Source organism: Zootoca vivipara, chromosome 4 (assembly GCF_965207765.1).
Source record: "Zootoca vivipara chromosome 4, rZooViv2.hap1.1, whole genome shotgun sequence".
Lineage (NCBI taxonomy): Eukaryota > Metazoa > Chordata > Lepidosauria > Squamata > Lacertidae > Zootoca > Zootoca vivipara.
Genome location: NC_142587.1, coordinates 73401333 through 73545511, shown reverse-complemented (window position 1 = coordinate 73545511; position 144179 = coordinate 73401333). Strand labels below are relative to the sequence as shown.

Here is a 144179-nt window from a genome sequence, read left to right as displayed (position 1 = left end):
TCTGGAAATGGTCCAAAATGTCCACCTTCTTCCAGCTCCCTTTGCTGCAGTAAGATAGATAGCAACAAACACCCTGCTGTTTCTCTTCTTTCCCCCCACCCCACCCCACCCCAAGAGCTTGACAATTTAATGCCTCCCTGCAGACAGACTCTGTTCTTCTTACTATTCATTTCCGTCTTCCTCAAAGATAGCCTCCAACCTCTTTTAGACATTTAGATTGGAGCTAGCAAGAGCCACATTCTCTGTTTGGTGAACTGAATTGGTGCAAATAGCACTCAATCTCGACAAAGAGGTCTGGTTAAAATACCCAGCTGTGTCAGTTTTGTTTTGTATTAGTATGATACAGCATCACAATTCAATGAATTTAAAAATAAAAAATAGTTTGCTTTAAGGGCCCACAGCTGAAGAAAGAAAGGCTTAAGTATGAGTTGCATTTCATAGCTGTTATACAGTATATGGATCAAACTGTCACCCCGTGAACAAACACAGTTACCTAAAAATACAGTAGCATTTTGCTGTCCATCTCTCCCTGTGGCCTTCTTCCTCTCTATTTTTCTATCATAGATTTCTAAGGAAAAGGATGCTGTTTTAAATTGTAAGCATGTACAGCTCCAAGCACCCTGCAAGAGTGATAGAAATATACCAGAACAGCAAATATAGCAACAGTCACTGACACTCAAGGAATAAGGCCACAAAAGTCTTAGCTCAGCTACTAGAAATAATACATAGTGTAGGGAACAGCTGTTATCACAAATCCCAAGCATCACTGTGCTACAGAGAACACTTAAGACTCCTACTGCATTTTAATACATTGAAGAATAGTTGGGAAAACATTCACACATAACTGTTTAGAACCATTACCAAAGGAGCAAGGATTTTGCTGTACATATTATGGCACCATTGAGGTCTTCTCCTGATGCCTATGAAGTCTGTGAAGGGGACACACACAGCCCCCTTAGTCATGAAGTGGTGAGATGCACATCCCTTTCTCCATTGAAAAGTACAGAGAGCTGAAGGGGAAAGTTGGAAGCCTGACATTCTTTCTCACTTCCTCTTTCAAGCTTCAGATTAATTCCACTAGACTTTTAAATAGAGCCCTTGGGAAAGTGAAGTGTGTTCTCTCTCCCTCTCTCTCAGAGGAGGGGAAGAGAAAGAGCATTAACCAGAGTGGGCGCTGGGCATGGTTCCCGCTCAAAGCTCAAACTGAGCCCATGGATCTGAAAAGTTGATGACCCTGCATTAAGCCCATACTTTAAAACAGACATCCCCAAACTTCGGCCCTCCAGATGTTTTGGACTACAATTCCCATCATCCCTGACCACTGGTCCTCTTAGCTAGGGATCATGGGAGTTGTAGGCCAAAACATCTGGAGGGCCGCAGTTTGGGGGTGCCTGCTTTAAAACATAGGGGCCAACTCCTAGAGGTTGAGGTCCCTTCACCCACCCCCCATAAAATATTTTAGGGGACTGCCCCCCCCAGTTTATGGGCATTGCCATTCAAATTGTGTGAGTGTGCCATGTCTTATGCAGGGCAGGCTTACCTGACACCCCCCTCCCTCAATATTTTATTCAAGTTGGCACCCCTGAAACAGGAGGTTTGTGGAAGACACACAAGCAGAAAAAGAGTGCTGTAAGGTGGTTGAAATCACCTTGAGGATGGAGGCCTAATTTTGAGGATGCAGGCATTATGATGTGGAACAATGATGGGCTGCCTTTCCGGCTACACATATGCCTTGTTTGTATATTTGTAAGTAAATAAAATACTTAAAACACATCCAAAGCCAGGGATGTCCTCTGTCACCCTTTTTATTCATACTAGCATTGGAGATACTCTTGCAAAATATTAGGATGGAGGAAAAGATAAAGGGAGTTGTAATTGGGGGGAAATCCTATAAAGTCAGGGCATTCGCGGATGACTTAGTGATAACAACACAAGACCCAGAGCAAAGTATTCCTGTGGCATTGGAATTAATTAAAATATATGGGAAAATGGCAGGCCTAAAAGGAAACTACCCAAAACTAAAATGTTAACTAAAAATCTAAGTACAGGAAAACAGGTATTGCGGGAGAAACATCCAAATTTGAAAAGGAATTGATTCAAGATAAAGGAAAACACATCTCACGGATGTATGATTTATTATTAGAATGTGAGGTAAAAGAAGAACAAGTTAAAGTAGTAATGGGTGCAAGTCTTGGGTTATGACATTTATATGGAACAATGGGGAAAACTCTGGCAGGAGGATATTAAATTGACGGCTTGTTATAACCTCAGGGAGAATTATATGAAGATGATGTACAGATGGCATCAAACCCTGGCAAAACTTGCCAAAATGTATAAAAACAGATCACCCATGTGTTGGAGATGTAAAAAAGAGAAAGGGTCCTATCTACACATGTGGTGGAATTGCATAGAAATCTGTGAATTTTGGAATAATATATACGAGGAACTCAAAAAAACTACCTAAACTTACTTTTAAAAAAAGACCGGAAATTTTCCTCCTAAGCATGCTGCCAAAGGAGCTTGGAAAATCAAAAAGAACATTGACCATGTATGGGATAACAGCTGCCAGAATATTAGTGGCAAGAAACTGGAAGTCAATCAATACCCAGTATAGTGGATTGGCAGACTCTAATGGTAGAATACCTGCAGCTAGCAAAGATGACAGGGGGAAAAACAAAGCTTCCCTCATCTAAAGAAATCTAAATCCAGTAGCCCCGATTCTGGAATTTCTCATCCCTCAGGTTAGTAGGGAATACATACGGTAGCAATATAAAAGGAAGGGAGCTTTCAGGGAAGCTCCCTTCTCTGAGAAGGAAGAAGCAGACACGGAGCAATGGATTCAAGCTACAAGAAAGAAAATTCCACCTGAACATTAGGAAGAATTTCCTGACAGTAAGAGCTGTTCAACAGTGGAATTTGCTGCCAAGGAGTGTGGTGGAGTCTCCTTCTTTGGAGGTCTTTAAGCGGAGGCTTGACAGCTGTCTGTCAGGAATGCTTTGATGGTGTTTCCTGCTTGGCAGGGGGTTGGACTGGATGGCCCTTGTGGTCTCTTCCAACTCTATGATTCTATGAGCTTTGGGTGTTAAAAAAAATGGTGGGGAGAGAGTCAGCATTGCATCCCCTTGTCTCACAGTTACCGGTATTTTGAAAACTGGGCCTGCATATCAGGTGCCCTGTGTCTGTTCCTATCTGCATGTCCATCTCAGCATGCAGAGCAAAGAGGTACCTGTTCATAGTCCAAGAGCCCATGCCGAGAAAATTACATTGGAAGAAACAGATTATGTGGCTATTTAAATGTCTTAGGGTGTGAATCTCCAAAAAGTGTCAACTTTACCAGCACCTGCTGGGGGATTAAGAGAGTAGCATCCTACTCTGGGGGCCCATACTTATCTCTGAGAGCATAGGCTCTCTCAAGGTTCAAAAGAAGCTCTTCTCCCTTCAAAATCTACCTCACATGGAACACCTTTTTCATTACTTCTCCAGCAACACATTTTTGAATGGTAACTGAATAATTCCCAGATTATGCTAAGAGGGTTTACTTTGTTTCCAATGAAAGCACTCTGCCGCCACAAAGCAGGCACGGGGTCCAGGTGTCTGTTGTTCTTTATATCAGTCTTGGCAGATTTTGGAATTGAATGCCCATGTTTATCCAACCCTAGTCCGGAAGAAGATCAGTGAATGTGGATCAAGACCCTTCCAAATGCAGAGGTGTTTCTGCCCAGTTTTGGCTGTCTCTGCCCAGTGACAAAAATGGAAATTATGCTTTAGCTGAGAGTGTTTTGTTTGGGACATTTATTCTTGTTACTGCTAACTCTTAAAAAAAAATCTACCCAATGTTGCAGTCAAAGTTTCATCTGTTCTCTTTAAAAAAAAATGAGCAAAGAAATTTCAAGCAGGGTCTTGCCTACATGTTCTGTGTGCTCAGCTAAAGAGAGATGGCTAATGTACTCTATGTCACAGGAAACCCATGCCAACACTGTAAAATGAATGGAAAGTTCAGAGACATTGGGGCCACTGTAGGGAATCCAAAGGGAACAGAAGCTTCTAAGGATGGGTCTTGCTGATATTGCCATTCAGTTGTTATCACTTATTGCTCCAGTCATTGGAAACGAAGCAAACGAACCTCTGTTTTTCGCTTGCTTGCTTGTTTGGGATGTATTCACATCTGGACCATAGATAAAGATCTCAAGTCTTACTGAAATGCTTCTATGAAGAAAATGTTGGCAGATTCAGGAGAGAAAAGTACTTTTTCACACATAGCACAATCAAACTATAGAATTAATCTCAACCATTGAATGTGATTATGGCCACTAATTTAGATGGGTTTAAAAGGGGATTTAAACACATGTGTATTTTCTCTCAAATTGTGCATTTTAATTAGTGCTGGGCCAAATATTTCCCTCTCCCTCACTTTTGTGAGGCCATTTGTGATGACTTCTCTGAATTTCCCAAGGGGCAGCTTGCTTTTAGCAATGAGGGCTTCCCCAAAGACAGGAATAATATTTGATGGCTTGGTGAAAACTTTAAAAAGTGGATTGGTTTAACATTAAAGATTACATGGCCCAAGTTTTCTCACCTTTTTCACACACAAAAGCTTTGCCGCCATTTCAAACAGTGGTTATGGGGCCCTCAAAGTAGCCCTTGCTTTAGATTTTGGTACATCTTCACTGTTAAAGAAATTCATTGAGTATTGTTGGGCAACTGGTTGTGTGAAATTTGAGGGGAATCGTTTTTGTCTCATGCGGTGTACAACGATTGAAAAAGAGAAACAGCAGCTGTTTTGGTCCCTGTCATGCTTTAGGATAAGAGTGACATTGCATGCATTAGCATCCTTTACATAGGTATTTGCTTCTGTGCCCTGTAAAACCTGGTTAACTTGAATATCGACAACTAAACACAAACATCATCCATTCTCTATAAAGGAAACAGAGAAGAGGGAGTGAAAAACATCAACATGTGTGCATATATTTGTAGCGACTGCCAGACTGGCTCACTTCAGTACCCAAATACCTTCTACATGAGCTAGCAAGTCAACCCAATTTTCTTCAGGAGTTCAACTTGGGTCTCTAATTACTGGACGTGAACCTCTTTCCCAAAACTCCTTATTTTACAGATCTTTCTTTCATACCAAAAAAAATAAAATCCTATTCCATTCAATGCCCTCTTAAGTAATTGAATTATGTGTTTTGTCTCCTCTCAGGCAGGGAATTTGAAGGCGAGGAAGAGTTCCTGGAGATTCTGGGGATTACCCGGGAACAGTCGGGCAAGTATGAGTGCAAAGCTGCAAACGAGGTGTCCACAGCAGATGTCAAGCAAGTCCGAGTCACTGTGAATTGTGAGTATCTTTATTACCAAATCAGGGTGTGGAAAGCAACACTTAACTTCACCACATTGTCATGTTGATAACAAGAAGGAAGGTTTGCCTTACCTGACTGAAAATAATTCTCTTAACCTTCGTGGGCTTGCTTTGGGGAGGACTTCAGCCTGGAAAACTAGTTTGATATCCCTGCTGAGCTATCAATATCCATTACTATAGCCCAGGGTTGGCCCACGGCATTTTGGTACCTGAGGTGAACCACAAAATGGTGCCCCTACACCCTACCAGGCAAGAAGGGTTGAGTGAAGATCTAAGTCAGGAACAAAGGAAGGTTGACATCAGGATCTGCTGCCTCTGTGGACCCTTCTGCCTGAGGCTGTTGCCTCACCTTGCCTCATGGGTGGGCCAGCCTTGCCTCAGCCTCTACCTTATGGGTATTCATGGTGCAGAGGAAATAGCAAGGAGGGACATTATCTTCCATCCTGTCATGGACCATAATCCCCAGATTCCCAGTTTTAGCTTTCTTTTTTTTTAAAAAAGTTAAGATTCTGGCAAAATGTCCAGGCACTATTCTTCTCTGTTCTTTGTGTGGAACTGGCCTGCTCCCCACTCTGAGTGTTTAAAATTACCCTCTGTACTCTGAAAGAATTGCTGTCAATACTTCCCATCTGTACAATGTAAAACTGTACTTCTCTTTTTCCTTTTCAGTATGATTTATTTATTTATTTTGGAACACATTTCAAAAAAAGAAGTATCAAAAAGCAAGAACAGGATAGAACAGTACTACAAAGGGAAAGGGAAACTCACTGTTTAATAGACCTTTAGTATATCATGTGGAAGGTTGTGTAACAGAGTAAAGCAGCCTAAGGAGAGGCTCACTTGCTATTGAGATATCTGGATGTGTAAGCTATGTAGCTGAATCATAGGCCGAAAAAATATGCATGTATATTTGATTGGAAGAATACACAAATTATTCAGCCTATACAAAATCATGGATATCCATGGAATACAGTAAAGTAGCTTCTCTTATACATCCTAACAAAATCTGGATCTTTGTCTACATGAGATTTGTGCTAGTTCACCAACAGTGCAATCAGTGGTGGACTTTGGGCTTTACAATTTCAGCGGCGCCCTGTGCAACGCCAAAATTCAGCAAAACCCCCCCCCCCCACCTCTCACCTTCCGTTGCTTGTCATTGTTGTGCTGTCCCCTGTAGTGCCCTCTTGGCTGAGTGCCCAGTGCAGGCAAACTGGTCGCAATCCCCTAAATCTTGCTTTGCTGCAATTCTATACATGCTTACTAAGGAGAACGTTCACCAAGGCTCAGTAGGGTTCATTTCCAGGTACAGTAAGTGGATATAGGATTGTAGCCGAAGGCTGCAATTCTAAACACACACACTAGAGATGGGCACAGCACTGCGCACAGTAAGATTTACCTCTGAGTAGACTTGTCTAGGATCGCACTGCCAGTCATACTTGTGCAGTATAATAATCACTATGATTTTCTCATATAGAGAAGCACTAGTTCTGTGACATTAAAGGAGATTGGAGAGGGTGCAAAAAAAAAGACCTGACAATAAGCAACTGTAAAATGTGAAATCCTGTAATTACTATCTTCTGAGTGACCACATCTGTATGCAAATGTGCTCCACGTTTCTTTATTATTTTCTCCTAATGGCCTTTGTTTGCCATGCTTTCTGAGATGAAGTGCCCTTTCTTATTAAATAGCATCATTCTAATGAGATCGTTATTTAAAAGCCTATCCTACATGTAGGCATGAGATATTTACCCTTCCATTGTGGGATAGATAAAAGCAGCAGGGAATGCAGCTTGTTTCCAAGATCAAAACTCCTGGCTTCCATTATATTATCATAACAAAGGGAGCAGCATAACTCAACTCTTTCTTAAGTTTTCCTCAACTTGATAGACATAAAAACAAAAGAAGAGCCCTTCTAGATCAGAGCAGAGCCCCATCTCATCCAGCATCCTGTTCCTACAGGAGCCAACGAGAAGCCTATGGGAAGCTCACAATCAGGAGTAGGAGTGACTTGCCCAGTGGGCAACAATATTCACCTGCTGGGTTGGGTTGCCACTGTCCTTTGAGTAAACAATTTTAATGTAGATTATATTTGCATAAATTTGCATAGGAGTAAACCATAGCAAAAAACAACAACAACCCCAAAAAACACCTGCTTTGTTTTCAGACAATGTGGATGCATCATCTTAGAAGAGGGATTTCCTCATGCATAAAGGAAATGCTTCTTTCAAGATGGGGCTCGAGATGTGCAGGTATAAATATTAGGGGTGTGCACTAGCCACGAGATTCAGTTTAGATCAAAATTCAACACTTTGGAAAACAGCCTGCCTCAGTCCATAGATTGCCTTATTTGGCTTGGACGGCCTCGGTCCAGTATACCTGAAGGAGCGGCTCCACCTCCATCATTCTGCCCGGACACTGAGGTCCAGTGCCGAGGGCCTTCTGGTGGTTCCCTCGCTGCAAGAAGCCAAGTTACAGGGAACCAGGCAGAGGGATGTCAAAGAGAAAAACAACTACCAGACTTTAAGAGGACATCTGAAGGCAGCCTTGTTTAGGGAAACTTTTAATGTTTAATAAATTATTGTATTTTAATATTTCTGCTGGAAGCCGCCCAGAGTGGCTGGGGAAACCGAGCCAGATGGGCAGGGTATAAATAATTTATTATTATTATTATTATTATTATTATTATTATTATTATTATTATTAGAGATTGTCTGCCTTTTTCTCATTCTTTCCCCTCCAAATACACTGTTGGAAAATAATAATAAAAATTAAACTTTAAAAATTGTCCTTCTGACAGAGGTGGATGAGATTATGCTCTAGCGTGCATAAAACCTGGAAAACTGCAAACAGATTGGTACAGAAACATTTGTCAGGGGCACTTTTAAACTTTGCGGAAAAAAAATTAAGAAAAGAAAGAAAAATGTCTATATTGTTTTTATTTGGGGGCAGAATAGGATTATATGTGTAAGGAAGTTTGCTCCTTCTAAAAGCATGAATTCTGCTGAATTTCAGATGGATAACTGCAGTAGCCATTATGGTTTGTGAGTCTACTTTGTTTCCTCACCCACACTCATGACTGAAAAACCAAAAAGTGGCTATAATGTCATTTCTTCTTACAGAAGTAGGTGGAATTTGAAGGCATGGTAGCCAGAATGGATAACGCCAGCCAAATAACAGGCAACATGTCCAGGAGCTTTTGTAGAAGGGATCTTTAAAATTTGATTTATTTAAGGAAACACCTATAACTTCTTTTATTATTATTTGGGAGCAAAATCGGGACAGATAGAGTTGAGCTACTCTTGTTCATTTCTCAGCCCAACTCCTACCTTCTAGTCATATAGAGTATGTTCTTTCTTTCTTTTCTTTTCTTTTCTTTTTTTGCTGTTAATGGCTAGTCTGTACTGGTGTGCTTTCAATAAGCACCTTAAAGCCTGATTGCTTGTTTATAGCCTTTGGGGAAGTTAATGAGGCCAAAAATATCGCAGTTGGAGATATCTTGCTTAGTGTCTAACTGAAGTTTATGTAAGATTGAGAAAGAGGAAATTTACATTTAAAAATAGACTCAAATAGACTCAAATTTGACTCTCTCTCTCTCTCTAAAGGCTTTTGTTTGTTTGAGCTGTCATTGCACATTTTATTTAGCAGTGGCTCGAATTAAAAATGCACAATCTAAACACAACACTGCAGATTGCAGCTCTAGCACATAGCTGGCTTTTTGTGTTAGGAATAAAGCAAAACCTGGAACGCTATTAATCTATGGGAAAGATGCTGGAAATTATTTTTAATGAGCCATCATTACTTTTACTGGATGTAGTTTGCCAGTTACTAAAAGCAATTCTGTACTATTTTTTCCCAGTGCACACCATCATTATTATTGAATATTCCACTGTTTTGTGTACAAGCAAAGGTGGTGGAGTGGTTAGCCTGCTGTACATAGACCAGGGTATTTGAATTGGAATCCCATGAAGTCCCCTGACCTTGGCCTAGGCACTCTTTTGCCCACCTCTCCCCTCACAATCTACTTCATGTGAGGATAAAAAGAATATGCTCCATGCAGGCTATCCTGAGAGGAAGAGTGGGATACAAACGTGACAAATAAGTACTGTATTTTCCCGTGTATAAGACGCCCCCTATTTTGGGGACTCAAAATTAAGAAAATGGGGGGAGATTGCCCCCGTGTATAAGACTACCCACCGTTTTAACATTATTATTTTATTTTTAAAAACCTAGCCTTATACACAGAAAAGTACTGTACAGTGGTACCTCGGTTTATGAACACAATTGGTTCCGGAAGTCTGTTCATAAACTGAAGCGTTCATAAACTGAAGCGAACTTTCCCATTGAAAGTAATGGAAAGTGGATTAATCCGTTCCAGACGGGTCCGTGGAGTACTCAACCTGAAGCGTACTTAACCCGAAGCATGGGTGTAATTGGTTCCGGAAGTCTGTTCATAAACTGAAGCCTTCATAAACGGAAGCGAACTTTCCCATTGAAAGTAATGGAAAGTGAATTGATCCGTTCCAGATGGGTCCGCGGCGTTCGTAAACCGAAAATTCATAAACCGAGGTTCCACTGTACTTGAATTTGAATAGAAGCACAAAGTGGACAGAAAACTTTGATTTCACATATGCATTTGGGTTCTAAATTTGCTGCTCAGAAAAAGTGACCCTGAGCTCACCCAATGCAGCCACCAGTCTTAGTGTGTTGTAGTAATGAAAACGGCAGTTTTAAGACCATAAAGAATTTCAAAAAGAGGTTTTAAAAAAACCCTGCAATTAATGTCCTTATATACCGGTAGAAACCAGGTGGCGCTGTGGGTTAAACCACAGAGCCTAGGGCTTCCTGATCAGAAGGTTGGCAGTTCGAATCCCCGCAACAGGGTGAGCTTCCATTGCTCGGTCCCTGCTCCTGCCAACCTAGCAGTTCGAAAGCATGTCAAAGTGCAAGTAGATAAATAGGTACCACTACAGTGGGAAGGTAAACGGTGTTTCCGTGTGCTGCTCTGATTCATCAGAAGCAGCTTTGTCATGCTGGCCACATGACCTGGAAGCTGTATGCCGGCTCCCTCGGCCAATAACACAAGATGAGCGCCGCAACCCCAGAGTCGGTCACGTGTGGACTTAATGGTCAGGGGTCCCTTTACCTTTATAGAAACCATCATTCGCATGCCATTCAAGTCATAAGAAACAAAGTTACAGATTGAAATTACAGTAAAGGTAAAGGACCCCTGACAGTTAAGTCCAGTCGCGAATGACTCTGGGGTTGTGGTGCTCATCTCGCTTTACTGGCTGAGGGAGCTGGCGTTTGTCCGCAGACAGTTTTTCCGGGTCATGTGGCTAGCATGACTAAGCCGCTTCTGGCGAAACCAGAGCAGCGCATGGAAATGCCCCTACCTTCCTTCCGGAGCGGTACCTATTTATCTACTTGCACTTTGACGTGCTTTCGAACTGCTAGGTTGGCAGGAGCTGGGACCAAGCAACAGGAGCTCACCCCGTCACAGGGATTCGAACCCCAACCTTCTGATCGGCAAGCCCATAACTAAATCTCTAAATATCTGACTAATCACAAAATACATATTTAAATATGTGTTTTATTTCAATATATGCATTTCTAAATGTATTTAAACCTACAATGCACATCTTAGCACATTTTGAACAGACAGCTGTATTGCAAAATTCAGAGAAGAACAGAAACCTGAGGATAATTACAATCCAAGGCACACATTATTCTGGGACCTGCAGATCAGGTCAGTTCACATTGGAATTTACAGAAACTGACTTCCACAATCATCCCTGGCACAGAGTAAACATATGTTTAAATCAATGTGTTTCTCCGACAGCTAAAAAAGTTGACTTGAATATATTTTTCTTGCATCTATCTGTTGCAGCTACAAATCTGACTACCCTTGTAATAGGGCAATGTTGTTTAGAAGATTTTGTATTGAACAGGTGTTGTCTTATTTGCCACCTTTGAGAAAAGGGGGGTGTCATCCAGTATCCACTGAGATGCTATAGATGGAACATTAATATGAGTTTGTGCTTCAACTGCACCCTTCCCATGTATGCTATAGCCCCAAAAAGCAAAATCAATGCCTGGATGAGAACAGTGGGGCAAGCCAGTCCCTTCTCTCCATGCATTAACTATTCCCTGTTTTAGTTGGCCGAGCAGGGCTAAACTCTTTCTTCACAGTGCACTTTTGAATATCAGCCTTTAGGGGGCATAGGAGGCATAATTTGTATCAGATTATATAGCTGCACAATTCCTCGACCCTTGAAATATTGTTTAAATTTTGTTTATTACCCCACCTAAAAGAAAAGATATAGCAGGAGGGATGGCAAGGATGAAGGGTGATATACAAATTTAGTAAATATGTAAATAAATTTATGATCTAGGTAAGATTCCTATATTGCAGGGGGTTTGAACTAGATGACCCTCGGGGTCCCTTCCAACTCTATAATTCTTTGATTCTATATTTATTATTTATTTATTTATTTATTTATTTCTACCCCGCCCATCTGGCTGGGTTTCCCCAGCCACTTTGGGCGGCTTCCAACAAAATATTAAAATACATAGTCCATCAAACATTAAAAGCTTCCCTAAACAAGGCTGCCTTCAGATGTCTTCTAAAAGTCTGGTAGTTGTTTTTCTCTTTGACATCTGGTGGGAGGGTGTTCCACAGGGTGGGTGCCACTACCGAGAAGGCCCTTTGCCTGGTTCCCTGTAACTTGGCTTCTCGCAGCGAGGTAGGCCCTCATTGCTGGACCTCAGTGTCCGGGCAGAACGATGGAGGTAGAGACACTCCTTCAGGTATACTGGACCGAGGCCATTTAGGGCTTTAAAGGTCAGCACCAACACTTCGAATTGTGCCCGGAAACGTACTGAGAATTGTGCCTGGAATTCTATGATTCTAAGTATGAAAAGGGCAGAGAGGAAAAACAGCTCAGTGTTGGAGCATGTGATTTGCACACAGAACAGGAGTGCCAGCTTGGCTCCGCGATCGTGGGTGCCCAGGGCCGTGGGTGCCATGCAGCATGCATGGTCCTGGCACCAAAATTTGTGGGTGGCTGGCCCCTTCGTGGGGAATTTGGTGGGTGCTTGGGCACCCAGGGCCCCAGGAAGTTGGCACCTATGACATAGAAGGCTTCAGGTTCAACCTATAGAATCTTTGGGGCTTGGTGGACAAAACAGCATGCCCAGATATGATACTGTGGAACAAATTGAGAAACTTCCCAAATCTGTGGGGCTGCCACAGCTAAATCTGCATCCCAATTAGGGACGTGGAGCAGAGGAATCTCCTTCTGCCATCCTTGTCCTTCACAATCACTTGCCCTTCATTTAAGGTATCAATATTCTTAAGAAGCAGCATATATCTTTCATGCAGCCTGTCCTTATGTACGATTTCTTGGAAGTAAGCCCATTGAGTTTAGCGGAGCTTATTCACAAGTCAGTGTGCATGTAGGATTTTCGTTCTTCGTATCAGATGGTATACTAAGAGAAAAGGAGCTAGGGGTAAAAGTCAGAACAGCAGCTATTTTTGTATTTTAGTCACCTGTTCCTCCTCCAAAAACATAACAACATAAATAAATAGCAAGTAAATACTGGCCTCTTTCAGATCCGGCCAGACTATTGCAACTTCCATCGCAATACCTTCTCAGTGAAGGGGAACTGCTGTTTTTCTTAGCAACTGAAATCAGTTGGCCTGGAGTCCCTTAGACAGGGCGATGGGCGATCGGGATTAAAGCCAATGGAACTGGCCATGGGCCTGCCTAGAATGTCTCTCTTAAAGTGTTGTGGAGCGTGGCTAATATGAAGAATGCTGCTGAAAGTGAGAGAGTCAGCTCCTTGGCAGGGAACAGGAATACAAAGCATTGCTAGGCCTGGTGGTGTAGCTTTCAGGTCTGTAGAAAGGTATTTGTTCATTTCATGACTCATCTCGTGTGTGGGGTCCAATGGAGCGGAAATGGTTTGTCTCGCTGCAGATGGCAAAGAGATTTACTGCCGACGAAAACACATTCGCACAGTGAGGTTTTGACAAAAACACCCGGCACTTCTCCTGGTGTCTGCCTTCTTTATCCCTAGGTCTCGGTGACCGTTTCATAGCAAGGTCGAGTTCCTGAAATAAAGATTTTGTGCTAACTAAACAGGGCATATTATATTCCCCACAACCACCGCTTTTGTGTATAAGGACACATTTCCTTTTTCCAAAGGGATCTGATCCCTTTCCTCTCAAAATCATAACAGCTTATTTCTGCAAACTCAGTAAAAACAGCCTCTTGACAGCCTCAACCACAGAAATGGTGGCGGTACTGTTGATAGCAAAGGAGGAAACACCCTGAAGTAATATCCTACATCAGCCTTGGTCAGACTTGTATCCCTCAGATGTTTTAGATGACTACAACTCCCATCAGTCGCAATCAGCATACAGCATACTGATTGGAGTTGCTGGGAATTGTAGGGGGGGGAGCTATGGAGGACACCAGGTTGGCAGAGATAGTCCTACAACTATGGCTGGACACTTTGATACACATGAAGCAGTCATTGGAGGTAAGGTGCATGTGTGGCATGTTCCACCAAGGACACAAGTGTCAGGATAGCAAGAGGGGCCTCAGAGATGGGAAGGAGTAAACCACACTTGTGATTCCTCAGCTGCTGCAACCAGCTCAGCTTGTCTGCAACATTCACCCATCTGAATCTTCTCCCTTTCATTTCCATTGCTGCTTTTATCCCCTTGTAACAGGTGAGTGGCCCGTAATTGCTTGTTTCCTTCACTTTGGTCATTTTTTTTTGCAACCTTAATGTCACCTTCCATTCAATGGGTCTCTCTGTTTCATGCAAAAGTGCAGATAAGCTTGGGTATCTACTGCTTTGAATGGCTTTGTTCCTCCCGTCATGGCTCCATAAAGTCTTTCTCTCCTGCAGACCCCCCAACTATCACGGAATCCAAGAGCAATGAATCTGCTACCGGACGACCAGTTTCACTTAAGTGTGCAGCCTCTGCTGTTCCTACACCTGATTTTGAGTGGTACAGAGATGATACTAGGTAATTATACTGCTTATATATTTTTTCATATGTTATCTCTGATGTCTAGTGAAAGGAAGGAAGAAACCTAAAGCCCCCTTGTTCTCTCTACAACCAGTGTTTTACAACCTACATATTAAAATGGATTTTGCTTAAGAAGATAGTGCCGTTAATTCACTGAACACAACAAAACACAGTGTTGTGGGAGGGAAAGGGGGGAGAAAATGGGTGTTTAAGGGCCCACCCATGAACCTACCCTTTCTGCACTGGATATGCCACTCACAACCAAATTTATCAAGGAGACGCAACATCGCATTTGAAGACACGTGACGGAAGGCAATGTGTAGGTTTACTCAGAGTATACTACAAAGTCTCCTACAACTCTGTCCAAAGTCAGTGGTGATTCAAATAGAAATTCAACTTGCAGTCATCCCATTCTTACAGCTGCAAAGTACACAGTCCATACAAGAGCCACACTGTCTGTTGATCAACTCTGTGGTGAAGCTGCTTGCATTTATCTCAGTTCTATTTCTTGCTTCCCTTGTCTTCTTCCACTTTTAGCTTTTTCAAAGCTTTTTTTGTCTTCATGCAAGTATTAATAATTATGATTTGTGAAGAGCTTAAAATACAAATAAACCAAGCACAAAGCACGTAAAATGCAAGTCCTGCTGAAGGGCTTGGAGTCTAATTTAGATAACAAAGTGGCAGAAACAAGAGTAGTATTTATTATTTATGAACTACAGTACAGTACTTGAAAATCTACTTGAAAACCTATAACTCCCTCCCTCTCCCTTTTCTATCTAATTCTTTATTCTTATGTCCCCACCCTTATCTCCTGTTCATCTTTGATCCCAGTCTCCCTCCCTCTCTGTTTATTTACATGTCTGCCTTCCAGTCTCTATATAGTTTCATTCTTTTCTCTTAGCATGTGAGTAGCACACGAGTGACTGTGTACCATTACTGTATTTACCAATTGCTTTTCTTGGTTCTCAGGATAAATAATGCCAATGGTCTGGAGATCAGGAGCACAGGGAGCCAATCTTTCCTAACAGTGGCCAACGTCACTGAAGAACATTATGGCAACTACACTTGTGTGGCTACCAACAAACTGGGAATCACAAATGCTAGCCTATTTCTCTACAGTAAGTATGGAAGAGGGAAGAAGAAGTCATAGTGGGGTTTTTTAAAAAATGCACATTTTGCAGTAAGATAAGGATTTCCTTTATTTAAATAAAGTTTCCTGTACCGTCCTTCTTCCACCCATTCACCCCATGAAAAATCTCTCCAGAGGACCAGGAGCTCCTCTTGAACAACTTAGGATATGGTGTGGGGAGCTACTAAAGAATCACCCCCAAACATGGCAAGCCACTGCCAAATATGAATTGATTTACTACTCCCCTGGCAGCTTCTCATGCCGTGGTCTACACTGTTTGGGTGTGGGGTCTGACCTTCTGTAGACCCCTTTCCCAGGGGCACAGGTGGCTGAACTGGGGAGGAGGCATGGAGACTTTTCCTCTGTGAATTTCCTTACCATTACAGTAAAAGACATGGCCACATTCGTACTTGAAATCCAATGTAAATGACTGTAAGGAAAGGCAAGCTGCTCTGTCCTTGTTCATCATAGAACATGGGAAAAACCACCATCATAATCCATTTAAAGAGAAAATTGGTACCAGACCACCGTGTGGCCAAAACAATAAAAAGCCCTTTTGGACACTTGGTAAGACGATGGAGGTTAGCAAGTGGGAGAAAGAAAGGGGAGGCTGGAAAAAGTGTAGAAATGAGAAACTGAAAGGGCAATAAGGTCACAAAGTAGAAACAGAACTGAAAAAAATGACTTGAAAGGACATGACTGTTTTCAGAGACTATGAGAAGAGATGATACTAAATCTCAGGGCCGGCCCACATATGAGGCAAGGTGAGCAGATCTTGATGTAGATCTTTATTTCCCCCTTGTTCCTAGTGTAGATCACTCACCCCTTCTTCCTTGGCAGGGAGGGGAGGCTACATTTTGTGGTTCACCTCAGGTGCCAAAATGTCTTGGGCCAGTCCTGTTGAATATAAGGCAAAGGTGAGGAAGTCTGTGCTAACTAACTACAGCTGAATGTGTTTTTGTACACAAAATTACTAACTGTAGGTCATTCCTAATGTTGAACAGTACCCCTGCATTTAAACTTTCTATTAGCCCAACATGCAAACCATAAAAATGGCATTTCAGTTGTGTTATAGAACAACATCAGATAATATTAAATCCAATCAATAATTCGTGTGTAGAAAAGGCTGTGAGACTATAAGAGATTCATTCTGAGAGCAAATTCTGGTTTTAGGTGCAGAATCATATCTTCCAAATTATTATTTTTAAAGAGAATAATTAGGCTAAGAAATCAGCTGGATTATTCACTCCCCACACAAACACCCTTTGCTGGATTCTATTTTATAATCATTTTTCTTCTCTTAATTCTTTATTAATTTGACTAAAAGAAAAAGGAATCACCATGATTTCCTATCTAAACACGACCTAGCTTTGCAGTTGTTTCCAGGAAATCTAATCAAACCTTCAGATCAGACCTGACATATCCAAGGTTTACTTCTCTGTAATAAATTTCTAAAGTTCAGTCCATAATCTCCCCTGGACATTATATATGGAGTTGGGGGCTATTATTATTATTTTTCTATCAGCAGTTTCTTTATAAGGTCTTCATTGATTTGAAATATCCCTGCGGGCAAACTCAGTTAACACAAATAATTTGACCTGCTATAGCTCTGACCTACTCACCTGTGATGATATAAGATATTACGGAAAATGAAAAATATAAATGGCTAGGAGATGGATGGATGTTGTTGATACTTTTATTACAGATGGACAAACTGGGCTGTGATGCATGTTAGGGCCAAGCCCAGGGTTTTATAGGAAGCCAGTAGTATAGACCCAAAGAATAAGTAAAAGGAAATCCATGGTGATCTACTTTTTAAAAAAAATATTATTTTCTCAGTTTTTTATCTAGGATTAAAAAAGAAAAAACCAACCTGTTGCCCTCCAAATATTTTAGAGTATAATTCCCATCACCCACAACCAGCATAGTTAATGGTTAGGGATTACGCGAATTGTAGTCCAAAATGCCTGAAGTACACCAGGTTGGGAAAGGCTAATAGAGAGAGACTTCTAGATGAGCCGTCTAGATCAGTTAGCACAATGGCACTTTCCTCCATCTGGACAACACCTATTCTGCTCAGGAGGGTTGGAAGAATCCCCAGAATGGGGTGTAGGGTTAGGAGAGGGGAGAAACGCTTACACTGATAGAATAATCGCCTTAGCAGAGTCTTGAATGCTGCCCTTGAGGAGCGTCTCCACCCCCATCATTCTGCCCGGAGACTGAGGTCCAGCGCCAAGGGCCTTCTGGCGGTTCCCTCATTGCGAGAAGTGAAGTTACAGGGAACCAGGCAGGGGGCCTTCTCAGTAGTGGCACCCACCCTGTGGAACACCCTCCCACCAGATGTCAAAGGAGACTTTTAGAAGACATCTGAAGGCAGCCCTGTTTAGGGAAGGTTTTAATATCTAAGGACTGCTGTATTTTAATATTTTGTTGGAAGCCGCCCAAAATGGCTGGGGAAACACAGCGAGATGGGTGGGGTATAAATAATATATTATTATTATTATTATTATTATTATTATTATTATTATTATTTTACATTTAAAAAAATACTGCCCAGAATGCTGTTAGTAATACATACCACAACACCTCTTTGCTTATTTCCTAGTCAGCATCTTCTCTCACCACTCTGCTGATTAAGCAGTAAATGTGGTGGAATAGTAAAAGTGATGTGGGCGGTGATGTGGGAAGCTCTTGAAAAGAAATGGCAACGAAAAATTATTGGCGTGGGCCTGAATGTAGTAGACTAGTGGACTGCTGCACTAGTGATGGTGCCTCCACATCAAAGTTAGCAAATGTGACGGGCTTAGATGTTATGCTAATGGAAAGAGAGCAGGAAGCTCAAGTACATCAGTGTGTTGCTTTTCTTCAGAAGCTCAAGTTGCAGGTACAGCCATGGTTTCTTTAACAAACTCCAAGTTAATCATGAGTTGTCCCACAATCAAACAAGCCCAGGCTTGACTCTCTCAAAGTTTGGGTGCCTCATACCTTTGTAGTTTGGTTGTCTGAGGTAGGGTGCTCAAACAAACCACGGTTAAAGAAGGGTGCTGGGTTCACACAGAACACCAAGCCATAGTGGAAGCAAACCAACAACAAACCATGGCTTCAGATCATAATGTCATAAGACATAGTGCAGCATTATGTGCAAACCAGGCCATTAAATATCTACTGAGAGCAACAGGAAGCAGAGAGTACTTGCAATTCCTACTCTCTTTATTTCTGTATAACATCCAAAGCCCCTCTGCATGCAATTAAATGTGTATATACTGTAAATCTTTGGGTTTTTTTAAAAAAATAAAGTAGCTTTTCTCCTGTGACTAAAGAAGAACACTTCTCTCTAACTTATAGATAAGTTGGGGGTGGGGGGTGGACCTGGAACAAATTTCCTATGTAGTCCACGAAGATGAGAAAAACTTAGTATTTCTGTGTTAAAGAAGTGTATAATTGGAGGCCTGGTAGTTTATAATTGGCTATCATTAAGCTTCAGAAAGAAGCAAAAGGAAGCACAAGCCATTTTGAAATACCCCTCCAAGCCTGCTTGGCCTCACATCCAAGAACAAACTAGAGCAAGTGATACAGCCCTCCCCTTTTGGGTGGTTTTCTTTTTCGGAATCAAAGGGATTGAAGCATCAGTAAGAGACTTTTCATGCTTTTTAATAGAGAACAAATTTGTTCAAAGATATCCTCTCCTTTGAGAGGCAGATGGAATGTCAGTGCCAGAAGGTTCTGTAGTGGTTGAAAAATGACAGGAGCCGAGATTGAAACTGCAGAATAGGGGCAAAGTGAAATGTTTGTGGCTTTGCCCATAGCAAAAGGGTGCACGGGGCTTTCTTGGGTCCTGCAAATTATTTGAAAATACAGCCTAGGAAGGGACAAAAATAAGTGATGGATGATCCCAGGCGAAGCGTGAAAAAGGCAGAGGTGGGCCTCAATACGCAACACCACCTAAAGCAAAATGCACTTTGGGAAGTAAGGGACTGGACCCAAAGGAGGTGGGAATATCTGTCCTCAGCTGAGATTTATACCTGTCATTCCTATGGCCATTTAGAAATGGGAGGATTTGCCCAAAGAAATGAAGCAGAGCTAGGCAGGAGAGGAACAAGATTGAAACACACAGCAACAGGAGTAATAACAAACTGTCGGAGGACAATGCCCTGAAATTGATCAGAAAGGCCCAAGTGCTATCATCACTGCAGAATATAGTGATCAACACATCAGAGGTATCTCCCCTGAATACCAGATGAAAGAAAGCATTTGCTTTAGGCAGCTTCCTGTCTCCTTGAGAGGCATTGGCTGTCAATATGTGCAGCAATGTATATAATTCAATCAATTGTTTGACAGCTCGTAGGTTCATTTATCAAATTTTAGTGGCATCAATGGACTGAGATCTGGAAAGCATTGAAGAAAAACAGAGTATTTTTTATTTATTAAATCCCCAAACAATGCTGCAATCCTATACACACTTGCATGGGAGAAAGCCCTACTGAATTCAGTAGAACTAAGCTCTGAGTAGTCATGTATAGAACTGCACCAGAAGCCGCAACCATGCAGAAACTTTGGTGGTGGAAGAAAACTTGGGCAAACATGCATTTCACAAGCCTTACTCTGAATCACAAAAAGAGGTGGGGGAGAAATGGTGGAAAATAGAACCAAGGCTCAGGAAACAAGTCCCCCAAATTTTCTGAGAACAGATTGAAATGTGTAGGTTTGGTGTGTCCAGTATACCTAAACCAATTTTCTTATTTTGAATTAAGTTAACTATTGATAAATAAATTCTGAGATGTCACAGCAGGACTGTGCAGATGTTAAATGTCCTATATGCAAATGCAGCCTATGTGCCTCAAATGGAGGGAGGGAGCAAGGCAAGTGGGTGTAATCCTGCCTCCCCATCCACACAACCAAAACACTTTCACTCAAGTCACCTAATATCAATATAACTTAGCAGTATTTGCTGCAAACGCTGTGGGAAATTCAGGTCATATTTTACCAAGCGGCTTTCCTTTGAAGAGAGCCCTGGAGATTATAGCTGCGTAATATAATCCTGGTGCAAATGTACAGGCTGAGCAGGTGGTATGAGGTCTCAGGAGCAAGCACACGCTCCATTGCATCGCCATTTTAGAACCACATGATAACACAGCCTTTCCTGTACATGCACACACTGACCACGGGAAGCATTGTTTACAACCCACTAGCTTCATATGAACATCGGATAGGTACATAAGCCATCTTGAAGGAGTTGCACTACGGAACGTGGCCTGTAAATACTTTAAAATGATAATTGATTGGCAGCATAAAAACTGGAGCACATATAATAATTGATTGGAGCACAGTTTTCAGTCGCACGGGTGGAAAGGCACATCACATGGCAGCTATCCCTGCAAGGCATGTTTTCAGAGGGGAGTAAGTCATCCAGTGAACCAGGTTCTTTTCTCAAAACTTCTACAAAATGTGGCATGGATAATTTTTTCCCTGCTCCTTTTGCTGCATAAGTTTCACTTGGCCCACAGAGGCAGAGGCCACACGGGGCAATTTCATGCAGCCTTTTCTTTGTGGTTGTAACATGTGGACCAGCTCTCAGTTGTGATTTAATGAACAGACTGTGAAGCAGACCAGTGGCTAGTGTGCTTTTCATTTCATGCTTGCCTTAAGCATTTTACTCAAGAGCTATAGTATCACAGAGAGTAACAAGGCGAGGTGGAATTATTAGGGCAGGAATGGGGTGGAGTAAGAAGGGTGTTGCACAGCAGGCCAGGGAAAGGTACTGCCGTTTTGTACAAAGCAATGTAATAATGAGGCCAGAACGCTTCAGAATAACCACTTGTGAAGAAGTGTCTTGCCAACTGTGCGAGGGAAAGGTAATGGGCTTATGTTATTTAAACGCACTAAATAACAAGGAAATCCTGTCACTGAAGCTGACTGTTTTCCCCGAACAATAGGCCCCCATTGCTACATAAACACTAAGTTCCAGCCTGGCTGTGTATTTTTCCAAGCGAAAAGACAATATCTTCCAGCACCTACTGTGACATCAAACACTCCCATTAAGGCAGTTAGTGCATTAGTCACAGGGATGTGCTTGACCTGCTGTAGCCTGATTGGCTTATAGAGCTTCCACGACAAGTCGGGTTGTAATAGCACGGTGTGCTCTGCCTAAGGAGCGTTGCGCCATTGGTGCCTGAAGAGGTTTATAAGCAAATAATGACTGGCTGACTCCTTGAGAGATCTGCCAGGAAATGCTTTAACCTGTGATGAGCTTCATGAAGCTCCCATAAGCTCAGAGGGGACATCCAGCATATGTTGTCATTCCTAGCTATGCTTCTGCCTAGAGCTTGCAGTTTTTGTACAGCCGCCTGCCATCTTCTCTGTGCAGTTTTTGGTGAATGCTTTTAACCTCGCCCTTTGACAACTGTGAGGCATCCCTCCCTGGCACCAAGAATGCTGCAATGTTCTAAGTACCAAGGAGTCTGGGAGATGTAGTTTTCCAAGGCAACTGAGTATATACTCGGATGTCCTGACAAAGTATATTTTCAAAGCTGCTGTTCCAGTACAGCAGTACATCGATGATATTGCAAAGTGGCCTCCAGAATGACTTGGTTGGTGCCCTGCCATTATCATCAAGTAGAACTGGCATAAGTGAAGGGATGCCAGATAGAGGTGAGTTGGGGACTGGATTCTGTTGTACTACCAAATCCGATGGTATCACTGGGAATTTGAGATGCTTCATAGGGAGGGATTAATAAATGGAATTAAATAAATGAATTTAGTAATTCAAAGCCCTACATTGAGATAGATTACACATATGCTTCAGCCTTGTGGCCAGTCTCTGGTTAGTTCACCCTGGCTCTGCCACTGATTTCTGGACAATAATTTCTTCCTTTCCCCTCTTCTTATCCCTGAATGAAGATGTAAACCAAGCTTCTGCAGATTATACCCAAACATGCTATATGCCTGGGAGTCATTTGTATAACAGACTCTTTGGTGGTGATGTTTGTCATTTAATCAAGATCTCTCCTCTTAAGAGAGGGAGGGTGGTCCCTTAAGTCATTTATTTTGGAAGCCGACTAGGAAATGCTGCAACATTGTCCATGAAATCCACAATTTTCATTGGTACTTTGGAGATTCTGTCATGAGACAAAAGGGTTTAGAGATAAATCAAGACATATAATGCAATTGAGTTTGTACAAAGGAGATGCCACCATTGATTCTTGAACATGGGCTGTATATACAGAGTAGAAAGTGTCTAGAATGTCTTTCCTGCTTGCAGTTCAGCATAGTTAACCAGACTTATTAACAATACAAATTTAACAGCAAAGCAAACTAGGCAAAATATTACTAGGTAAAAGAACTGTGTATTGGGATCTTGTGGTGATATTTAGATAGTGAAATCATGGCACTCAAGTTCCCTCACAGAAGGCACCATAATTCCCTTTATATTCTGTATATTGCTTATTCAGCTTTGTGTCTCCTTCAGATGGTTCCTCCCTGCCTCATCACACACTTAGGTGCTTTGGGTAGAGCAAATGTTCTTTTGAATCAAAGCAATTTCAGGTTGGGAAGCACTCCAGGTTTGTAACTGTTGCTTGCTGAATGTGGAAAGTGCATGTTGCTTATTGTTTTGTTTTGTTGTTTTTCTCACTCCTTAGAGAAAATATTACCCACACTCCCCAATCCTTTTCCAGGTCAGTATATGTTTTGTGTCACAGTAGCTCTTAAGCTGGGTCATTCTCCATCAATTCAATAAGTAGGATGAACCAGGGAAGAGGAAATAGTTTACTTGTTGTATAAAAATAAGCATGTCTACATTCTGGTTGCTCCTGCCCTTATATCTATGCACCCCATTGCCATAGCTGCCAAGTTTTCCCTTTTCTCGCGAGGAAGCCTATTCAGCATAAGGGAAAATCCCTTTAAAAAAGGGATAACTTGGCAGCTATGCCCATTGCTAGCAAACTCAGCTGTTCAACTCTTAAGCCATTGGTCTTTTAAACTTAGGTCACCTGAATCTTTTAACAATTCAGCACATTAGAGATTTTTCATTTGTTCTTCAGAAAACCTGTATAGACCCATGTAGTATAGCCCCTCACAGACAAGTGTCACCTCAGAATGCATATGGGAGATGGTTGATCTGAAAGATGAAAAAAGTCACCCAGTTACAAGCCCACTTCACATGGAAAGCTGACCTGCCAGAGAGGAGGCTTCTAGGCTAACCTTCTATACCCGACATTGTAAATATTTCTCATGGAGGAAGAGACTGAGTTGAGGACTTTTTCAAAGGACTGACCCCAATGGGTATTCTGAGCTGGTATGAGCCAATGAGAAGACTATGTCATCTTGAATCCACCAGCTTCAAACCTAAAGTGAAGAAGTCAGCATGGGATGATCCCCCCTCCCCAAATAGTAACAATTTGTTTGAATGCTCTGGTGTATCACTGCATCACTTTACCATTACGCAGAGTGAGGTGGTTGTCCAGGCAGCAATGCAGAAGCAGTCTCAGGGAGTGACAGCAAGGTGTTGGGGACTATGATTTCCTCTGCTTTCCCCAAGTTGGTCTGCTGCCTTCATGTGCAGTAGAAGACACTGTCCCATTGGCAATGTTGAGGTACAGTTTGTCTGCCTGTTCACTTGAATTCTGTACGTGGAATATGCTCTCTTGCAATGAGGATGGTTTTTCTTGGGCCTGCCCTACATGCCGAATGAATAGCAGGAGATATTGAAATGAAAACACACCACTTGTATGTGATATACTGGCACATTCAAATTGAAGGTCACCAATCAAAAAAATATCAGCCTCCGGTAGCTTCAACAGCTCTGCTGTTCACTCAGCTTCTTGGTGATCCAGGTGCAAGGTAGGTCTTTGAAAAAGCACCCCGAGGCTCCCACAGAGCACTGGTGTGTGTGATTTTATTATTGGAAGACACCCAGTGACAATGGTATCCAATAGGCTTAATAGAAATGGAAGCACTTATTTCCACTCTCTGCGCCATTGATATTTATTTATTTATTGAATTTGTATCCCACCCTTCATCCATAGATCTCAGGCCAGTTTGCAACATAATTTTTGAGAATCGCTGGTCTGCAAGGGCAACTTGGTTCCAGAACAACAACAACAAACCCTCACAGACAATACAGCAGGTGTGGGAAACCCTTTGGGCCTAGTGGGCAGGCCAACTTTGACATATGACTAGGACCACCTACCTGCTAAACTTCTGGCAGCATAATGATGTTTCCCACATCTGCAATGCAGCAGATTATTAATCAAAAGGAAGTGGGCATACAACCTGTTGGTATTGTCACTTGCTTGTTGTCGTTTGTTCAAAGGGAATCCACACATTTTCATGGGGAGACTAAAACGGTTAGAACATTGTAGCCACTGGCTACAACTGGGTAAACTGAGGCAAATCTACAAATACAATTAAAGGAAAGCAGATAAAAAACAATGTACCATTAAATTAAATCCTGTATATTTATTTGCCATAAAGTTGAAGAAAAGCAATAAAGTAGGCCATTTGCAAACAATCAGTCTAAAAATAAATCAAATAAATATGATTATCATGTGAAGCAGGAATGAAAATGTGCACAGATGCAAGAATAGCATCTTTAAAGGGCTGCTTTGGGTTTGTGTTCAACATCTCTAAATTAATTAAATTTAGGTTTTATTGAAAACAAAGAGTTGTACAGTATTTAAATTAATCGCCCACATTGTGTGTGCCTTAAAAACATGCACACGCAACACATATAAGGAATGCTTTGTTCATAGTTATCATTTGGTTGTATTTGTTTGCATCCAGATATATGTATGTATCCACCCAAAGTAGCTTCAAGTTTAAAAGCTAAATAAAAAGTTTACCTGAAATAATTATCTCACAGCAGGACAAGTTGAATATTAAAATTTCCTTGCTGAAAAAAAGTAATATACTCAGAACATACCTGAGAAGCAGTTTAGATGGCACCACTGAGAAGGCCTTGCCCCTTGTTAAATATCCATCTGATAATGAGGCAGAGCTGAGCCCCCAAAGCTGACCTTAAAGCTTTGGCAATTAACCCAGATTTTTTCATATATATTTGTGGTTTTATCAGGTAAAGAATATATTGGTCCCACTTCATTCCTGCCTAAGGATAAAGCTACAGTCCTAATCACACTTACCAGGGAGTAAATCCCATTGAGGTCAGGAGTATTCCTGCTTAAAACTATACTTCAAGGGCACACTCTTACTTTAAAACATATTGAACACTGGGACTTAGAAGTAACATGCATAGGATTCTCTGGATTGAGGCATTGCAGGGGATTGGACTAGACGACTAGATTTGGGCCCCTTCCCATTCTAAAATTCTACAGTTCCAAATGAAAATATCAGCAGAGAAATATATATTTGTACCCACATGATCAAAACTTTAACCTCTAAAGTTTTAATAGCACTTTATCTTGCATGTATAATGTGTCAGTGTGATTTATTCCATGCTTGAATTAATGCTCAAGCATTCGATTTTGATTCACATAAGCTACATCCTAGTCTACCTTCAGTGCATCCTGGATTATTGAGCAAATCTATAATTTTAATATGTAGAACCTTATTTCTCTGCCAAATGTTCCCAGCAGTTTCTTTGCCATGGGCAATTAGCACAGGTATTGGTGCTTTACTAACTGTTCGCTCTGCCTTTACAATTCACCTCTTGATAGAGCCTCAGGAAAAATATTATCGAATCCCTAAACTGTGTAGACATGGCTTCTTTTCTCAGACATGAATGCGCTCCTCTAAAATTTTGATCCTATCACCCTTGCTCTTAAAGCCTTAGGCTGTGGCACTTGTTTTGTTGTGTTTAATATGAATTAGGATTTCCTGACCACATGGGCGTTACAAGGACACATTTGAATCATTTCTGATTTTTTAAACTTTATTAGTATGGGTCTTTGCTATTAAAGGCAAACCATTCTCATTGTAAAGCAGCATTTTCATAAAATACCCTGTGCAATGATTTACTATTTTGTCACCATTAACCTATTAGCGTTATGTAGTCACCACAGGCAACAGCAGCCAGATAGATATAGAAAAGGCTGTCGCTATTGCATTGCCTGGGATGCAAGCCACTGCGGATTACCTAACAAAAACTTGTTTACTGTCTAATAAAGCTATTTTGATCTTTTTAGATGCCAGAGCAAAGGTATTTTTAGAGTGCACATTCTTCTGCTAAAAGTGCTGTGTGTTTCAATGTGTAGAGAAGTTTCCCATGCCTCCCATTTCAGTTCTAAACCAAAATCTTGGGCAAATGTCTCCCCACACAAGCCAGAACGATGGTGGAGGCAACACAGTCTCAAGTTCTACCAGGTTCACCAGCTTCCTAAACCAAGCTGTCCCTCATGTCTTGTATCCACTTCTAGTTTAAAGTTCAATCCCTTTCACCCTCCTTGTTCTCCAGATGCCATTTCCCCTTGTGCTTTCTGAAGATGCAATAGCAAAGTGGTGGTAATGCTGAATTTAATCAGCCACTCTTTTCACATACCTAAACCAGACACATGGTTACAGTAAGTGAGTCCAAGTAGACGAGGTTGGTGGTGGTGGGAGGAATAACAGTTCCCTTTATGTAAAGCAGATGCTGATTGGAGAATGGCCCTGCATTGACACTAGATTGTAGCTAGTTTCCTCTTAGATGTAGATATTCTAGCTTGTACTAACACTTTCATTTGGAGGATGGGTATAATGGTGGGCTCTAGGCTATAGTGAGAAAGGGGTTTGTTGGAGGGATCCAAGGCAAAAATAGGAGCTTCCTCAAAAAGGTATGACCAGTTTTCCGTTTGATGGATTTATATTTTTAACAAGGGTTTCTGTTGTCCAGGAGTCCCCCAGTAAATGGGGTCACTCTGTCCTAGCAACAAACTCACTCTTTCTGAATGGCTTTCTGTGTGCAAGAAATTTGATAACTTGTGATAATAAGAACTTTCTTCCCTTGATCTAGCCAAGTCAAATGAAGTGATGGGGACGTGTTTTGCTGGTCCATCTTTTAAAATGATCTCATAATGCTCAAAAGGCATACTTAGGACTAGCTTTGTATAAGGCTGTGCGTATTAATCAGATCTGACTCTAACATGAGTGTAAGAGTAACATTCCATATATGGATAGATTTACAAAATTAGAGAAGTGCAAATTTCACAGGAGAGCTGTGTTTTGGTTTGTACATTGGTTGGAGAAGTGAGAATTTGGGTGGTTCTGTGAACTAAATTATCCCTCATCTCTACTTCCGTTTATGCTGGATAATTGAGGGGACCCATTCAGCATGAACAGCAAAGTCCTAATCCTGCCAAGCTTCATGGTGTATTCTGATGATGCTGTTGGCATATGTCCAGGCTTCAAACCATTTTGGACCTTCAACAGATTCTTCTAAGCTCCAAAGCAGATATGAGCTGTGCCAGAGAGCCAGTCTAACCCTGGTGATCCTAAATTTTGGTGGCTTCCTGCATTACAGTCATTTAGCTGCTCATCTCTTATTTTGCATATGCAAACATATACTGGAGACCCAGTACAGGGATCATGTAAAAAGTAAACTCACTGTTCAGAGTTCAGTCAAATGATGGAAGACAATGACTGATTTGGAATAAACTGAGGGTGGAGGCGAGATTTCCAAAGGACAAATATACTGAAAATCATTGTTATAAGCAGGACAAAACAATTCTGAGAATGAGATAGCCAAACATTTGCTTAGAACTTTAAATGTAGATAATCACACATGCACCTACAGCCCCATCTATGCCAGTCTGAACTCATTGAGAAAAGGGTATGGTACAAGTGTATATAAATTTGGATTACAACCAAATTTAAGAACGAATCATATGCATTTGGGTCAATTGATGTATGCTGCATTTAAATCCACATAGTTTTGTCTATATATTTCCACAAACGTTTTGGAAGAAAGAAGCATATTTTCTTTGTTTTTAGGTGATTCCCTAATAATACATACCATATCACCAGTCTGGAAGAAGAGAGAAACCTGCTTTAAGATTATGCTTGCCTTCTGTTTTTATAGGCACTTGTATTTTAAAAAAACAAAAGAAAGAAAAAAGTCTGCTGCCCCATTAATAGGTGGTATCCTTTTAGGCTTTAATAAGCAGAGAGGCTGAAAGCGTATAAGTAAGGCAACCGCTTTTGCTTTCTCCTCTGTCTGTACCACTTGTCACTAAGTTCCCATTCAAATAACAGTATCTGGTTCTGTAATGGTAAATAGTAATCTAAAAGGATGGCAATGGGAGTGGGGTGGGGTGGCATGTCTCACTTTAACCTCAAATCATTCTCTCTTAAGACAGTGGCAGCCAAACAGCAAACAGCTTCCCCTTTTACCATTTCCACACATCACAGGCCATCAAAGGATTTGCCTGACAAATTGGCTTCCCATATGGTTATTTTCCCAAGTGAACAGTCTTTCCATTCACCAACCCATGTTGGTAAAGTCGTTTTGGGAAGTGTTGGTTTTATCTTCTGGACCCAGGCACTGGGGCTGAGCCTGTTGGTGAAACTGTTCCCGTCCAGCATTGGCAATGATAAAAAAGCACATTACACATGACTGGGCTTGCATGATTCAATACCACTGCATAAGTGCTTATGCTAACAACAAAAACAGCAAGCCCTTTCCAAAGAACCTGGTCTTGTAGAAAAGCAGAGAATGGATTCCAAATGGATGGGCTTCCAAGAGAAGAAAACGCAGGGGAAACATTCCAGTCCTATCCATCCCCATGTTGCCTGTGCTTGTGGAAATGTAAAGTTTATTTCCATAATCAGGAAAGTACAGCATGAGGATAGGGGCAGTTGTGGAGGGCATAACTAAATGTTATATATTTTTAAAACAAACAAACCACGTGGGGCTGCTATCCTTTTCAGTGGTGGCATCAGTTTCCTCCTTTGTCCTCCATAATGTAAAATCCATCTTACCCATGTCCTCTTCTCATCATGCTGGGCATTTATCTACCCTTTGAATTAGCAGCCAGTGATGGGAAATGCATAGCACTTCCTGTTGTGAAGGGTGATCTTGACACATGGGCTGCTATTTTCTGTAGCACCCCAAGTTTGTTATTGTGTGTTGTGCCAGGGGTAGAATCATTTATGCCTTGAGGCAGTTGATGCTGACCTAGTAATTCCTATGAGATTAGTCCATAGAAGAAGCATTAGCCAATACTAACCACCAACATTCAGTGCATCTTCCTTCTTCAGTCAGATATTTTAAGGGTTGAGAGTCTGATGTTTCAAAATGACTTTGAACTAAGGTTTTGTTTTGAGCTCTTGTTTTCTGGATACGTTAAGCAGTTCTGAAAAGTTGTATGAAAGCCAGACCACAAGCAGCACACACCTGCTGAGCTGCTTTCACACAACTTACAGCCTCTTCTTAGAAGACAGCTTCTGTGTTAAGAATGGAAGCAAGAAGGCAAGAAAAAGGTTCCTCAGTTTGGAATGTTTATCAGCTCCCATTATTTACAAATCCATATATCAAGTTTTATTTTTCTGAGGGCCAACTCTAATGGTAACTTTTTAATGGTGACTACAGTACTTCAGAATAAGGTAGGTAGCCTATATATATATATATATATATACACTTCAGAATAAGCATACTGTAGAAGATGTCCAATGTGCCTGCAAACTGCATATTGGTCTCTGTGGCACTCGCCCAGCTCATTTTCTACTTTTGAAGCAGCCCCATAATTTAAGTAGATGCCAAGGCTGGTGAAAGGTGATTGTTTTTCAGAGAGCTGAGTGAGGTGGGTGGGGCCCTATCTCCTAGCATCCCTGTGTTCTGTGTGACGTCTGCAAAACAGAGCCTGTGAAGAGAGAGTCGAACCTCCATAGGCTTTCAAGCAAACAGAAGCCACAGTTGTGCTTCCTGTCAAGTGTTAGCTAATCCAGGTATCACAGTGCACACATAGGCTTCTCTGCAGATATTGTTATCAACCCATGCGTGTTAGGGGATGAGACTGATGGGCTGCTGGTGCCAGGGCTGGAGGACAGTATTTGGAAGCCCTGTTCCATAGTTTAGAATACACATGGAAGAGAATGACTGAAGATGTTTAGAGCAGGGGTGAGAAGCCTCTGGCCTACAGACGAACTCTGGCTCACCAAGGGATCCAATTTGGCCAGTGAGGATGATCCCTTTGCCTGTGGAGCCAAAATGTTTCCCACCTCTGGTCTAGGGTCCAAGATAACCCTACTTTCCCAAACAACTTCTGTGCATGTGGGATTCTTATTACTTCTTTCTTTGAAAAGCTGTTGCACAAATTGATGTGCATTGTGTTGGCATGCCAGTGCAGTTTTGTTTTAAATCCCCCCCTGTTTTTAATTACCTTTACATTGCCTTGGGACAACAATAGCAATAATATTAGCATGTCAGAACCATAGAATTATAAAGCATCCATGATGGGTGGCCATCCAGCCTCTGCTAAAAAAAACCTCCAATGAAGGAGAGCACATCACCTTCTGAGGAAGTCCATTGCACTGTTGAACAGTCGTAATGTGCATTGGAATGGAAAATGTTCATTCCACTGAGAGTAATGCAATGCTCCTAGATATCCACACTTGGATATGCATTTATATATGCATTCAGCATCTATTTTCCCTCCTCTCCACCTAGCTTGCACAAAGGTTTTGTCTATCCAGCTGCAAGTGTTAGGCAGCAGATGAGAGGTTTGACATATAGGACACAATGTGGTTCAGAATAAGTGCTTGCCCCAACAGAACAATGCTATCCACACTGGAATCTTAACCTGATGAACTCTCCTAGAAACTCTAGTTTTTGAAGAGGAACCTGTTCATTGAGATCATTAGTTCAAAATGCAGATCTCAGAAGAAAAACTAAACAAAAGACGTCAGAGTCAATGGAATCTTCTTTGTGCACAAGTTATGAGTGTGGCTATAGTGCAGGGATGAGGAGCGTGTGGCTTCCAGCTGCTGTTGGGTGACCTGTTCATCAGCTACACTGAGAGTGCAACAACATCTGGAGGGCTACAAGTTCCTCATCCTTGCTACAGTGGCAAATGAGATTATGTTCTAGGCAGGACATTGGTGGCAAATGTGACTTAAACTGCAGTTGTGGGGAGACACTTCAGTAGGAGATTACCTATTCTGAAGTTGTGCGGTGCCCTGCCTTGCACTCGAGGGAAGTTCAAGTAGTCTCAGCACTGCTTGAAAATATCCTCCCACTCGGGGAATTGCCACAGTACAAGTTGTTCTTGTAGAGTGGAGGGATTTCATCAGTCTTAAAAGTTCTGTCATGCTCTTTGAGCAAATGCGATGTGATTTTAGTGTGAGGGAGAAGCAGTGGCAAGACAAATTTCTTCAGAAGAAAATTACAGAATGCCACCCACAAACGGTCAAGTGACCAGAACACAGTGTGACAGGGTGATACAATAGCATTCACAAAAGTGAAAATACAGAAGTGTTCTCTGTCAATCTCTCCGTGTGGGCCATTGGGTAGCTAATTAGCGAGAACACATTGTACCCATTGAAAAGTGTAGTACAGTTTAATGGACCACTGATATCTTCAGCTGTTTACTACTATCAATATGTTGCTTATGCAGCAACTCTGGGACCTACTGTCTAAGACTGTTCCTTCCTATGACTCCACAAAGTCGAATGCTTTTTGAGCCTGAAATGTGAATGGAACTTTAGATCAGGGGTATGCGCTGTGGTGCATTCTGACATGGTTTGACTACAGCTCCCATCATCCCTGACTATGGCTCATGCTGGTGAGGCTAAGAGGAGTTTGAGTGCAGTAACTTCTGGAGGACACTACATTGGCTACCCCTGCCAACAGTAAGATCAAGGAGAAAATGAAGTATGCTTGTTTTTTTTATTTGCAAATTTAACAATGTGAAAAGGAAAAGGAAAGAATAGTGAAAATTAATAATATGAAAGCAAAAGAAGAATACTAATTATTACCACCAGCGCACATTAAAGGTAGAATAAACATCAGCACATCCATCTTAAGTTAAACACACAGGTTGATATAAGCCCTTCAGATGTCCAAATAGGTATCCACATGGCATTGATATCTATAAAGAAATATGTTGAAATGAAGCCAAGGCAGTTAGGTCCTCAGATCATTGCATGATAGACATTGGGTCTATTGAAGTATAAATCCCTTGATGATCATAAGGGCTTGGAAAATCCGCTTTTGTTGTCCTTCCTGTCATTAATCCCTGTATGGTGGGAAGTTAATTTAAAAGTGCCTGAGCATCTGCAAATAGCAAGGACTTTGCCAATGCAAAATTGATACAGCAGCAACTTCAGACCAAAAAGAATATATCACTGTGCAAGCCCAAACTGTATGCCTCAATGAGACATTTTCAGCATTACATCTCAAACTCTGTCTGTAATGGGCAGTACCTTCCTATGTTGTGGAGTCCAATGTGCCTGAAAATATTTATTTTGCTGGATTGATCTCAATTTCAAATCCAAAGGAACATTCCATATAAAATATTCTAATTCCCTGTTCCATATATATCTAAGTTCCTGAACTCCTCTCTTGCAAAGATCCCTAAGCATTTATAAACAACAGTTATGGGTTCAACTTTCTGTAAGGGAAAACTTGATTTCTGCAGAAAAGCTGATTAATGTTTGCTCCAATTCAGCAGCGAAGAGTGGGTTTTCCCAGAAGAAAGCGACAGGACAAGCGGAAGTGTGGGCAAGCCCTCAGAAAGAAAATAGGATGAGAATAGAGCAGCGTTTCTCAACCGCTGTTACGCGGTACACTAGTGTGCCGCCAGACGCTGGCTGGTGTGCCGGGACATGCCGCGGCGAAAAGGGCGATTTGCTGCCTTGTCACGTGCCGCCGGCCTTGGGCAGCCCCCCCCCCCAAAAAAAAGAGAGAGAGAAGAGGCCAGGCGCTACAGGGCGCTCCGAGCGCTCGACACTTTGGAGCGCTCCGCTCTGCAGCCGCCGGCCTTGGGCAGCCCCCCCCCCAAAAAAAGAAGAAGAGGCCAGGCGCTGCAGGGCGCTTCGGAGCGCTCCGCTCTGCAGACGCCGGCCTTGGGCAGCAAAAAAGAAAAGAAAAGAGGCCAGGCGCTGCAGGGCGCTCCAAGCGCTCGCCGTTTCGGAGCACTCCACTCTGCAGCCGCCGGTTCCAGGCACCGAGGCGGCAGGCCTCGGGCAGCCCCCCCAAAAAAAAAAGAGAAAGAAGAGGGCAGGCACTGCAGGGCACTCCGAGCGCTCGGCACTTTGGAGCGCTCCACTCTGCAGCCGCTGGCCTTGGGCAGCCCCCCCCCCCCAAAAAAAAGAAGAAGAAGAAGAAGAAGAGGCCAGGCGCTGCAGGGCGCTCCGAGCGCTCGGCGCTTCGGAGCGCTCCGCTCTGCAGCCGACGGCCTTGGGCAGCAAAAAAGAAAAGAAAAGAGGCCAGGCGCTGCAGGGCGCTCCGAGCGCTCGCCGTTTCGGAGCGCTCCGCTCTGCAGCCGCCGGTTCCAGGCACCGAGGCGTCAGGCCTCGGGCAGCCCGCCCCCCCCAAAAAAAGAAGAGGCCAGGCACTGCAGGGCGCTCCGTGCGCTCCCTGCTGCTACAGCAGCAGCAACAGCAGCCGGTTCCAGGCCCCTCTGGCTGGCTGGGGCGCTCGGTGGTCTCGCTCTACAGGGCATGGAGGTATGTCTTATGGAGGTGGTGTGCCTCGTGATTTTTTTCACGGAACAAGTGTGCCGTGGCCCAAAAAAGGTTGAGAAACACTGAAATAGAGCATTATGAACTTGATGCATTCTAGCAATGAAATTGGGGTATTTTTCCCTGTATAGCAGAGAAGCAGGAGGAAAAATCCCTAAGTGTAGCCTACTAAGTACCAGCTGCAAATCCCCAAAGCCTTGGAACTGAGTACAGAGGCCTGGAAGAAAGAAATTAATAACTTTCAAAGCATGACCTTGAAAATGGAATTAACAGTATTCCCTCCTTTTAAGCCTCCCTGATAATAAAGATTTCATCTTCAGAAACCCTGGCAAACAGAGTCAGCAGACTAGAAAAATGACTTCTAGCTGAGGTGCTGGCATGTGCAAAACCCCAAGCTCTCCAGTCCGCAAGGGAGGGGGGAGACGAAATATGTCCCTTCCTCTGTGTTTTTGCTCCAGCTGCATAACTTGTTTCTCTTTCCCTACTTCTGCTTTGTTCCCAAGACACATCAAGGAATACAGTAGGCACAAGCATTATTGCACAAAACAGCCTTTATGAACCTGGTGCCTTCCAGATGTTGTGGACTACAACTCCCATCAGCATGTAGAATCATAGAATTGTAGAGTTGGAAGAGACCACAAGGGCCATCCAACTCCCCTCCAACTCCCGGTAAAAAAAATCCGGGATCAGCAGTGGCGCGGCACCGGAAGTCGCTTCTACGCATGTCCAGACATGCATAGAAGCGACTTCCGGTGCTGCTCTGCCCGATTTCCAGTGCCCAGACATGGGCAGAGCAGCACCCGAAATCGGTTCTGCGCATGTCCAGACATGCGCAGAAGGAGCCTCCCTGGCAGGTAAGAAATCCGGGGGATTTACGGGATTTTTCTCTATTCGGGATAACAGCAGGAAACGGGTTTAAATATGGGGGTTTCCCGTGAAAAACGGGAGACTTGGCAGCTATGGCATGTGCTGGCTGGCGCTGGTGGGAGCTGTAGTCCAAAACTACTGGAGTGCAGCAGGTTGGCGAAGGCTAACAATACAGCAATGCAAGAGTCCGCGTTCAGATTTCCCTGGTGTTTCTAGTCTTCATCGTAAGCAGCTAAGAAGAGCCTGCCAGATAAGGCCCATCTAGCCCAGCATCCTGCTCTCTCTCACAGTGGCCAACAAAATGCCCATGGGAAGCGTAAAAGTAGGATCTGAACACAACTACAGTCTCCCCACTTGTAATTCCCACATCCACTCAGAGGCATATTTGCCAGGGCATTTTTTTAAACATATAAAGTGTGGTTGGGATTCTCCTCCTCAGTCCTCATGAATTCCTCCCTCCCCCGGTGAACTCAAAATCCTCTCCCTCAGTTGTGCCCTTTTAATTCTGCTTGGCCCCAAGTTATATTTGGGGGAAAGAAAATTCAGATTTAGAAATTTTAGATGTTTTCCTCTAGACCGGAGTTTCCCAAACTTGGGTCTCTAGCTGTTGCTGGACTACAACACCCATCATCCCTAGTTAGCAGGACCAGAGCTCAGGGGTGATGGGAATTGTAGTCCAAAAACAGCTAGAGATCCAAGTTTGGGAAACCCTGCTCTAGACTCTGCGATTTAGGACTTGCCATTGTATTTTAAGCAAAAAATGGGCCTATGCAAGTCATGTGGCTTAATTAGGCCTCTTAACTTTTCGGAGATTTGAGGCTAAGCTGGGCACTGGCTTTTAACTTTACTTCAAGGGGGGAGAGGTTACCACTCTCACTACTTCATGACCAAGGAGATGCTGAGTGGGGAGGTTCAGAGGCTTTGTGGGTGCCAGGTGAAGACCTTAAGGATGTCACTGTGCCCACAGATGCTACATTGGTGGCTCCGGGCTTAAGCAATACACAAACTTCCAGTTTGATCCTCATTGTTCTCATTATTTCCAATTTTAGAAGATGTGTCATTTCTTAATAAGTTCTCATTACATATGAGACTTACAGATCAGATAAGAGATCTGCTGCTCTTTAACTGCTGAACTATTAACAGATTAGTTCTTAAATGCTTGCCAGCCCCTTACTTGTGCCAATTCTCCACCTTGTGGCAAAAGAGTAGATTCTTGCTAAAGTACAGAGACCAAATGCAGGTGTGCCACTAGATGGCAGGCAACACCCACTTTTGCAAAAGGAGTGAAAAATCAGAGGCTTGAAGCAATGTGTACTTTTTAGCAAAGCTCTGTGTATTTTTTAAAAGAAAGAACCAACGTCTCTGAATATCATGTAAATGCACCCTTACCCTGCCTCATGTAAATAAATATAAATCAGATTTATACACCTAATTACTAACACTTCTCATGGATTCCAGCCCCTATTTCTTTTTAAAACAGAACCTTTCCTACTGCATGCGAAGTGTGATATTGTGTTTAGAGCCCAGTATTACCACCTACAGATTTGCTAATCAACACTCCATTGCCCCAGGAGATTCATAACTTCTTCCTGGTAGCACTGAGCTCAATTCTCACTTCGGGATCCTTTTTCTTGCCTTTGCCAGACTTCCAGTGTCAAGAAACATTTTTAAAAAGTGAATTTGCCACTACACCAGACAGGAACTCTTTTGTAACAACATACAAAACATGCAAGCTTTTCATACCACAAATGGTGAAACGGGCTACATTTGAAATAGAATATAACCGTTTCTGCAGGCAAATGAAAATTGAGAATGTGTGATTTGTATTAGGGGCATGCAAGAATGATTTAAACCGTCATTCATTGCGCTGTTTGCTCATTAAAATTGATTCCGTTTTGTTATCCATTCATTTGAATTTCACTGTAACCACTGGCAGTGCGGGAGAGGGGAGACTGAATCTCCCTCTCCAACTTACAACTGCCATTGCTGCACAAAGAGAGAGAAAGTCTGCATTTTTAATTGCAGGCTTCATTCTCTCTCTTCTCGGGGCAGCAGGAAGGGCACACACAAAGTAGAAAAATAAGCTTCTTTCCTCCCCTTCATTCTCCCCACCTGAAGAGAGAGAAGGAAGACTTCCCCCCTTCGTTTATCTTTTGCCTGCCTGCGGCAGCAGTAATACAAACACAAGAAAGTTTGCAAAGCTCATTCCATGCTGACCCTTTCCACCTTGATGTCCCACCTGTCTCCCTTCATCCACCTCATTTCCACCCACCCACCCTTGGTCTCACTCACCTACAAGCTCAGCCAAGCTACACCCTTCCCCATCCAGTTTAGCCAAACCATAGTCCAGACAAGCCACAGAAGAATAGACAGGATAGACTGGGGGAGCTCTCCCCAGCAACTGTTCTGTTCTGCTGCTACTTCTCTCCTCCCCGACCTCCTATATCACTGAGGCCGAAATGATGGCATCAGTGTGAGGTATGTACTGACAGCCACAATGGTTGCTAGAGAGCTACCCCAGTTTATCCTACCTGTCCCTCTGTTGCTACCCTCCCACTTCCTTACCTGCCTACCTGGGCCTACCTGCTGTTCTGTTGTCATGCTACAGTTTGCTCAACCACCTGTTGGCAGCCATGCAAAACTGCAGTGTGATGACATCCTTCCAATTCTATTATGTAGCAAGATAAGTTTTGCATTTGCTTTGGATGAACACTGAATTCCAAATTGGACTCTTCAGAGAGGGATGTGACTTATCCAAAGACAGTGTCCTTCAAGGGTGTCCAAAGCAAATCAGTCTCTTCCTGAAGCTTCAGGGACAATTTGAAGGAGCACAAAGGCACAGACACTGTGTCTGTGAAAATGGACCCATTTCCCCAAAAGTACCCAGGTGGCGCTTGCTGAGCCTAGGGCTTGCTGATCAGAAGGTCGGCGGTTCGAATCCCTGTGATGGGGTGAGCTCCCGTTGCTTGGTCCCAGCTCCTGCCAACCTAGCAGTTCGAAAGCACCTCAAAATGCAAGTAGATAAATAGGAACCACTACAGCGGGAAGGTAAACGGCGTTTCCATGTGCTGCTCTGGTTTGCCAGAAGCGGCTTTGTCATGCTGGCCACATGATCTGGAAGCTATACGCCGGCTCCCTAGGCCAATAATGCGAGATGAGCGCGCAACCCCAGAGTCGGTCACGACTGGACCTAATGGTCAGGGGTCCCTTTACCTTTACCTTTAAAGGCACAGACACTGTGTCTGTGAAAATGGATCCATTTCCCCAAAAGTAAAATGCCAGCAATGTAAGTGAGGAGAGTATAGGGTTTGTTTGTTTTTTAACCTAAAGGGAATAACTTTAACACGTCTCTCCTTATTTCCAATTACAATGCTTTTTGAAATGATTGTAGAAGGAGTACTGATATCTTCTTACTGAATTTTGTACCTGTGTGTGGCAACAGAGAAAGCTGCAGTGATTAGGCCATCCAAGAATGGCTTGAGAGGCAGCACTAACTGGGAGATGACTGGTGCCCTGGCACCAGCTCCCCAACCAGGTATGTGAAGTTCCATTGAATTCCCATAATGTAAGTCAAGCTCATCCATCACTTACATACTGGCCACCTGGTAGAGTGAAGGGCAGAGCACCACTTTCCTGCTAAAGCAGAGGTTGGGAGCTGGAACTGGACAGCAGGCTAGATTCTGACCTTTCCCAACCACCACCAACCACTCTGACCAGTGGGATCAGTCACCATGGTAAACAATTTTTTGCCTTCATGGTTTTCAGGCAAAGGAAATGGAGTTTGCTGCCATCACGAATCAGCTGAAAACAAACCATACGGGTAAAGGGAGTCTTTCCACCTAAGGCTTCCAACCAGCTGGTTGGTGCTTAGCACAATCCCTACTTTGGACAGGGATTGACTGAACTACAGTGTTCCTGATTGGGAACTCTGCAGTGCAGCTGATTCCAGCCTCACTTGCCCAGAAACAGTACACCTTAAGGCTCTCAGTTGTTCCTTGGCAGTCTCATCTTGAGAGTCACGAAATTAAAAGACGCCTGCTTCTTGGGAGAAAAGCAATGACAAACCTAGACAGCATCTTAAAAAGCAGAGACATCACCTTGCCGACAAAGGTCCGTATAGTTAAAGCTATGGTTTTCCCAGTAGTGATGTATGGAAGTGAGAGCTGGACCATAAAGAAGGCTGATCGCCGAAGAATTGTTAGGTTTGAAAAACATTACGATTGGGCAGGTTTGAAAGAGCAGCATGTTGCCATTACAGAGCAGGGAAATTCGGCATGCCGTGTCTTTGGGTTTGAAATTAATTAGCAAGAATTGAAGTGACCATTTGGCTGTGAGCATTTTGAGATGTCAAGGTTTGTAAAGGATCAGAGGACAGGGAATTAGTTTGCCCAAAACTTGCTCACATCACAATTCTAGAAATGGCAAATGCTGTCCCGTAGCAACAGGTAGTTTCTTTAAAATGCAACAAACATTTTCCAGTCTTGCTCAAAGGGCTTTTCTCACTTACAGTATATTTATTCGCCTTGCTGCAGTGAGAGACAGCATGCAGCAGGTGGCACCAAAGCCTACAAGATCAGCTGTCAGTGCTTCCCCTCTCTTCCCCTCTCACTCACTTTCTCCCTCCCCGTTTTGATAAAGAGTTCTAATGGCATAAAGAAGAAAACACCATTCAACATTTTGCTGATAAAAGCGTACATGCCCACACATGGGCAGAGCCAGGAGTTTTGCTGGGCGGGCAGGCTCTTGTTAGGAGGGGACAGGCTTTTGTTACAGGGGCAGAGCCTCAGATTTGTATTGTTTTTTTATAGATTTTGATTGATTGGGGGAGGGGCAGCTCCCCCCTGTCCCCCCCCTTTGCTATGCCCACGTGTCCACACACTCACACTCTGCAGCATTAGCGGACCATGTAAGAATCTCCTACCTTGCTGACTCCATTACCTGCCATTTTCTCTGTCTCAGTACAAGGCACAGATCACCATGCATCACCCTAGTTTTCCCAAGAGATCCCTGGAATACATTCTTTAATCACAGTTCGCATCAATGACTACTCACTTCAAAATGATAATGAATCCAAAATCTTGGACGCTTGAAGTAATGATAAAATGTCATATCTGATCCATGGATCTTCACAACTGTTGCATGCAGAGCCATAGCGAAATGGCAGAGCATCTTCTTTGCATGCGGACGGTCCTAGGTACAAACAGACAGGTCCCAAACAGACTGTCTTGTGTGAAATTCTGGAGAGCTATTGCCAGCTAGTGTAGAAAATACAGAGCTAGATAGACTCATAGGGTCTATCTGTTCCTAATCCCCAACCCTTTCCACCTTCCTCCAAGCACGGCCTCCACAATCTTCTACCTACCAATGCTTCCTCTGCCACCAATCTATATTTGAATAGTACTATATTTGCAGTAGTCTTTCATCATGCTGTCCCCATTGGAGAAATTGTAGTGCCACAAATATGAATTTGCATGAAGTCAGAGTGCAGCTCTCATGGGAGGTTTTGAGGTGCCTCATGTCAGTCCAGAATTTGCATGAAGTCAGGGCACTGGAGCAAAAGAGAAGGCAGGTTGCGCAACAGCAGTGGCTGTGGCATACGAGCAAGAAGGGGGGGGCACTGAGAGGGGGAAAGTGGTGGTTCAAAACAATGGGAGAAGCCTGGTCAGACCTCACCTCTGGTCAGACCTTGCTCTGGTCAGACCTCACCTGGAATACTGTGTCCAGTTCTGGGCACCACAGTTCAAGAAGGATACTGACAAGCTGGAACGTGTCCAGAAGAGGGCAACTTAAATGGTCAAAGCCCTGGAAACGATGCCTTATGAGGAACGGCTTAGGGAGCTGGGTATGTTTAGCCTGGAGAAGAGAAGGTTAAGGGGTGATATGATAGCCATGTTCAAATATATAAAAGGATGTCATATAGAAGAGGGTGAAAGGTTGTTTTCTGCTGCTCCAGAGAAGCGGACACGGAGCAAAGGATTCAAGCTACAAGAAAGAAGATTCCACCTAAACATTAGGAAGAACTTCCTGACAGTAAGAGCTGTTCGGCAGTGGAATTTGCTACCAGGGAGTGTGGTGGAGTCTCCTTCTTTGGAAGTCTTTAAGCAGAGGCTTGACAGCCATCTGTCAGGAATGCTTTGATGGTGTTTCCTGCTTGGCAGGGGGTTGGACTGGATGGCCCTCGTGGTCTCTTCCAACTCTGTGATTCTATTATTCTAAGCCTGAATAGATGGGGAAGGGATAGGGCTGCCATATGTCTGGGAAATAGAGTCTGGGAGGAAATTCCCTTCTCACTATAATAGTTTTAAACCACCACTATTTTCCTCTCATTGTTCCCCACTGCTTGTTCTACTCAAACATTTGTCGTTGTTTAAAACCACCATTCTTTTCCTCCCAGTGCCCTTCTGCCATTGTTTAAAACAGCCACTGAGTCTGCCTGCCTCCTCCCACTCAGCTGCCCTACAGCTGGGGGGGGCAGTGGGTGGACCATTTGTGCAGCGCGGAGCCTGTGCATGCCCAAGCCACTGCGTCTTTCACAGGAGAGATGCGTGGCTCAAGCACACTGCAGGCCCCATGACGAGTGCCGCCCGGCATTTTGTCACCCCCCTCAGTGATGACACCCGGGACGGCCCACACCCACCGCAAGCCCCTTCCTCCGCCCCTGGGTACAGTGTGCTGTCTTTACCTGAAGTTCCTCATTCAATTTTATAATTAGAACATGTATTTTATGAACAACCAAACACCCAAATACATACAATATCCATCATTTAATCTTCTCTAATTGAGCAAGCTGACAGGTAGGCTTGTTCTTAAGAGTCTATTCATCTTAAAGATACAGAGACATATATTCACAGAATTAGGAGGGCTGCAAAATAGGGAGGAGGAGGCATGGAAATGGGGGGGGGTTCCTCTGTGCAAGAGGGATGTTTTTTTAAAAGGAGGCAGGAAAAGCATGGTGAAGATGAAAATGTGTCTTTGCAAAGGAGCTGTAAAATAGAGATGAGAAGGCAATGAAATGGGAGTGGTTTGTGTGCAATAGGTAATTGAGAAAAGAAGTAAGGAGGAAAGATAAAGAAGGAGTGAACAGGGAATACAAAGCAGGGTTGTAAACAAGGAGGGAAGGAAGTATGGGAATTGGGTGAAGATGAAATGAGGGGGTATGAAATGGGCTGCAGAATAGGAGGTGTGGCTTCATATTTGGGCAGAAGGTAAATAGGTGCTTAGTAGTTACAATGTGTAGTAGGGTTACCATGGGTTGCAGAACAGGAGGTGGGAGAAGAAGGCACAGACATGGTAAAAACGGGTGAAATGGGGCTGTAGAATAGAAGAGAGCAAGCTGGGATGATTTCTTGTTTGGTCAGACAAGTAAACTGCATTGTGGAGGGTTTGGTGCAGGGTGGACGAGTGGAGTGGACAGGGTGGCAAATCCCCCCCCCACACACACACAAACAGCATGCACACGAAAGCTCATACCAAAATATAAACTTAGTTGGTCTTTAAGGTGCTACTGAAGGAATTTTTTTATTTTACACAAACACTATGTGTGGTAGCATTGCCATAACTGCATTACAGTATAAGATACTGTAAGATGGTAGGATCTGTCCTGGGTAGTTTGCATTGGAGTTGTGTTTCGTACTTTAAAATTCTGTTTGAACCAGAGATGGCTATTGAAGGAAATTTGAACAGATGCTTACATAATTTCTAGGAAGCCTCGCAGAACTATCCATGCATCCATTCTGGGACACTGATTCATGCTGCTCCTATAGAAACTGCATTTCATGCTGTTGCTTTTTGTTTCCCCCGCACTTTCTTAAGCTTTTTGCTATTTCTCCTTCAAGAAGATATGACTCATGTTAAGTACAAGAGCTATGGGCTCAGGGCTAAAGCTGCGTGAGTGGAAGACTTCTATTTGAAAACTAATAGCTTGATTTCTTGTAATATTTTATGGTAAAGTAGGGCTTAAATCAGATTTGGGTTAATTATTAGACCACTGGAATGATGGCTGACTGCTAAGGCAGCTTACTGTAGACTTAGGCCCCATCTGCATTATACATTCCCAGGGCAGTTTTAACAATCAAGCCCTCTTACCAGGGAACTCTGGGAAATGTAGTTCTGTGAAGTGAATAGGGGTCTCCCTAACAAACTAGGATTCTTTGGCGGAAGCCATGACTGTTCAATGTAGTATAATACTGCTTTAAAGGTATAGCGCAGATGGGATTTCCGTGCTGCTCAGGTATGCAGGTTTTGTAAGTGCTCAGTTGATGTATTCTGCATCAAAATAACACTCAATATTATTTTCCAATTTAATCCAGATGTACCATTTCCCAAACAAAAATCTGGTAAATTAAAAAACAACAAGACAGAAACAATAACTCCAGATTAAATAGGGGGTTTGGAGAGAATGAGATAACATTTTGATGAGGATGGTGCCATGTGGATGCTGGGGGGAAAAGGTTGCACTTATAAGTAGTGTCCACAGTTCTGCCACGTGGAAATGCCCTAAATCTTCTTGACTCACTACTAACTCCAATAAGGCATGAAAGCATTGGAAAGCAAAAGTGTGCTTAAAGAAAGTGAGCGGTCAGAGAGAGAAAAATATCCCTTCTACACATTTTGTATGTTTCTTGAATATCCAAATAGGTTTCCCAATGTTTATCTTAAGGATGCCAGCTCAGTTGGTGGCGTGCTTAATAATGTCGGAATAATGTTAATAATCTCAGCATGTGTACCCTTGCAATATATACTGTTTGAAAATTGTTTCATACTCTTTTAGTCTTGCAGGACAGATAGGTCCAAGAGTTCGGAGCCTGCTTGTATCATCTTGAATGCAGGAAGGGGCTACTTAAGCACACTACAATGGAATTGGTTGTTATGTGCTTACTTTTGTGTGTGTGTGGGAGTATCATAACCTGCAGCACTATCTCATTCATCACCAAAATAAAAAAAATTCCTTCAGAAGCACCTTAAAGACCAACTAAGTTTTTATTTTGGTATGAGCTTTCGTGTGCATGCACCACGAAAGCTCATACCAAAATAAAAACTTAGTTGGTCTTTAAGGTGCTACTGAAGGATTTTTTTTATTTTGCTTCGACTCAGACCAACACGGCTACCTACCTGTAACTCATTCATCACCAGTTTATGTGTATAATTCAGAAGTGGTAATGCTTGCATCTGATGACCCAGAAGTGGTCAGTGTAGCAGCAAGGGTACTGTATGGCAGCATCGCTCAGCTGAGTTCCAAACGCTGAATGTTGCTAACGGTGCTTGAGATGGGGAGCGGCGAGACACTGGGAACTTGGTGCAATGGGGGTAAACTGCAGGCATGGTGGCAGTAATGTTGGATAGGCTCCACTCTGAGCTCCCCAACGCCTCCCACTCTGAGGAACTAGCAGAGATGCTCAGTGTTTGGAGAACTGGTGAGCAACGCTGCTCTCCCAGCACTGTCCCACCAACTGCTGCTGCTGTGACTTTAGCATCTCATGGTCACACAGGGGATCCATCTGAGTGAAGTTACCTTAGCATAAAAGATCACCGCATCAGAATAAAATTTAGTTTGCCCTGCCCTCCCTGAGCAGAGTGTGGAGGCCCTCACTCTCCACGTGAAGATGGCAGAAAAGATACAAAATACTAAGCTGTGTCAGAAAAAATAAATAAATCCAATAGCTAGTGTAGGATAATACATCACACTGTAAAATCATCTCAAGGCATTTGCGAGCCAAGACCCCCCAGAAATTCCCCACCAATAACTCAGACAGACACATTATTTTAGGTTTTGTTTTTGGCATAATTTTGGCCACAACTTTATTTAAAATTATAAATTAATTTTGAGTGTTGGCCTTAGGCTTTGGTTAATCTTCTGCCCCACGGTGGGACAGGACCAGCTCTGACTTCCTGCAATAGGAAAGTCAAGTAAACACCGCATGGTGGAGGAGATAGCTGAGCACAGGCAATCTCCCCCTCCAGAAATGTTCCCCAAGGCTCGTGCTCTGTATAGGCCCCAGCCCCGCACCATTGCGGGGGTGTAAAGACTAGAGCCCCGGAGCCCCAGGATTCCTTTAACGGAATACTTCTATAAGAGCAACCACTGAGGGGCATGCACCTCCATGCGATGCCCTTCCCAAACTCATCAACCAAAGCCTAACCTGCCAACCTGACAAGTTGTGACTATTGCTAAGCAGTAGGCGAAAAACCAGATGGCAACAGCCAATCAGCCAAATGGAAAAAAATCCTACTGGCCCCTGAATACAGGCGGCACCATAGCAAGGTCAACCTAAACCTGCAAGGAAAAAAGGAGGCAGGCAGGGGAGAGATTAAATTCACTAGCAGGAAGGAGCTGAACCCCAGGGACGCTGAGTATTTAAAGGATCCCCCTGTCAATCAAAATTGGATACATACATTCTCCCCAGTGACAGTCAGCCCTCCAATCAGCTTCTCCCAATTAGCTTAACCCCACCCCCACACACACACACACAGTAAATTTCTGCCAGGCCTGGTCGCAACCCTCACTATATCCCTATGGGGGTTAATGAGCTTTCTGATTCCTAGGATCTTTGATACCATATTTTGTTGAAGATGCCAAAATGGACAAAGCATATAGAAAGATCCCTGCAGGATCAGGCCAAAGGCCTGTCTAGTCCAGCATCCTATTCTCACAGTGGCCCTGTAAACAGAAGTGTGTTCAGTCCAAGGCATAGTCTAAGAGCACATTGTCAAAGCTTAGCAGGTTTGGGCTTGGTCAGTGCCTGCATGGGAGACCTCCTAGAAACATCTTGTATACCCCACTGAGTTCTATGGTGGCTAATGAAATTTAAATGTGCATACACACAGTCTGCTATTCAGCAAATACTATATTATTAATAATAATGTTAATTCGAGGCCTGATGACACCATACAATATCCACCACACAACAAATACTAGCATACCCGTCAACTGCCCCAGAAAAAAATGGGAGATGCCATTCCCCCACCCCCCGTGAAAGCACAGCAGCCATTGGGGGTGACTTCCTCTAGCACGATTTTGGGACAAGATTCCACCTCCCAAAAATGTTTCTTTTCAGGTCTGTGGTCTTGTGTGGTGCCCTAAAACACGTGTCTTTGAATGCCATGCCTGAAGAAAACCCTTTTCTGAGTCTGTGATTTTTCTACAATACCAGAAGTCCAATTCCTACCTTGTGTAGAATAGACCTCCTGATAAGGTTATATCTGTAGGACCAGCAGAACTCAGACATCAATTAGATATATAAGGGATCAGACAATATTTCACATATCCTAGTCCCAAACTATATAGGGCCTTATGCACCAAAACCAGCTTCTTGACCTTACCTAATTGGAAGGCGGTGCGATGGCCTTGCGTTTTTCCAGTCATCCTCTCCTGCAAAAAAAAGGGAGTTGGGTGATTTGCTGTGTTGAGTTGTCACTGTTGTCAAGGTGTAGCAGCATTCCCTGACCAACAGTAGAATTATCACATAACTAGGGTTTTGATCCAAATGTATATGTGTACAGCAGCCAAGACAGTGCTCCCATCCTTGTCAGTTTATCAGCAGTCTTACTGATTAGCTGTTTTGTGAGGAGGGGGCAGGAGTGGATTTAATACTTGATCAATAACAAATATCCTTTTTTTCTGAGCAGAGCTTCCTGCATACAGCCTTGGAAGGTAGACCAGGGAAGAGCACTTCACAGAGCATTTGTTTGGCCCCACATTTCTCTAGCTAGCAACAGTGGCGTAGCGTGGGGCGTGCAGGGGGGCCGGCCGCACCGGGCGCAATATCTGGGGTGGGCGCGCTCGCACTCGCAGCTCTCTGCCCCTGCCTGGCTCGTTACGCGCTACGCCCAACCTCAACTTGCCCTCCTCGTCGGGCTGCTGCCAAGAGGGCGGGAAGGGTGGGCTTCTGCCCCCTTACACACACACACACACTTTCGGTGTGTCCGGGAGCGCGCGCTCCTCCCGCAGCCTCCTCCCCAGCTCCCTTTCCGTTCCGCCAGTCTCCGAGCGCCTCTGTTGCTGTTGCGCCCACCTCGAAGTTTGGCCGGCAGCTCTGGCTCCTCAGGCAGCCGCCGCCAGCTGCGCCAGCAAGCAGTGCCGCTCTCTTGGAGCCCCCGCCACCAAGCCCGCCTCTCTGCTTAGCTTAGTGCCTCTCTGCTTAGCGCAGGGAAGAGGAGGTGGCGAGGTGTGGGGGAGAAGCGATGCAGGGCTCTCGAGCGTTTCAGGGAGGGCAACATCCTAGGTGCTGCTGCTGCTGCTGCTGCTGGCACGTCAGGGTGGTGGCGGCGGTGCCCCCCTTATCACTAGGCAGGGTGGTGCTGGGGTGCCTGGGCTGAGGGAGGAGTTTCTGGACAAAGCGGGGCGGGGGGCAGCTTCCAGCGCTGGCCAAGTGAGGGGAAGAGGAGCCGGTGGTGCGGCAGGAGGGGCTATTGTCGCCAGGCGAGGCAATGCAGGGGGCACAGCGGGGCCAGCAAAGTCCTGCGCGGTGCAAGGGATTGTGGGGGTGTGCGGAGCGGTCCAGGCAGACAGATAGAGAGAGAGAGAGAGAGAGAGAGAGAGAGAGAGATCGTGGTTCCGCAGAGAGGAGACATTCCTAGACAGCCGTGTGGGCGGCCGCCAGTCTCGCTTTAGAGCGGGGATGCGGAGGGGAAAGACGGCCAAGTGGCGCTGGGGACTGGAGAGTTAGGACCAGAGGAGCCAACTCCTAGCGGCCGAGGATCCCTTCGGTCCTCCCTAAGTTGATGAGCATTGCTATTCAAATACTGTAGTATGTGTGTTTGGGTGGGTTTCTTTAACTAATCTAGTGGAAGAGACTCGAGTGCTAAAATCCACGGGTTAGGGGGCGCAAATTACTTGTCTTGCCCCAGGTGCTGACAACCCATGCTACGCCACTGGCTAGCAAGAGATAAACTAGATAGGAGTCTTCAGAACATCTGAGGTTCAGGTTAGAGCAAAGGATTCTGTTGTATTTTCATAATGCAAAATGCAACGTTGACTGACTCACAGGCATATATTGCAGGGTGTACAGAGCTGCCACTACAGGGAATACCAAATGGAATCTCTGCCTGGAGATCATTCCAGGCAGGAGAGTAGCAAGTGGGAAGCTGAATGAAAGGACGTCCATCGTGTTAGCAGTTAATATTCCTGTTGCGATTCTGCATTATTTGTTGCTGCGGCAGTGAGCGCTTTCCATTTCCCCCACCCTTGTAAAAATCAAAGCTTTGCTGGCATTCCTGTTGCACCTCCCCATAGGACTTGCAATGCAGGAGCATAAACGTTACATTGAAATAATTCCCCCTCCCGATTACCAGATAAATAATTACGCAGCCTCCCCTGGGACTGAAGGCGTTTGCTGATTGGTTCCATGTTTTATTGATTAGAGTGCTGTGATGAATCAGCCCCAGAGGAGCCAGCGTCTGGCTGTAAGCAGACGGTCGTCAATGTGCAGAATTATAACGAGTCCTGGCATTCAAGGGCCACCACACACAGGGAGAGCAAACAGGGGGACCACACTGCAAAAGCTCAAAGAGAGAGCCAGTGCTCAGTCTCTCCCTCTGCCCCCCCCCCATGACTTTCTGACAGGAAATGGGGACCAGTCCTTAAAGGGAGGCTGGTAACTTTTCCAGTAGCTTGTGATCCATTCCTTAGTGGGAGAAACAGTCAGTTACCAGCAAAAACAGGTATCAATCCCAACTCCACCTTCTTCAACTCAGTGTGGTGCTGGAGGCGGATTGCTGTTTGTTCCAATTCCACTGTAAAGAGTGTGTTTTCCAGGAGAAAGCTGTGGGGCAAACTGATCAGAGTTGTGCTTTCTAACCACAAGACAAGATGAAGTGTGGATGAACCCTAACTTGCATGATAATGAAACTAATATGAGGAAAATATTTTTATCTATAAATACTTTGAACAGCTTGCATCCTACATACTGCAATGAGCCCCTACTCCCCTGTGCTCCGGATCTAGGATTAGGGCCTTAACTACACCATCCATGACTTATGGGGATTTGAGGGATTTCTTAGTCGCTGTCACACAACACTGACTGAGTACAAAAAGATGATTCTGAGGTTTGCCCTCCCATCTCATAGTAACTAGGTTGTGTCAACCATCTTGCATGGTACATATTTGGCATATATGATAGATAGAGATGATTAGATAGATAGATAGATAGATAGATAGATAGATAGATAGATAGATGATAGATGATAGATAGATAGCAGGCAGGTAGATTAGATAGATAACCTTATGGTTTAAAAAGCAACATATTGTTGTCCTTTTCCTAAAATCCTTGCCAGGCAGACCATTCATACTGTGTGTGTGCAGTGGTACCTCAGTTTTTGAACGTCTTCATTGACGAAAATTTCATTTTTCAAACGCCGTAAACCTGGAAGTAAATGCTTCAGTTTTCGAACATGCTTCAAAAGTCGAACACGTCACTCATCTTCCATATTGAGTTTTCTGTATTGAGTATTCTGTATTTTTTTTGTTTTCGAACGTTTCATAACTTGAATGGTCTTCTGGAATGGATTGCATTCAAAAACCGAGGTACCACTGTGTATAAAGGTAAAGGTAAAGGGACCCCTGACCATTAGGTCCAGTCGTGACCGACTCTGGGGTCGCGCGCTCATCTCGCATTATTGGCCGAGGAAGCCGGCGTACAGCTTCCAGGTCATGTGGCCAGCATGACAAAGCCGCTTCTGGCAAACCAGAGCAGCACATGGAAACGCCGTTTACCTTCCCGCTGTAGCGGTTCCTATTTATCTACTTGCACTTTGACGTGCTTTCGAACTGCTAGGTTGGCAGGAGCTGGGACCAAGCAACGGGAGCTCATCCCGTCACAGGGATTCGAACCGCCGACCTTCTGATCAGCAAGCCCTAGGCTCAGTGGTTTAACCACAGCGCCACCTGGGTCCCTTTTACCACTGTGTATATGTGGATAAAAATCTGAATTCAAAATATTGAAGGGTTCGACTCCAAAAGGAGATAATGGACAGGATTCAGTTAACAAGCCCCATCGGCAGAAGCCCTGCTCATGGACTTCCATTTTTGCAATGCAGTTCTCCAGTCCCCTATTGGTCTGAGAACCCCTGGAACAGTATGTGTGGGAAGAGGGGGGTTGTTCTGTCTGGCTAGCAATAATGCATATGCAAATGGAATATTTGTCATGTCAAATTCCACCCAACGGCATTTCTCTCTCCTTCGTCTGGAATTGGTTATAAGGCATTTTTGGGTTGCCTTGGGTAAGTTAAAGTGACTAACAAATTTAATAAACAATAAGAGCATCACATTAAAACATGGAGCTGCCATACTTTAATCTTAACTACTCCCATTCTGATTTCTCCTGGCAGGAGACACAAAAAATGCAGGGGCAGGGGAGACGGACCTTATCTGCTAGAGTGTGGTTTTTTCCTTTGTATTTCTCTTCTTGTATAGTTTGTATGTAATCCCCCACCCCCTATTTTTTGTCTTCTTTCTCTCATCCCATAGGACCTGGTACAGGGATAGCAGGCAATGGATCAATGTGTCTGGCCGTACCACTGTGGCTGTTGGCAGCTTCCGTGCTCTGCCTACTCAGCAAATGTTAATAACATCCGAATTTTAAAAAAAGGAAAAAAATATTAAAAACCCAGCAACAACAAGAACAACACACAAAGCAAAACAAAAAATATGTGTCATACAGGAGACAGAGCAAGAGAATGAGAGAGAGAGAGAGAGAACGGGGGAAAGGACAGTTTCTTTCACAATTTTATGTGTACCGCAACAAAGGGGGGAAATTTCAGTGAAGAAGATTCAGCAACATTTATTCCAACAAACTGTTAAGTCACTGACCGCCCAGGAGTAAAGAAGCCTAGATGGATCACTCTATGGAGACTGGATCCTGCCAAGGATGCCAAGATGCTGTAAAAAAAAGAAATATCAACAATGAAATTATTATTATTCTCTCCATTCCCTCATATCATTTCCTTCCTTCCTTCCTTCCTTCCTTCCTTCCTTCCTTCCTTCCTTCCTGGAAAGAGATGGCCTTTGCTTTGGTGTTGATAGTCACAACATTTTGATTGGCATGCTCATTTCTTAAACTGATACTTAACCTTTTCAGATTTCTGGCAAACAGTGATGCAAATTTCTGTAGCATACTGGTGTCCCATGAAGAAACTCCATGTGGTCCTTTGTATGCTGCTTCCCCTATTAAGCTCTCCCATATTTTCCTTTGTACCTTAAGCCCACAATGTTTTGATTATGCCGAAACATACCAACATTACTCATCTGCCCTCTTGTTCTTAACAGGCCTCGCTTTCTCTCATAAGTGTGTGTGTGTGTGTTCACAGACGGGCAGGCATGGGTGTATCTGTGTGTGTCTCTCTCTCTCAAAAGCATGCAAAGGGGGCAGCCCCTGTGTACATAAGCTCATCATGCTGTAGATAATGACTTGCTGTGTACATGAGTTCAAACATTAGCCTGGATGTGAATGCAGGGGAGCAAGGACATGAGCAAAGTCTTCCCCAGCAAAATTTTGCCTTGACTTCTTTTTGTGATCCCAGTTTTGAGGAACTGATCCTTAGCCTTCTCCTGTTCTCCAACTGAATTCATCATGGTAGCTTTCAAATGGAACGTATATATTGTCCCTGTGTATCTCTTCAGTTTGCTTTTATCAGAGCAGGACTGACGAGCCTGCAAGGCCATAGATAGCCAAGTCCCGAAGAGGCTGCTGAATGAATTATATGAAGATTTGAGGGTGTCAAAGTCTGGAATGAGAGAAGGTTGAATGAGATTAGATCTATTACATCTCACAATGTGGACAAATGTTTGGTAAATTTCTTGTAACTGCACAGCCCATTGTCCAGAAAGCTTGTTCTATCCACTGCCCTCAGGCAAGGCAGCATCAGGATCTGCTGAGTAGCTTGGTCAAGGCCAAGCAGGCTCTGTGCATAAAAGACCAGTGGTCTGGAGTCAAAGAAATGAGGGAAATCAACAGAATCCAGGAGGTTCAGCAGAAGGTTCAGGAGGAAGCCAGAGTGATTAACTTTGGGACAAAGAGAAGAGTTCCTGAAGAAAGGCTGCTGCAGCCTGAGATCAGAGTTTCCCAAATTTGGGTCTCCAGCTGCTGTTGAACTACAGCTCCCATTATCCCTAGCTAGCAGAACCAGTGGTCAGGGTTGATGGGAACTGTAGTCTGAAAACAGCTAGAGATCCTGCTGTAGATAGTCAACAAACGATATTGCACCAGCCACTGCTACTTACAGCATGTGTAGCTTGGCTACACAAAACCCTCGCATTGTTCTGCCCCTTGGTCTTTATCCTCCAGCCTTTTTGCTATGCTTAACTTGCACTGGTGGGCATCTTTTCTGTGTGTGAACTGAAATAGACAGGGTCAAAGTCAGGTGTGCCTGGTAACTGGGAGATCTCAGACTTCATGGGATGACTAGAGGAAAGCAAAAAAAAAAAAAAAACCAATAGAGTGACCCCTCACCATTAGGGATTTTATCTCACAATGGTTCTAAAATTATTAATTTTGTGGTTAGTAACCATTATGACCCCTGAGCCTGAGCAGCTTTCCATTCTTTTCCTCCTCTGATTAGAAATTTCAGGAGGGTGCACTGTACTCAACACTCAGCAATACATAGCCATTCTATAAAGCCAACTTTCTTATGACTATGGTAAAAAAACAAATAGAAATCTGCCAGAAAGAACAAAGTATTTCTATTACTACCATCATTTTGACTTTATACCCTTCAAATAACCAGAAATACACTTGGTTTGAAACACAGGAAAGCCATCTCCCAAAACCTGAGCAGAGGTCTTGCAAAAGGAAGTTTTAAAAAGGTTTGACAGGCAACTACTATCCACTTTTTTTTTTAGTGTAAACCTTTTCTGTTTTATTTTTTACTGTGGTTGGCTCTTGGCATTCTTACCACAGAAGTAATCCAAGTGCAAGAGATTAATTGGACACTCATTATAAATTGCAGATGGAGATGGAGAAGAGATTGTGTGTCTCAAGCCAGGTCACTAAGAGGGGTCTGTGCATCCCTGGCGTGAGTTGGAACCTTATCTTTCAGTAATTGAGTCACCTTTGTTTATTTCAGTACTTTACTTGCACTGGTTTGTCATTGACAATTGGGCAGATACGAAACTAACAGTTGCATGTAATTCCCATTCCTGATGCCAAATATCTCAGAAAGGGCAAGCTGAACTACTTTATGAATTCCTGGCCCAAAGAGGCTGCCTGTAATTTTTAGAAATTGCAAGTGTAACTGGCAGCAAGAATATAACATGAATATAATATGCCCATGTTGTGTGTTGATTAAAGGAAAACGAGTGCCCTTCATAGCTTATTGTCAATTGCCTTTTGCCCCGGCCACAGATTTGGTTAGCCCTCACAAGTGCAATCCAATTGTATGGTCTCAGTTTATCCATAAAATGGGTGGGTTCCGAAAAACAACACTAAGATTGATATAAATGCTTCTTTCTCTTTGGGGAATTGTAGATTCCTCATCTACAAGGATGCAGTGGGAGGGATGGAGGAACTGCATAAGGGAAATCTACTCTTTTAAATTGCCCAGTACTCCATCCATAGTTTTCATTCCACTGAATTGCTAAGCAACAAATCTCTCATTTTCTCAATCATTTCAAATCAGTATAACTAACTGTGCCATCAGCAGTTGTAGCAGCTGAGTAGTTCTAACCTGTAATGCAATTCCTGTATTAGCAAAAGTGGCCATTTGCGGTTTGGAAATACAGATGTAAAGTGGTGTGTGTGTGTGTGTGTGTGTGTGTACATGTGTGTATGCATGCTCTCACACATGCATTAAGTCCTTCCTTTTACTATAATGAGTACCAGCCATTTACAAAAAGCTCCCTGTAGCTCCATGCCCACACAGCAAGACAGCTCTCACCTTGATCAACAGCATGGCAGAATCCCCTCCTGCTGCTTTAGCAATTTATTTTCGCTGAGGTCTGCAGTTTGGGGCAGACTCAGGCAGTCAATTAAGCAGGCATCCAGGCTTCTCAGTACCATCCTTCCAAGACTTGCAATTTACTGTTAGACAGTTAGTATTCCGTAAAGGTAGGAAGCGGAACAGAGAAGTAAGGGGTGGTTGGAGGGTGAGATAGCAATACAGACAGGAAATAGCATTCAGCTCTTGGGGAATACCCAACACTGAATTTTGCTACAGTGGCATGGGTCTGGCGAGAAATAAATTTACAAAGCAATCCTCCCCACATGCACACACATGGTGTGCCTTGCAAAAAGGCAAAAACTGCTGCTGCTGCTCAGATAGAATGAATCTCCAAACCACAGTTTAGTTTCAGAGAGAGAGAGAGAGAGAGAGAGAGAGAGAGAGAGAGAGAGAGAGAGAGAGAGAGAGAGAGAGATTCCTCGGCACTCACATAGAAAATTGCTCCTCATGCTTGTGTTTCGCAAGTAAGGCCGAAAGCCTATGGTCCCTAGGAGGGCATCACATGAGATAACTCAGATATGCCCATCTGACTTCTGACACAGAGATTCAACATCAAAGAGGACAATTCAGAGTGGGATGAGCCTCCCTCTCTGACAGCACCGGCTCCTTCAGTGCTCTGACCTGACGGATATCAGAGCTCCAGTGTTGAAAGGGCCAATAGGGGTTTGCTGAGAAGCAGCCGGGGTCCGAAGGATCCTGAGCCCTCCCAGTCAACTTCCAAGAGTCTCTAAACCTCTCTCTCCACTTTCCCATTGGAAACAGTGGGAAGAAATGTTAAACAAACAAGCAAACAAACCTGAGGCCTGGAAACGGAGGGTTATAAAAGGTGCCCCTTCTCTCACTTCCATCCTTCTGGCAAAGCCTGGTAGGGCATTGGCTGAAGTAGTTAAACCACATTTCATTACACACACACACACACACACACACACACAGGATTGCAACCTAAGTGTTCCAGACCACTACTGCAAGAAGCTACCATGTGGACTTGACAAGGTCACCATGCAGGTCCTTTGCCAACTATGGTCACCAAGCTGGATCATCCCAGATGATTTACTCCACATAAGTTCTGCTTTCTGAAAACTGTCTGAACAAAAGTACTGCTAGTGATTTGGGCAACACTTCAAAAAGGTGTGCTGGTAGTGTGTGTGTGTGTGTGTGTGTGTGTGTGTGTGTGAGAGAGAGAGAGAGAGAGAGAGAGAGAGAGAGAGAGAGAGAGAGAGAGAGAGAGAGAGAGAGAGAGAGAGAGAGAGAGAGAGAGATTGGCTCACTTGCCATGGCTTCTGGCAGTATGCTGTTTACAGAAGTGGCATAAATACCTTGTAGCAAGGGATAGGATTTATTTGCCAGGCTTATACATATAAATGCATGCAATGAAATCCTGCCATGATCATGAGAGTAAAAACACATAGGAGGAAATGACTCTGGGGATATGATTTTAAGTGGGAAAGTGATGGATGAGGGAAGTGTTGAGTACCCCACTGGTTCTCTACTCCAAATTGCTCCTTCTGAATCTGTTTTTTTTTCCCATACAAGAAGCAGCTGTCAGAATTTTATTGCACATTTGCATGTAAAATGCCCCTCTACCCTGAGCTTTAAAGAGAAGTTTGTCAATGTTCCTGAGTTTTATTTTCAGACCTGAAACAACTTATCCTTCCCAACACTACTGGTATTGAAACTTGCCAGAATTCAGATATATGATTCCCTATATAATTAATTAGTTCATTAAGAAATTAATTGCCTTATACAAAAAGTCTCAAGGTGACTGACAATGAAATAAATAGTGCATTTATTGTGGCTTGGTCCCTGGCCACGGATACAAATTCCATTTCCTCATCCCTAGTGACTGGTTTGCAATCCTTTTTTTTTTCATGCAGAAAAGTTGTCAGAAGATCACTTTTCCCCTTCACTTTGCCATAGCGAAGTGGTCCTTCTGTAATACGGCCTTCTGAAATAAGCCCACAATTTACTTTTAGCATTTTTCAGAATCTGGATAATTTTACTGTGAAAAGATGCTATTTTACCAGCCCAAAAATGAAGGGACAATTCACTTTCTGGTGGCTTTTGCAACTCAAGAGCACCCATGCCTCTTTTCCCTGTGATTTAAAGCTCCATCCCTAGTAACTGTTGTTTAAAATGATGAGTCCTGGGAGCAACCAGGACTGGTAAATGTGCTATAAGGACAGCCCTGGAGTCCTCATAGGAGTCCCAGTCTCCACTCATGGTGAATTCTACAGCTGTGTTCCAACACAAGCCAGAGAGGACTGGCAGATAAGTAGGCCATGCCAGCTTCCTTGCCACCCCCTCCCCAACAGTGATATTAAGAGAGGTATTTGGATACCCAGAAACTATTTGCGGACAAAAGAAATTTCAGCTTGGAAGGGAGGTAGCTTAGGAACTGAAAAGGGCATCTTGCGATGTATCTGTTCCTTCCAATGCTGGTCAGATATTAAGAAAGCCAAGGTCAAGGACAACTGGAATAATTGATAACTCAGTGATATCTGGACTACTGTATATCAGAACCACCAGTGCATCTGCAGAAATACCTGGAGGTATTGGCTGAAAACCATGATGAGCAAGCAAGACTTAAGTCTTTGTGTGACTTGGTGACTGCAAGCCATACATCTGTTCCTGGAATGGAGTTAAGCTTCTGCTTTGGTGATTCTAATAATTGTTGGCTCTTCTCATCCCTTTGTCAGGACTTTTGGGATGTGAGCACACCAATCCAGTAGAAGTTTTGGTCTATTAGGAAAGAAGCTAAACCATATTCATTCCCCCCCCTCCCCCACAAAGTGCAGAATCCCTCATCACTAACATTGTTCTGTGTCATTGCCATATCTGCTCTTTAGCTTTGCTTTGGTTGGGTCATTCACATAAGTGTTGGGCTGAATGCACTGTTTGGTTATTGTAGAGTTGCTGATAAACACTGTGCTACTGGCGGCAATGTGTGTTTTTTTTAGGAAAAGAAGACTCAAATCTTATGTTTTTTAAAGTATACTTGTAAAATAACAAAAAAACAAAAAAAATAAAAACACAGGGTTTTCCTTAGACAGGAGAAGATGGGCTGAAGCAGGAAACAGGAGAAAACCGTCAGACTTCATGGCTGGAGCAAAGGAGTAGGAATCAAAATTCCCCAGGGCCTCTGCCACTGACTCATTATGGCACCTTGGTCAACCCCTTTTTCTGTTCTATGCCCAAGCTTCTCCTCTGTGTGATGTGAAAGGATTCAGAGGCACTTTCAAGAAAGCTTGCATGGGAGTCACAAAGCTTTTAGTATTCTCTAGTTAATGTGAGAATGGCAGGTGGTAATTGTTTTGGAGGAATAAGAATTGTTTAGTTTTTTGTCCCTACTCTGGAAACTCAAATGTTGCTTTTGTGCTTCCTGAGAGGAACTGAACATCCTCAGTTCTCACTGGCCCCTGAACACTTCTGTTTTGTTTTTCATTAAGGCCACTAGGTGTTCCCAGGAGTCAGAAAGAACAAGAAACTTTATGGTGGGGCATTATGGTGTTTCCACTCTTTCCTCTCGTGTGGTCCCTGCTTCCCTGTTTCCTTCCCCCCCCCCCCTCACAGCCCTAAAAAAAAAAAAAAAGCTACAGCCTGTCACCGTGCCTGCGTGGTGATTCAGAAGGGGACAGCAGTTCCTCAAGACTGTAGGTGTAATCGTGTTTGATTGATGGAAGTTTAACATTTAGTGTTATAAAAACAAAAATACAAAAAAAAAGATTGTATTTCTTCTACGAGTTTGTAAATATACGAGGGTGACATGAAATGTCCTGTAACATCCATGCAGAGGAAGAAACACTTAGGTATTAAGATGACCCATTACTTGCTAGCAGATTTCTAACCTTTCCCCAAGTGACTGAGGCTTAAAAGGAGTGGGAGGCTTGCCTCTTCCGCAGCATACCAAGAGAGCATGGAGGCAGCCATCCTGGAACATGTGAACTCCAAGCATGATTGGAGTGCGCCATCATTTGTATGTGTCTTGCTATGCAGCAAAAGAGTCAGCTACATATGCCTTTAAACTACCAAGGATGTAGGTCTGAGGGTCATTGTGTACCTTGACAGCTTGATTATTTCCAGCCCACAGCCTTGGAGTTTCAAAAGCTCTCTCCCCAACATGCTGTGTGCATATTTGATCCTTTTAAGTGGTACCACTTCTGAAAGTCAAGGATACAGTTTGGACACCAATGAAGGCAATGGGAGTTGACTTCAGTGGAAGTTAAGATTTGATGCCTTTAATTCAGTATTAACTAAGCAAATGTCATCGTTTTCATCATGCCTCTAGATCACTTTAAAGAAAAAAAAGACATATAATATTTGAGGCCACGCCAGCGTTTTCAGGGGATTAACGGACATTGAATAACGGGGGTAGAGACAGGCTGAGATGCCTTAGCTTTCAGCCACACCAAAGGAAACCTCCATACATCATCATGTACTGCAATTCCTTTACACCTTCTCGTGAAATATTCCAAGTGAATGGAGAGGACATAACTCCTTCTGTACACTTGCTAGTACAATCTGCTGCAACAGTTCTAACTCCAACGACTGCCACAGTTGACGTCATCATCGCACCTGATATCACACCAAACTACAAACATCCAGATGTCCTGTGAATGTAAATTTCTGGGTTGTTACTTGTGGGATGCGAGATATGGACGCTTTCAGTCTCCCTTTTGAGAGGGAACATATATTTCACTCTTGCTTCAAATTCACAGAAACATGGAAATAAATCTTCCACAGGAATGATGATGAGAAAGGTTTTTGAAGTGGAAAGCATGTGGTTTCTGGAGAATAAAATTTTGGTCAGGTGTTCAGTGACTTTCAAAAAAAACTATGCAAGACTGTAACCCTTGCATGCACATGCATTAACAAAAGGTGATTGAAGAGGGGAGAGGGAAAGGAAATACCCAAGTTTTTGTTTGTCTGTTTATAGAGCTATATAAGGATGTCATCTGTTCATGGGCTACATAGAGACTTTCCCCCTCTTGTGAATGACAAGTATGTGTATTTCAAAGAGGCTGCATTTATCTGTCCCTTTAAAGATCTGAAGACATACAGTGATCCTGATGGGAAAATGTGATATCTTTAAATGCTTAGTTATTACTGTGGATGTTAATCTTAGCAAATAAACCAGAATCTGTGAAAGGCATCTTCCTCTCTTGAGAAGTAATTAGCCAGTGGTGGCAGAGAAGGAAGGCCACATGTTAGAAGGACAGGAATGGCTTGAGCCAGTCCAAGGCAAGGTTGTCCACCAAGCACATCAACGGAACCAGTCAATGCAGAACTTATTTCCCCTGATGTGGTGCCATCAGTTAATTGAGATGCCATCCTCCAAGCACCACAAAGGAAACCTTCACAAGTTATGCTACAGAATGCACCCCATCCCACCCCACAGAAAGAATTTTTTTTAAAAATGTAGATGACATGATAAACAAAAAGCCATTTTGAATTCAGATGCTAGTTCCTGGAAATAAAGGTATATAATTAAGGGTGCGAAACAATTGGCCTCGTGACTTAACCATGCACACTGCTCTATTCATGTATGCCGGGGACAATAGATACCACCCTGAGTTCTTTGACGAAAGGGTGGAATGAAAAATGTAAAATAAAATATAAAATGCTGCTCAGTGGCGATATCTTGATAGGGTTGCAGGGAATTCAAAAAGTATGGAGCATCTTCTGTCAAAGTGACTTGTGGGGTTAGAAATATGTCTTCTGCCTTGGTTGCTTCTGTAATTCCTAGTAGCTCAATTAACTTAATTAATCGGACTTCTGTTGAGTCATGGTTTAACTTGGCCCATTCATTTTAATGGGACCCAAGGACAACAAATGTCATCTAGATTCAACCCTATGTGAAACAACCATAGCCTACAATACATGGAACAACAATATGCAAGGAACATGGCCACCTAACTACTATTCACTGAAAGCCTATCTCAAACTAGAGTGTTTTCCTTCTTCTGAAGTTGTTTCATTTGCTCCCCGCTTTGGTCAAAGGCAGACATGCACTTGCATGGCGACACATGCAGATCCCACCACACCACCATCCCTGCTGCTTCCTGAACTACGACCACCCCATTACCTCACCCACCTTCTCCCCACCTTCCCCCATGGCACATGCAACCTGATGCAGACTTGCTGGACGTGCTGTATAATAAAAGTCATAAGCTTTGTGGCTTGTGGTGAGCTCCTGCTAACAAGAAAAGGGTTATGCAGACCAGGGCAGGGAGAGGGTGGTAAAGTTGTCTCCAGCAACTAACCGGCCTTTTCCATTCCCCCATCTGCAGCCAAATTTTTCCTTTGGGTCTCGGGGAGAATATTCAGTCCCTTCTTGCTGCACTGCTGGGCAGTTAGAATTCTCCTCATTAACAGTGTTATATACATATAAATATATATATATATCTATATCTTTATATATATTTTTCCCCAGCACCGTAGACATGATCTGAACTTCTCTTTAATGAAAATGAAAACACGGCCATTCTATTTTATTTTATTTTATTTTATTTCTGTCAGTTTTTTCAACAAACAAACAAACCTAGGTCTGTGGAAGAAAATTTTTAAAAGCGCAGTGTGTGTGTAAAAACAAAAAAAATGACAAAAGCTTTTCTTTCTTTCTTTCTTTTCTCAATGTATTTAACTTCTGTTTTTGTGTCTCTGTTTATTTACATCTATGAATGCTCTGCTCTTTCTGTGGTCTTAAAAAAACCCCACAAAAAACAAAAACGAAATAAACGTGAAAAGGAGGAGCTGAGTCTTCATTTCTTGTCATGTCTATGTTTATGGGGAGGGGCTGTGTCACAAAATGGAATGGGCAGGAATGGGGAAGAGAGCAAATTCACCCATCCCCCTTACTGTTGCTATTGTTTACTGTTTATAAAGCTATTATAGTGCTATACATCTCAATTGCGCCATATTCACGAATAAAAGAAAATGACATTTTATTGTTTCATTAAATAACATCTATTTACAAGAATATCCTTCCACCCTGTTTCTGCTTCAAAGAACCTGGGAAGCCTGAATGTCTATGATCACAGTCCAGAGAATGGTATGACTTAATCCAATTGAAATCCATCTGAGTTGCTCGTAAAGGTAAAGGACCCTTGACAATTAAGTCCAGACATGAATGACTCTGGGGTTGCGGTGCTCATCTCGCTTTACTGGCCAAGGGAGCCGATGTTTGTCTGCACAGTTTTTCCGGGTCATGTGGCCAGCATGACTAAGCTGATTCTGGTGAAACCAGAGCACACGGAAACACTGTTTACCTTCCCACTGCGGCGGTACCTATTTATCAACTTGCACTTTGACGTGCTTTTGAACTGCTAGGTTGGCAGGAGCTGCGACCGAGCAATGGGAGCTCACCCCGTCACAGGGATTCGAACCACCGACCTTCCGATCGGCAAGCCCTAGACTCAGTGGTTTAGACCACAGCGCCACCCATGTCCCTGAGTTGCTCATAGGCAAGTGCTTATTTCATTTGGGACCAAGACACTCCTGATTCCTGACTCCTCAGTTTGCAAAGCTAATCCATTGATTTCATGTCATGTCATCCCAACACAGAAATCATCCCAATATTGATTTCATGTCATCCCAACACAGAATTCAGGTTCTTTTGCAATGATGAAATAAATCTGGATTATTATGTTTGATTGTGAATGTACAGGAAAGATACAGCACTTTGGCTTCTATAAACCCACAGACACAAACAAAAACTTTGAGCTTCAAATATAATGTTTAAGTGTGTTTTAAGTGCATTATACAAGTGTGCCACTAGATTGCGATGGTGAGCTTATGGCAAATTCAATCTATTTTTCAAAATGCTTTTTTTTTTTAAAAAAAAGCATTTTCGAAGCATTTTTAATATGTGTCTAGATTCCACCCAGCTCTCAGCCTAACCTGCCTCACACGGTGTCCAAATAACATACAATCACAGCTCTCACTTCACTCATTGGCTAAAAACCACTGGTAGGTGGGTACAGCCAAGTGGCTCATCTCACATAAATCACTTAGAAAGGTGCCTACACATTCTCCTTCATAATTTTCTTTCCATGAGGCCTGGAGAGAGAGAGAGACTGTACCTGCCTCTCAGCTGCCCTGGAACCAGGCCCTGGGTTTCAACCTGGATTCCAACTTCACGCAGGCTATAATCCTCAGGAAACTTGACATTCTTAAGAATCTAAGCTGATGACTATTACTCCAGAAACAAAGGATGTATTTGGAATGCCATGGGTCATTAGCCATGGGTCAGGTCCAAGACGTCCTGCATTTACTCTCAGTCTCACCTTCCTAATGCACTGGATCACCAAAAGGCGAAAGTCAGTCTCATTGCAGCAGACTGATAGCAGAGCTAACAGAGCAAGACATGCTTAGGAAACTGGCAGAAAGAAGAATAGAAGGGAGAGAGCATTTATGACCCTGTTGTTCACCAGCACAAGCATTTGAAGGAAAATTAACACAAGGCAGACAAATGGAAGTGCATTTCAGGAAGCACTGAGTTAGAAAAGGGGAGGGGGCACTGAGCACTCAAGAGATTAACTTCAAAGTAATGAAATGCTGGAAAATAGATTCTTCAGAAAAGACAGTCCTGCCTACATTCTCCCTGCATTTCTATATAAGTTTCCTCTCTCTTGTTCGCTCCAGTGTCATTCCACCAACAAATGCTAAAGATTCTGGGCTGCAAATAATTATCTTCCCATTTTTATTGTTGGCCCAAAAATAGTAATTGAGGAGAAGGGTTTAGAAATATCTCCCTGAAATTGGTTTAATAGCAAAAAATATTCCCCTTTTTCTATCCTGCTGGGTGCCACTGGCTTCACTAGATGTCATTTGCACCTTTGGTACTGCTTCTATTTCCTTTGTGGATTGGTCATATGGATGCTCCCAACCAATCAGATATTCCTTAGTGAACAGGAATATGTTTTTATGGCAGGGGCAAACTTTGATGATGAGGAACCCTGAGTAAGCCCAAGATTTGCCACCCCCAAATGAATCCTCTCTGTTATGGATCTTCTCAGTTTTGCACCCCATCAGATCAGCGTCCTAAATCCCTATATCCAGTGCCATTGATGATGCTCTGCGCAGGAAAAGGAAGCAATATTAATGCAACTTTCCTCCACCAAGAAGAAGAAAGGCATCAGATTTCAAACCTCCTTCTATATGATTTGAAAATATAAGCCACAATCACTTGGCAGTTAAACTCAGGTGTGCATATTTGAAATGGCTATTGCTCATGGTCAGATGACAGCTTTGTGAATAGGCGTTCAAGGGTAGTGTTGCAGGTGTGAGGAACCAAACAGGTAATGCACATTGGGTGCAGACATATCGTACTCTCTCCTCCTCTCTGGAAGGCTTTTGAGGTGGCAGTCTCTACCACTCCTCATCTGCCCAGTCCCTGACGATGGTATAGGAAAAGATCAGTTGTGATCTAAACATCTTGGGTGTAGGAAACATGCTGCCTTCATTCACACACACACACACACTGGGTGACATTGTGAGAACATCTATGGGGAAAACACTGTGAGACAATTTACATACCCTTGAAAAATAAGTGGTCTTTTTCACACGTTCAAGAATAGCATTAGTGCTGTGTGACCCAATTATGGCTTAAGTGCAGGGAAACCTGCACATTACTAATTTTCAGAATTTCTTTTCTCTTCAGAGAGAGCACCTGAGGACATGGTTCATGACCACACTCCCACATTCCTCTCTATTTCTATTATAAATCTCCTTCTGCTTTGCAAGCCTGCTCCATTTAAAACAAAAAACAAAAACCATAGCAGAAGCATTGAATGCTTGATTATCTGAGCTGAATGGCAACAGGCTGAAAACCTGTAGACTTATTCACTGACACACCATGCAGATCTGCGTTGGAGGAGCATGTGGGTGGAAATGAATACCGGTTAATTAGGATGATTCCGGGCATGTCAATAATGAATTTTATGAATGTACTGCAAATTCTAGGGCAAAGACTACCATAAACATTGTCCTCCCAGAGCGGGTATGTGTAGGGGAAGCATGATTAATGCGTTCAGCTCAAGCACAATTTGAAGCAGCTTTCCACAGCCTGGTGGCCTACAAACCTTTTCATGCATGATGGGAATGGTCAAGGATAATGGAAGTTGTAGTCCAACACTATTTGGGAAGCACAAGATTGGAGAAGGCTGATTTGTAGGAATGTATATAGTGTGTTGCATATATGGAAAGAGAGAGAGTTGAAGGCAACTGGTAACAGAAGTGATTTTTTGGCAATATGCCATATAGAGTGGAGCGAGTTCACTCGTGCTAGCGGTAATGGACTTTGGGCTCTCACATTTCAGCGGCTCCCTGTACAACGCTAAAATTTGGCACATTCTTCCCCGCCTTTCACGCTCTGTTCTACAGTATTGTTTCTGTGGCAAGCATTTGGAACATAGAATAGAATCGTAGAGTTGGAAGAGACCACAAGGGCCATCCAGTCCAACCCCCTGCCGAGCAGGAAACACCATCAAAGCATTCTTGACATATGCCTGTCAAGCCTCTGCTTAAAGACCTCCAAAGAAGGAGACTCCACCACACTCCTTGGTAGCAAATTCCACTACCGAACAGCTCTTACTGTCAGGAAGTTCTTTCTAATGTTTAGGTGGAATCTTCTTTCTTGTAGTTTGAATCCATTGCTTGCTCCGTGTCTGCTTCTCTGGAGCAGCAGAAAACAACCTTTCTCCCTCCTCTATATGACATCCTTTTATATATTTGAACATGGCTATCATATCACCCCTTAACCTTCTCTTCTCCAGGCTAAACATACCAAAATAGGTGCTCAAAATAGGTACACAAGGAGCCCCTCTTCAAGGGCTGTGAGCAAAACCATGGAAGGTGCAACCCACCTTGGCTTCTGCCTCAACTCTACTTAGATCCCACCTCTGACCTCCCTACCAGTTGTGCCTCCCCGTTTTAATGCACCCTGAAAACAGAAAAATAGGAGTTAGCAGAGCAGAGAGTGTTCGAGTTGGACAACAGAATTCCCAGATCTGGACTCTTGTGCAGAAATTAATTCTCTTCACCATGAGAATGAGTTTTATAGCTTTAATTTCAGAACAATGTTAAACATTGGATACAAAGGATAAACGTTACGGAATAACAAAGAATGATACAAGGCAAGAACCAGCAATGGTTCTGTTGCATAAAAGTTTCTTCCTCTGGTCCAAGAAAGAGCTTAAGCAAGTCTTTCTTTTCCCAGCATGCCAGCATCTCACATTTTCTGTGTCTGTGTTGCAAGTAACACCATTTGCATATATACACTCGGGTTTTGAATCTCCTTTTGAATGGAGAGACCTGAAACGGCCACAAGACAGCTTACTGCACCCAAGTGGAAAATCACCACCTCTGTCCCAATACAAAAAACTTTTAATGCACTTAAACACAACATTTTATGTACCTTAAACTTATGTACATTAAAGTTTATATACATTAAACTTTAACAGGGCTGGAATCTTTCTCAAGGATATATTTGGTGTTTTCATTATCATTTTCTAGGGTTTTTTTAAAAAAAAAATGTGGAGGAGCATTAAAACATGTGGCTCACTCCCCCGAAATGTGAGGTGGTTCAAAGTATTATGCCACTTCAGGAGTTGTCCAGCTCAGTCTACTTCATATGTAAACCAGATCCTAGTTGTTGGTATATATTGAAACCACATTGACAGCTAGCACATATCTCCGAATCTAACTACCTGGGGAAATACTTGTTTTCTTACTAGCCTTCCTAAATTGTGTCCTCCTGATGAATTACAGTATTTAGGAGCTCAAAAATAGGACTGTATATGTAGTACAGAAACGGAATAAATACTTCTTTAGGTGATAGGGAAATACGAATTTTCAAATGCAAGTTTTTCAGAATTGTGTAATGGAGGTACCCCTGCACATGCCGCAAATGGATCTGTCAAAACAGCTTGATTACGCCCCTTTGCTTTTTACCCCTCTGTGATGAGCTGCTCTCTTACATAACACATGTATTTATATTTATCCTGGAAAAGGATGTAGGATGCGCAGACTCCCGCTTCTCTTGTACTACAGCTACTTCAGAGCCATTTGCTGGGCCAATGTCAGTTCTGCTGGGTAGCATTTGAGAAGCAAGTGTGGGGTGGAGTATGGCCAGTTCAGTTTGTAACCAAGTGAGCTGTCTCTGGTGCTCTCCCAGCAGAGATTCCTCTCTCCTCTTCCAATGTCAGGCATCCCATTAAGACAAGGGGGAGGGGAGTAAATGAATCACAAACACCACTAAAGCCCCATGAATATTTCAAAGAATAAAGTCTTTGTAAAATCCTGTTTCCGTTCCATAAATGATCAGAGAAGCTCCAGCAGAATTAAGAACTACAAATGACGTGATAAGACACCAGCTGGAAGATTCCCAGGATTTCACTATATGGAATTCAAATATTTAAAACAACTTACCCAGAACTGAGGCTGCTGGTACATTGCATACAGTCAACCAGTCAAATCTGATGTGAGCGTACAGATGAAAGTTCAATGGGTCTTCCTCCCAAGGATGTCTACGTAGCATTAAAGTCTTTGGCTAAGCACACACTAACCCATTTGCAGCACTAATGTGTATTCTTCTCAATCTGGAATCATTCATGCTCATCCTCAAGATGCTTCTTCCAATCTAGATTGATTCCAGATATTGCCGTCCACAAGGATGGATGTGGTTACTTGATACATGTTTTAAAGCACTCCCCTTGATTTTGTTATCTATGCCTTTTCCTCTCTGCACATGCCTCAGCTGAATGAAGAAAGAAGTGGTGATTGTTATCTTGGTATATGCCCACCCATATACCCCGTATGGGATGTTAGGAGAGTGGTAGTACCTCTGGTGGGGGACACATCATGCTCCTTCTGGGGTAGTTTGTCCAACTTTGGTCTCCACCCTGCACTTAGTTCTCACCTGTGGCTCCTATAAGCTGTCAGCATGTGACAATGGCCACACCATGGAAAATGTCTTTGACTGGCTGGCTAAACCAGGTAAGGCTAGCCAATGACTCTCAAAACCTCAGTGAGTTAGGGACTTCCACTGCATGGGAAGACAGATTCTGGTGGATTGAGCAAATGTGACAAATCCAAAATCCACCCCCCTGCTGGCCTGGTTCTGCAGAGCAGCACAGCCCTAATGCAGAGGTTTCCAGCTGACCTCTTCCAGCAACGATTCTGACCTCAGGCCTCCTCACCACATGTGTTTGGCAATTAGTGGGAGGTCAACTGAGTGATGTCTCCACCTAATTCAACACAGTCCAATACTGTGGGTATTGCAGCCTAAGAGTCATTAGAATATCCTTGCTAAAATTCCACACCCCTGTCGCAGGGGGTGGAGATCCAGGGTGAGTAAAGAGGGCAGATTAACCAAGTGATTATCATAGCATACATTTAAGCAGCTGTTAAGCCGCTTTTTCTGGCATTCTCCAGGGTAGTAATAAGGTATAGTTGACATACGTCTGAAATTTCCTGGACATGTTCGGGATTTAACCGGAGAAAATAGCATCCGGGGGGGAATTTCGGGAAATCAGGAAAATGTCTGAGATTTTGAGGACATTTTTAAAAAAAGTTTTGAGATTCATTTCCCCCAAAAAAACCTCAACTTCTAGAAACATGGCAATCCTAAATATGGAGAAATTTTATGAGTCTCTATTTCTCTAGATTTCTTATTGAGACAAGATGTTTTGGCCAAACATTTGTTTAAAAGATTGTCTTTGCCTTCAGCGAAGCTTCCAGGACACTTTACAAAACAAGACCATAAGCATACTCTCTCTCCTTCTCTACCTCCCTTCAACCATCCAACTTACCTACTGGGGCACCTGGAAGATGACCTCCTTATGGATAACTGGTTTTCCAAGTGGCTATATGCACAGAGGGGGAGACAACTACTTGGTAAATGGTTTCCTGTATTTATTCACCCGATGCCAGAATCCCTTTCATACATTGATTTCGGACTAGGCACCATTCCCGCTCTCTCTATGGAGGCACAGCCTTTCAGCTTTAACCCCAACTCTGATTCAGACTCTTCTGCACTTCCACAAGCAACTGCAATGATCCAACAGTCGTCCCCACCCCCCACCCCTTCTCACTCACTATCTTCCCCAAGCCTTCTTTAGTGTACAAGGATGGTGGTGTTGGCTTTGAGAAAAGAACAGCAGGCAGTGCTTGCCAGACTCATATGTTTCAGCAGACATAGTTCCTCCCTCTAATGGGCCCAGAGGGGCATAGATTTCAAAAGATGCAGCATGCAGTGACAGGCTAGAAAGCATTATTAATGACCTCTCTACCAGCAAGGATTACAGAGGCTAAGACTGCAAACAGGCTAGGCTGCTGCCGCCTAATGACTAGGGACCAGCAGCCCCTCTGCCTTGGTAGACCAGGCTTCGTTTTAAGCATACATAAAAGCACACACCGATAAGCTGCATGAAAATATGCTTCCCCCATTCTTCTATATCACTAGCCTGGTGCCTTTCAGATTATTTTTGTATCACACTGGATAGATGGGTGTTATAGTCCAAAACATCTAGAAGGCACAAAGTTGGTGAATGGTGTTCTATGATGTTTGTTTCTTTATATATTTCTTATTCTCTTTATTCTGCCTGGACATGTGAAACTCTTATATTGAGGAACCATAGAATCATAGAGTTGGAAGAGACCACAAGGGCCATCCAGTCCAACCCCCTGCCAAGCAGGAAACACCCTCTGCCAAGCAGGAAACCAAGCTGGGAGGAGAAATCGTGGCCACTATGCAGTCCTGGACCCATTTGCTGGTACAGCTGCTTCAGGCCTCTTTCCTTTAAGTAGCCCATGGTGATGGGCCTCACTGATACTTTAATTCCTCGCAGTGCCCCGGGCATAGAGTCAATCTGGAATATGAGAGAGGGGGACGGAGGTCCTCAGTCATTTGATTCTGTTGCCACCAATGAAGGTGAATATTAGAATAGTCAGGACTTTCAAAGTATTTCTTTATACAGCACCTTGATAAACTATGGAATTCACCAGCAGCAGCACCCCCAATGTGGTGGCCAGTGTAGAGGGAGAATGAGGATATCAATGGCTACCAGCCATGATGACTATGTCCAATTATGTTAGCATGTACACCGCTGCCAGTTACATCTGCCAGTGCTGACTGGATGCCATAATTGAATACCACCCTACTTGTTCACAGAAATTGATGCCTTGATATTTTTGCCCTGGGCAAAAACCAGCAATGAATAGAGAATAAAATGCATGAGTAAATGAAATACTAGCCCTATTCAGGCATTAGTGTTAGTAAAATGAAAAGCACATAGCGGGCTCTGGATCATGCCCTGTTTGTGTGCACAGATTCTGTATAGCGGTTCTGATGAACACTTGGTAAACAGGAACAAGCCAGCAGACAAGAGCCCGGCCTTGTAATGTGCTCATTCCAACTACGTACATATTTGTCTGCACTGAGTTTCTAATATTGCCTGCAGGATGCAAATTAAATGGAAGAGGCGTCTTGTTGTTCCTCCCTATGTATACTGCGTAGATAGTTTTCAGTAACACTAGAGAACCATTTCCTTTGACAATATGATCTTAATCTTCAATGTCTATATGTTAAGAGGAATTTCAGTTCATCTTTGAAAGAGCAACATGCTTTACTAGTTTGTCTGCCAGTAGAACCAGTTTATTTGCAAGCAAATCACAGAATTTGAAACACGAAATAAATAAGATGATGGTGCTGTTTTGTACTACACCGTAGAAACCTTCAGCACGCTCAAATGATGAACTGATCAAAGGTTGGGTTGCCCTTAGTTTTTATTGGCTAACCAAAGCCTGGCAAATCTTTATAGGGTATGGCCTTCAAAATCCTTTGGGTGCTACAAGCAGTTAGGAGTTGCTGATACACTAGATGGCACTCCTTTCTCTGTGCTAATATTTTCAAATATGAAAGTACATTGGTTCCCAAAATATAAATCTTGTGCTACTTTGCTCACAGCATTCTGTGAAAATGATCCCCAAGACTGCTGTCATATGCTGAAGTGAACTATGTAGAAGAACCCTGGGGACGATTCACTTGAATTTTTTTAATTTGCTAACTAATATTAGAGCTTGGCGATGATTTATATGAGGATGAGATTTATTTATTTGCTACAAATGCTAACTACTTGGATAGCTGGATTTTTATTTATTGCAAGATTTACCTTTTACCTTTACCTCATCAAGTTTGAGGAAGAATCGTTACTCAATGGAAAGGCACATCTATGCATGCAGTAGATCAGTGACATCGCCAGGTAGAGGAAGAACTCCTGTCAGAAACCCTGGCAAGCCACAGGCAAGCCACAATACTGGGCCAAGGGGATGGATGGTCTGGTTCGATATAAAACAGCTTCCTACTGTCCTTTAAGCTAATAATGCTTTTCTCACTGATCCAGGTATTATAATACTGACCCAATGCTGACATCCCCTGCATTTTTAGGAGGTATCTCGAAGCAGGTCTGGAGGTAGAGTTGTTTTTGGGTGTTTCAAGGGTGAGGAAAAAATCTTGCCTGGATGGAATCATTGCCCCTGCACTGGTGAGCTTGCCAGCCAGGTGGGTCCACTGTGGGGAGATTAGCACTGTCCCCAAATGCTATCTGGGGCCCATCTGGCTGATCCCAACCAAGCCAGCAAGATTACCACCACCACCACCAATTCATGCTCTGTTGCTGAACTACAGACATTCATCAAGGATCATGGTGTAAAATGAGAGCTAGCGTTAAGGACTGAGAGGGGAGGAAGTAAGGCGGGAGGCAGGGCCATCTTAAGGGTATCCAGCGCCATGGTGCAAAATCCCTCCGGCGCCCCGCCCCCTTGCTAGGTGCCGTTGGAACGGTGGCTAGCAAGCCTGCTGTTGCGAGGGGGCTTGGCGGGAACAGCACACCGAAAGGAGCCCTTTCGGGCGCTGCTCCCGCTGCCCCCCCTTGCCTGGGCGGGCTTGCTAGGCCCCTGCAAGTGCGATGGAGGAGGGGCAGTGGCAGAGCTAGGCTGCTTCAGCAGCAGCGCCTCGCTCGCCACCTCGAACATGAGCAGCGCGCGGGGCTGCTGGGCACCCCAGCCCAGCGCCCCTGATGGGGAGGCGCCGTGGCGCACCGCACCACTAAGCCAAATGGAAAGGACAGCCCTGGCTGGAGGGATCTTGTAGGAGGAAGAGGAACACAGTGTGTTTAGGATCAGGGTGGAATGAATGGAATCTGTGACTAGGAGGAAGAGGAAACAATTGGGCTAAGGTTCTGGGTAAATATCTTACTTGTCTATTAGAAGATGTGGATTTGGCTTACCTGGTCTTATGGAATCCTGCGTGGTATCAAGGTCTGGTTCCATCATAAAGTGTTCACAGTTTGAAAATCCCTGATCTAAGCAGTAACACTAAACCTTGTTCTTCTAGGTTTTTAAAAATTGTTTAAAAAGGATCAAAAGCTGGTTAATATATTAGGGCCTATATTCATCTTTGCCTTTGCAGTGCCAACCTGTTAACAGTGTTCCCCTTGAAACTTGTTATGCCTTGTTAAATAGCGGCTGTGTTTCAGAGGTGGCTGGAGATTCCAGACCCAAGGGCTGTAAAATGCCTTGCAATGAACGTTGTGAAGCATAAATGTACAATTTCATTGTTTCAGAAAAGCTTTCAAGTCAGTGATGGTTATTAGACTGAGCTACCTTACCTGACTTCTAAAGCAGTCCTTGTTTCCTGTCCCTTGGTACTTGTGCTAATTGGCAGTGTTCTCAAAAGTTAATAGGCATTTGTAAAAACTTTTCAAAAGTTACTGAAGATTTATTGTTGTTTGCTCAGGGTGAAAAAATGGCAGAACTATGTATGCCACTTTGGAGGAAAGGCAGGATAAAAATGTTGTCATTATTGTCATCCATCTGTCTTGAGGGACAATGAAGTATGCCTTCAGGGGTGAGGGCAAACTGCTGTTAGCAGCACCGAAGTGATCTCCACAAGATACAAGCCTAGGCAGTATGTATGGAGGTCCCGCGCTGCCCAGATGACAAGACCCTCCTTTGGGCCTCGCTGATGTGGTCCAAACGAAAGCAGAGCAAAAAATTTGGCAACAGCTTGGCTGCAGGAGTTGCTGGAAGGAAGCGTACAAAGTGTCATCCAACTGTATTAGGGACTCCACTCTGGATTTGTGTAGAGTTTGCTCCTTAGCCCTTTCTTCTCCCAAAGATATCCCACAAGGCAGCGGAGTTTCAGGATCAGTTTTCTTTCTCCTAGATGAGCTGCCTTCCCAGGTTGACGAGCGCCATCTATCCCTCACTTCCCTCAACCACCTGCACAGAAACAGCCTTCTTGAACATTGAACCCACTATTGGTCTCGTCCGCTCAATTCGCTGGAGCCTATCTCTGCATACAGGGGAAGTTCTTAACTCACAGAGGGTTTGAGACCCATTGACTACCATCACCTGGTTTAGCTGGCCAGTTGAAGCCGTTCGTGGGGTGTCACAGGCTGACAGCTTCTGGGAGCCCCGGGTGAGAGCTGAGTGCAGGGTGGAGATCAACGGTGGACAAACTACCCCAGAAAGTTAATTCCGCCACCAGAAGTACCACCCCTCCCTAAATAAAAAATATGCAGCGGAAGCATATTAGTTTCTTAGGAGAATTCACCTAGTTAGTTTAAATTCCATCTGCCACACTGTACTCATTCACCTTACAAAGGAAGCTGCCTTATACATAGGCTGCATCTACACGGCTATTAAAAAAACAATCTGAAAAAAACGTTTTCTAGCTCAAAGTTGTAAAATTTAAGAGAGTTCCAATTACAGCTCTACATCGCCATCTGGTGACACAGGGTTACAGCGCATTGTAAAACTTTGCTTGCTTGCTTGCTTGCTTGTTTGTTTACTAATGTACCTGAGTCCTTAGTCAGACCATTGGCCCATCTAACTCAGTATTGTAGGCAGCAGCTTTCTAGGCAGGCATCTTTTTCAGCTCTGTATGGAGATGCCAGGGATTTAACCCGGGGCATTTTGCATGCAAGCAGGTGCTCTACCCCTTCCCTAAGGCCCCAGAGCTTGTGCCATACACTTTGCTTTCCTTTTCCTTTCCTTTCCCTTCCCTTCCCTTCTCTCCTAGCATTGTCGTTTTTAACTAGGATTCTATTCAAACACACTGTTCCAAACAAATGACAGTCATACCTCATGTTACGTTTGCTTCAGGTTACGTGTTTTCGGGTTGCAGACTGCGGGAAACCCAGAAGTACCGGAACGGGTTACTTCCGGGTTTCACCGCTCGCGCATGCACAGAAGCGCCAAATCACACCGGCGACTGCGCAGACGCGGCACTTCAGCTTGTGAATACTGCAGGTTGCGGGTGTGCCTCCATCACGGATTACGTCCACAACCCGAGGTTCCACTGTATTTGATGACTAGAGATGGAAATGTTTCCAAAATTTATCTTGGATTAATTCTGAAAAGTACTGAGATCGTCCAGGGGAGAAGGACAGAATAGGAAAACTTCATTGCACCAGTCAATCTGAGAGCCTGGAAGAAATGCCCGTGTCCACCAACCCTCAGTGTTTCCTAAAACCCAGCCCCACTCCCCACTCATCCCCTTTCCTTCCTGCGCAACAGCACATCAGGACTCTAAGCCCAGAGGACCATGGGATGACATTTGCCCAAGGGCTATTGGTACTCCTTTGAGGGAGGCTTTTTACTTGTGAGCCCAAGATCAGAGAACTTCCGCATCATCTCTGGACACAATGTCCTTTTGGGTGTTTCAGCTAGTGGGTTTATCAAGCATGTGCTATTGTATAACACTATTGCTTAGGGCAGGGTCCCCAAACTAAGGCCCGGGGGCCGTATGCGGCCCAATTGCCTTCTAAATCCGGCCCACGGACAGTCTGGGAATCAGCATGTTTTTACATGAGTAGAATGTGTTCTTTTATTTAAAATGCATCTCTGGGTTATTTGTGGGGCCTGCCTGGTGTTTTTACATGAGTAGAATGTGTGCTTTTATTTAAAATGCATCTCTGGGTTATTTGAGGGGAATAGGAATTCATTCATGTATTTTTTTCAAAATATAGTCCAGCCCCCCCACAAGGTCTGGGGGACAGTGGACTGGCCCCCTGCTGAAAAAGTTTGCTGACCCCTGGCTTAGGGTCACTGTGGCTATTGTTTCCAGCCTTCACTGAGAATAAAGTCCTAGTAAAAAGAGGCTTGCAGACTATATAGTGACATTAATCAGGGCAGTGAGAGGGCATCACCTGCAGGATTTATGATTATCTTAAGAGCTTTTTTACAGAAGGATCCTTTAAAAAATGGTTTTCCCATAATACAATTAAACTGTTTGCTCTCACAGCTAATAAAGAGAACAGCAGACGCAGACAGCTATACATGCCTTGAGCTATTGAGGCTGTCAGGTCTCATCAGATAAGGGAAACTGGTCTTAGTGTATATTCAGATAGTGAACACTAGCAAAATTGTGGGGTTTTGTAGGAAGCAGTTCTCCACTGACTCAAAACAGGTGGTCCTCAGCTAGCTTGTTTGGGATGCTGTCTCAAAAAATGAGCTATTCAGGTTCCAGTAAGACCAGGGAGGCCTGGTATTTAAATATACCACAAAGTACTTTTGAAATACAGTGGTACCTCAGGTTAAGTACTTAATTGGTTCTGGAAGTCCGTACTTAACCTGCGAACTTTCCCATTGTAATGGAAAGTGGATTAATCCATTCCAGATGGGTCCGCGGAGTACTTAAATTGAAAGTACTCAACCTGAAGCGTACTTAACCTGAGGTATGACTGTAATTCAGGTAGGAGGCACTTCAAGATCTCTGATTTGATCAGAGGCTTATTTTATCTTTCACCTTACTCCTAAAGCTAACCGGTACATAACTGGGATACTGAGCTACCCATCCACAGAAGGGTTCTTTGCTACAGCACCTGCAAGCATTATAGGAGACACATGCTAACAGCTGAGTCAGATTTCTAGACGATATACACCCACCTGTTTCATCAACTATAGTAGTAACTTCTACAGTGCTTTCCTTCTACCACTGCCTAATAAACATTTCCCTCTTTTGCAGCACAGCAGCCAACCAGCAGAGGGCACTGTAAAGCTACAGGAAGTTGAGACTGAAGTTGCATAGAGCAGGGATGGTCAGAAGGTAGATCGCTGGACAATTTGCAGTTTAACAATAGTGACAGCAAAGTCTTTCTTTCTCTCTAAATTATGCTGTTAGGAACCCTGATCTGAAATAAATCAGCTGTAGAACTGTACTTGTCCAAGGGGCATAGCTGTCAACTTCTGGATTGAAAAATAAAGGATCAGCAGCAGCACGCCCCCTGGAAGTTGCTTCTGTGCATGTCCAGACATGCACAGAAGCGACTTCCGGTGCCTGCTCTGCCCGATTTCCATGGGCAGAGCGTCACCAGAAATCGGTTCTGTGCATGTCCAGGCATGCGCAGAAGTGACTTCCGGTGCTGGGCTGCCCGTGTCTGCGTGTCTGGGCACCATAAATCGCTTCTGGGCATGCCTTCTGGGCATGCGCAGAGGCTATTTCTGACAGCACTCGGCCGGCAGGAGCTGCTTTCTTATAAATACGGGGGATTTACGGGATATTTTGCAATTCGGGATAACAGCGGGAAACAGATTTAAATACGGGGGTTTCCCGCGGAAAACGGGAGACTTGACAGCTATGCCAAGGGGGCATATAGCTCATGGGATGCAATAGGTAATTGGGTCTGCCTTCCCCCAGGCACTATTTCCCACCAACTACAGTTGCTGGATCTTGGGGTTTCCAGAAGCCTTAAGTCTGCTAATGCTAGAGATGGACAAATTTGTCATTTTCAGTTTCTTGTTTTTCTAATAATCCATTCTGTTATCCCCATTTCCACATCAGTGGCAGACTTCTGTGGCCATATTCTTACATATGCTGCTCCTTAGAAAAGTTCTCCGCATAAAAATCAAAGCATGTCTGGTATATAGATAACCACCCGAATGAATTTTGATCCACAAAACACACAAGATCCACTGAAATATAATGTGCTACAAAAATGCATCACAGTGATACCATCATAATTATTCTCCTTTATTGTCATTCTGCAGTTTGAAAAAGGAGCCGGGAGTCACAAGTAACGCTAATTGGCACATTTGCTTTATTTATTTTATTATTTTTTAAAAACAAACCGGGGTTGTATTCTCATTCTGTGTTTCCCTTTTTCTTTTTTTTCTTTTTTTCTTTTTTCTTTTTTGCTTTGTTTGTTTTGCCTCCTTTAGTTCATTCCACCACCATCATCACCACATTGAAAAGGGGAGAAAAGAAAGAAAAATGTTCATTCTCTTTTTGATTTCCTTTCCTTAACTCACTCAATTGGTTTGGACTCCTCAGATGAACGTAACATTGCGCACACACTTGGAACAGAGAGAGAGAGAGGGAGAAGGAGAGAGAGAGAGAGCGCACTCATGGTGGGCAGACAAACACACGCACGCGCAGATCAAACAATTCTGATACAGTGCAAGAATTTTCCCAAAATGATTGGATCATCATTACCAAAAAACTCGCCATAACAACACCAAGAAACAAAATGTTTAAGCCACACTGTTTGACTGGGATTTTTCCTGCTTTTTTTCTTTAAATGTTTGCCACACAGAGAGAAAAAGGGTTGGGGGGGTGGAGGGGACAAGGAAGACAGACAAACTCGCCCCGAGGGCGAGTGGGAGAGGGCGAGATTGGAACAAGGGAGGGAGGGGAGATATGGGGAAAGAGGAAGGGAGCACAGGGCAACAGGGAGTCATTTCTTAATGTTCAGGCATTTTCTTGGTCCGCCTTGCTCTCGTCTTCTTTCGCTTCTTCCTGCTGGGCACTTTCAGAAGGTTTGGTTTCTTCTACAGCATCTGAAAGGTATGCAAACACAAAGCTGTAAACCCCCCTCGATTCACACATTGACACATGTGGAAAAATTAGGTTGAGAGCCCATGTAAAGGGTCCATTTCAGACCTGACCAGGGGAAGTTCCAAAGATGGCTTCTAAGCACATTTGGCTGAACATGTGCTATCAGGGTTCTAAGCATATCGAGCCCCCTCTTCTGATTGCATGGAGGACTCCAGTTGAGCTCTGGAATTCTGGAAATGGGGCTTTCATGTGCACCTCATCCCCTCTCCACTTTAAGCCTCTACGTCAGGCATCCCCAAACTTGCGGCCCTCCAGATGTTTTGGACTACAATTCCCATCTTCCCCAACCACTGGTCCTGCTAGCTAGGGATCATGGGAGTTGTAGGCCAAAACATCTGGAGGGCCGCAAGTTTGACATGCCTGCTCTACGTGTTCACTTGAATGGCTGACTGACGCACACATTACTTGTTCTTGTTATAAAGGAACTTCAATACACCAATTCTATGCAAGTTAGAAAGCTCCTGGGCCTAGCTGTTGTGTTTGTGTGTGTGTGTGTGTGTGGATTCAGAAATTGTGTAGACCAATAGTCTTCGAAATTGGCAATACAAACCTAGCTCTGTACACCAGAAACAACGGCTTCATGTTGAATTGGCAACGCAGAATCCTTTTACTTTGTAACCTGGTGTGGCACCAGTTTCTGAATTTATAGGTGAGCAAGACCAAGTGCCATCATATTATTATTATTTGTTAAATTTGTCTACTCCCCTTCACCCGAAGATCACAAAATGGCTCACAACATAAAAATGCAAAACGAGAACACAAAATACATAATAGAAGCAGACCAATAACCCCCTTCCACAAACACATTTAAAAGGGCACAGTATTTTTTTAAAAAAAAAACAAACATTTCCCCTTCTTGCCAGTGGTGGGCAGAGCCAAAGGCAATAAAAAATAAAAATAAAAAATGGGTGGAGCAATGCATCTAAATGTTATCTTTGAACAGCAGGCTAGTTTCTACACACATACACACACCTGTCTCTTTCTTCTGAATTCAGGCACGCAAGAGGTATTATTAGAGTTCAATGGCACATTCAAAGAGGTGTGTGTGAAGCAGAGCCAGTGAAGGGTGTGGCTTGGGAAGAACCCCACTTTGTGCCCCCGTATCTCCTACACTTCCTAGTCTCATGCTTTGCTGACTTCCTTATCCTTTCTAGGCATAGTTATGGGAGAAATGGAGATTCCAACACAAGCTGATGACTGTATGAAACTGGGAGAGAGAGTTATGCTGAATTAATTAATTAATTACACTGAGCAAAATTGAATAGTGTTCAGGAGAGGGGGCATGGCAGAAGGGATTGGATAGAGAGGTCATTCACAGTATAATAGAAAAAAATTGAGCAATTACTATTGGGTCACCTCTAAAGACCAAAATAATAATGAAAGCAACTGCAGATAAAACAAACTAGAAAGTGATCTGGGCGACAGAAACATCTAGTCAGAAGAGACCAGATTTGTAAGATTGAAGTGAGAAAAAGCCAGGCTTTCCTGAACCAAAGCAAAGGGCCATTGCTTGCACTGGTGCCACTGACAGCTCTTCCAAAGTAACTTTGGCCTTTGGGAATTCCCTTCATTTTGGCATGCATGACTTTTTCATGTCAGCTCACCTGGGAACATGGGACTTTTAATAGAAAAGAATTATTAGATTTTAGTTGAAAATGCATAGTTACAATTTGGTGGGTCCAAATGCCCTTTCACATTCATGGAAAATGGACTTCCTCCTCTGTCTGTCTGTCTGCCTCTAATAGCCCTTCCACGGACTTCCTCTTTGTGACTGTTGGAAACAGCATGCTGCAATACATGGACCCTGATCCAGGAGAGTTCATCTTATCCCTTTGTGGTTTAATAACACTGCTTCCCAAACCATGGTTTGTGGAAGACTTGTAAATGCCTTATGATGGGCACTCTGGATTAGCTTTCACTCCCAACCATGCAGTAATCTACATTTACTTTCAATACCCACTTCCGCCTCCCCACCGATTTCCATTTCGAGCAATCTCAACATTTTCTCTCTGCACATGTAGCACTATTAAACCAAGGAACAACCTGATAGGTGCTTAACACAGAGTTTACCTTTTCTCAAGTAAATTGGAGTCTAGTGCTTGGAGATTCCAATAACCAATGCTCTTCCTTCGTCTGGGAATCACCAGCACTCTTCTGTATCATACTACAGTAAACAAAGAGGCCTTCAGCAGGTAAGGCAAAATCCTGCTGGCACAGCTTCTTAAGAACCTTGCTTCTTGGTGCACTTTGTAGTTCCTTGAAAGGACAAGGATGATGTGCACATTCATTTATCAGGAAATGAATGGGTGCTGTGAATAAATACAAGCTTGGTTGCTATAAAACTGAGTCAGGCAGGGAAGGACCAGTTCCAACTGAGGGCAGCATTCCCAGCTGTCTCCATCTCCACTATGTGCTAATGGCCTGTAGGCTGAGCGCCAAGTCCTTTTGCTGCCCTACATTGGTGAAATTAGGTTGAGTGGATTTCTGGGTAAAAGACAGTCTCTTGGGATCTGCCCAGCCCTCTTTGACTTGCCAGGATTAATTAAATTGAAGCAGACAACAGCACATTGCCACTGATCTTACTTTCTTTTTGTGGCTGGTGGCTTATGGGTTTGTTTTTATATCTGTGGGATCTTTAAATGATCAACCACAGTGCCAGTAGAAATAAATCATATCAGCACTCTAGATTCCTTCCAACAGCCTCAGAGGATTTGTCCTTCATGGTTTCCATATTTATTGTTGACACTGCTCACTCGGAAACAACCATTACAATTCCCCTGGCACTCAACATCAACCACTTGATTGGCTTGCATCCACCTTGACCTTTGCTCTGACCATCAGGAAAGTAGAATGGTGCTTTTATCCCTGGATCTAAGGCATAGCAACTTCACTTTCCTAGAGGCAAGATTTCCATTAGAAAATCTGTGGGCCAAATCTAGCCACATTTCATCAGGTGAGCATTCATCTGCTCCTAGCCTTGTATTTGCCTAGGACTAGTAAAGCGTGCTATGGTCCATGGGGTCACGAAGAGTAGGACACGACTAAATGACTAAACAACAACAAGTAAAGCTAATGGCTGCATTCACATGTAACGTTAAACTATGATTTAGCATTACGTCGATGAACCTCTCAAGAGCTCAAGTGAAGTGTCAGGCAGGTGCATTCCCTCTTCCCATCCCATGCATCCAGGAAGACTTCTCCTAGTTTAGTTTAACTTTCCAAGAGTCAACTTAACATTACAATCCATGAATCCTGTTTGCTTTTTTTAAAAAGGGCTAGTTAAACAAGCCAGCTTCATAGCCCATGGTTTGAAAAATACTTGCTTCTAGGAACTATCTTTTGTTTGGTGAATTATGACTGCAGCACATCTAGAAAAGAAGTGGGGAAACCAGGGCCTTGGAAAGAACCTTAGCCAACGTGATATTTCTCTTGTAACCCAATATGATTTGTTTCTCCTGGTAATTAAGAACCAACAGGCTAATGGCTCTGCCAAGTTCAATGGAGCTGCATAAACTAAACACTACATTCTTAAATAGCCACTGAATATCTGTTTGTGTATACCAAAGCCTACAGAAATAATAATGGTGAGATTTTGTAATGAAAAGCAAGGATGTTTATGGCATCAACATATTAGATGATTTTTTCCCTTCATCCCCGCACGGTGCTGAGGTCCGCCGTGATCCAACTCCCATGATCCCTAGCTAAGAGGACCAGCGGTCAGGGATGATGGGAATTGTAGTCCAAAACATCTGGAGGGTCGAAGTTTGGGGGTGCCTGGTTAAGAACATAAGTAAAGCCTGTGTTAATGTTTCTGATCATAGCCAACACGGCTACTTGGTTGTTGGGAGCAAGGGGAGGGACAGGAAGGTTAGTGTGGTGCAAATGCACCAGTAGAGCTAATCCATGATTCCTGCTGTTGCAGGAATTTATGTATTGGGGGGGGTTGCCCCTCCAGCAGATATCGTGCACATGCAGCCCACTACCAAAATCAGCACAATCACTTTTGTGATTTGTCCCCACAAAACACTTCATCCTATCTACACAGTTTCTTCCTATCTACTCAAAGGGCCTCTGCTGCACAATAGCAAATGTGCAATAGCAAATGTAACAATTCACTGATAAATGTATCATGGCTCACTGGGAAAACTTCAGAAATCCGTATAGACATGTGAGCTCAGCTACTCAGCAGCCCCTCTGCCTGAGTGATAATCCCTGGCATCCTGATACCCGAGTGCCAGACAGGTAGCCATTCCAGAAATAACAAACCCAGGTGAAGATTAATTTGGCTGGGAAACAGGGAATGTAAATATCTCTTTTGTTTCACTTGATGGGTGTGTGGTGGAGGGCAAGGGGAGGAATGGGACAGGGTCCAGGATGCTCAGATTACTGCCACCAGACCTCCCCTTTCATGATGTAAACATGATGTATTAGTGATGTAGTTGGGGGGGTGTAAAATGGGGATTAGCAACTAATAAAAGTTTGGGTTCTCTTTTGTACGGGGCTTCCATCTTGTTTCACCTGGTTGCAGGTGGGAGTCCTGTCGTGACAGTTTTCAATAAAGACCAAGCCTACTGGGTGCTGTTTGCTCTGATAGTCCAAGGGAGCCCTCAGATTTCTCCGTTAACACTGCAGATATGTCTGCACTGCACAAATCTCCCACCCACCTCCCTCCTTGAAAGCAGCAGTGGCGCATGTACCAGGACGTGTTGCACATACCGCATTGTGACTGCACCCAACCCAGAAAGCCACTTCTGGATTTAGCTTCTCCTCTCCAGGAACCATCTCCGGAAAGCCCATCTCACCTGATCATTCCATAGCTTTCGTTGTGGTCCTATGCACACTTCAGGTGCACTAAGTCCATGAAACCCCACAAGACTTACTTCAGAATAGGCATGTATAGGATTGTGTTGTTCATTATGCAGCCAGTATGAAAGAACTGTTGTCTGAATTTGCTTTGCTTCCTCTAACCTCCCAAGTCTGTATCATGTCTCTTTGATTAGAAGCTATGGTTATAAAATGCAAACCACCTTGGCAGAAAGGGGGAATAAAAATATATTTAAACGTACAGAAAAGCAAATAAAGAGCTGAAAGTAACAGATTCAATAAAACAGGTTGATTGTTGCAGAAGAAATGCTAATTGTACTTCAGTTGACCAGTATTTTAGGAGTTACCTTGTATGCTCAAAAAAAAAAGAGAGTATATTATACACGCTTTATTCCTTCCCCCCACAAAAGTATTCTCTAATGTACGGTACCTACAGTATTTTCCTCAACCTAACAGAAGAGCAGAAGGGAGGCAGGGAGCTATTTGTGCTATCCTGAGAGATGCTTGCTGTTTCCTGACCCAATTAAGCACTCTCCAAATCCATCGAAGCAACATCCTCCTGACTTCATTAATCTGAGTAGATGGAGGCTCTCTTTGGTGTTCTTGCACCATCCTTTCCTCTTCCTAAAGCTTGTGGAATAGAAACACCTTCATGCGTGTGTGCGGGTGTGTGTGTAGTAAATGGCAAGGAGGATGGAGGCAACACAGGGCGTGTGCTTTTGTATGTAAGGGGTTGAGAAGGGAAGCGAGAGCACCGCAGCTCCATTGCAAGGCATCTCTCACTGTGTCTAGACACCAGCTGCCTGGTCGTCATGGAAACCCTCCAACTTTGGCTGATGGGCAAAAACAGTAATGTCTCTCCAGAGAAATCACTCAAGGGGGCTGCTGCCGGTGGTGGGAGGGTGGTGAGAGAGAGAGTGATGCTCTTTGTGAATGTGATGCCTCAACCCTGTTACGACTGCATTCACAGGAGGAAAGACGAGCTCGCCCATTCTTCTCTCCACAGCTACCTTCAGGAGAGGAAGGGAGGGAGGGAGGGAGGGAGGGAGGGAGGGAGGGAGGGAGGGAGGGAGAGAGAGAGAGAGAGAGAGAGAGAGAGAGAGAGAGAGAGAGAGAGAGAGAGAGAGAGAGAGAATCCCGGGCAGCAGAACAAAATGCCTGAGATACACCTTGCTGCTGCTGCTCCTCTCTCTCTCTCTCTCTCTCTCTCTCTCTCTCTCTCTCTCTCTCTCTCTCTCTCTCTCTCTCTCTCTCTCTCTCTCTCTCTCTCTCTTGCACACAGTAACATCAGAGCTTCCTCCATCAGCACAGAAATTGTACCTAAAGAAACACCCCAGGGAGGGAATGGCAGACTGTCAGGTACATTTAGGGCTATTTGGAGGGGAAGGTCTCCCTGATGAATGCCTGCCTCCCCCTCCCACCACTCAACTCTCCAGCTCCAGAGAAAATAACACAGCACTCCGCCAACAGCGGTTCTATCATCTTGAAGACACATTTCATCAGCGCGCTTGCTTTATTTCAGTCAGCAGGTAAGTGAGCGCATGGAAGTGCAGGGAGCTGCAAAGAGGCAGCGCAGTATGTGGAGATGGCTCATGGATGGACCCCAAAGATTCACTCACATGCAGGACTTGTAGGTGAAGAATCTCCACTTGGAAGCCCCTGAGCCAAATCTGGCTACCCAAAGTGTGTGCCAGGTGTGTAGCTCTGAGGGCAGCTCAGAGGTAAAAGAGAAGAAGTGGTGACTTGGGGAATGGACAGTACCCTGGCCCACCATCCTCACCCTCCTCCCCTGAGTGTTTCTACCTAATTGCTGACAATAGGAGTTGGATGGTACTTTGGAGATCGTCTAGTCCAGGTGTTTCCCAAACTTGGGTCTCCAGCTGGTTTTGGACTGTAATTCCCATGATCCCTAGCTAGCAAGGCTAGTGGTCAGGGATGATGAGCTTGTTCAATGCAAGATCTATAAGGCTAGATGGAATGACCATGTCCCTGACAGGCGGCCATCCAGCTTATGCTTAAAAACCTTCAGCTAAGGCAAGCTCACCACTTTCAGAGGCAGCCTGCTGCACTGTTGGGCATGTTTTCCTAATGCTTGTCATGCCTGGTCCTGATGCAGAGTCCTTGATGGACAAATCAGACACTCCACAGGTCAAGGGCAGGTTGTGGATTCCCTTGAGGAGCCCTCCAGTGCGGGACCAGCTGAGGAGCCCTTGGAGCTGTCAGAGGAAGTGGAGTTATCCCATTGTCCATGAAAACACAAGTAACAAAAGGCCCTGGCATAACAAAAGACATCACAACATCCTGAGTTATCATGCAGTTTGTGAGTAAGGGGTTCTACTCATGAGTAAACTACCTCTGAAATTCCTTTACTACCAGCAGCTGGGGATTGGTGGTGGTGGTCTAGGAAGCAATACATCTCTGGTGGCTTGTTTGACTGTGGAGTTTCCTCACCTTTGCTTCCGGTACATTTTGTGAACCTTGACCAGAGGCGGTTTTAGAGTAACACAACCAGTGCAGTCACACTGGGCACCATGCTAAAGAGGGTGCCACAACAATGCTGTAGAACACTGCAGGGGGTTCCACATTTTAGCATTGCACAGGTCACAGCTAAAATTTGAGATCTGATTCCCCGACTGATTCCCTGTGCTAGATTTTGGCTTGTTAAGACTGTGGTACACCCCGAACACTGTTCTTTTGGGCTTTTACCTTAAAAAAAAAAAATTCTGGTAGACTGTGGTAATGTGTCATCAACAACAACAAAAAAGAGGGAGGAATCCAGAATGCAGCAGAACAACATTTACTGAAAAGTTCAGATGCAAGTGGAATAATTGTTTCAAGAACAGTTTGATTGTCGAAGCATGTGAATTCTAATGAGCATGCCGTCACCCTTCAGTGTGTGGTTCACCTTCTGTGGTAGTCACTTGAGGCATATGTTGTTTTGAGTGTGTCCACAGAGTGCAGGAAACATTAGGGATCTGAAATCTGCCAAGATGGAAATGATTCAAAAGAGGCTTTCTGTGCTAAGTGCTTTTGTGGGTGGGTGGGTGGGTTGGGTTATAGACTTCCAAAGATCCGTTCTCCCAGACAGAAGCACCTGCATGATATTCCTACCAAGTATGGATTCTGACTTTACCATAACTACAGCTGTGAAGTGTTTTTCACAGCTTGAATATGCAGGCATGGATATGTTTCCAGCTGTGGGATGACATCTGGCAGCTGGCAAGGAGATGTTGCATGTACAAGTGTTTAAAAAGCTATTTCTACCCCATGTGGTTGTTCCGCAAAGATTTTTTTTCCCCTAGCCCTTTGGAGTGCTTATTTTTAAACTCTCAAATTTGTTCTGAGAGAAGTATGTTAAGACTGGTACTAATGTGAATATAGTCTCAAGTGCTGGTACTCCATGAAGGATTGGTCAATGTTTTTACACAGTTGAAGTGGACATAAGTTTACCAGGATGAGACAAAAAGGTAGAAATCTTCAATAGCTGCGGGATGTTTCCTACATTATACATTCTATGGGTGTGTGCATGCATAACATATTTTTAAAAAAGTCTTTAATGGTCAGCAGAAGGTGATTAAAGATGGACCACCTAAACTTCATGGGACAAGGTATTCCACAGTTTGAGTTCAGCCAATGAAGAACCCCTAACTATTATCACAGCCAACTGTGCTTCTATCATAGATAGGACACAAATAAGGGCCTCACTACTAGATTTTAGGTAGCAGGAAGGCATATCCTCCAACATTTCTCTGATGAAAATAAGGACTTATTTATTATTATTATTATTATTATTATTATTATTATTATTATTATTATTCCCACCCATCTGGCTGGGTTGCCATAGTCCAGGCATGGCCAAACCTGGCCCTCCAGATGTTTTGGGACTACAACTCCCATCATCCCTAGCTAACAGGACCAGTGGTCAGGCATGATGGGAATTGTAGTCCCAAAACATATGGAGGGCCAAGACAGGAGTGCCTGGCGTGCTATGGTCTATGGAGTCTAAATGACTCCACACCAACAACAAAGGAAAAGAGAGACATTCTGAGATCAAATCAGAAACCAGGATGGCTTCTGTAAATTCGGGACTGTCCTTGGAAAACAGGGACACCTAGAGGGTCTGGGAAGGCTGATGCAAAAGGAGGCAGTCCTTTATGACCGCTGGACCCAAACAAATAGTTATGACCTTGCCCCAAAATACCACTTCAGTTGTAGTCTTCCAGCTCCATAGTCAAATAGCAACATGCCATTTATGAGTCACCTAAGCACTGGTATGTGTGGCACTCCTTCAGTAGGCCTTAAAATCCTGACTGCTAGATGTTGCCATGGAAACAAGAGGTGGGGAAGGATTCATGCTATGAAATGGTATTGATCCCTACAAGAGAAAATGACAAAATTGGGGTGGGTGTTAAAATGACATCCAGAATCCATTTTTCCATTTTCTGTACAAAAGAGAGAGAGATTGTAACATTGTTACCATTTTAATGTAATTATTAGAGTTCCATCTTGTCTCGTGAATCAAAGATTGCTAGTATAATACTCAAACTAAAGGCAGAAACCATTGGGTACAAGCAGCCCTGTAAGTGGAAGTTTTTAATGTCTGACGTTTTATTATGTTTTCATATGTGTTGGAAGCCACCCAGAGTGGCTGGGGCAATCCAACCAGATGTGTGTTATATAAATATTATCTCACCTACCTCCCTGATGAAATATATCAATAATGATTATGGCAATATTAAAATGATAGTATTAAGACCATGTGGGCTGCAGACCGCATGGGGTTATTTACACATCTATGTCTTTAAAGTGTTTTCAATGCAAGGGATTAACATGGCTACACCTCTGGAAAAAAATCTCACAATTTGTCATTTACAAGAGGAAAGTTCAGTACCCTGTATTTTTATAAATGTTATAAGGAACAGATGCTTTTCCACTGCAATCTTTTTTCCCTTTTGTGTACAGGATTTCTATAATAAAAATTACTTGATTAATGAATTCAGTTTGAACATGAGAACTGTTGAAGGCCTCAATGAGTGGAGCAATAGCTGCAGTTCCTTAATTATCAGCAGATGGCACTGTTGCTATTTTCTCACTAAATACTGTGCCATAGGTGCCTAAAATGTTGCTCCAAGGACCATACCAGAACATCTGGTTTCTGATGTTCTGGATAACCTATAGCTCTGAGGTTTTTCAAAAGACGGTGCCCCATCACCAACCTATACCTCTCATATAAAGGAGGTGGCCAAGATGAGTTTGCCTGTCTCTGCAAATTGGCCAACAATTCAAGTGATAGGCTTGCTTGACCTCCCTTCACCTCAGTGTATCTCTACAGATACGCACAGACTTGCAATAGCACTAAAACAAGTTTCAGGAAGAGAAGAGTCAACTATTGGAGGTTGTTTTCATAGTTGAGAGGAATAAGGGGGAAGGATAAACAGAGAGATCTCCTCCTTCTGATCTAAGGACAAGCTTAATTAAGTGGGGCCCTTGCTAGTTAATCCTGTGTAAAAAGAGCAGGGCATAGCAGCCCAATGGTCCAATACCAAACTTACATTTATTTATACAAAACCTCCACCTACCCACAGAATCTTTTCACTGCAGGGGGGAAATGATGTGAAATCAGTACAGTAGTGTTATATCTTCATTTAACTCCCTTTGGTCCAGAAAATGGAAACAAGTGCACAAGATGTTCACAGAATCAAGTTTTCCAAGCATCACTCTAGCAATCTCAGCATGAACTAATAGGTGACTGTGTGTGTTTCTTCATTCAAAGACTTGTCCCACTACCTACTCAAATATTGTATACTGCAGTTTCCAGACTTTATTCTACGGTAGTATTGGTAGCGGTGACTAAACGGATTCTGATGATAGACCTTTGATAACTGAATGGAATGGAATCAGAAAGGCCCTTTCAAAAATGTACAGACACACACCACAAGCAGCAATAGGTCTACATTAAGGTAAAGGTAAAGGGACCCCTGACCATTGGGTCCAGTCGTGACCGACTCTGGGGTTGTGGTGCTCATCTCACTTTATTTGCTGAGGGAGCTGGCATACAGCTTCCAGTTCTTGTGGCCAGCATGACAAAGCGCTTCTCGCGAACCAGAGCAGCGCACGGAAACACCGTTTACCTTCCCGCAGGAGCGATACCTATTTATCTACTTGTACTTTGACGCACTTTCAAACTGCTAGGTTGGCTGGGACCAAGCAACGGGAGCTCACCCCGTCGCGGGGATTCGAACTGCCGACCTTCTGATCAGCAAGCTCTGTGGTTTAACCCACAGTGCCACCTAGGCTCTGTGGTTTAACCCACAGTGCCACCCGCGTCCCAGGTCTACATTACTTTGGTCCAATCCACACTACCGATTAGTGTGTATTGCTACCACAAAGATAGGCAAGTCATTTGGCTCTTCCACCCCAGTACTGCACTGACCTAGAGAAGATGACCCACACAATCAACCATGCCCACATGGCTGGGATATCCACATGCTTCTGGAGTATGGGGAAATGACTTCCATATCTCAGCTGTGTGTAAAGGGAACTACACTAACATAGGTATGAACAGTCAGAAGTTCCCTTAGAACTACCAAAATGTTAATGTCAAACCAACACAGTGCTCAGTAACAGAGCCATTAACATAGTGTGCAATGCTTTGGGAATACTGTGCTCTGCCATTTGTCTTACTGCTCTTGAATGACCAACTCTGGCCAAGAAAGTAACCAAGCATTCATAGCTGTTCCCTACCCTCCCTCCATGGAGTTTTCAGTAATGCCAGTGAAGAAATCACACAACATTTGTGTGCCACCAGAGAGACAGATATAAGTATCATTTGTTATTAACATAATCAAATAAAAATCCAGTTAGTCCCTGTGTTCCATAGTTCCTAGTTTAACATATTGCAATTGTATCACCTTGGTAGGAAGTGTCAGTTAAGGGCCATACAACAGATACACCAGACCAGAACTATGCCATGAAGTTAGGAATATTCATGCAAGCGTATTAGCTTGCCAAGGATGCAAGCATTATCACTGACTAACATAATTGCTTATGAGGACACAGCAACAGCTACCTCCTCTCACTAATTACCAGCCCTCGCAATTAAGATGGCAGAGGTCAAAATCAGTTGCTTCAGCTCTCAGAGTTATTTGACTTTTGCCATGCAAATGGATTAAAATATGTTTTCTTTTAGCAGTTAATTCTGTGTGGGCGTGCCTTAGTAATAAATAAATAAAAATGCCAGACTTTAAGACTGAAATCTGCTACTCATCCAAAACAGATTGCTCCCTACAGGGTCCTGACATTAAACCTCCAGTAGGACCTCAGTGGCCAGGTGGCGCTGTGGTTAAACCACTGAGCCTAGGGCTTGCTGATCAGAAGGTCGGCGGTTCGAATCCCTGTGACGGGGTGAGCTCCCGTTGCTTGGTCCCAGCTCCTGCCAACCTAGCAGTTTGAAAGCACGTCAAAATGCAAGTAGATAAATAGGTACCGCTCCTGCGGGAAGGTAAACGGTGTTTCCGTGCAGGGGTCCCTTTACCTTTAGGACCTCAGTAGTTCATGCAGACTGTAAGTTCTCTGTTAGGGCTGTCAGTGAAAAAAGTGGTAGTGGTGGTAATTGTAATGGTTTGAGCAGCAATCCTTTGACAGTTAGTGAGAAAGTCCATTCAAATATATTTTTACCGTTCTTCTGCTCTTTGTGCTCCAGCTGCCAACCCTGGTTGGTTTAAAATTACTCCCTAGTTCAGGCTCTCACAACCTGAGGTCCTCCAGACCTTTTGGACTACAATTCCCATCATCCCTGGCAACTTGCTATGCTGGCAGGGGCTGATGGGAAATGGAGTCCAGAACATCCGGTGGGTACTCAATTGAAGAAAGCTGCTCTAGTGGCACTTATAGCAGAGTCTTAAGCATGACTACTCAGACCCTTTCATGATGGCACTTACTCCATTCAATGCTACTATTAGCTCAAGAAGTGCACCTGTCACTCGTACTTCAACTCCCATTGAGTTCAAAAGGGCTTATTCCTACGTAAGTAAGAGGTAGTAAGATTGCGGCTTTAGCCAGAACACAACACAATTAACACACTTTGCTTAAAATCCACACAGACAAAATGCACCCACTCCAACTTCAACAAAATCAAACAATACACATAGCTCACTTCCAAGGGCATATCCCAGAAAACCCAGCACTGCCCTCAGACACTGCAATAAGCACTTGTGGAAATACACAATGGCACAAGAGGTTTAATCCTCTTACTCACCATGATCATTTCCTGCATCTGATAATTCTCAAAGGGAAACAACGTGTCCTTCAAGAAGAAAAAGCATAATCATGAAAGGTGTAGGAATTTGAAATGAATGAATTTGGACTGTCTCTTGTTGAGCCAAACATGGCAAAACAGGAAGGCATGTTCAGCTCTGAGAACATCCCATGGAGGAAATTACAAGACTGGGCCCAAGTTAGGTTGGCCTGGGTAAAAAGAAGAAGACAGCTCCTGCACTTTAAATAGCTGTACAGAAGAGGGAATTTCAGCAGGTGTAAGTTTCAGTCTTCTTCCCAACTAGTAAAGGTACAGCAGCTCTGTCCTCATTTTCACCTGGTCACCCTAGACCTGGCCCCTGAAACACAAATTGAGTTCTGTGAATGGTGTGGCAGGATGGTGATCCATAAGACAACCTTAATTAGATTGTTTTCCCTCCGTGAATAACTCCCACATGCCCAGCCACAAAGGCAGTGGTTTTAATGCTAGCATCTGATGGCCTTATACACCCACTCTGCCAGACATATTAATTGCTACCCCCAAAAGCCCAGAGAGGGAATAGTGAGCTCTTGTGCTGAGTCATTGAAGCCCAGGTGTGAAAATGTCATGGTAATTACTTCTGAGTCATGTTAACAGGTGCATTTAATTAGTTCTGGCCCCTCTTGGGAGGAGGGAGGGCAGAGAATTGAGGGATACATCAAAAGAGGCTCTAGTGAGGAAAATATAGGCAACAAATTTTTGGTTGCAAGGTTTCTGCAGAAATTAAGTGGACCATTGGTCCATTTAACTCAACATTGTTTATACTCATTGGCAGCTACTCTCCAGGGTTTCTGCTTGAAAATGCTGGGGACCTAGGGCTTTCTACATGCAAATCAGATGTTCTGTAGAAGTGCTACAGCCTTTCTCCAGTAAATAGTTTTTCTGAAACTTGTTACGATGCCCCTTTGATAAGGTGGGTTTTTGCTTTAACAAAATAAAGGGATAACTAGGACTTACTCATAGAATCATAGAGTTGGAAGAGACCACAAGGGCCATCCAGTCCAACCCTCTGCCAAGCAGGAAACACCATCAAAGCATTCTTGACATATGCCTGTCAAGCCTCTGCTTAAAGACCTCCAAAGAAGGAGACTCCACCACACTCCTTGGTAGCAAATTCCACTGCCGAACAGCTCTTACTGTCAGGAAGTTCTTCCTAATGTTTAGGTGGAATATTCTTTCTTGTATTGAAAGTTGGGACAAGGACTGTATTGCCATACCACAATTTTACATGTGCCTCTCTTGTTTCCTTATTCGTGGGAAAGACTTTATCTAAGCTTAGGGAGCTGCTGTAGATGTTCGGAATAATGCTGGCCAGTATCTGGTTTGTTTGTTTGTTTACTCTTCTGACTCTAGCATTCACAAATTGGAAGGCACTTGTGAATTATTCCATAAACAGATGTTCTTAGCCCAGATGCACTTAGCAGGGATGTTCCGCTATGGATCTTTATGCTGTGAAATAGGTGGAAATGCACATTACAAAGTGTAACCTATATAACCTTGACAATTTTCTAATGGATTTGCTCCTTTGAGCACAAAATCCCAAAAGATATTCTAGCAGCTTTTGGTTTTCATCTGAAATGTTTAGCCTGTTAGATGCTGGTACTAAGGGATTGTGTTACTGCTGTAAACTACATTGCCATCTCTCCACTGTACACAAAAGGTTCTCAGGTCTGTACAATGCACTATATCTCCAGCCTTCCCAAAGCTTAATTCTGTGTTTTTAAGAGCTGCACGCGTACGTTATTCTGCTGGGAGGGGGAACCTCTCCAGGTATATACAGCGGTACCTCGGGTTACGTACCTGATTCGTTCCGGGCTGCAGTTCGTAACCTGGAAAGTATGTAACCCGAACGGGTTCTGTGCATGCGAGAACCGCACTTGCGGTGAAAAGCAGCGAAAGATACTTCTAGGTTTGCGGAGTACGCAACGCAAAAGTACGTAACCCGAAGCAAACGTAACCTGAGGTATGACTGTAGGTATCAGAAGCTAGCTTGAAACACCAGTGTTAGCAATCTTATTGCTGATATTAGAACAGGTCTGAAATTTAATTGGTCTTATTGTTTCAAAAATCTCTCCCTTCTGATGCTAGAAATACCTGTTCTGATTGGCCCATCACCTCATTGGTGATGGGCCAACCAGGGCACTCTACTCATATGCTGACACAAACAAATTCAGTTGCATTCTCACACTTTCTGGCAAATATACAGCTTAATCAACTTATACATGTCTACTCAGAAGTAAAATAAAAAAAATTCCTTCAGTAGCACCTTAAAGACCAACTAAGTTTTTATTTTGGTATGAGCTTTCGTGTGCATGCACACGAAAGCTCATACCAAAATAAAAACTTAGTTGGTCTTTAAGGTGCTACTGAAGGAATTTTTTTTATTTTACTTCGATCCAGACCAACACGGCTACCTACCTGTACTCAGAAGTAGTCTCTCATCTTGTTTATTCTCTATCAGCAGTCTGGTTAAACTGTGAAATGCTCTTGAATATCTAACATGCAAAGACTAGCATGCAAGTGGTGTTCAACTTGGAACAAAGCCACTTCATTGTGGCATAGACAATTTTGGGCAGGGATAGCCAAAGAACAAGGAGCGGTATGTGCATGTGTGTAGAAACTAGCCAACTGTACAAAGTGGAGGGATTACATTCATTGTTCTGACCACTCTTCCTTCTGGCCCCACCCTGCTCATTGGCGTGTGGCCCCTGAAAGGTTGCAGAGAAGGACATGTGGCCCTAAGTGTGAAAAAGTTTCCCCATCACTGCTAGAAATTCAGAAACTCTCACCCATAGGGTCAATTAACAAAGCAACAAGATTCTCAATTAACAATTCAACAGGAGTTTCAAGGTGTAGAGAGCCTTGCCTGACTTGCCAATTTCTAAGTCTATCAGTTTACCAGACTCCCATAAGTTTTTCTCAGCAACCTAGCAAAGCAGTATGTCACCCATACAGGGCAAACTGAGCCTGTTGACAACCACCCAGATCCCAATGAAGACTTAATTAGCCAAGACCTTACTATTTTCAGTTAACATGTTCAAGGGAAAGTAGATTTGGAGTATAATCAAGAAATGAAATGAAATGTTGACTCTTAAGAGAGGGCATGCTCTGGATAGACAAAAGGCAAAAGTTATCTTATGTTAGAAGTGAAGATATTTCCAGATGATTCCTGAAGTTAAAAATCCCCCTTTCCACTTCCCTGGAAGAGATTTTGCTTAACATGGTAGCATGTTCATTCCACCAATAACACAAACCAGTATCAGGACCTGGGACAGCACACATCCCCTTTAGGACACAGAGCAAAAACAGCAGTAGAGGGAATGATTTCTGAACTTCTGAAGTGTCCTTATTTAGAAGTTTTGGGACAACATTTTTATGGGTCCAGCCAGTCTGCAGGCTCTTCTGCATTAAAAGAGTACCTAGATTCCCAATCCCTAGCTCTCAAAAACTTTGATCGAGCTGATCAGAGACAAGCATGTTTGAAGCTATTTCCCCACTGGGATGCAATTAATTTGCAGGTTCCTAGGAGGAAATTAAAACATAATCTCTATCTTGCTATCAGTCTAGCTCTTGGCCAGTGATGTGGAAGCTAGAGACATTGACTGGTTGTTGTTGTCATAGTTTTTAAAGCAGAATCCATCTTTGTGCTGAAGTCTTCTTTTGCTGCTCAGGTTACCTGGGGAAGAAAAGGCAGCCCTTTGCAATAGATGAGAGCTGGCTTTGAAGTAGGGGATGAGAAAACTCCTTTGGAACAAAAGGGCTACAAATGATGAGAGTTGCTTTCTCTAAGGGTGATCTTGGTGGTGAGAGATGAGATTTTTACAGTGGAGCATACTTTACTTATGCTAACTAACTCAACCTCACTTACCTTTGAGTAAGCCCCATTTCATTTAATAGGACTTACTTTTGAATAGACATGGGATCGTGCTGCAATAACATATTCTAAAAATATTCATTTATTCAGACAGTCAAGGCTTTTATATGGTACCCATAATATTTATCCCAGGGCAGTTTACATTGTACAATAAAACTGAGTAACAAAAACAATATATTGTTGTTTAGTCGTGTCCGACTCTTTGGGACCCCTTGGACCATAGCATGCCAGGCACACAATTAAACAATTAAAATCAGCAAAAATTGAGATGATTAAATGCCAATTAGCTGTGAAAGCAACATTTCCAGTGTTTAAAACATAGCATACTTCCAGTACTTAAAATACTTCCAATTAAATGTGTCTCAACCTGATTCCTAAAAGTTAACAAAATAAAAGGTGCTGCTGGAAGGATTTTTTTTATTTTGTTTCAACTACGTCAGACCAACACGGCTACCTACCTGTAACTAAAAGTTAACAGAATGGGTGCCTGGCAACTCTCCAATCAGCTGAAATAAGACATAGGCTGAGTCACATAATTTGGCACTCTACTTCAGGGAGAAACTGAATTAGGAAAGCCTAAATCAGGGTCCCCAAACTAAGGCCCAAGGGCCGGATGCGGCCCAATCGCCTTCTAATTCCGGCCCACGGATGGTCTGAGAATCAGTGTGTTTTTACATGAGTAGAGTGTGTCCTTTTATTTAAAATGCATCTCTGGGTTATTTGTGGGGCATAGGAATGCATTCATATATATTTTTCAAAATATAGTCCAGCCCCCCCCCCCACAAGGTCTGAGGGACAGTGAACTGGCCCCCTGCTGAAAAAGTTTGCTGACCCCTGGCCTAAATGGTATTGTGTCTCCTTATTAAGAGACATAATTTAAAAGAGAAGGAAGCATGTGACTTTCTTGGGAACAGTCAGAAAATCACCAGGAAAGCCCTTCTGCCAAATGTCCAAAACCATGACTAGGGAACCTGTGAACCTCCTTATGCTGTTTAATTATTTTGGGTAAAAATTCAAGGTAGCACTGTGGCGCTCATTCCGTCTGTGCAAGCGTTGCAGTTTGCCAGATGGAACAATCATCTGTCTCCTACATGTGGGGTTCTTCCCCCACCCCCACCCCTGAGCCAATTATGGGGAGTGCATGGGAGGAGGAGAGTGGGGAGCCCCATTGCAGAAGCCACAGACACTGTGCGGGTCTTTCGCTGACACTGTTTGTTGAGTGAATCCCATCCTTAAGTAGAAGGAACATGGGTGGCGCTGTGGGTTAAACCACAGAACCTAGGGCTTGCCAATCAGAAGGTCAGTAGTTCAAATCCCCAAGACGGGGTGAGCTCCCATTGCTCAGTCCCTGCTCCTGCCAACCTAGCAGTTCAAAAGCACGTCAAAGTGCAAGTAGATAAATAGGCACCGCTCCAATGGGAAGGTAAACGGTGTTTCCATGCGCTGCTCTAGTTCGCCAGAAGCGGCTTAGTCATGCTGGCCACATGACCCGGAAGCTGCATGCCAGCTCCCTCGGACAGTAAAGCGAGATGAGTGCCACAACCCCAGAGTCGTCCGCGACTGCACCTAATGGTCAGGGGTCCCTTTACCTTTATCCTTAAGTAATGTATGGTCCCCTTTTCAGAGAATTTCTTACAAGGTTATGAAAAATGTTATTAAGTTAAACAATAACAGTATTATAAAAATGCTGCAGTAATACACAGAAAATAATACAAAGTACTCATAAGTAAAACAAACCAGCATGGTTAGGGATTATGGCAGAGTTGGAAGTCCAGCAACATCACAGGTTGCCCAGCCCTAGTTGTAATACCAGAATATGGGGAAAGCTCCTTGGTATTAAAAGTGGAAATGCAATCTATGAGAGGGAGGGAGTATTAGCAAAACATTCATAATTAGCAATAAAGCCAATAAACATTCCTGACCAGAAACAAACAGGGAAGAACAAGGAGTTTTTGGAAACCACACTGGATTTCATTTCACAGGAGAATGCAAGGTTGCAAATGATTTCAAGTTTAGACATACATGTGGCCCTTGTTATACAGAGCTTGTGAAATTACACATTGCATAGCTAGATTGAACATTATAGTTAATCCTTCCATTGCCATCACAGGGGAGCCCAGGGTGTTTGCTCACTTAATAGAAATCAGTGCATAGATCTCTGGATTAATGCAAGTGAAATTGGAACAGGCACTAAATTTGCTCAGTGTGATAGCAGCTACAAAGCATGGTGTTTCAAATACTCAGATAAAATGGTCACATTAGAACTAGATTTCTTCATACGTTTTATATTACAACTGACATTTCCCCTATTCAATCCTGTATGCACAAGTGATACCCAAAGTAGCTGAAATGTGTCTCTTTACCACTATCCTGTATAAAATAAAATAGAGCTTTTAAAACATTTTGAAAACCATCTACAGAGATCCATGTCCGCCAGGAAACTGAAAGTAGAATGGAATAGTTACCCATAGGTTCTTGAGATATAAAGACCCCTAAAACAACCTTAGAATGTGGGGAGACAGAGAAAGCCTTAATGTAAAACAATGCAGTAAAGATACCGTGCCACATTAAAAGAGACAGAGATATTTTTTCCAGCTTTACATGCATAATTTGACTTTCTTGAGTACAGAGGCATACTTTCTTCTTCAGATAGCTACGTTCCCCTTGAGATCATTGTCACATGAAAACCTGGCCTTTTCCAGCCAGGTGATCTACCATAAATTGTCTTTTTATTGCTTTAGAGCAATAGCTGGTATATATGGGATAACTTTGCAGTGACTTTCAGAACAATCATATCTTCAAATTATGCCCAGCAGGCAGGATAGGATCACCTCCTGATCCGACAGAGGGCACCACTGTGCCACTGTAAAAATCTTTATGCCAGCACAGAGATACTTGGGCCTTGGAAGGACATTGATCCCGGTAGAGCCCTTACACAAGAGCAGTACCACCAGCACAGAGGGGTTGAAGTGTGAGGTGGCAAGAGAGGAACCTAGTTAGAATCCTATGCTCACTCAAGGCTCCATACCATCCCTTGAGATAGCGCAAGTTATGTGCACAAACAAGGTGGCCTGGTGGCTCAGAAGTTGACAGACAGATAGCATCGGTAGCATAATGGAACTCAGAATAAACTGAGCTATTTTCTGAACCTTAGGGGGGAGCAGTTGCATTTTCCAAGTTCAATAGTGATCCTTATATAAGATAGGTTGAGTAAATTCCAAATGTAGGGACTATCCTTACAGGATAGAAGAGAGGGAACCTGGACTTCCTATACCAGGCACCCCCAAACTCGACCCTCCAGGTGTTTTAGGACTACAACTACCATCATCCCTAGCTAACAGGACCAGTGGTCAGGGATGATGGGAATTGTAGTCCCAAAACATCTGGAGGGCCGAGTTTTGGGATGCCTGTCTTATACAATATCAGTTTTAAGAAAGCATTTTTGTAAAAGATCAGTGCATGTCCACATCTCTACGAGAATAAAAGTACAGTTGCATGTTTCAATTGCTTCAATGGATCCCGCACAAGAGAAATTCCAGCTCAGTTGTGCCAGATGTTAAGAAACAAAAATGATTATTATAATTGTAAGTCCTGAAATATCTTGATTATTGCTGTTACTTGATGCTAGGCAATTCCTACATACTGCCCGATTTCAGATGACATCATGGCTTCCCAAACATAGGACAAATAAAGGGAAGGGTATGTCTACTGTCAATGTCACCCATGAGATCATGTCCTTGAATTAGAAGATTGAGGCAGTAACTATAGGAAAATTTATTCCAGATGAACACCACTGCAAAAATGTGGGCTGACCTGCATTTACTTTTTTGTAATAGTGGGAGCCAAGTGTGCCTTGGAAATTAGCCAGCCAATGATACCATCTTGTAGCCAAACTAGATTTATTTATTTGTTGGCAGCCTTCCACTACCAATTACAGTGCCACTGAAATAATAACACCAGCGATTTTTCGAGCAAGTGTCAAGCATCTCTATGAAGACTCAGGAAATTCCTACGAAAGTTCAGGTCCACCTTTCACACTCCAAGCCAGCTGTCATTGGCCCCTTCTAGAGAGCAATGTATGGTGTATTCCATAAAGCACCCTCAGGTCATTAAGGGGAGATAAGGAAAGGATCTACTTTGTGGGAAGTGGATTAAAGGTAGGCACCTGACTGTGGAGAGGGTAGGGTGGAACACTCTGCCTGTGTTACCACATGCATTCATGAGGTGAGCAAGCACCTTTTCATGGTGTGCCATGAAAGCAGTTGAGTGGCCTTGCTCACCATTCAAGTATAGTTTAAAGGGGAACTTCACTCACCCAATCTATTTTAATTCCACCTTGCATCCAAGAGGGCCCACAAAATGGCATCATCAGTAGACACATACATTTTTATTCCTGTCTTCATTTCACAATTTTATGAAATGTTTGAACAGTGTTAGTTTAGAGCCAATTAAGCTAAGCAAACATTGATTTTTGCTCAGCTTAATTCCGAGCAAAAAAACAATCAATTTTCCACTAATAGCTCAATCAGCTCAATCAATTTCTCACTACTATCCTACAATTCATTCTAATATAATCAATCCTATCACTTTTTGTATTGGCTTTGCAATGGTTTTGCTACCATGAGCCAAAGGGTAGAGGAAAGCCCACAAACTTCTCATTTGTTCAAGGAAAGATAGGTTTTCTTGCAGAATTCATGGTCTAGTTTTAATAAGCTGAGTCGGCTATGTGAACTGGAGCACGATCTCCAGGCTGGCATGTGAACTGTTCAAAGAGCCTGGAATTCAAGTATAGTGTTAAATCCTAGATGGAACCTTGGAAATTCCTCTTGAAATTCCTGAAGATGTTCTGCCTTCCCAGGAGCATCCAAATTCGCCCCTGTTTCTGTCAAATGTTTGTTTTGTTGTTTATCGAATTTCTAACCCACCCTTGCCTTGCGTATGGTGCCACTGGAATTGCTACAAGACAAGCCTCTCTCTGCCTATTGGCTGATTCAGAAAATGACAGAAATGGAATATTTAAATCAGAACTCAGTGGAGGATCGTGCAAGGTTTGCCATAGTTGAGGGTGGGCCATCTGCACCCAGTGTCTCTTCACAGACCATATTTCACTACCCATTTGCTCTGGCACAGTTCCATGGAGATTAATTGGACTACACAGGAGCAAATGAGCTTTGCAGCCTCTTTCAACATGCCTATTGACTGAAAATGCCCCTAAGCACCTTCTTTGCCATCCCTTATCCCACCTCTTTTTTCTCCCTGGCCCCAGCAAGAAAAGCTCAGTTTCTGCTGAAAATAATTTACCCTTGCCAACCAGAATTATGAAGTTTATTATACACATAACCTATGTGTCCTTGCTTATTCAGTCACTCCCACTCAAAGGTTTAGATTACTAGCTTTATGGTACTGGAGACATTGCTTTCTCGTGAGATTTACAGATCAATTTGGCAGAAACTGTGCTTCAAAATCATCTCTGGCCCGTCTCCATTGAAGTCATTTGGAATCAAGCCATACAAAAACATGACCCAAGGAGAATGGATACATTTCAGTTTGGCTGCTCTTTCTGCCTGATACACTGTACATTTTACTATTTGCTTATTGCTGTTCGGAGAATAAGGCTATTAATGGTTACTAGCCATGATTGCTGTGTGGCATGCCCCTAAATAATAATTGTTGAGAATCACAAGTGGGGTGAGTGTTGTTTTGCTCAGGTTCTGCTGGCCAGCTTCCCAAAAACTGCTGGTTGGCCACTTTGAGAACAGGATGCTTGAGCTAGATGGGGAGAGGGAAGCACTAGTAGTTTAAGTCTCCAGTATAGAGCCCACCTGCACAATTCCTATGCTGGTTTCAGCCACCTTTTCTGGGTTATCATACCAAAGCCTATTGCCTTCCCCTTACCACCCTTGCACCACAAACCTCCAACTGACCTTACCACTATCATTTTGCCATTTTGCCATTTGTGTCCATGTGCCCACTCAATAGCTTCAATTGGTGGAATTGGCACTATTACAAGTGCCACACAATACCCATTCCACATCCGTAAGAATTCAGTCATTTAGTGTGGCAGCACCTGCACTTCGGAACTCCCTGCCTCTTGAGATCAAGCAGATGCCTCCACTGTACTCTTCTAGGCACCTGCTAAAAACATTCTTGTTCCAACAAGCCTACCCAGATGCTTAGAAAGTTGAGGTGATTTTAATTTGTTTTTAGTGTTTTAAATTCTGTAGGTTTAAAAGTATGCTTGTGAAGTTTTCTTATTTTACTGTTTAATCTTTTGTAAACCACTTTGAGGGTTGTTGTTGTTGATTTACAATCAATCGGTGTATGCATTTTATGAAATAAATGAAATAAACTTTAAAAAATTGATCTGTGCTGGCCCAAGGCAGTTTGCTGCCTGGGGTGGAGCAGTAAATTGCACTACTCAACCCCACACTCCACCCCACTGCCCAGTCATGGCACACAGTACCCAAAGCTGGTCAAGTTATTCTGGCACCTGAACACACCTCTCCCCACCTTTTGGATGTATAAATACAACAATAAATAAAATTGCTAACCATTTACCGTAGTGCTCTCTCATCACCCCTCAAATCACCTACCCTGGGTTGTGGATTTATCAGTACTCATGGACATAAATGGCCAGACATTCTATTCTAAAGGGGCAACTTTATTATAAATGGTATAATCTGGTGGCTGGGGGTATGTTATGACACCGAACACAACCCTATCGTGGTGGACAAGGCTCAAAATCTTTTGAGCGCCCAGAGTTTTTGAAACTTCTCTCTTGCAACACTTAAAATGTATCACTCATAATGTTTGAAAATAGGTTTGTTTTCCTTATGGGTGAAACCTCCTTATAAGGTTTGCAGGGGAGAGCGAGGGAGATAAATCTCTTGCTGGTCACCTCAAAGCCCAAGGACTGTGAATTGGGCTCCGCTATCATGGAGCAGTACCACAGAGCCAGTCAATTGCCAAATTTCATTTAGGATAGATGGCTGCCTGCTTTAAAGCTACGCCTGCCCTGTTCTCATGAATGACCACTGGTGGGTTAATCCTAATGTTAATCCCCATTTCCTAGCTCACACATCACCGCTATCTCCATCCCAAGACAGCTTTCCTCCCTTGCTATTGTTAGCGTACCTGTCTTCTCTTCGGTTTGGCTACTCTCTGCTGTGTCTGTTTGGGGTTGCGCTGTTGCCTTGGCAGTAGCATCCTCTGCAGCAGTGGGGGTAACGGCAGTAGTGACAGTGGCAGGCACTTCGGCTTGTTTAGGTTCCTCCTTGACTTGGGCTTCGTCAGCCTTCAAGGATGGTGAATTATCAGTAGAAGCTTTAGTGGCACTTTCTGTTTCAGCGGCAACAGCAGCGGACTTTTCCTCCGACGGGGCAGCGGGAGCAGTGGCCTTTGTGGCAGGTTGTTCTGAACCAGTGTCAGCTGTGCCCTCCCCCTGCTTCTCATCTGCTGGGGTGCTTCCTCCTTTGCTGCCATCAGCAGGCAGGGCATTCTCAGTTGGAGCAACTTCTGTAATAGCAGCTTTGCCATCCGCCAAGCCATTGGCAAGGACTTCCTCCTTCTTCTCACCAGCTTCAACATCAGTAGTTTGGGCATCTCCCTTCTTCTCCCCCTTGAGCTTTTTCCTTGTTATGTGTCCACGGAAGCTAGCCTGAATTTTGGTGGCTGCCTTATGAGCTTTATCTTCTGGTTTGATGCCATCTTGTTCAATCTTTTGGTCAATGTCATCATTTTTTTCAACCTTTTGTGGGGAGAAGAAAAGAGAGGGGAGGTTTGTTTAGAAATCTCTCGAGCAAATGCATTCCATGAAAGTTAGTTAGGGTGTCTGGGGCAGCATATTGCAGAACACACATAGCAAACACAAAGCAGTTACAGCAGGCTTTCATTTTCCTCATTCCTGGTACTTGCTGTAATAAGCAAAGCTCATTAGTAGAAAAACATGTTACTAATAATATGCACCATTAATGAATGAAAATCCAGCATGTGGCTTCCATTCCATATTCAACATGCTAAGTCAATCCCATGTTTATTATAATTTGAACTCTTAAGAGAGACACTTTATTCTTATTAGGGAAGATAGGTGAGCTGTCACTCAACTGCCTGTACACCACTCTACACCATAGCAACTGCCACTCTACAATGATGTTCTGTGCTGACCACACCAATATGTTCAGCCCATGCTCTGCAACATTCAATGAGACTTTGAAAGCACTCTCACCATAGCTTTTAGGAGCTGCAGGCTTGAATTGCCACTTTCCTTCCATGGTCAGCACAGACCTGTGGCAACCGCTGCAGAAGACCCAACCCCAGAGCTTCAGGATTTTTGGCAATGCCTCTTGAAGAAAGCATGCATGGAGAAAGCCATATACTTGTCACAGGGCTTGCAGGTCATGCCAAATGATAGATAGATAGATAGATAGATAGATAGATAGATAGATAGATAGATAGATAGATAGATAGATAGATAGATGATAGATGATAGATAGATAGATAGATAGACAGATAGACAGATATAGACAGATAGACAGATAGATAGACAGACAGATAGATAGGATCTGTATATGCATCAACTAATCTCATTTAGAATTCTGAAATGTGCTGTTCAACAGTAAGAGCAAAATGCAGCAGCATAGCCAAATATATGGAACACATCTCAGTGATCCATTTCCAGGTACAATTCAAAGTATTGGTTCTGACCTACAAAATCCTAAGTGGCTCGGCACCAGGTTCTTTGAAGGGGCATCTATTCTCATATGAACATTTATGGGTGTAAAAAGTCTTGCCACCTTGGGAACACAAGAAGCTACCATATACCAAGTCAGACCACTCCTGACTGACAACAACTCTCCAAGGTTCTAGAAAGGAGTTCGTCTCAGCTTTGACTGGAGATACCAGAGATCCTACCTTGCAGGGGCAAACTCTGGTTTTTCACATTTCAGTGGCACCCTGTGTGAGCCCAAAATTTTGCACCCCAACTCCTGCATATCACCTTCGGTTATGCTCAATTAACTACATCATAGTGGCAGCGTCCTAGAGTGCCCCTAGGCCTGGCGCCCAGTGTGGCAGAACCAGTTGTGCTGCCCTAAATCCGCCTCTTGGACTTTCTGCAGGCAAAGCATGCGCTCTTTCATGAAGCAACAGCCCTTCCCAACATATCCTCTGAGATGAGGTGGTGACAGCAAGACAAGGAGCCTCTTCTGTTGTGGCACCGATTCTCTAGAATCCCCTCTACCAATAGAGGTACCTGGCATTAGCCTTGTTTTCTTTTCTGTGCCAGGTAAAAACCTTTCTATTTGCCCAGGTTTTTAAGTGCTTGATGAGATTTAATGTTACTGTTTTATCTTAATTTATTGCTCCTCTGTGTCTTGTTTTGTTGAGATGTTTATGACTCATTGTAATGCATTGTGGTTTGATTATTTTATTGCAAGCTGCCACTCTGAGAGCATTGCTGAAGAGTGCCCTATAAATACTCTAGATAAATAAATAAAACAACCTGAACATATTTATCATGAAACACTATCCTTTTGTTTCCAAAACCAAGGGGTGCATTTATCGGATGGTTTCTTTTAAGTGTGGTTTAAAATGACCTTACCTACAGTACACACTGGCAACATCTATCTAGTGCAAACATAAGCACTAAGTTGCTTTAAATGTTTCCTAAAGAGGTATTAAATGATGGATAGCTGTGTTTTGACTTCTACACGTGAACAAATGCCATCTTTTAGGTCTCTTACCTCGACTTACGAATTTAATGCATTCCGAACGCACATTTGTAAGCCAAAAAAATTCGTAAGTTGAATCCCATAGGAATGTATTGGGAGAAAAAAATTCGTAAGTCGAAGCAACCCTATCTAAAAATTTGTAAGTCGAAAAAATCCTATCTAAACCGCATCCAAGATGGTGGACGGAGCTCCATTTGTAAGTCGAAACATTTGTAAGTCGAGTCATTCGTAAGTCGAGGTACCACTGTACATATTCGTCTTCTCTTAGTAATGCACCAGCCTTGAGTATAGCAGACTGATGAGAGGCTGACCTCATCAGACCTCTATAGCTCAGTTGGTAAAGCATCAGACTCTTAATCTCAGGGTCATGGGTTCGAGCCCCAAGTTGGTCAAAAGATTCCTACACTGCAGGGAGTTGGCCTAGATGACACCCATGGTCACTTCCAACTCTACAATTCCACGGTACTATGGTCAGGTAATTAGCAAAGGGTTTGTGGGAAAGCAGAGGCAAAATTTAAATGGGCTGTGCATAGCTGTGTGCATGGGCATAGCTGAGTGGCACAGCACATGCTTTGCCATGCAGTGAGTCTCAGGTTCAAGTCTCAGGTTCAATCCTCAGCATCTCTGTTGAAACGGATCATGTAGCAGACAGTGGGGGAAGTCTCTGCCTAAGACACCAAAGAGCTTCTGCCCATTAGAATACAAAATGCTGGGGCATAAGGCAATTTCCAGAGGAATAGCCATCTGTGTTGAAGTACCCCCCCCAAAAAAAAACCCAACAACAACAAAAACCAGTATTGTGGCAAATAACAAATTATGAACAAATAAGCTTTTGTGAGTAGAATCTACCAGATGCATAGTGTAATTCACAGTGAGGAGCCACATGGGGAGAACTTTGAGCAGTGAGATCAAACATGCTTTGTTCTCCTGGCCCATGGTTGGTGGGCCAGTCTTTGCTTACATACATCTCCCTCATCTGAAACAGCTACTCACCAGCAACAATAGCCCACACAGCCTGTGGAACCGCAGCTTGCAGCTGACCCAGATGCCAACTCTGTCCTCCCAACACACCTAATCAGGCAACACAATTGCAGGAACCAAAAATGTCAGCCACATCATCAAGGGTCAGTTTACTTGTTCATCTTCATCATATACATTACTCTCATCTGTCAGAAATGCCCTTCCACATTCTACACAGAAAAGAATCATATGGGCACAAATATGACATCAGAAACAGTAGTGTTCAGAAACCTGTAGGAAAACATTTCATTCTACAAGGATTCTCTGCTATTGATCTTGAAGAGGCCAAATGTGAATACTGTAAAGGAATTTCCAGGGATGGGCTCCAATGTGAAACTCCTGGATTATATTTAATCAAGAAGTTCAGTTCTAATCATTTGGATCTGAGTAGAGACAATGGTTTCATATCCTGCTACAGGTGTTAATTCACTCAGCATTATCATCTTGATTGTTTTATCACCTATCACTACACTTGTTTTGTATACATTCTAGCTCCAATTGAATTGACATTGTCACTATTTCTTGCATTTCATTTCCCTCCAAATTCACTGCTTACACTTACACACACACACACACACACACACACACACACACACACACACACACACCACTAATATAATACGATTTAAATACATATTTGCAACTGAGTATGCATCTTCATACATCTTGTGAAGTGGGCTGCAGTCTATGAAAACTTATATCATGCTCGTAGTCTTTAGGGGGCTACAGCACTCTTCTTGCTTTTGATGTTCATAAAGTAATGGGAAAGTCCTTCTTCTGCTCAGGACCCAGGGGAGTTGCTGCCAGTAAGAGTCAACAACGCTAGGCTGGATGAATCAGATGGCCTCTCCATTTTCAACATCCATCCTGAAATTTCCAGTGGGGCTCCCAAAGGTAATGTTCTGTACACACACATTTGTTCTTTCAAATGGGCATCTTGGAATGCATTAAGAACCCATTTGCAAGCTCGTCGCCTGGAGATCTTTCACAGCCCCAGGGAAATCCTGCAGGATGAAAAGCACAGCACAGCTATCTGAAGCTCTGCTTGAATGCACTGGGGGAGAAAGCCACACCTGAAATAGCTTTTCAATCTCCTTCTGTAGGAGGGCAAGCAGAGGAGTGGGGTTGTTCCCACAAAATATGGCTGCTCTTAGAATCCAGGTGGTGGTCAGGAAGCAATACACAGCCTGAAAGCTGAGAGCTCTGAAGGCAAGAAACGTTCAAAAGCCAACAGCCCTATAGGCAGTGGAGACCTCTCCATTAGTGCAAATGGAACACTGCCCCACCAATCACAATCTGACTTCAGTCTCCACCACCAGATGGTGCTGCCTATAAGTTTCATCCTTCTCAGTCTCTGTGTTGCCCTTGTAGAACTCAGCAGAAAAGAGGATGGGAACAAAACTAAAATTAATTGGCTCTGCCTGTCATTGGTCCCTTGCCTTATGGCCCACCAGGTCCAATGGACACCAGCCACCATTACCTGCAGCATGGGAAAGCAGATGCAACATGGTCAAGGGGTTTGTCCAGCATGACACAAACTGTTCCAGGCTAAGGAGCTAAACACAGGGACGGGTTCCCACAAAGGCAATTTAGTGTGGTTCCCACTTAGAGGAAGGCTTATCAATGCAGCTAAGCAAACCCTCACAAGTAAGCATGCTTCTGCATATGTAACAGTTTACGGCACAAGTCTGGTGCACATTCAAAAGCACAGCAGAATGCTTGTTGGCGCCATCTGTCTTCCCTGATCACTTTCAATGAGATATGCAAATGCACATCCCCATGCACAAACAAGAACCAATGAGTCAGATGTGGAGAGCAGTGTTGGGTGAGCTGCAGCAGATAGGACTCCGCTACCACTGCAGTGCAAGTGACTGAGGAAACCCAAGGAGGCCTTGCCTTCACCAGCAGCAACGGAGGAAGGTGTTATGTCAGATACCCAGCTGCTGAGTGGCCAGGGGGATCCTGTGCAGCCTGGATCCATGCTGCTGGTGTATCACCAGCTGGGTGCTGACTTTCCTGCCTGCCTCATTATGCCCTGCTAGCATTAGCAGGAAGAAAATGCTGCTATGGGTTGACGGGACGGACATTAAGCTGGTGAGTGCCTGCAGATTATTAGGGCGATGGGATGGCTGACTAAGAAAAGGTGATTAGTGACCCATGAGTGTTGGCTTCTCTGAGACTCAAATATTTTTCCAAGCAGTCTCCCCAGTGACCCTCCTGGTCCATTGGAGCTATACAGAACTGACATTGCTGATCTCAGTATCTTACATTCTAGTGATTTAAGAAAAGCTTGTTCAGCATTGTCATAAACACAGGTCACTTCTGGCAACCTGTTTATTCTTTCTGATTCATTTGCACAAAGTTTCTGTGGAGGCTGTATGATGTCCACTGTTCATTGAGCATTCACACCCTGATTTGTTTCTGCCAAGGTTATATGGCTTTCCACCAATCTAATGCCATCCCACATTTTCCCATAACTTTCCTTACAGCAAAAAGTCTATTTTGTGTTGTTTTTGAAAGTGGGTATGTTGTGTCTGAGAGTCAGAACACTTTAATCCACTTTAACTTCACAAACCTCAATTTGTCAGTATTTAAATGAATACTGGCAGTATGGAGGGATCCATAGAGCAGCAACTCACCTGAAATGTGGGGGGAAGTGTATTGTGTAGGCAGTCTGCATATGTTGCATGGTTAGTGCAGCAGAGGATGGCTTTAAAATTGTAAGCCACGCTTCCAAAATAGCAAGCTGGCATTAAAGAATAGTAATTCATTTAGAAGCATTTTAAAATAAGCCTTCTGTTTCTAAAACCTGACGACTATTTTAAATTTTAGGAGCTTGAGGTACAGAAAAAAAACACCAAGATGGCAAAACCTGTGATTTCATAAATACAATGTTGGCAGCCCTGAGAAAATTCACTACTGTGGTACCTCATGTTGTGAACAGGATCTGTTCCAGTGGCCCATTCACAACATGAAAAGGCCGCAACATGAAGCGCCGCATCTGCGCACGTACGTGACGCAATGTGGCGCTTCTGCACATGTGCAAAGTGTGATTTAGCGCTTCTGCACATGCGTGCAGGTTACAGACACGCCAAACCCGGAAGTAACCCATTCCAGGACTTCCGGGTTCGGTGCGTCCATAACCTGAAAAGACGCAACATGAAGCAGACGTATCATGAGGTATGACTGTATTGATCTAACTTCTTTGGACAAAAAAAGAGAGAAAGCCCTCATTACATGTATTCCCCAGAGTCATTTCTGTCATATATTGGAAGAAGGGAACACTCTGTTCTTCTTTCATGGGCCCAAACCTCCTCCAAGGATTCTCTTCTCAAAATGACTTGTACTAGTTGCCCAAAGGACTGTATTCAGGCTTGTTAACCTCACTCTCCAATCCACATTATCAAAACTAAAATCTTCATAATATTTCTACCTCTTTTTCATGAAATACGTAGATCCATGACATACTATCTAAGATTCCCAGTTCAGGATAGGATGCAGTCATTATTTTGGAATCATTCTCTCCACCACACCCTCTACTGTTGTGTGTCTTCCTTCAACAGTTCCCTTTACTGAAATGCAGCAATCATTTCCCATCTGTTCTTCCACTGTCTTCCTGGATTACAGTAAGAAGGTACGGGACACTGGAGCATCTCTGCTTCTGATGGGTAATTCAGGTTAATACAGGGCTGATAGGGGGAAGAATTAATGGTGTTTCAGCAACAAGGACAACCAGAGGAACTACCAGAGCCATCTTCCCCCATTGATCCCATAGCAGGTACCACACCAACAACAAAGGAGTCTGGGTTGGCATCATTCCTCCTATGGAAGAGAAGAACACCTTCATCTCCTCCCTCTAGGAGGAAGATACAGCAGAAATGCACTAACAAATAGATGCTCTTTTACCAGCCTCACATAAGTGATTCACTTATTCTGTGCGGCCACAATCAACCACTCTTTGTAACTGGAGGACCTACATTCAAGTGTGTGGTGGATCCAATCGTTTGGTTTTATGAAGCATAAAGTGATGGGAGGAAGGGCACGTGACTTGAAATGGGTAAATGAAAAATGTGGAGGCGTCAAACACCTTGGAAGAGAACTGATCATAAATGATAGGTTTCATAATCCTGTAAAGAAGTAAGAGATACTGAACAACAAGATTTGGGGAGAAAAAAATCTTAGGGACCAAAGTCCCCTGGCCAGGGGGGCGGGGCGCGGCGGGGCGGAGTTCCCCTGAAATAAATGGAGCAGACATTTATAAGAATCGGTTTGGGCATTGCAAGAGAAGCTTGGCTTCTGTAAGCAAGCAAACCCTGTGCTTCTGATGCAATATCCAAAACAAATTCTCAGAGGACCTGAGGCCTCCTGCTCATCCAACCATGGAACAAGGGCAGCTCGTAAGGAATTTCGGCCCTTTTTGTGAGTCTCTTTCTAATTTTGTGAAGATTCCTAGGTTCAGATGAACAATGAAGCAGGACCAGTGGTTGAGAATATGCCTTGTACGCAGAGGGTCCAATGTTCAACCACTGCAGTTTCAAGACAGTGACTACAAAAATCAGGGTACACAATGCCAGGCAAGATAAACAAGGAGTTGTAATACGATCTAAGGCAGCTCCCTATGTAATTAATGACTAGGGGGTGGGGGAATGGAATTGTCACGTGCAAAATGTACCTCCCCCCCCCCCCCGGTTATCCAGGCTGATTGCTAATTGCGTAGCAGGATTCACATAGGGATAATCCCCTTTTCTACCGGTAGTTGGTAGGTCTATCCCCCTTGAGAAACAGAGACAATCTAGGATTCCTACGTTGTAAAACTTGGGGAGTGGGGGCAACTAGCCACCTTGTTCTCATTTTCATTATTTTATTAATTTAAAAAGTATGTACACACACATAATCAAATACATGCAGTGGCTCAGGGATACAAATACTAATTAAAGCAACTACAAAAATTTTCAGCCTTATCCAAAGGACCCCCTGTTTTGTAGGAAAGAACGAAAGGGATCATGTTATAAAAATCAAAGATGACTGATATCTAATAGCTGAGAATGAAGTACAGAGGGAAAAGATTTGACAACTGTATCTACTAAAATAGCGAACCATGGGCACAGGAGGCAGGAAAAAACCTTTCACGCTTCCTGAGGTGTGGAAGCAATTTAGCACCAAGGACAGTTGTGCTTAACCCAGCTAAATAGTGTGAAGGCACCAGGATAGAAGACGCCGGCTTCCGCCTCCTCCACCCTGCAGCTCTCTTAGCAGGATTCTTTTACACCAGGACAGATGTTGTTACTATGGTCAGAGCATCCACAAGTGATGAAAAACAGCAGTTTTCCTGATCCTATCCCCCAAAGGTACAAGAACCAGTTGCATCTGTAGGAGATGGAACTTTTATTTCTGCCTCCAATAGTTTACAGCAGGCATAGGCAAACTTGGCCCTCCAGATGTTTTGGGACTACAACTCCCATCATCCCTAGCTAACAAGACCAGTGGTCAGGGATGATGGGAACTGTAGTCCCGAAACATCTGGAGGGCCGAGTTTGGGGATGCCTGGTTTACAGCCTTGGTTAAGCAGTTCCAACAAAGGGAGCTAATCAAAAAGCTGAAGAACATCAAACAACCTAAAGCCCTAAATGGCCTCGGTCCGGTATACCTGAAGGAGCGTCTCCACCCCCATCATTCTGCCCGGACACTGAGGTCCAGCTCCGAGGGCCTTCTGGCGGTTCCCTCATTACGAGAAGCCAAGTTACAGGGAACCAGGCAGAGGGCCTTCTCGGTAGTGGCACCCACCCTGTGGAATCCCCTCCCACTAGAGGTCAAAGAGAATAATTACCAGACCTTTAGAAGGCATCTCAAGGCAGCCCTGTTTAGGGAAGCTTTTAATGTTTGATGGATTTTTGTATTTTAGAATTTCTGTTTTTTTGGAAGCCGCCCAGAGTGGCTGGGGGAACCCGGCCAGATGGGCGGGGTATAAATAATAAATTATTATTATTATTATATAACCTACCATATTTAATAAATCAGGTAGACGAAGCCTTCTGAGAGGAAGAGGAAAGGGGCGCATGTTACAAGTTTATACCAGATGTGCCCAGAGAAATGATGCTTGGGTACCAGTTCTTCTTGGGATGCTTGAACATTGAACTTTGCTTTATACGGGTGGAGCATAAGCTACCGGTACTGCTGCTGATGGCGACGTTCACTCCATCCACTGGACAGAAGGGTGCCAAGTTCAACAAAGTATCCTCCCTGCTCCTGTTTTGCTTGTGCTCTGTTTGTGGTGGTGGTGTTTTTAATTTGTGTCACTGGAAATAGGAGCAATTAACATTCTGAGGTGGTGTTTACGGGTTCGTTAAACCAAACAAACATCCCAAGCAATTAGAGGAAAGGGGAGGCAGATGAATTCCCAACGGCTGGGGAAGCAGCTAGCTTGGCGGATGGGTTCGAGCTGTGCAGTTGGATCTTCGTTCCCGACACCTGGCAGCAACCACAAGCTGAAAGGAAGTTCCACCCTTCCAGCACAAACATAAGCAACAGGTGCCCCCCCCCCCCTGCCTGCAAAAGCCACCCAGGACTGACTGGGATTGAGAAGTCAATGAGAAAGATGGGAGGGAAATGGTTGAAGTAAAGAATATGTGCTACAAGACCTTGAGGAGAAGAAAGGAAGGAAGAGCAAGAGAAAAAGGCAAAACGGTACAGACAATGACAAAGAAAAAGCACCAAAGGGGTGATGCAGGAGGGTTGCACACAGACAAGCGATACTGAAGCAGGAAATTGGAGGCAAACCTGTCCAAGCTTGATACAAGGGCCTTTTTTCCTAGCAAACCATGCAGCTTTGCAGCGATTCCTACACACCAGCTGTGTTAGTCCCAGGACTGCCATGGTCCCAGGCACCTCCACATCTGCATTTCCCCCGGACCGGCACAGCTTTCCTTTACAGCGTGGCTGGCGGCAGCATGTCTCTGTGGAATTAGTCCTGTCAGGGAAGATATTGATTTGGATGCTGATGTGTTAATACGTGGCTGCTTTCAGCAAAGCTTCCTTCCTTCCTCCATCCCAGACAATAGACTAGAGGACTAACCTGCCACTAATCACACAGGAGGTGTGTCTATGGCCAGACGTGCTATGCAAGGGGATGAGGCAGCCTGCGGAGAACACGGAGCTTCTACTGTGCTCCTTACATGTTCTAAGCTATCCCAAGATGCTTTTAGAACCACAGCATTGGTGACTAGAGATATGGACATTCTTTATGTGCACAGTAGCTATCAACTCAGACACGGCCTCAAAATATTTGCACGTTAACTGAGAAGTCAGAGCAAAGATGCAGAATACAATACTGATTACAATATTGCTTTTTTTGTGGGCTCAGAAAAGCAATTGGTTTCTTGTCCAGCCTATCAGAAATTTGTTTTTGACCTATGTTACAGTCATAGTATGTGTTGTCGACAAGATATAATAGAAAAGGAATTTATTTAATTATTTAAAATAATTTGTTTTTGACCTTTGTGGGGATATATTCTAAACAGTTTCATTTGTCTTCTATCAGACTAGCAACTTCCCAAGTTGTCTAGTGCTGGAATTGAATAAACTTGGTCTAGGTCTTTAAGCATAACTGCCTGACTGCTAAAATGTTGAAAAATATACAGGGCCCAATATATGCCCCCCCAAAGTACGTACACACAGAGAGAGGGGGGGAGAGAGAGGGAGAGAGAGAGAAACCCCAAATACTTCTCTTGAGGGTACTTAGCTGGCTTCAAGTGTATTGAAATGAGTCCATGTTTACATTCTGAGCATGTTTGACTGAATCAAGGCTTCTGAATTCCATGGGAAGGGAGAGAACAGTAGAGCATGAGTAATAATGTAGTTGGAAATGTCAATTAGGACACAGGTAGCTCCTGCTCAGGTTCCAGCACAAAGAAAAGCCCGAGGGCACTTCTGACAGAGAAACTGCCAGGGGGGAGCAAAGCACTGTACATGTTCCATTACCAGCTGCCCCAGGGCCACATTACAGGTAAGCAGAAACTGTGAGCAAATGCAACTAATGCTGGCATGGATAAAGTTAAGAAGCACAGCGGTCTGGAGGGAAGGGCTTTCCCCCAGGAAAATGGTCCAAGAGCTGTTCTTGTGTTTTGTTTTGTTTTGCAAGATCCCTGAACCAGCAGATTCCAGAAAAGTGCAGCCCCTCACTTTGTGATGGTATGCAAGGGTATTAGAACAAGGACAAGTCTCTCTCGTGCGGCTGTAACTTTCTTGGGAAAACCTTCCACACGAAGTCCTCCCATCACTGCAAAGTGCTTTGAAGCAGAGGTAGCATGAAGGGAATGTGTGTGCTTAACTCTTCCCCTGATAGTCGCCCTCCTCCAAGTGACTTTTCTTCTGCTGTTGTTGTTGTAGGCCCTTGTTTACTTCACAAATGCTGGTCTGGAACTATAAAGTGCTAAAAGCAGCTGGGGTGGATTATCTGGGTAATTCTCCTTTTCTCTGTATCTTCTGTAAACCTCGTATAGACTGAAAAGATGTTTCTTTAAGCAGTAACCACAGTAGAAGAAAACAGCATAGATAGGTAGCATAGTTTGCAGATGACATCAAGTATTTAGAATGATGTGTATACCTAAGTGGACTGAAGAGAAAAAGATCTCTTCAGACTGCGTGAATGAGCAACAAAATTATACATGGAATTTGTCAGGGGGAAAGGCCAAACTAGGTGCAACTTTAATTGTATGGATGCAGTTAACACGCACATTTTTGTTTCCCTGTCACAGACTTGACAAAATTGGCTTTCCAAGCATTTCAAGCAGCAATGTTCCCTAGGGAGGCTTCCCCTTGAAATGCTTCTCTGAAGCTGCTTTTTGTGGTTTTAGTTCAGAATGTGGCAGGAAACGAATAAGTTCTCTACCCTCCTGTATGGTCCTGAAGCTGCTCTGGGGCCCCCGCAGCTGCTATTTATGTAATTAACACGTGTGTGCTAGTTGCGTTCTCACAATGGCATATTTAGTTTGATCCCCAGCATAAAGTGACCAAGATTGAGGCAAAAGCAAAAAAGAAAATAGGCTAATCAGGAAAGGGACACTGGTGGCAGCACCATCACATTGACTCCAGAGGTCAAATTCAGTGTAGATCTATATCCTTGTGCAAGAGGAATAACTTCCCTCCTCTCCCAGCTCATGCCCTAAATCTGTCCTCTGGGTTCCCTCAACCCTCCAGAGCAGATTTGGGAATGGTACGGGGCGTATGCAGGCAGAAGAGAAGAGGGAAGCCCTGCTGTGCAAGCAGAAGTCATTCTGCTCACCCAACTGTTTAGTTCAATACCACCCATGTCTAGCATTGGGAAGGGGGGCACATGTTAGAGTATATTAGGAGGAAAACACAACGGCAATTATTCAGGATAGACAAAAGGAAGCATTTCTTCACACATAGATGAAACCTTGGAATTCAAGCCATAGGATGCAGAGATGGCCACCAACATGGTTTTAAAAGGGTGTTTGACGTATTCATGGAGAAGGCTATCGATGGCCATGTATTGCCTCCAGTATCCCAGTGACCTATTGAAAAGTGCCCCAGGCCCACTTTATCATATAGCTTCATGTTGCCATATTTCTCGCTGGGATTTATGTGTCAGTCTGATTATGCTCCCTCCCCTTAATTTGTCTTCACAGATCCTATTTTGATCATCGAAGCCATATTTGCTCTACAGAAATGAATGAACAATCACCCCAGCAGAAGGAGCTAATGATACACAGGATGCTTACAGCAAGGATAATTAGGCATGTTGCTAACTTGTTCGGAATAAACATGTGTGCGGCAGAGCAAACCACACACACACAAAAAGGGAACAGGAAGTGATGAGCATAAGGCCAGAGCAGAAAGAAAGTGGCAAACATTTAGAAGCAGATATGTTAAATTGTAGTCATAATGGAAGGAAATGTCTTTAAGCCTACTGGACCAGTTTTGGACCAATCCTGCATTTGGATGAAAGTCTGCCCAAAGGGGCACCAGGAATGTAATTTCAAAAAACAGCAGAGAAGGCAAAACCTGTCTCTATTCAAGGTTTCTCTTGGCAGAGGAGAAAGCTGTGTTTCTCTCCAAATCTGTCTATACTAGCATAACTCAGCAAGATATGAGCCCTTTTCCTAGAGTCTGGGATCGGGTAGGGGGAACCTTTGGCCCTTTGGTTGTTGCTAAACTACTGACCGTTGCTGATCATCGTTCCTGATCTAGAAGGTTATTCCAACAGATTTCAAAGAATGCATAGGAGGAGTCACATCATGGCTCCACCCCAAACCATGCAAATGAAGAAGATTACAACAAAGAAGACTAAGCCTCTGTCTTTGTGTTGGGGGAACCTGAAAGCACAGGGTTCTTGGTCATGCAAAAAAAGCCCTCTGCACATATAACAGTGCATGCAGGCCTCTATGTAGTGATAGTAAACATATGTAGGTCAGGAACGGAGGCTGGCATGCAGTTAACCCCCACCCACCCACCATGCACATTCTAGGACTAGGGAGATTGTGATGTCCTCTAGATATTTTGGACTACATCTCCCATCATTCCTAACCATTGGCCATGCTGGCTTGGGCCAATGGGTGTTGTAGTTCACAGAATCTGGAAGACACCACATTAGCTACTGCTATTCTGCTAGAATGAAGATCTGAATATAGTGACTGTGACTGCAGCCTCCTTAATAATTAAATTAGCATCTATTCAGTGGGGAATGTTTCCTATGGAAATTGTAAAAAAAATAGACACAGAATAATCTGTGACACATGCAATTCTTCACTTTTTATTCTGATTCTAGAATACTGAGGAGTTTCTATTTGAACGCCTGTTCAGTTGTCATATGTTCCATGCATCCACACAATTTGATGTTCCAAAGAACTGTAACTCACATCAGCAATATTGTGTCCAGTACTGTGGACACCACTCCTTTCTTGGTGTTCTTACTCTTTGTATATGATCTGTGCCCAGTCACTACATTTAAAAGATAGGGTAGTTATCCAATGCAAATTGCTGACATTGATAGGCATGCAGGTACAGGTACAATGGACAGTACCACTAAGTCAAAACATAGTATCAGAGGCCATTGTCAACATTTCGGTCTGTTACAATTTCTTGTCATAAATTTGGCAATACAGTATATGTTTCTGAGCGGTGAGTAGGCTTTTTAGGTTATCCAGCTGTCTATGTGCCAGCAAAGGTCAGCTCCTTGTGACTTCTTTGCTCTCCCCAGCAGATCACTCTTGACAACAGTTTGTAGTTCCATTGTGAGTTACAACACCCTCAACTGCGAGCTGTAGGCAAAAAGCAGTGGTGTTCTATCTTGTTGCTTGTGCTATTTCTGTTGAAGCAGTTGTATTCTGGGAACTGACCTGGCCCTTGAAATCTGGTACTCAACCGTGTTGCCATGGTATTTAAGAAAGCAGAGATCAAATTGCTCAATTTGTTGTCGCTTACTAGTTTGTATAGTGATTTGAATCTATTAAAAGGCATCATTCTGGAGTAGATGCATTGAAATCCATTCAAATCTCATTCTGCCTTCCACTATTCTCTCACAAATTTAGAAGGGGTCAATATATAAAAACTGGTTTGATTTGCACTCATTTCATCCAAAAACATTTAAGAACATCTAAAAAGATGTTAGAATATTTAAAAGCATAGCTAATAATTTAATTAGAATGTTGCCAAGAATAGCATCTTTTAATCAACAAATGCCTGGCTTAATAGGAATGTTTGAGAACTTCTCCTAAGGGAGATCAACACAGCTCACCAGGGTAGCATTCCACAAGTGGAGAACCACCACCAAGAAAGCCCTGCCACAGGTCAGTGCAAAACAGATAGTAGCCAATGGCAGCACCCAGTAATGTGAAATTGGTAAAGTGGGGGAGAGGGAACCTACAAAGGAGAGAGAGATCATGGCAACGCAAGTACAGTTATTCTGCTCAAACCAACAAGCAACCATCTCCAGCAGATGGCTGTGATCAGTCTCCCTGAGCTTCAGTGGGCCTTCCCAAGATCAGCTCCAGGGAGAAGCTCCAAGGAGAATTGCTTCTATTTCAGTTCCTCTGCTCCTGCTCCAGTACCTGACTCAGGAAAAGAACTACTATAATATCTTCCCCTGGAGGTTGATCTGGGAAACCCATTTCAGGGAGAGACACAAGTGTTCTGCTGTCCCTTCCTAGCCGAGAAGAGGGGTAGAAAGTGGAAACTGTTCGGCTCCTGCAGTGACTGCTTAGAATCATAGAATCATAGAGTTGGAAGAGACCACAAGGGCCATCCAGTCCAACCCCCTGCCAAGCAGGAAACACCATCAAAGCATTCTTGACATATGCCTGTCAAGCCTCTGCTTAAAGACCTCCAAAGAAGGAGACTCCACCACACTCCTTGGTAGCAAATTCCACTGCCGAACAGCTCTTACTGTCAGGAAGTTCTTCCTAATGTTTAGGTGGAATCTTCTTTCTTGAAGTTTGAATCCATTGCTCCATGTCCGCTTCTCTGTAGCAGCAGAAAACAATCTTTCTCCCTCCTCCATATGACATCCTTTCATATATTTGAACATGGCTATCATATCACCCCTTAACCTTCTCTTCTCCAGGCTAAACATGCCCAGCTCCCTAAGCCGTTCCTCATAAAGCATCGTTTCCAGGCCTTTGACCATTTTGGTTGCCCTCTTCTGGACACGTTCCAGCTTGTCAGTATCCTTCTTGAACTATGGTGCCCAGAACTGGACACAGTACTCCAGGTGAGGTCTGAGAAGTTGTACAATGTAGGAACTTGTTTATTCTGCTTCCCTATGTTTGTGTGTGGAAGTTTGGGGCTATGGAAACTGGGATCAGGGTACTTCAAACTCCAAATCTTCCCCCAATCCCAGATACCATAAGATTCGGCAGGCTTCCTCACTGCGAAGAGTTAGGGACCTACTGAATACTTTTCTAGTGCAAACAGGCCTATTGAATTGATTTCCAACTCCCTCAACCATTCCTCATAAGGCTTGGATTTCAGGCCCTTGATCATCTTGGTCACATTCCAGATTGTCAATATCCTCCTTAAATTGTAGCACCCAGAACTGAACACAGTACCCCAGGTGTGGTCTGACCAAGGCAGTATAGAGTGGTACTATTGCTTCCTTTGATCAGGACACTATACTGTTGTTGATTTGGCCTAGAATAGCATTAGCTTTTTTGCAGTAGGAGAGACCTAAATCAAGTGATGATGCCAAAAGGGTAGGTGATGGGCTTCAGTGCAACCATGCACAGGTTGTCAACTGGAGCTTTCTACCTACTAGGAGCTCACTTGGCTTGATCATACGTCAACCAAGGGAATTCCTACACCCTCATCTTTTCCATACCTTTTCCCCAAGACACAAGCAGCAGCCAGAAGAGTGCTGATTAGGTTTAGGAGAGTGAGGTCTAAGGGTAGTTGGAGAGGACTGCAGAAAGGTTAAGTGTCCGGAGCAGCCAGACAGCTCAGAAGGCAAGGGACGTGAGTCAATGGATGTACACTGACAAGAGATTATTTGGTCTGTTATGTGGTCTGACTTCCAAATTGGTTAGGAAGGAGCTATAAATATAAGCAAATAAATATCAATAAATAACAGGGCCATCAACAAACAATAGCAAATTTCTCTATTGGTTATTGCTTCAAATGAAGAGAAGCTAATTTTCCTTTATGAATGCTATAATGTATATTAGTGCCCCTAAATTATCAGCTGATTAGAACAAATAGCATGGTGTAATGGCCTCAGGTTCCATTTGCATTGCTAATTTCGAAATTCAGACAATACAAAATGGGAGTGGAGGGGGATATTAGGTGAGCCAAACAGGACCTATAGTGACATTAACATTTCCATTACAAAATGGAAACTCTGGAACTGTTATGATAAAGGCTGTCTCTACTAAGTCCAATTTGTGTGCCAAGTCAGAGTTGGTAGCAGAATGCCTGACCAGATGGCCCTTTATTCTGATCCAGCAAGACAGCTCTTACATTCTTAGGATGCTACAAATATATAGCAACATTCAGGAAAAGTATGTGGTGCAATCCTCTTAGGGCAATACATTTGTCCTCCCACAAACATCAGTGCCAGAAAGGTGATACCCATTACATTCATAGTGCAGCTTTTGATAGTGGTTCAGATCAACTAGGATATTTTTCACAGTTGGGGGAAAGATTCACTTGGGGGGGGGTGACAGGGTCCTGAAACTAAATCCTGATAAGTTAGAGGCCTTGTGGGTGAATGGTTTACTGTTTGAGATCATAGAGCTGTAGAGTTGGAAGGGACCCTGAGGGTTATCTCATCCAACCTCCTGCAATGTGTATGTCAGTTACCTGTTGTGGACAGGGTTGCACTCCCTGTGAAGAAACAGGTACATAGCTTGGGAGTACTCCTGGATCCATCATTGTCACTGAAGGGTCAAATGGCCTTAATGGTTAGGAGTCCTTTTTACCAGCTTCAGCTTTAGCTGCAGCCATTTCTGGACATGGATACCATGGCTAAAGGAGGCCATGCACTGATAACCTTCCAAAGGATTATTGCAATGCACTTTATGTGGATTATAATGCGATGACAGCCACAAGTATAGACGGATGAAACTCTTGTGTAGAGTTCAAAGGCCATACTGGTGGTCAACTAAGTTCTGCTTAGTAGGTTCACAATCACGTAACCACCTGGCATGATAGTAATGCATGGGATGAGATCTCCAAATCAAATGAGGTGGCGCAGAGTAAATAGACTAGAAGATGAAGGCCAGGGTAACAAAACAAATTAGCAATGGTCTTCTGAATGCTCACACTGTAAGAATAAGAAGAGTCTGCTGGATCAGGCTAGTGGCCCGTCTAATCCATCAGTCTGTTCTCACAGTGACCAAGTAAATGCCCTTAGGAAGCCCAGAAGCAAGATCTGAACACAACAGCATGCATCCCTCTTGCAGTTTCCAGCAGCAGGTATTCAGAAGCATGCTGAGGCAGAATGTATCCATCAGGGTTAGCAGCCATTGATAGCCTTATCCTCCACTAATCTGTCTAATCCAAGTTGGTGGCCATCATTGCCTCTTGTGGAAATGAATACCATACCGGTAGTTCAACTATGCACTGTGTGAATTAACAAAGCAACCTTTGCCAACCAAGTGCTCTCCAGACGTTTTGGACTACAACTTCCATCAGCCCTAACCACCGTAGCAAAGGCTGGAGTAAAGGGGTAATTTAGTGCAGGCATAGGCAAACTCAGCCCTCCAGATGTTTTGGGACTACAACTCCCATGATCCCTAGCTAACAGGGCCAGTGGTCAGGGATGATGAGAATTGTAGTCCCAAAACATCTGGAGGGCCAAGTTTGCCTATGCCTGATTTAGGAAGTTGTATGATGAGAAGAAGAAGCCAGTGCCACTATCACCAGTGCCATATTTCTTAGCTTCCTGTGAGAATCTGCCTGGCTACTATTGTTGGGGAACAGAAATACAGAACCAGAGGGCTCTTTGTTCTTATTTGGCAGGACAGTTCTCATACATTCTGGGATGTGTGCTACAAATTATAATATGATGTTTAGATAAAGCATGTGGTATGGTCCTCCTTCGACGTGTAAGACTTCAACATGTAAGAATGTAAGAGCACATTACTGGCTGCTCAAAACAAAATGCTAGGATAACACAGTAAGTCCTAAGATGAGCAGGAACCAATTCCATTAGAGTATCCATACGCGAATATCCCAAGAGTGGCTTCAAAGTATGCACTGAGCCTGATCAGCCAGCAATCTCATCAGAGGGTCACTTTTGTGCAGCATTAGTGCAGACACAGGTATACCATGGGTATAGAGCAGTATACAAATTCACTACTACTAGTAGTAGTAGCAGTAGTAGAAATTATTATGAAAAGGACTGGAAAAATTTTTAAAAAAACCAGTCTCATAATCTTCATTTAGAGCAACACAACACATGCAGTTCTGGACAATGTTCACCTCCTTTTTCATAATAAACCAAGATGTAGTAACACTGGAAGGGGTCTTTTTAAAAAAAGAAAACAAAAAGAATATAAAATGAAACAGACAGGGCTTCTTAGCTTAGGAGAAAAATGAAGACAGAGAGAGGACAAGGGGTAGGTTTTATAGAAACATGATTGGTGTGAAGAGAGTAAATAAAGGGCAACAATCTCAAAATTAAAAAAGGTCCAAGGCCATTCACAGCAGATGTAAGACAAACAAAAGAAATTACTCCCTCACACAACATATAATTAACCTATGGAACTCATTTTCACAGGACATTATTGCCTTCAGCAGATAAAATAAGCGCACAGAGGATAGGTCAATTGATGGCTATAGCAAGCCATAATATCCAAATTGCAACTTCCATGTTCAGAGACATCACTTCTCTGGCTATCAGATGCTGAGGATTAATGACAGTGGGTGGGTATTGCCATCACGCTGTGCTTGTCAACCATCATGCTGTGCTTATATCTGCCGCTGTCAGCCGAGAGAATGCTGGCCTAGAACACTGGCCTGTCGCAGCATAGCAAGCCCTCATCCTTGACCAGCCTAGCCACCTTAGAGATGACCATTTCAGACTTGCTTGGGAGGCGCAGTCTCTGATAGTTATGGTGCTGCTGACAGATGAAGTGACGTATTTCCTCCAGTTGGAGGGTGCAAATTCATGTAGCTTGCAACACAGGAAACAAAAACCCACAGGCTCCGTGGAAGGTTTGCAGGTGTAATCACATCCATCATTTTTGTATCAAGCAGAAAGAAGATGGGTTGTTCAAAGAAACTGGCCATAAGAGAAACAAAGGCAGAAGTAAAAAGACAGGCCAGATAAAAGAGCTACGGTAAGTCACAAGGTCCACAGCAGGGATTAGCAACCTGGAAACATGAATCACACAGGAGAGGAAAAACAATCGGAAGCAGAACAGATGGGTGTGCAAAAGGAAATGAAGAGCTGCAGGAGACAGTGCTATTAACTTTATTCAAGAAGAACAAAACCTTTATTGCACCAAAGACAGTTAAATCAATATTTTCCCAATGCTGTTTTTCCACAGAAGCAAATGGGTGTGTTTTCCCACAGGGATGCTGCATTACCACGAACAGGAAGGATGGGTCATCTACGTAATGGCAAGAAAGGGGAGAGATGCTGTCTATGAGGCAGAGTCTAACAATGTGGAAATTGCTTTGTAAATTATTAGCAGAAAACTCTAGGGCAGGGAAGAGTACCAATAACTCAGCTGTAGCTCCTATCTTCACGAAAAAGTAAGTGATGCTGCATAGGACAAAGCCTTGCGGCATCAGGTTCCTCACAGGACAGGACATCACTGGGCAAGACAGGCCATCATCCACTCTCACATAGTGACATGAGGATATCACATTTTGGTTTTCATTTGGTTTGGGCAGAAGCACATGGAATTGCAGATCCATAGTAGAACTGACTCGTACTTCCCATGTGCACATGCATCATCGATGGACACTTCATACCACAAAGACTCTGTGGTAACTCTGGCCTGAGTTAATTCCAAAAGCCTCTGTCCATGAGAACAAGATCGATGGCATCAGTCAATCATTTTCAAAGAAATAAAATAAATATGTATAGCACAATATACACACACCACAGGATTATTTTGCTGCAACAACACAAAATAAATAAACAACAACAACAATTTCTACCCAAGAATGCTAAGTAGAACTTAGCTGGATACAACCCAATAATGAGAATTATCATAATCTATCAAAGTCAGATTCCCTTTGTTCAGCAAAAACCATGAACCATCTGTGGCCCAGAGACTTGGGCACCAATCCTACAAATGCAGGAGCTCTTACTTCCAACCCCTTCCTGCTTTCTCATTGAATTTTCTTTTTTAAACTTCCTTCCCACTCAAAGCTCCACCTTTTGGCCATCTCTTCCCCATGAGATCCAGCCAGGACAGCACTTGTCTGGTAATAAGCCATATCCAGTAATTAATGTTTTCACAAATTACCGAGAAGCGAAATTGTGGGCTTTTCCCCCCCCCTACACAAAAGACTCTTGGTGAAAACATGTGTGACCTTGCATCTAGGAATTCAAAACAGTTATGCAAATGTTATCTAAATTAAAACGCAGAATCCCCATGCGAAGTGTTAGCTCAGCGTCATAGAAAGAGAGATTGGCATGCAGGGAGAAACATGCTCAGCGGAAATCCAGCAGGAGGAAAGGAGAACCAGAATGTGCATCTTTGGGTTGCTAGACATGGGAAAGAAAAGCACAACCACCTTTCTGACTGGATTTTCACTTTTTGAAATATGCCAACCCTAATCTAGATGTCTCAATACTAATGGTTAACAAAATGGTAGGCATAGCTCAGTAATCTCTGTTGATCTGAGTTAAAGCACACTGTAAAAAACAGGACCAATACCAATACCATTTTCCACTCAAGTATCACAAAGTGCAAGAACTCCCTCACCATCTTCACAGTATGAGGCACTGCATTGCTGATTTGCGTGCATTTTAGTCATTTGGGAATTATCAAATCTATCGGCAATGAGTTCCAAAGGTCAGCTATCCACTTCAAGATCTTCACACACAGCAGCAGTGGCATTGGGCCTGCTTCCCCATGAGGCAGTTCCATGCGTCTGATTATGCACATGGGAAGAGCGGGAGCGTATCACATCGCATGAGCCTTTCCCACCTGACCGGTACCTAAACAGGAGGGGAAGTCCATGGGAAAGGGCCCTGACCATGGGGTTGCAACATCCACATGGAGTTAAACAGGCCCTGGGATTGCATCACAGAAAAGGGGCTCTCACACCACTATGCATGAAGCAAGGGGGGGAAATACTTTCTGTAGACCTGCAGCAAATTTCTGTATATGTCAATTTCATTGCTCTAGAATTATGTGAAACTGTTTCCTTCTCCCTTGGTCCAAAACTACACATTATTTTAAACACAGCAATCATTTTCAGATTATAAAATGGAGCTCCATGGGGAGATCCAAATACCTTAAAAGGGAAGGTATGAAATGAATACCTTCCCAACCTCTACTAGTGTGTGGCAGCAATGTGAGAGTCAGTGTGCTATGGTGGTTAGAGTCCTGGACTCTAACCTGGGAGACCAGGGTTCCAATCTCCACTCTGCCATGAAGCTCACTGGGTGACCTTGGGCCAGTTATTCACTCTCAGCGTAACCTACCTCACAGGGTTGTTGTGATGATAAAACAAGGAGAACTATGTGTGCAACCTTGAACTCCTTGGAGGAAAGTATGGATGTAAATGTAATGTGACTTAACTCTTAATAGATATGCATAAGATTAGTCTGCCTATCTCAGCTGGGCCAGAAGCTTTTCCAAACGAATTTGTATTCCTGTGTAAACCCACCCACCTGATTCCACTGACCCATACGCTCCTTTCCTTTCAGCAAACCATGTTTTCGTTTCACCCCAGGCCTCCTTCACATGTGCACAATTGCATAGAGGTTGCTCCGCTGCATTGTTATCCAGTACAACTACAGCTTTTGTATGAATACTATAATCACATGAGAAAGGGCTAGTGGTCAGGTGAGGAAGACCCAGACAATTATTACAGTCCCATCAGGCATGGCGGTGATTTAGAAGTGAAGACCCATGGAATTGGCCCCAATCGTGTTGCTTGGGAAAACACACATTCCACGGCAAGATGAGTCAACAACATGTAGAAATGATTCAATATGATTAGGTACAGGCATACCATTCAATATGGAAGAGTACATTTCCCATGTTTGTTGTTTTTTTTAATTGTGTGAACACTGTTGACTAGTGTGATTCTGAATCTTCCTTTTTTTAAAAAAAAAAATTGTAGCTTTCTAACGTTATTTGCTCTGTTTCTCACCCTAGGTAAAGGGTAAAGGGACCCCTGACCATTAGGTCCAGTCATGACCGACTCTGGGGTTGCGCGCTCATCTCGCATTATTGGCCGAGGGAGCCGGCGTATAGCTTCCAGGTCATGTGGCCAGCATGACAAAGCCGCTTCTGGCAAACCAGAGCAGCACATGGAAACGCCGTTTACCTTCCCGCTGTAGCGGTTCCTATTTATCTACTTGCATTTTGACGTGCTTTCGAACTGCTAGGTTGGCAGGAGCTGGGACCAAGCAACGGGAGCTCACCCCATCACAGGGATTCGAACCGCCAACCTTCTGGTCAGCAAGCCCTAGGCTCAGTGGTTTAACCACAGCGCCTAACTGGATGTTAACTCAGGAAATAGTTCTCATCTTTATCCAACTTTTCTATAAGCAAAAACACAAAGCAAAACACCCTCCTTGCATAGCAGGCTGCTTAAATTCTATTGCCTTTCAAGCACCTTGTCAAGTTCCTCAGTGTGGTTTTTGATACATCTTGTAACACATGAAGCTTTCAGGTCATGCGGAATGTGGCCTATCATCAGACATCCCTGAAAGTCACTCTCTTTAGGTATTAGCAACTGTTTTCATGCTCTGACAAATGTGGTCTCAGGCTGCTTCATCCATTTGCTGTTTGCTGCCTGTGGAAACCCATTCCACAGGGAGTGAGTTAGGCCCCATTCTGGCATGGTTCTCTGTAGCCTCATGGGCCTCACCAAAATTGTTCTTGAGTAGTTGGTCTGCACAATGCAGCAGTAAGATATACATGTACAAGCACTGAATCATATGACACTTTCTGGTTGTGCTATTCCTTTCCACACTAACACCATGCCTTCATTGGAGCCCTTGGTGCAGACATGGGATATAACCAGGTGAGGCAGTAACTCACATGACCCATATGCTGTGACTCTTGCAGACTACAGGCAAGACAACATGGAGTAGTTTTTTTGTGGTGGCAACCACTGGTGTTAACAAAATCCTTTCCCTTTGCATTAAGCCCCCTTCCACTAGAACTCAGTCACTTGGTACCATTGCAAAAAGCAGGCATAACCCTTACTTCTGATTGCTCACTTTCATGGGTAGTTACAAATAGATGGCAGTTCTAAAAACTAGGCCTCTATGGGAGTCAGGCAAGCAAGTTCTATATACAATGCAATGTCCTTTTTAAAACAAAAAACTTTACACCCTGAACTGAAGGTATATGGGCGCATTCAAAATGGGAGTGTCAAAAACTCTCAGTTGACACACAGCAGCAAGGAGGAGCCTGCAGGTTATAAACTCACAGATCTTGGGAGAAACTGAGCCCTTTGATAAGGTATGCCTCTGCGGTGTGCGACAAAACAAAGCTCAGGAGTTGTGCATAAAATCACGCCATGGGGCAGAAAGAGACTACCCAGGCAGCAAACATCCTCTCTGTGTGAGCCACTTGGAACCTGCAGTTTATATGCTCCCTGTGTGACCGAGAAAGTCAATCATTTATAGATACACATATTAAGAACAGAACAAGCAGAGGTTTTGGACCATCCACACCCTTCAGCACAGTGAAAGGCAAACCCTTGAATCAGCAGAGCCATGCCCCCCACAGCATGGGATAACTGTTTTACAGGCTAATCACAGAAAGAGAGGGTCAAAGGTCTTAGTATTTTACAGGCCTAATTTGAAAAAGATAGGCACAGCATAAAAGAGCTTCAGACTAGGGGGTGTATTCTGAATTCATATAATCTGTGGACATTGCCTTTGCAACAGTCGCATCATCTTGCCCTTGCACAGGAAGACAACCTCAGGTTATACATATCACCTAAATGTGGCGTTGACTGGTGGCTGGGGAGAATTCTAAGTTCTGAAAACCTTTCCAACATGGAAAGATGATCTCCATTTGCTCAGCTTAAGAAAGAAAGCCCTACATCATATATCTTCTCTAGAAACAGCTCGAAATCATGACTGTGGGTGTGGTTATGGACAGATGTGCTGGCATAGCCATGTTTCCAAGGTGTTTCTTGGGAAGGGCTTTATTTCCCTTATGAAATATGCTTTTAAAACTCTTATGTCAGATTGTAACTCAATACAATTCAATACAAATTCAAAGAACCACCAACACCCCTTTCGTTCTGAAATGTTGCTATGAATGCTGGTGGGAAAGGATGACATCTTCCACTAACCATCGTGGTTCCCTTTTACTTTATGGAAGAACTGCTTTCAATTAAACCTCTTGGGAAGCTCATCTATGCAATGGGGGATGGGTTACATTAAGTGATTTATGAAAAATCCATTTCTATAATAACCAAGGAGTTCAGAAATTGGAGGGGAGGGGGAGGGAAAGAAGAGGAAGAGAACTGAGACTGAATATTTCCATGCAGATGCTTGATTTATAAGAAATCTTCAAAGACAATAGTCATGGATGGAACATAAGATCCCCATAAGCCTCTAGCCACAAAAAAAAACCTCTCAAGCTAAAATTAAAAGTTTTGAGAAGCCACATGTCATGTCTCTCTGCAAGATAAGCTCAAGCCATGATCTACAGCCAGTGCCAAGTGATATAGTTCTGTGGGCTTTATTTCATGATATTGCTGTAGCTCATTATATGGGGGGGGGGGAATCAGCTGCAGATGCTTGAGTTTCCCTCCCACAAAGAAGGAAGATGGCTTCACCTCCTCCCTGCCTCAGTATTTAAAGGTACATATCACCCCTTGCAAGTTTGCAACCTCTGCATTATGCAGCATAAGTGAGGTTGTTGCTGTTTTTTTTTATATAAAAAAAATGAGACGGATGATACCCTGAAGCAATAAAACCTCCTCTCTGGTGCTTACTCCTCTTTTTCTTTCCATCTTCCCCTGTACCTTTCCGCCTTCCTGGTGTTTTAAAAGGCACTACACTATCCAACACTAATTGCTGAAACAGTTGTCTAACCTTTGATTTCTCTACAGTTGCATTAAACAGTGTCCAGATAGCTAGACAGATCCTAGCTTGTCCATGCTACTCCTGTGGAAGAGGGAAGAAATGCAGTCTCTCCCTTCTTCTTCCACCTCCTCCTTGTACCCCTCCCCTTCCTTTGATTTCATGGGTGTGGCAGGGTTCAAACCTCTCTTTCTCTCAAACACAAGTGTTATTGCATCAGGGAAGCAATGAATAAGGCAAGGATCATCTCACCTACAAGTGGGAAATGCTAGCTCTCATTTAATCACCCATTCCATCCATTACTGAGCACTTTACTCACATAGTATTTGTCTGTTCCAATATATAGTAGAAAAGAGGAGAAGCACAGCCATTGGTTAATGGAACATATAGAAGGCACGTTTCCAAGCACAGAGTACAACATAAACTCTAGGTTTGGGTATATTTTGAAGATAAAATCTTAATCTCCAATTATTCTTCTGCATCACCTTTCAGCATTTTAATGATGGTGGGGTTTTTTAAAGGCATACAGCTGCCAAGGTGCTAAAAATCTAGTTAGTGCCTCTGCAAGGCCAGTTAGGTATAATGTTTCATTCTGTGCATTCCAATTACAGGGACAAACAAACTATAGGCATAGATTTTGAAGGGAGGAGGCTAAAATTTGATTTATGTCCTTCTACATCTATCCTTCTAGAATACCACACACACATTCAAATACACATGATCAATATAGATGCATGGAAACAGATATGTACTTCAGAGTCCACCCACACCCAACTCCCAGCCCCCAAAAAAGGATTCTGCTATTTGTCCTTTTGCAAGCAAAAAAAAATACAGGAAGGGATTCCCCAGGAAGCAAATAAACCTCCCTTAAATTTGGAAACACCCACTTCAGATCACGGTCGTCTGTTATCTGGCTTTCCTTTTCTGAATAGTTGAAAGAAAGACCAGGACGGGGGTCAAGCATGGGAAGAGAGTGGTTCCTTCATTTTCTCCAGGTTTGGTTTCAAGGTATAGGTTTGAACTTCTATGTGTTTTATGAGCATGATCTGTGTGTGCGCGCATGCGGTATAACTCTCAGGGTAGAACAGAGATGCATGTGTGGGTGTGTCTGAATAGAGGTTTGCACCTGTGTGCAGTTATGTCTATGTGTGTATGAATGAGTGGGTATGTGCATGGGTGTGTCTCTTTGTGTCTGCAAAAGTATGTGCACTGAATTGTATATTGATAGGTATATTTAGATGTGTGAGAAAATGCTGGGTGTATGGTTGCATCCATGGAAATGCACTCAGAGGGGTGTGTAAAGGGGTGTGGCTGGTGTCTGAGAGAGTGTCTTTTTCTTTTCTTTTCTTTTTAATCCAGCACAGATTTATGAATGTACATGAAAACTAGGAAACATAAAAACCCACCCACATACATAGAAAAAAGTATAAGAGCATAACCATGAGGTGGGTAGGATATTAGCCATGTGCTCTCCTTTGAAAAGATGGTGACTGTTCCTCTCACAAGCCTATCACTCCCAAAACCTTCAGAGGCTGCTGCAACCTTATTTTAAAATGTGTTGAGCCTCTCCACTCACTGCTGTGTCATTTTTTGCCTTCCTCCGGCTGCCTTTTCATCCCACATATGGCTACTGAATATGCTCTGCTGGCTGACTGCAACATGTTCTATGTCCACTCTGCTTCAGGATTTAGTGAATGTACCACCAACTGGAGTGTGTCTAAAACACACACAGAGACACACACACATTTGGAAATAGATGCTATTGCAAGTGGAGGTTCCCATTCACCAACCCCACCCTAGAGATCTTCCAGACCACCTTTATAACATATATGTTGGCTCAGAAAGGCATGCTGCTTTTCAAAATCCACATACTTCAGTAGTCACAAATAACCATTTCAGTCACCGCAGTTCCCACCCACCCAACACCCTAGATGTTTCATTATGGAACAAGCTGATATACTGGAAGGAAGCTGCCAGATGCAAGTTTTTTTTCCAAACCTACTGAGATTTCTCTTTTAAAACCTATACATATACAAAATCCTTTTTCCAGACATCAAAGACACCAAAATCCTGGTCCAGTTTGAATTAATCAGAAGTTAGACCACATGATGAATAAAATAAATTGCCCTTCACAAAGAAGGATTTGGAGCAGACTGACCAATGACCAGCAGTGGAGTTTAAAAGGTGGGAGGGGGGCAGAAGGCTGTCTGAGGGCGTCTTTACCATTTTTTCATTAATTGCTGGAAACGAGATGCCTTCTCAGCCTTTCCACAAAACCCCACTTGCCCCCCCCAAAAAAAACCTTGTGTGCCAACAAGAAATTAACCAGTTTCCACCTAGTTCACATACTATTCCACCTTCCCCATCCCACCTTAGCTGAGAGCTAACAGAGGCGTGGTCCTCCGTCTCTTTTACCAGCTGGTGCACAGCCGTCCAAGTGTCCCCGGTATGAAAGAGATTGCAGAGGGAACCCCAGCCCACACCCCTAGTCTCTCCTAGCAGCTCATTTGTTTCCCCCACCCCTAAGAAAAATTTTTAAAGGCAATGGGAGGAATGGTAGAGCTATTCTTCTTCAAGTTGCTTACAGAAAAGGAGAAGGAAAACCTACACCCATCTTCCAAGCTCCATTTAATCTCCATCAGAACAATCACAGACAGAAAGCATCCCTGTATCTCTAAGCTAAGATTCACACGGTATTTCGGGAGGGGGGGGGGTGTATGAAAGGGAATTGCCTCAACGCTCCCCCTCTCCATTTTTCTCTCTCCTTCCTCCCATCCATATCCACACACCCTCAAAATATCCGAAATAGGCAATCCTACGCCACGTATCTTCCCACGACCCCCCCTCCCCCAGGTGTGTCTAACAAGGATATCCCCCTTATTGCTCCCCAGTTCTGATCATTAGGCAGCCTTTCCCACCCACCCGCCAACTCCACGGGAGGCAGAGAAAGAGAGAAGAGAGAAAACACCCCTCCGTTGCATACATGGAAGGGGTGTGATCTGAGCCTTCCGTGGGAAGATGCTAAAGAATTGCAAAGGAAGCAGTTTCCCATATTTAAAAAGAAAGAATCTTTCTTTCTCTCCTGCACGCGGATCCAACGCACATAGAGAGACATTAAGCCCACAAGTCTTAGGAATTTCTCGGCGGAAAAGAGGTATAAAATCTTCATCTCTACCTGTTTTGTTCTTCTCATACAGCACAGCATGATTGTATTGTCCCCTTTCTTCCTTGTTGTTCCTTCCTTCTCCTCTCTCCTTTTTCCTCCTCTCTCTCTCTCTCTCTCTTATCTCTCCCCCCACCCTCTCCACTCCCTCCCCTCCCTCTTTCTCTCTCCTCGCACACACGCACACCCTCACTCTCTCAAACACGCCAGGGCAGTTAGCAGCAACTGTAAGGTCCACAGCTATTGCTCATCACACATGCTCTCTCGCTCGCTCGCTCGCTCGCTCCCTCCCTCCCTCTTTCCCAGAATTGTTCACTGGCGGCTCTCAGTGACTAGTCACTTTCCCCACCCCCAGCCCCCTACCACCACCACCAACACCACCACTATCAAGGCAGCCACCCCCTCGCAAGTCCTCTGCCAGCCTCATGAATATTTAAACCTATCCAATCTGGACCCAATTACCCGGCGACTTTCCCACTGTACAAAAATTGCGGGGTGGGGGCTGGAGAGAGAGAACATTGCAGACTGCTCAGGGGGTGTGGCAACGTATGGTTGTCAAAAGGCAGATGTGTTTCGTAGTGGGTCATTTAAAAAACTGCAGAACTCATTCACACCGTAGTGGTTAGAGAAAGGAGCAAGCAGGGGGACGCAGAGGTGTGTCTGTGTAAAAGAAAAGTAGTAAGTCAAGGGCTATTGCATGCAGTGTGCTACCAGCATAACGTGATGTGGCATAGTATAGGCTGGAAGACAGCCCTGAGGGTGGGCTGCACCCTTCAGCCACATGCACATATAACAAAAGTACAGGCAGATTTCACAAACACGTTGGCAACCGGGAAGCGACATGCAATTGCACAAACGGCAGAATCACTTATCTTTAAGATGGGTAGAATCCTGTTATGTGCTTACCCGAGGGGTCACTTGCAGGGATTCAGGCACATCTTGACATATTCAGGTTGCACTGTGACAGTGCAGCATAGTGGTTAGAGCAGACATCCCCAAACTTTGGCCCTCCAGATGTTTTGGACTACAAATCCCATCTTCCCCAACCACTGATCCTGTTAGCTAGGGATCATGGGAGTTGTAGGCCAAAACATCTGGAGGGCCGCAGTTTGGGGATGCCTGGGTTAGAGGATTGGGATTAGGTAACCGGGCAACCGGGGTTCAGATCCTTACTTCAGCCATGAAATTCACTTGGGTTACTTTGGGCCATTCACAGTCTCTCAGCCAAATCTACCTCACAGGGGTGTTTTGAGGATAAAATGAAGAGGAAGAGAAGCATTTACACCACCTTGAACTCCTTGGAGGAAAGCGGAATGGAAATGTGAGCTCACTTCCCCCAAATGGGGACTTTTTGTGAGAAGGAAAGTGATGGCAAAATGGGCTAAGCTTTGCTTCGATGCCTCGTTGTGTAGCCTCCCTGCAAACAAGTCCATCACCTGGAAGCATCTTCAATGGGACTTCCTTCTGAGTTGACATGCACTCTAAGACTATAAAGTGGGGGTGGGGAATCTGTGGCTCTTCAGAAGATAAAGAGCTCTGCACATTGAACCCAGCCTAGTAGCTAATTGGCAGCCAATGTAATTCTTTCAGCATCATATGATGGCGATATTCCGCCCTAGTGAGCAGCCAAGCCACCACATTTTGCACTAGCTGCAGCTTCCAGGGCAGCCTCAAAGGCAGCTTCACATAGAGCGCATATATGTATAGGCATGCATGAAAACATTCACATATGCATCATGAATATATTATCATTGGAACGTCCAGAAAAATAATCACAGCACACATTTACATGTGCCTTCTGAGAATCTGAGGCAGGATGACTAACTGCCAAATGTGGAAATTCATGGATCTGAGCCATTTCAGAGTTACTGAAATGAAAACTCAAATAAAATCAATCTCTTCCCCCCCCCCAGTTGACATATTTCTTGAACTTTCCTGTTCATCAGGATCTGTCACTGAGATCTTCCCACACAGCCACATGTTTATTATTTTTAACTCTCATGGTCTTTGTTCCAAAGTTGAAACTCAATTAACCAGCCTACCTGTAACCCGATGAAGGGTTATGTACATGAAATGCTCTTGAAATCAATGGACAAGACAACCTTAACAATGTCTTAAGAGTGTGGCCTCTTTAATGGTGCTTTAGTAGGAGGAGGGTGAATCTAGAATTAGACTGGATCTAACAACCATAACCCCCTAACAAAATCAGGAATGGGCAAACAGCCCTCACTTCACCTAAAAAACGAATCTGCGTCTTTTTCAATCTTTTCAAGCAGTGATTGCAAAACCCAGATGGTAGAACTGTCTCCCATCCTGCCAGTTCTCTCCCCACCCCTGCACCCTTGCCAGTTCTCTCCCTGCCCCCGCCAGCAAAAAAGAACATTTTTGGAAATTAAGGAGTAAGAGGCAACAGAAAGGAGCCCCATCACGCTGCCTCAGGCAGGTGACTGGCCTGCCAAGCTCCAGAAGTTGATATAACACTCCTGGGCATGTTCAGAAGTGTCATTTACCACTCTTGGATAGAGCAACTGGCCAGACTCCCTCCTGCCATTGTTTACCCCAGGGTGCAGAACCTCAGTCCCAGGATCCAAATGGAGCTCGCAAGGCCTCTCCATCTGGTCCCTGGGGCTCTTTCCAGGCCAGGCCAGGCCCAGGCCTAGGCCATAAGGGCAGGCCATAAGAGCAGAAGAAGAAGCTGGAGTTTGAGGGCAATTCATTCTAGAAGAAGCTGCTAGATCAGGCCAATGGCTTATCTGGTCCAGCATCCTGACTTTGCAGTGGCCAACCAGATGCCTATGGGAAGACTACAAGCATGACCCGAGCACAAGAGCACTCTCTCCTTCTGTGGTATTCATAAGCATTACCTCCTCCAGCCGAGGAGACAGAGCACAGCAATTGTTGTGAGTCCGTCAACCATTCCTTATAAGGCTTGCTTTCCACAACACTATATCACCTTGGTTGCCCTCCTCTGCACATATTCCAGCTTGTCAATACCCTTCCTAACCTGTGGTGCCCAGAATTGGACACAGTACTCCAGATGGAGTCTGACCAAGGCAGTATCTTCTGAAATCATCTTTGATCAGCATACGGGTGACTCCGCATTTATGCAAGGGTTCCATTCCAGAGCGCAGCCTGCATATGCAAAAATCACATATAATGTGGAACACCCTAGAGAGTCCTAGTGGCTCATGAGGAGACCTACCCCAAAGCCCAAAGAGGACCTCTGGGGAGGGTCTCCTTGTGAGCCAGAGGGGCAGCGGGGCTTTGTGGAGCTGCTCAGCATCACTGCCTAACAACTGGCATGTGGGGTAGTACAGCAGCAGCAGCTTCCCAGTGTGTCAGCTGAAGAAGCCTTGCTGGCCCTCCAGCTCACATGGAGACCCACCCAGGAGCCCAAAGAGGACATCCTCTTCGGGCTCTGGGGACAGTCTCCTCATGAGCCAGAGCCTTATTGAGGCTGCTCAGCTGAGGCATGGGGAGGCTTTCCTGTCCATCAGCTGAGCGGCTTAACAAAGCCTGCCCCCTCCTCTCCAGCTTGCATGAGCCAGAGTAGCTTGGGGGGTGCTCAGCTGAGTCGAAGGAAGGCTTCTTCCTTGTGCCTCAGCTCTTCCCATCAAGGAAACAACCCTGTCTCTCAGGCTCGCATGCACACAAGCCAGAGGGACAGGATGGCTTCCAGAGCTGATGTGTGGGGAAGCACCTGCGGCTGCTGCTCTACCCTGCACATCAGCTGTTTGGTGGAAAGCCTCAGCAAAGTCCTGCTGTTCCTCTGGCTCGCAAGGAAGTCCTCCCCAGAGCCTGAAAAGGATGTCCTTTTCAGGCTCTGGGAAGGGTCTCATTGCAAGCCACAGGATTCTCCAGGGTACTCTCCATTTCTGGGATCCCCTTCCAGGATCCTGGCACCATGCATGTGTGCGGTCATGCACAAATAGGAGAGTTGCCTGTACTTAAAATGTTCAGACACCTGAACTTTTATTCGAATCGTGTATTCAATTTTAATTTGGGGGAGGAGAGGGAAGTGGAATAAATACTTGTTGTTTGATAGGCTTTGTCTTGTTTGATAGGCTTTGTCAAGCCACATACGTTCTCTTCATTTTTCAGTAGTAAAACATTTCTTTGAATCATTCCAGGGTTGCCTAGCTACATCTTATGAATCTTTACATTACATGGGTTTGCTTATCCTTCCTTCCCCTCCGCACACAAGTGCAATCTTCCCCAATGTTATGAAGCAAAGAGCCTCCATAACCCTGGTTGGCATAGGGCCTCTTCTCAAATCCGAAGGGATTGCTGGTATTGCCTTTCCCCTCTTCAGACTATACCTTCTGTCTCCCCAGACAATGATGCACAAAGGCTGAATAAGAAGCAATAAGACCATCAATATGTTTTATGGTTTGCCATGAAGCAAAGGTGGGGGACCTTTTTCAGCCCAAGCCCCCACCCCTTGGGCAACTTTCTAGGGGTCACATGCCAGTGGTGGGCATGACCAGAGACACAATTGGGTACAGCAAACACACAACTCTTATCTTTGTACTCTGAGCTACATTCAGCACCGCAAAAGTCAGAGGTTTCTACACACACATGCCTACCTCTCCATCCTCTAGCCAGGCAAGCAAGAGGCACCATAGCTATCCAAGGACACATTCCACCCCCATAGAAACACTCCAGGAGGCTGCAGGGCAAGAAGGGTGAGGGGTGTGGCCTTGGGAGAGGGGGGTGTGGATCAAGGGGACCTCTGAAGTCGGACAGAACACACTCTCTCTCTCTCTCTCTCTCTCTCTCTCTCTCTCTCATTGGGATTTCCTGGCCTTGAATTGGGCAATGAATAGTTACCATAGTCTCCAATTGTCCCCAAAATACTGGGGCAGCCACCAAACCCCTTAAGCCATCACGGCTTCTCACTCTGTTATGCAGAACCCCCAATTCCTATCTTTGTTGAGGTACGCTAACTGGAAATGGCATTGCGTTTGGGGAAGCTGTGGAGGGGAGTTGCCGGCCAAGCCACCTTCTCTTCCTCCACCAATGTCACCTCCTTTGCTGCCACTCCTGGGAGTCAGAGAAGGAGGGGTGTAGGGGAAAGGGTCTTGCACAGGGTCCAAGGGAGGGAGGTCAGCCAGCCAAATGGCTGGCCAGTAGAGTAGCAGCAGCAGTATCAGGAATAGGAGGAGGAGGAAGGGGGAGTGAGGCAATGGGGACGATGCCACCACCACCATCCCCGCCATGGGAAGCTGGGACTCTCTGGCCTGGTGGGCCCCCAGCCCCCCAGCCAGCCAGCCATGCTAAATAAAAACAAGAAGGATAAAGTGAGCTAAGTCAGGACTTGAAGAGAAGGCTGGAAGAGACCCTGGCCAAGAGAAATCCCTGGGGGTGGTGAGGTAGTTGCAAAGGCTGTAGCTGGTGGGGTAGAAGTGGGCCTGTCGGGGGCTGGAGTTTGAGGGCAATTCATTCTAGAATGAAAATATCCAGTTGCTTTAGCTAAAAAAATAACATAACATGATTTTAAAAGGTCTTTTGTATGGAGGCTGTCACTACACACACACACACACACACACACACACACAGAGAGAGAGAGAGAGAGAGAGAGAGAGAGAGAGAGAGAGAGAGAGAGAGAGAGAGAGAAGGGAATTCCAGCAATGACAGAATCACCTACATTCAAAATCAACCAGTAGCAGGAAGAAATATTAATTGAATGATACAACAAAGTGCAAAGCTGTTGTGTATCAGATCTGAAGATTTCAAAGTGAGCTGAATAGCCCTAGCTCAGTAGCAGGGGGACGTGCTTGGCATCCTGAAGATCACAAGTTACATTTTAAGCATCTCCAGTTAACAGTATATTTGGTAGAAGGAATGGAAGAAATCTTTGCCTGAGACTTTGAATACAGCCTATCTGGATCACAACACCCATCATCCTTGTTCCACTGGCCACACTGGCTGTGGACGATGAGAGCTGGATTCCAACATCTTGGAGGGCCACCTGTTTAAATCCCATTTGATATGCCTGAATAGGGCTTAAATATAATCTGTCCTCCACCTGCTCTCCTCTAGAAGTTTTGGACAGCATCTCCCATCAGGCCCAGCCAACATGTGCTAATTGGGATGGTGGCATCTGGAGAGCTTGAACTGGCCAATTCCTGAGCTTCTCCTTTCAGATATTTTGTTTGGCGATTGAATTAAAGTAGGTCAGAGGAAAAGCAAATGCTTGTGGCAGCATTAAAGTGGTGTGTGCGTTAATCACAAACTCTAATTCTGGCACAGGCCTCCTAGTTCTAATTATGGCATTTTCAGTGAAACATATCCTAGATTCTCAAAATCTTCAGTTAGCACAATTTAATATACTTATGGCTACATTGACATATAATGCGTACTTTTCAGAAGGGCCTGAATTTCAATGTTATACAGACCAGGGATGGCTAACCTGTGGCCTCCAGATACTGGTGGACAACAGCTCCCATCATCCATCTAGGGCTGATGGAAGATGTAGTCTGGCAACATACGGAGAGCCATAGGCACACACTAATCTGTATAAGAAGAGAAAAGGTATTGTGCCCATTCTGTTCCCACTCACTTATACCTCACTTGCAGAGTTTTATGTTCCAATCCTCCCCATCACAAGTCTAGTATGGCGCCTTTTATAGTCTGACCCAAAGCAGGTGGTAGAATCAAAGGTGGCTCACTGTGACTTCTTTGCAAAGCATTTTGAGAATAACATTCCTTGCAGCCTCCAGAACCTTAATTCCACTGTTACAGCAGATGGGTCTCACCAAACATCCAGAACACTGTTTAGTCCTGTTGTGTTGGATGAGTTTCATTAGTAAGCAGCATTGGTCACCCTGTATGATGACCTCTGCTGGGGTGGGAGGGTGTGTGTGTGTGTGTTCCTGTTAATTCTCCTTGATCTCGCAACAGCTTTCAGTATCATTGACCATGATATCTTCTGAAGCAACTGTCCAAAAGGGGGGGGGTACTTCTCTGCAGTGGTTGCAGCCCTACTTGGATGGTTGTATAAAACCCTGGTGATCTGCTGCCAATTTGTATGGACAATACTGAGCTAGATGGACCAATGGACCAATTCGGTATCATTCTATTGGGCAAGAGTTGTAGCTCAGTGGTACGAGCATCTGTTCTGAATGCAAAAGGTCCCAGGTGCAACCCCTGGCATTTCTAGGTAGAGCTGGGAATGCCCTGTACCTGATACCCTGGACATCCACTGCCGGTTAGCGTCAACAGTACTGTACTGAGTTACATGGACCAAAGGCCTGTCTCAGTATAAGGCAGCTTCCTATGTTCCATTGCTCAGCCAAAGGCTTCTGCCATTTCCTCTAAATGACTTCTAAGCTGCTCCTTCCTCAGTCTTCCACCCCCAGTAAAACCTTATCCTACTAAAAAGATAGTTAACTCTATGTCTCCTTCCCCCACTTCTCGTACTATAGCAGTAATATCTTTCTGCACAGGTCATTCTACAGGTGTTCCTTAAATGACAAGCAAGGGGGGAAGTGACTGTGAGGAAGTCAGTGAGGAGACAAAAAGAGCAGTTGGGGAAATATTTGCACAACATTTACTTGAAAGGGCAGATTCCTGAATCATTGGGGCTTTCCAATGCAAGGCATGCTTCATAAATATTAGATTGAAATTATCATCTTTCTAGAATCAGCTAGCCTAGTTGATGATGGGGTAAGTACAGTATATATAACACTGTCTTACTGCATAAGGATTTGCTGTGTACATCTGTTTTGTTCATACAGCATTGTTCATGGCTTAATCTTAATTTATGAGGTTTGCCTCTGGGCCATTTCTTCTACAGCCAAGCCTGTTTTGCCTTAACAGAAGAAATGAGGGGGGGGGTTTCCCCCTTCTCACTCACTGCTCTATTCCTATCCTGCCAGCACATTTATTTATTGATCTGCTTTTGTTCGTTAAGAAAATTCGTATCCTGCCTTTCCACTAAAAAAAAGCCAACCCTAAACCAAAATCACCCAAGACAGCCAACAACATCAAAAATCCAATAAAACAGCAATAATCAATTAAAACAATTAGAGAGACAGTGTTGCAGATAATGAAAGCCCCGTTCATACCCCACTTATGGAGGTAAGTGAGTTAGGGTTGCAGGTTAAATCATCACAGTCAGCAGGAAATATTTTTTTAAAAAAAAAACCACTTAAAAAAAAAGAATTTATGCATTTTTACAATGAAGGATGGACAACATGGGATGAAATGGGTTCATGGCACTGGATTTGCTGGTGCAAAAGACCACAACTCAGGCATGTTTTCAGTCATCTTCGCAGCAAAACTTCCACCACCTACATGCTGGCCATTGCCTGGCCTGTTTCACTGCATCTAGCTCACTGGTATGCCAGGGAATGTTCCTCATTACCAGAGAGGGCCCTCAGGAGTGATCATACCTATGGCCTTCTGCATCTCACTGCTCCATAGCCAGGCAAGGATTGGCAGGATTGACGGTTCTAGTTGCATTGTTAGGAAATCCCTCATTGGCTCTAAAGGGGGATTTCCAACCCAAAGTGAATTCCAAGCAAATTCAGAAATGAGGGATTCCCCCCCCCCCTGAGAATCAAAGTATATAATGAATTGGTTTAATTCCCTCCTGCATGCCTGGTGAGTTCCCAGGAACGATCACCCCTCCCCTCCCAAAAAAATAAATAAACACCAGACGCATTTTGCATTTGAAAAATTCTGCATTTAACATCCTGTCTAGTAAACAAGGTTGCAGGTTTCACAGTAATAAAGTCTTCCAATATCCCCCCCCCAGTCTTTTCTGACTTCAGCTCCAGGCAGCTTACCTGCTTGCACTCTGTTGCTGTAGTCAGACATCAAGGGAAATCAGGTGACTATAGCTGTGCACCGCTCTCCCTGCAGGCATGTAGACCTTTTCTTCCCAGGGAAAACTTGGTGAACAAGCTTGTGATACATCCACTTTCAAAGGACGGCTCACAGAATAAGTTTCTGGTTATTCTCCATAACAGTCTGTTGTTGTTTTTAAAAGAATGCTTCTATTTTACTCAGATTTTCCCCCCTCGATGTAGCAAAAATGTTGAGGATGCTGAGCCCCAGAACAATGTTCTACAAAAGTGATTACATTTTTTTAAAAGAAATATTCTCACGTTGCAGGTTTCAATTTGTCACAGTTAATCCTTTAATTGGCCTTTCTGCTGGAGGAGAATTTCATGGCTGGTATTAGCACCGAATAGCCAAAAATCTGAGTTAATTTTGCTGTGACTACTTTGTGCTCATTTGGCAAAACAAAAATCCTAGAAAATATCCTCTAAAACCTTCCTAAAGGGTTCTTCCAAGCTTTTTGATGTCAGCAAAAGCCAGTGGAGAGAAAAGGGACTCTGATTAACTAGGAAGCTTTCATTCATTCTATCTATGGCTGCAAATGACCACAATGTGCCATAGGAACTTTATGTTCCTCTTCAAGTGTAGCTCCCAGGAAGTTCAGATATTAAAATTGCCCTTTATCTATTATGTTTCAACCATAGATGAAGTGTGGAACTGGGATAAGCAATGTGTGAGAGAAACTCTGATGGCTGTCAGAGTAGAAGGTGTGCATAATATGCAGAGGAAAGGAGTACATAAGAACATGGGAAGAGCCTGCTGGATCAGGCCAGCAGTCCATGTAGCCCAGCATTTTGCTCTCAGTTGACAACCATATGTCTGTGAGGAACCTGCAAGCAGGATTCAAGCACAAGAGCACTCTGCCCTCCAGCAACAGGTATTTAAAAGCATTACTGACCCATCCCAGAAGCAACAACAGAGAACTGGAAGTTCTTTGTACGTGACTCTTTGGCTGATAAACTTTTGCCGTCTTCGATGGGCATCAAATGGTTGCATGTTTTGCCTGGAGTATAAATGGTGTACACAAGAAAACAGTCACATTACAGTGCTTTGTAGCAAAAACTACAAAGAGCCTTGTGGCACCATAATGACTAACAGATTTATTATGGGGAAAGCTTTCATGGACCACAGTCCACTTCATCAGATGCATGAAGTATAAAGTTTCAGCTCTTTGTTTAGCATTGCTTGGTGTGGGAAGGTGGAGGTATTATTGGCAGTGGTTTCTCCTTGATCATCAGAGTATATTGGAAACAAGAATTAAAGAAGCAGAATGTTATTTCAAATGAAAGAAATTCCTCTTTTTCAAACACTCTTTCACCCTTCAGATCAATTACAGAGCTTCTTCTTCCCTACCCTCTATCTCCTAACGCTTTCTGGTACATGAGCCACAATGTTATGAAGTCCCTTTTCTGGGCAACTTTCTCCATCTTACTCCCCTTCTCCCCAAACCAAACTGGTGTGTTGAGAATGAATATCCACAAAGATATTCTCATGTGGTGAAGGAATTGTATGATTAGCTGAGGATTCACAGTTAGCTCTCTGCTGCTGCTGTACGCAAGTGAGTTGAACAAAATTTTGCTGAAGCCCTTTTCAGAAGTTATGAGGTCCCAGGGTAAACCTATACAGAAGCGGAGAGCAGGATCATGGCCTTCTTCACCCCTGGTTGTTCACCAGACTATCTATACTGTCCTGGGTCAAGTATAAGCTCTGCATAGGTTGACTTAACCAAGCAGTTGTGTGAATGAGGCCACATTTCTATTGTTTCCACACGTAAGTATGACTGGATAGAGAACATATGTAGGCTCACATCTTTGTTTGTTTGTTTGTTTGTTTGTTTGTTTGTTTGTCTGTTTGTCTCCCACCAGGAGCACAGAGCAGCTAGCAATATAGTATCACATACATGGCAGTACACAATAGTAAAAGATCATTAAGAACATCACAATATAACCAAAAATGAAAGCAGAATACAAATGGCAGTAGGAGGGAAAACAAGAATATTAGAGTCAACAAAGAAAGCTGGTTGCATTCCATAGGCCTGGGCAGTGGCAAAGCTGCATGCTCCACTACCAGGGGCAGAGAGCAGCCGGGGGCATGCTTGGCGCCCCCCCCCCGAGGCATGATGCGCACCCCACAGGGCGTGGCACACATCCGGGGGGTGTAGCACGCCACCCGCAGGGGCATGGTGCGCATCCGGGGGCGTGGTATGCCGCCCACGAGGGTGTGGCGCGCTGCCCGCAGGGGTGTGGTGCACATTCTGGGGGGTGGCGTGCTGCCTGTGGGGGGGTGGCGCCAGGCGCATGGGGGGCATGGCACATGCCTGGGGGGCGCTGCGATGGCACCCTACCAGAATAGTGGTGCTGGGGGAGGTCCACTCCCTCCGCACCCCCATTCCTCTGTGGGCCTGGGTAGGCTTGAGCAGGGCAGGGGGCTGTCCTCATGATCCCACAGGCAGGAACATACTTGTCAAAGCAAGCTAGGAGAAGGGCTGTAGCTCAGTGGCAGAGCATCTGGCTTTGCATCTCCATCTCCAGGTAGGATTTGGAAAGAACCTATGGACAGTCACTGCCAATGTGCATAGGCAATACTGAGATGGATGGACCAACGGCCTGATTCAGTACAGGTGTCTCCCCACTTATGTGTGATCAGCACACGCACTCCCACTGACACACACACCAAAAACGGCTCTGAAAGGGGCAGGGCAGGGGAATCCCCACTTGCACACATCCCAATGACACACACAGCGGGCCAGAATTGAACCCCCACATAAGTGGAGATTTTCCTGTATAAGACAAATTCCTATGCTTCTGCGTAAGTTTTCTACAGCCTGGGAACTGCCCTAGGTTCTGCAGCCCTTGTCCTCCAGTGTGTTCTTTGCCCCTCCTCATCTGCCCCAGGCCATATGTTGAATGCAATGCCTGTTGAGTGGACTACTCTGGCTCACAGACTCCGAATCCCTTATTGGTGAACTGTGTCTGATTTACTAGCACTGAACAGAGGAGTTCTTGCATTCAAACCACGTTCTAGCTTTCTGGTTTTACTAAGCTGTAATGTACGCATGATGTTGAAGGTGCAGAGTTTAAACAGTACACATGCTTTAGTCTTGAGTTCAGCAAGGCTCATATTTTAGTAATTTATGTAGTCAAACTTTGGCTCTAACAGACTCTAGCATAAATTACTTTGAGACCTAGGGCAATGTGGAGGTTAAGAGGCTGAGCTATGAACCTTCAGTCCGTACTTCAAGTCTTCCTTCTTTGCCATAACTCAGTTGGCAGACTTGGACAAAACATTACATTTCACTGTGGCCCCTATTTTCAGTTTGGGAGAAAAGATATTTATCTGCTTTACTGGGTTATTGTATGTAAAGGTCCCCAGATATCTGACACATCTGCATACCGTGTAGCACTGTATAAATGCCTAAGTGTCATTATTATGTGGTGGTGATGTAATGACTGAGCTCTGTACATCTTAAGACCCAGTGTCCTGGTGGTAAGGGTGATGAAAATTAATCAAATTAACACCTATCTGGCTAAAAATAAAAATGCCACTTCTTCTGTCTCATTTAATAGATGCAGAGAGGAGGGGCTGGCAAAGCTGTGTGCCCATTGTGATTGCCACAGCACACCCACGCCAGCATCTCCACGGAGACACAGCATATTTCTAGGTGAAGCATCACCAACCTGTTGCCAAGGAAACAGGAGATGCAAAAAAATCTCAATGACATTCCATTTTGAAGCAGTCAAGAAACCTCGGAAAGGGATTTTAGAAAGTGCCTGGGAAGGAAGCGGAAATTGGGCTTCTAATTACAGATTCTCAGCCAGCTCTGCTTTATTCCCTGGTCTGCTCACATCACTGTCTTCCTGCCATTCTCTGTCTGCCGAGGCACAAACACCAGACACCAGTGAAAACGAAACTTCCTTGGGCTGAGAAGAGAAAGTGGGAGGATGGTTTGTGGGGATTTTTAAAGACAGAATTAAAGTACTACTTGTATGGAAAACATAAAGGTAAAGGTAAAGGGGCCCCTGACCATCAGGTCCAGTCGTGTCCGACTCTGGGGTTGCAGCGCTCATCTCGCTCTATAGGCCGAGGGAGCCGTCGTTTGTCTGCAGACAGCTTCCGGGTCATGTGGCCAGCATGACAAAGCTGCTTCTGGCAAACCAGAGCAGCGCACGGAAACGCCGTTTACCTTCCCGCCAGAGCAGTCCCTGTTTATCTACTTGCACTTTGATGTGCTTTCGAACTGCTAGGTGGGCAGGAGATGGAAAACATAGGGAGGCATAAGATGGAAAATGGGCTGCAGTGGGTGTGTCAACAGCACAGGGCAAGTGTTGAGATAAGAAGGGTCTCTTTGAGCACACCCAAATGTATGCATCACCCAGAGGATTTAGTTGATGGACAGTATAGACTTGTAGCAAATTAATTAATACCTTCTGCAGGAGTGTGTGCCTATATACTTGCCCACAAGTCTGTGTATAAATTTGCCCACTGAAATAATTTTAAAAATTCATTCTCTCTCTCTTTTATACACACAGAGACAAGACAAACACACACACATACACACACATTCAAATCCTGTCCAAAGGAAATACAAATCCTGACTGTAGGAAGCCTTTAGATGCAGTCTAACAAACCCAAGGCACTTTAAAGTCCTGCTGGAGTATGTAGGACTTGAGAGCTTAATTGTGCACTTAAGTGCCATCAGCCTAGATGGGATTTAGATGCGCTTAGCTTCCTTTCGCTTGCACAGCACATTGTGAGACAAATATTATGCAGATGAAATGGTACCCCCTTTCAAAAGGACAAGATTCAGTCTGCAAATTTGTCTTAATCTTGTGGAATCTGGGAGTGGAAATCAGAGGCTTACTTGCCTGCGCTTAAAGCACAAGCCGAATGAGCTGATTTG

The 144179-nt window shown here is 43.8% G+C and overlaps 2 protein-coding genes across 3 annotated transcripts in view; one reads left to right on the top strand and one right to left on the bottom strand.

Moving 5' to 3' along the window:
• Window positions 1–58386, top strand: part of LSAMP (limbic system associated membrane protein) — a 440854-nt gene extending 382468 nt beyond the window's left edge. Inside the window, exons 4-7 of one of the 2 annotated variants that reach the window (XM_088668209.1) lie at window positions 5201–5335; window positions 14276–14396; window positions 15369–15517; window positions 58220–58386. In XM_088668209.1, coding sequence (XP_088524335.1) covers window positions 5201–5335; window positions 14276–14396; window positions 15369–15517; window positions 58220–58248 — 434 coding nt within the window. In that variant the 3' untranslated portion in view covers window positions 58249–58386. Of the gene's footprint in view, window positions 1–5200; window positions 5336–14275; window positions 14397–15368; window positions 15518–50467; window positions 52463–58219 lie in introns of those variants that run through there. The other variant, XM_035114576.3, reaches the window with a different exon arrangement.
• Window positions 58387–76011: 17625 nt separating this feature from the next.
• On the bottom strand, window positions 76012–130517 carry GAP43 (growth associated protein 43). Its single transcript, XM_035114577.3, has 3 exons — window positions 130445–130517; window positions 100960–101572; window positions 76012–76773 (listed from the first exon to the last, which is right to left on the bottom strand). The coding sequence occupies exons 1-3, from the start codon at window positions 130472–130474 to the stop codon at window positions 76685–76687; spliced, it is 732 nt and encodes a 243-aa protein (XP_034970468.1). The 5' UTR covers window positions 130475–130517; the 3' UTR covers window positions 76012–76684.
• Between the last annotated feature and the right edge of the window lie 13662 nt (window positions 130518–144179).

What these genes read in the sequence shown, in the direction of transcription:
- GAP43 (XM_035114577.3), bottom strand. Translation starts at nt 130,474, where the DNA reads ATGCTGTGCTGTATGAGAAGAACAAAACAG. An exon ending in GTATGAGAAGAACAAAACAG is followed by an intron (nt 101,573 to 130,444) that starts GTAGAGATGAAG and finishes TCCCCACAAAAG; the next exon opens with GTTGAAAAAAATGATGACAT. An exon ending in CCAAACCGAAGAGAAGACAG is followed by an intron (nt 76,774 to 100,959) that starts GTACGCTAACAA and finishes CATACCTTTCAG; the next exon opens with ATGCTGTAGAAGAAACCAAA.